General features: G+C 39.3%; 1 protein-coding gene across 2 annotated transcripts; it reads left to right on the top strand.

Moving 5' to 3' along the window:
• Window positions 1-3,265: 3,265 nt before the first annotated feature.
• KLHL4 (kelch like family member 4) lies at window positions 3,266-93,885 on the top strand. Of its 2 annotated transcripts, none has more exons than XM_005284563.5 (11): window positions 3,266-4,025; window positions 64,138-64,311; window positions 64,764-64,900; window positions 69,066-69,262; window positions 74,095-74,307; window positions 77,749-77,935; window positions 81,717-81,941; window positions 83,751-83,913; window positions 87,154-87,366; window positions 89,168-89,339; window positions 91,239-93,885. In XM_005284563.5, exons 1-11 carry the CDS (start codon window positions 3,607-3,609, stop codon window positions 91,296-91,298), a joined length of 2,160 nt encoding a protein of 719 aa, XP_005284620.1. In that variant the 5' UTR covers window positions 3,266-3,606; the 3' UTR covers window positions 91,299-93,885. The 2 variants fall into 2 exon arrangements, with proteins under 2 accessions (XP_005284620.1, XP_042707145.2); XM_042851211.2 differs by having other exon boundaries at window positions 3,887-4,025; window positions 64,138-64,372.
• The last annotated feature ends 28,011 nt before the right edge of the window (window positions 93,886-121,896 follow it).

Below are 121,896 nucleotides of genomic sequence, written 5' to 3'. Positions count from 1 at the left end.
GTGTGATACTGGGTGGCATCATCACAGATCGGGACCAAGATCTATGACTGGAGTGCAATACCAGTGGCAACATAATGGACTTCCTGGCTATCAGTACTGTATGCTGAGGCAGAGCAGTTACTGTTGGTATTGGAGCTGACATCATGATAGATGAATGTGGTACTAGACCTGAAGCGGGGGGAGGGATAGGTCAGTGGTTTGAGCATTGGCCTGCTAAACTCAGGGTTGTGAGTTCAATCCTTGAGGGGGCCACTTAAGGATCTAGGGCAAAATAAGTACTTGGTCCTGCTAGTGAAGGCAGGGAGCTGGACTTGATGACCTTTCAAGGTCCCTTCCAGTTCTAGGAGATAGGATATCTCCATTATTTAAAAAAAAAAAAAAGCAACTGGTGTCATAATGGATGCTGACACGGAAGGCAACATATGCATCATGTGCAACAGCTCTGAGAAGCCACTATTGGTCTGATTAATCAGCAATGGTGGTACTGAGGGGCTCAAGAGATCTTTTGCAGGTGTGTAGGCCTCTGGGCTGATTGGCCCATTGTGATCAAGGGCAACAGCTCCAGTGCTGGCTACAAGGAAACAGCCAGCCTTGATGGTACCAACTGAGGAACCAGACAGTCAATGGTTCTGCCTTGATGGAGCCAGTAGGGAGCAGTACTGGACAGCGCCAAGCTAAAGGGTGTGCTCTACCTTTGATACCAAAATAGCTAGCCTTTGCAGCTGAGGATTCCCACACCAAAGATTTTGACAACATGGAAGCTGTCCCTTTCTTTGGCTTCAGAGGCTGAGAGGGCTTTGAGCAATGATGTCTCTTTGAAGAGTGCCTTGGTGAAGGAGATCTCCTCCTATCTCTTTCTTCTGGTAAGGCCAGGGGAACATTTCTGGGCAGAGAGGAACTCCCTGTAATCGGTCGAGGTGGTAACAAGACAATGCATGGTGAAGGGAGGCCTCTATAACAATGTACCTGAGTGGTTCTTCTCTCACCTTCTTGTTTCTTGTCTTGAAGCCTTGGCAAATGAGACACCTGTCCCTGACATGATCCTCACTCAAGAACTTCAGGGAATGAGACCATTGCTCACGAGCCTCTCTGGAGCAAGGTTTGAAGCCAGGGGATGTAGGCACAGGCTCCCTGCATACCAGGCAGAGTCTGGAGTTGCCTAATTTATAAACAGTGGAAGGAAATAGGTAAAGAAAAAGAAGGAAAAGAAAGAAAAGAGGATTTGAGGACCCCCTTATGAGTACCATTAACTAGGCAAAACACTAACTGCACATTCACAGAGGAACAATTGACAGTATATGACGACCACTGACCATGGGTGGTAAGCAGGAACTGAAGGGTAGGCAGGATGGCCCTGCCTTTTTATACCTTCAGTTTGGACCGGGGCTGGGGGGTGGGGAAGCAACAAGGCAGAGATGTCATCAGCCCTAGAGGTACTGCTAAGGAAATCACTTCAGCACCAGAGTACCCGAGGCACACACACCTAGCTAATGGAAATATGCAATCACTTGAACAACAAGGAACTTTCTTTCCTCAGCTTATCTCCTCTGACCTGGCCAGTCCACCCCCTTCTCCTCTCCTGCCCAAAACTTCGTGTGTGGCTCTCAGTTCCCACTCTGAGAGTCCTTTTAAAACTCCGACTTTGTCCTCTGTCTCAGTCTGGTTTGGGAATTTTGCACTTCTGCACTCCTTGTGGACAAGTTGGGGGAAGTCCCCAGGTCTAGCCAGCCCATTGTAATTCAGGTGTTTCCATCTGAATAGGTGGTCTTTGAGTCCTAACAACATACTATTGACCCCTATCTGGAAAGGATGTAACACACCCTTGCCAGCAGTGGTGGACAAACAGATAGAGAGGTGTTCCACGATAAAGCAATTTCATAAAAACTTTGCAATACCAACCAGAATTCACAGGTTGTACAGATAGATTCCCTGAAGCACCACACCTGCAAATAACTACTTTCCCCTCCCTCATATATGTAAATCACTCTTGTGCTCCTCCATTATTTCACTTCTCCCCCTTCCCTCAAACTCTTTCTTCCCTTGCTCTCCTGATTAATTTCACACTGCTCCAACCCCCGATGCTATCTAGATTTGGCATGGATGCTGGGAGTAGGAATGAAACCTCATGACCCAACATAAATAAAGTCTGATGGTTCTTCAGTCCTATCCCTTATTCATTTTGCCTTGTCCTCATCCCATACTCCTTGGATTTAAACTATCCCTGACTCCAAGGGCCAGGACAGGAAAGGGAAAGTGGGTTTCAGAATCTGAGTGTTGTTGGACAGTGAAATTTTGGAGATCAAGAAAAGAGAAATGTTAGGAAAATGGAGAACAATATAGGTAAGTTGGAGGAGAGAGCAAAAAAATTGGGGATGGGGGAAGTGCTGCATTAAGTTTGGATCAGTACCCACACCTCTCAGGGCTTATCCAAGCTGAACCGCAGTCTTTTGAGGTTTGACTATCACTAGCAGTTATTTAAACAGTACTTAAAGAATGGTACACAGACAACTACACATGATATATTGCCAAGAAAGACAAACTGAGTGTCTTTTTTTAATACTATTAGTTTTTGTGTGTCACAAAGTTGTGTGCGTTACTATCTAATATTTATAATACATTTCACACAGTTCTGAACATTTAATGCTTGTCTAATAAAGAATCTCTAAAATAGAATTAATTTGGTTCAAAACATGTTTTGATGTACACTATCAAAAGAATGGTTTAAAAAAATCCCACCCTTTTACAGAGTCTGTACAAGGGCAAGAGCGTGTTTACACAGGAATTTAGCCAGGAAGCACTGTGTTTTTCACAGATATGGTCATTTAGGGAGGGTTTCTCCTCCAATATTTATAAGCTCTTCCTTTTCTCGTACCCACACTTAGTCAGACCGATACACCAGAAATGCTAACCCTAGTTTAAAAAATATTTCATACACTATGGCACAATGTTTTTTAAATAAGAAACTTCACTTTCTTTTAGGTAAGCACTTTGACACTTAAGGTTATTTATAGATATTTCACATAGTAAAGTGAGGTCTACTGCAATAAATGTAGTAAACCTGTTAAGGAAAATGTGAGCTGCAGGATACTTTCACAGTGAATCATTAGCAAAATCCACATAAGTAGTTCACCATTCATAATTTTGTAGCGAAATGCAGTATTGTTTATTAGCAGGCTTCATGCAAATCCTCATGGGAAACAAGATCTTATCACTTTATTTGTATGTGCTTCTCTGCATCTTAAGTTGCTGCCTAAGATCCCTTAGGATCATGTGAGGCTAGGTTATATCTGAGAGCTCTGTGCTGTAGTGCTGTATGTAAGCTTAGCAGCTGGGTAGTGTTATGGTAGCTGCTTTCCTGTGCTAAGCTGATTTACTTGTTTAAGGTCTGACCTCATCATCCTGTCAGTATGGATTCCCACCTATACAGTTAACAGCAGCTTAGCATCGGCTTGAAGTGCTAGCAGTATATTAGTCAGAAAAAAAGAGGGCTACTGGTATTTGTTCCTTTGTTGTCTTTTCTTAAGAAGAGGTGCTGAAACACAAGAGATAACAAAGAATCCATTTCCTTTCTAAAAGAATAGGCTTTTGTTCTTTTTTCCTGCAAAAATGTCAGTTTCTGGAAAGAAAGAGTTTGATGTGAAACAGATCCTAAGGCTACGCTGGAGGTGGTTCAGTCACCCCTCTCAAGGTTCCACAGGCACTGGAGGCTGCCTTCAGGAAGGATATGAGCATAGAGGGACACCGGTTCAGAATAGGTTGAAGAGCCACTCTCGGGACAGAAATGGGCTAAAGAAAAACAACAGTCCTGTTCACCACAATATACTGGCACCAGTGCCAGGTCCAACCCCTGTGCACCACCGATCTATTCAAACCTGGCATCAACAAAACCTCATAGAACAGCTGCGAGCAAATGAGGATATCCCCAAAGCAAGCACAGAGGAAAATTGTGTCAAAGAAGATTCAAGTAAAAATATACAGGAGTTGCAGATGATCACAGACGAAAATACAGATGAATCCACTGAGAGGTAGGAGTTTTAGATGTCTGTCCTGTGAAAGCTATACTCCAATCCAAATATTCCTAAATAATGTCTTTGTTTTTAACTAGAGTTGCCTTCTACATTCCTTGAACTTGCACTGTAAAATACAGATGTGACTGATAAAGAATATTTATAAACAAAAAAGTGTTCAAAATGAACCTGAGCCTTGCCATGCATTTTTTATATATTTTATGCTTCGCATTTTTCATTTTTGAGATCTAGCTCCTAATGAATAAGATCTGTCACTGTTTCCTTTGTTACTGCATATAGCAGCTCCAAAAAGCATGTCAATTTGTTGCCCTAATTTGTCATGCATAAAAACAATGAAAAACGATCCATCACAAAACACAGTCCTCATTCTGATTTTATCAATAACTGCAACTTTGAGAAATGTAAAACGTTGGAGACGCACCCATTATGTTGTTGCCACCAGTCTGTTAGCATCTTCACTGCCCCTTTTTACTGCCCTCTTGATAAATATAATTAACCTTGAACCATGTGGAAAGGAACCTACTTGGCATGGCTTTGAAAAGGTTCATTTCAAATCATATTACCTTCACAGCTAATTTGCTACAGTGAGAGACTAAATACTCTCTGCAAGCTCAGGTAATGAAATATTACTTACAGCTATGAGATCTTAACGCAGGAAGCTCAGGGTATGAGTTATTTTAAAATGTTAATATTGAGGGCTAAGATATTTATACGTGTCATTTGACTGAGGGTGACATGTAATATGCTTATTTTATTTTTGCTGATTTTTTCTAAGCAGATACCAACATTATTTACAATACCACATAAAATTAGATCCAATCAAGTATATATTTTAACATGGCAATTTATTTGTTGTATTTTGTGGGTTTGCTATCACTCTACCAGGAAAATTTACACTAACGAAAATGCAAGACTAATTTACCTAGAGACAGTTTCTGTCAGTAAGACACAGTTGACAGTTTGTGTATTTTTAGCAGTTATTTGTTCAAATTGTGAAATCTGGCATATAGGACATCTGTGATTCCTTAAATATGTCTGTACAAAAGAAGATGCATTCTGAAATTTCTTAGCTTGAAACTTCATTTCAAGTAGCATCTTAGCAGTGTTTAGTATACAAATTAATCACAAAAAAAAATCAAATAGGGAACAGTGTATATAAACAAGTCACTGAAGTTCTCAAATGCAATCAGATCAGATAAAATTAGGTGTATGCAGGTTAACTTGGTCAATCATTTGTAAGAGGTATGAAAAATCTAAAATATAAGGTCAGAACATATTTTGTTGAGATAATACTAGATATTTGAACTGTTATGAAAAAAAGTCAAAATTTCCTAAAAATTAAGTCTAAGTATAAATTTGCTGAGAAAGTATGTGAATGAAAACACTGCCAACAAGAAATGTATTGAATCAGAGAAGTGTCCACTGACTTTTGTGAAACTACTGACCATCAAATTTAAAAAAAAACTATACATTTTGACATTCTGTCCCTATGAAGTGAAAAAAACCCAACAAATGATCAAATTCAATTAGAGAAGTTATTAAGGATCTGTCTCTCAAAACAATATAGTCACAATATTTACCCTTTTGTATATGAACATTCTATCATAATGTGACAAAATTCTGTGACCTAACATTTCAGCCAATGAGTCATTTCAAGAATCTTTAAAAGTACTAAAGTCTACTTCTTTCTTAAAAAAAGACCCTATATAAAAATATACTGCATATGTTAGTATGTGCACACAGCGAAAACAAATATCTCTTGACCTTTCTCCTTTTACAGTCTCTTGGAAAAGTTTTATACTGAGATTATCAATTTTTTACAAATATAAGCCTCTTATGAAATAATACAGCTATTCAAGCTAGTGGTTTTTCCACAGAAATATTAAGAAAAGATTCTGCTTTGTTTTATGTTTAAAAAAAGCCAGTTAAACTTGAAAATATAAAATCTAACTTCAAGGGGGGAGGAATAACTTAAAATAAGTTTTAATACATACAAGCAATCTTACTTTAGCTCCCATACCTCAATTTCCATCATCAACCCCCCCCCCGCATGTTATTTCCATGCCATACAACACTATACACAAACCACACACACTAATTCACATTGTCATTGCAAGAGTAGACGTTAAATACTAGGTGCACTACAGTTCATAACAAATACAAAGACAAAGTCTTTACTATGTTACCAATAGAGGTTGTTGCTGTCATAAACTGACCCATACATTTTCTGCTCTCTAATGCTCTAGTTGTTCAGTTACCTATGAAAGCAGTCATCTTAAACCACACAGGACTTGATTTTTCCCCAGAGATGTTAGAAAGCCATGATTTTAACTGGAGTCACTGGGAACCGCCAATGCTCAGGACTTCTGAAATATCAGTCCCACTCAGTCTTCTGGATCTGCTTAATACATCTTACTACACTGTTAAAACTATGGCAGATTACCACAGCCATACACTCTAAATTTCACATCCGCGCCTGAATCCATACAAAAGGCGTTATTAACCATATCTCTTGTTTTAGGAGTGTAATGCCTCCACAGAAGTGTCTTGCTGCCATACTCTTTAAGTGTGCACTTGGAATCACTATACTATAGCCATGGGATCACTATACTATAGTAGGCAGCAATCAGGAGGTATGCACAATCCCAGTATTCAAAACACAGAAAGTGTAAGTACCATGATTTCTCTAACCATCCCTCTGCTCCTCTCTAAATTCCAGCTACAAATAGGGCTTCTGACGCTAAAGAAGAGGGGAGGAGTTCTAAGGGTCACTTTGACCATACCAGAGTCAGTAAGAACTCTATGATAAATGGGAAAGGACAGGAAACCAGGTCAAAACCTTTACCATAAACAGACTTTTGAAACCACTTCCATTTGACAGTGTAACTCTTCCTAATGGATAGGTTTTGAGACTTTAATATGATTGTCATGGTCTCAGAAAAAAAAAAAGACATCTTGTTTTAGAAATCCAGCAGCCATGACATCAGAGGAAAGTACCTGAAATCCAGATGCATCTCTATGTTGTTCTCCTGGAACAAGAGTTCCTGACTCAGAAGAAAACTCAGTGGATCATTTCTGGAGAGAGCAAAAAAGCTCCAAGAAACTATTCTGCCATGCCCATATTTGAGAACCAGTTGAGTGGCTCAATTCTAACACATTTATTTAGAGCCTGGACTCCTTAGCTCTCCCAAGACCATGATTAATAAAAGGCCCAAGATGTCTCCAACCTGGACTGGCAACATTTGTGTCTGTCATTATCAGAGGAACAAGCTCAGAGAACCATTCCCTTCAAGATATCTTCTGGCAGTGTCTTAGTAGAGGGTCTTTGATCTGCTAACGGAGAAACACTATAATGTCCAAGCTATCAACACTTGGTTTGCATACTGATTTCAATTATACTTGTAAGAGTTGCATCTGCAAATCTGTAGAAGGGACAATAAAGGTGCAGTCAGCCATCAAGCCTAGCAATGACAGATAAAAATCTCACTGGCCTTCTATTGTGTCCACTGTCTGGATGAGATCTTGGAATCTGTCCTTGGTTCGAATTTAGCCCTTATATTAGTTAAAACCTGAGTTGGTGCCAAGGTAGATCTTGTATTTACTCACAGAGATCTTTGAAGAGGAATCAAGTCCGTGACAGGCATGAACTTCTCCAGTACAATATTGGGGATTGTGGCCAATCATATAGATATACCTGGAAGATGGTATGATGCAGATAAACTGTAAACACCACCAAGCACTTGCAGCTTGATTGAAAGTCAGTGGAAGCCTTTCCAGGGACTTCACTGGGCTTTAAATTAAGGCCTTGGTGAATACTACTGCTATCTCAGACATGCTGGCAGACTGTCATGAACCAAAGGTATTCTTCTGGTAACTATTGCCCGAACTGCTGAAACCACCTCTTATGGAATCTAGGTGAAAATTTCCTCGAAAAAACAAATGGACTCAAACCTGAAGTTCTGGCCAGGGTGTTTGAAGCTTTCATCTTTTCCTAAGGACTCATCTGTCTTTTAGTTGTAAAGGTCTGTGCCTACAGAAGACAGTAATAAACTTCAGCCTTGGGCCTCAGAAAGACCACAATTCCTTGAGGCAGTCAAGCCCCGAGACAGAGATGGCAGTGACGCCAGAGATATCAAAGGAAGTCCCGAGGGAACATTTGGACACATAAGAATTTCTTTTCTATTCCCTTTTTCTGGAATGTTCTGGGCTCAAGAGACAGCTTTGTGTCATGTAGATAAATATATTTCCAAACCTATATAGATATATCTACAACAGCTGATAATTGAGAAATACCAATCTCAGGAACCCTAATTTATTAAATAAGCAAACCCTTTCAAAGTACATGGAGGCACCTGTCTTCAAGCAGACAAATACAATAAAATGCTTTGTATTTTTAGGCCAAGCTGTTTTTGAGACACTATGAGCCAAAAACACTAGGGAGCTTTCCAAAAAGCTGAGAAGATAATACCTGATTTTTAAAAAGGTTAGCATCTCTAAAATACATGGTAAAATTTTCCTTACACTTTAAAAATAAAGATCTATTCTGGCATCAGAATCTATATGGACAGTCTTATTTCAATTTGGCAAAATTAGGGGGAAGGGCACTAACAGATTTTAACAGAAATTTAGTTCTAATGTCAGATATGGACAGAGATAAAATGCAGAAGTGAAAGTCTGATAAATGGAGGCTACTTACATTATAGAAGTCATGTTTTTGAGGGGAAAAATATACATACATACATAATAGTATACCAGAAGGGTGATTAGAGAAGGGAAAATGCAAAGGCTGCTTAGATTACACACTAATTGGAAGACAGATTAAAATTAACAAAATAGACTATCGAAGAGTGATCCCTGTAGAAAACCAAAAATTGACTAAACAAATAAATTCCAGATAATATTTTGTAGGCAACTTTCCACATCAAACCAATATATAACCTGGATATTAAATATCTGTTAGCTATATTTTTTATGAAAACATTAATCTGGAATTGATGCCTGATAGATGTGACTATGTATCTGGATCTGTGGAAGCATACAGTATCTACAAAAGCAGAGATGTATTATTCCAGGAAATACCACACCACCTGTGTATTGTTTAACACTATATTCATCCAGGTTATTGTACAGTATATGAGAATTAGAATTAACTGTGGTATGCAAGATACCACAGCTATTTCCATTTTTCAGCAGAGAGAGAACTGTGGTGTCTATGATATCACTATGAGTTACCTATGGGTAAATGTGAACACTGTCCAGGTATGGGGCTTTTGAAAAATCTCAGCCTTGGAAATTTAGATGTACAACTCCCATTAATTTCAGTAGGAATTTTCCCTCTAAATTGTAAGGTGGTTTTGAAAGTCTTAGTACTGGTGTATAGTATGGTGAAGTATATATTCAGTAGGACTCCTTTCTCCATTGAGGCAATGTATTTTCTGTAGTTTCCATTTACAATTTTCAGTTATGTCTGGTAATTCATTTTGAAAGATTTTGAAGTTTCTGAGATTCCACTTGAGGAAATGTTGAGAGGATAGTCTGAAGTATCTTATAAGAAATGTGTAGTAGATTTCTTGTTTAAGACTGAAAACTCATTTAAATGTCAGCTACGTATGCCATCCACACAGAGAAACTTTATTACAAATCTTATTCTTCACTTTCCCTAATAGACATCTATCTATACTGTAGGGCAGTAGACCCTTCATATATTATCTATTACTGTGAGGGTATCTCTCTCATAGCTACTCAGGAGGGGGTGAACCCCATCACAGGTTGAAAAGGGAAAGTTAATTATAGCACAGGTGCAATGGATGTACCTAATGAAATGCATCTCAGCCACAGAGTGTGGGATAAGATTCATTAGGTGATAACTTCATGGACACTTGGCTGTGTTATGTGTGAAGAAGGCTATCTTAGACCACTTGAGAGCAGAGCCTTTCCCAAAGGGCAATGCCTATTGACTTGATGACATGGTGGTTGCATCCTGATAGGAACTCATTGGATAAAGTATCTGAGTGAATAATTTTAGAACAGTTTTAATGAGTCTTGCCTGCTGGATCCCAAAGTTGGGTCCAAAGGTTTTGGCCTTGCTCCACCAGAGAGGTTATAGAGATGAAAGAGGCCTATCTAGATGCTGAGGTCATTGAACAGCCCAAGAGATGGGCAAAGCTAAGGGTCGAGAGAGGAGGAATGAAGGGGAACCCCAAGCCCCAGAGGGAAAAGGCAACACATGAGGAGAAAAATTTCTAGACAGTTCTAAGTCCCAGGGACAAGAGGAGCTAGCAACACCTCAGAAGTTCCCACAAACCCATTACGGACCTTCAGGCAGAAATCAAGAACGCCCTGTGGTCTGTTTTTGTAATAGCCAGTATGGCTATATAAAAAGAAACTGCCCTCATATGGAATGCAGTTACCTGGCATGCTATTATAGCCTTGTTTGTGGACTGGGAGGTTCCCATAATAGGGTTGAACCCTACCATAAGCCATTAGATTAGGGAACTGGTAATAAAATCCTCTAGACTAACGGAATACGACTCTGACTGCTGGTTAATCCAGGGCAACAATAATAAAGGTGGGCAGACACTTGCTGGTACACATTTCCTGTATGCATGGTGAGATTCACATGTACCTGATTGTGGAGGTGGACATTGAAGTATGAGGTCAGCAGGGCCAGCTGAGGGTTGGGGTGGTAAGGAACCTCTCCTGGTCTGTGATTGTTGGCCAAAACTAGTGGTGTTTCATGACCCTCATACAACACAAGATATCACTGAGTTGATAGATGACAAGATAATGCTGGCCCAGAAACCTAGGCTTAGGGCTGGTTAATCTTGCTGAATAGGCTGGAAGTAATCAGACACACCAGACAGGCTTGGCAATGCTGAAAGAATCAAAGATGAGGTTTTCAGTTGTCTCCAAAGCCTGGAGGTGCAATTAAGAGACCAGACAGCTTATGCAAGAGATGTTGGAAGGACAAACAGGAAGCTTTAAAACATCTTTAATGCCTGGCCATACAATTACAAAAGGTGAGGTGAGAGGTGGAGGAAGTGAAGGCCTCCTGGCAGAAGGTTATGATGGAAGAAAAGAAATAGGAACAGGAACTGATCCAAACCAAGATGGAGCTGGACCATATATCAACTGTTCAAAGAGGGGCTGGATATGTTGTGGGTAGCAAAATAATTTGGACCCTTCAACCCAGGAACAAGCACCCGTGGGCTTGAAAAAGAAGGAAATTGGGTAGACCTCTGGGAAAAGGATGCCCTCAGTGAGAAGACAGAGGAGGCTGCACTAACCACAGAACCGGATTCTCACCTTGAAGAGACACCAGAAAAGGATGAGGGGAAAGCTCAGGGTACACAGATTGTTGACTGCTGATCAGGCCATACAAAAAGTCACAAGACAAAGAGCAGCAGGAGGAATACTATCTAAAGAGTCTGCAAGAAAAAAAGATCTATGGGTTATGTGGGTGCATGAACTAAAGGAAGAACTAGAACAGGAATTTGGACCAGCACAGTAAACTCCAAAGAGTACCCCCAATGGGTACTGTTTAAAGGAGGAGGAGGAGGTAACGTGTGATGGGATAAAAACAATCACAGGCTGGAAAGAGGTTAATTATGAAATGGATGCAATAGATTACTTAATTATATCTCAACCACAGGGTGTGGGACTGGAAGGTATTGGGTGATAACTTAGTGGACACGGAGGCCCCAGAAAAGGCACGAAAATTCTCTCTGATCAGAGAAGCCACAGGGAGCAGACAAGATCCTATGAAAGGCTGAAGTGCCAGAGGCTGTTGAAGGCTGGAAGATCTAAGAGGCTTCATACCAGAACTGGAGAGAGGCAATGGAACCCCAAGAAAGGGGTTATGCACCAGACCCAGAAGAGAGATTGATTCTCTTCAGGACTTTAGACTGTACTGGGACATCTGTTGCCCCAGAAGGGGGTTAGTTTAGCAACTTCTCAGCTAGAGGACTGAGTGGTGCACAAAGAAAGATGAATTGCAGGGGGCACCAGAGACAAAAATCCCTGCAAAATCACACCCTGACACAAGGGGGCACACTGGAGGTGAGTATGGTAGACAAGCACTACAGTTCTCTTTCTTTTTTGAATAAATATCTGATATTATCAGATAAAAGCCTCAGCTGACATTTTTCAGGTAGGAACATTATGAAAGAATTATCCATTTGATTGTTGCAATATCCCAACAGGTTGGGAGAGTGTCGAATATTAAACAATGGAAAATAAATCAATTAGATTTCTCTGGTCCTAATTGCCAGTTCAGAGTAATATCATTTTGTCTTAATGTGGCATTTGCCAGTGGCACAGTCTGTCACATTTCTTATTAATAAAGGACCCTTTTGGGGATGCTTTCACACTACACACTCATCCCGGCCATCTACATTTTGCAACAGACATTCAGTGACACATGATGTCATTTTAATTTCTCAGGAGCAAAAGATCAGTTCCTATCAAAAAGGATGAGAGTTGATAATTTCTTTGAAAAGAGAACATATGATTTTATTTTTTTTTAAACTGAGCATATTCAGGCCAAAAAAATCCTCTTTACTGAGAATACAACTCTGAGTATTCAACTTAAACTTCTAGACTGGTTAATAATGCTTGATAATAAATAAAAAGAAAAATTGATGAGTTAATTGAATATAGCACTCAGGAATTAAGACAGTATTGTTCTGTAAAATGTCATTATTTTAGTTATTTGAGCAGGCTACTCAGTAACTGTCTCAATGCAGAATTGAGAAGAATAAAAATGACAAGGCACTCACTTTCCAACCTTAACTAGAACATGGATAGACCATGATATATTTATTAGAACAGGTGAGCAACTACTGTGTTCAATATGCTTCATCAGGAGACTAGTTCCCTGCCAAGAGTAAAGAGTCAGACTTGTAAAACAATTTCCTGATGCTTCAGGCAAAGTTTAGAAACTACTATTGCTAATCTCATCCAGCAGCAACCTTTATTTTTAAATGAAGCCATTAGCTGTTCTATTTTATCCCATGCTTTCTCTGAACTTCTAGTGTTGTAAAGGAAACCTTTCAACACTATTTGACATACTCACTAATGCAATAAAGAATGCTAAAAATGTGGCTAGACAAGAAATAGTTTGCCTCTGATCTTCATCAAGAGCTGAAAACTGATTTTAAAAGCGTTTACTGGATGTGAGGCAAGCTACATGTTACAGTCATTCAAGACAGAGGAAGAGGTTTGGAAAACAGCATAAATAAAATGGAAGGCTTAAGATTCTGAACACAATGCTTTCATCATTTCTAAGTGAAAAAGGAAACTCTAAACTATACCAAAGGTCTAACTATTATATTGGAGAAAAATTATAGAGTTTGTAGAAGATGGAAGTTCCTTTTCAAAAAGGATTTTAAGATTTCAAAATGTGGCTTCATTCCAACCGAACAACCCCCCCAAATTTAGAAATTATCTGTAAAGGAATATTCAGGGGGAAAAAATCATTTTGGGTCAAAACATTTCATTTTCACAAAATCAAAGTCATTTCAGAGCAAGAAGACAAAATGTTTCATTCTGCAAGTGTGAAAGGGAGCTGCATTGGGAGGTGGGAAATAGGGACTGTGCAGAGCTAGCTTCCCTTCCTGATCTCAGAGCAATGGTACGAATCGTTGGCATAAAGGGTACCTTATACATAGGGCCCTACCAAATTCATGGTCCATTTTGGTCAATTTTACAGTAATAGGATTTTAAAATTAGTAGATTTCATTATTTCAGATATTTAAATCTAAAATTTCAGTGTTGTAGCTGTAGGGGTCCTGACCCAAAAGGGAGTTGTGGGGGGGGCAGGAGTCACAAGGGGGGTTGCAGTATTGCTACCCTTACTTCTGCGCTGCTGCTGGCAGCGGCACTGCCTGCAAAGTTGGGCGGCCGGAGAGCAGCAGCTGCTGGCCAGGAGCCCAGCTCTGAAGGCAGCGCTGGTGCCAACAGCAGTAAGGATGGCATGGTATGGTATTGCCACCCTTACTTCTGCACTGCTGCCTTCAGAGCTGGGCCCTCAGCCAGCAGCTGCCGTCCTCTAGCTGCCCAGCTCTGAAATAATGGTGGCAATACCATGATTCTTTCCACCCCCCCGCAACCCCCTTTTGGGTCAGGACCCCAGTTTGAGAAATGCTGGTCAGGGTAAAAGTACAAAAAAAGACCATATTCCACGGGGGAGACCAGATGTTATGGTCCATGATGTGTTTTCCACAGCCGTGAATTTGGTAGGGCCCTACATATACACTCTAGTAACCCTTGCTTTGATACACATGAATGGCCATGATCTGGCCCTTTCTTTCTCTCTCCCCTTCCCCTCCCCCCGAGAACTGTGAAAAAGTTCTTAATATTAAGTTCCCTTACCGAGATAAGACATTTTTGCTAAAAATCATGTGCAAATATAAATAAGTAAAAAAAAATGCATTGGTGAAATTTTATAAACTGAGAATAAAAATAAAATTAAAGTAAGTATTAGAAGAAGCGTGTGGTCAGAATTATTCTGGAGGTTTCTGGAAATCTATAGCACTGAATGACAAACCTACTCTTTTGGTAAATTTGACACCACGATTTTCAAGCTTCCTTTTTATGAATTAGTATTTACCTTTTCTTATAAGTTTTCAACGCTTGCCTCTACAAATAGACTGTTCACTTGAGTCTCCAGTGTTGTTGTGCTTGTGTCATACATAACAGGGTACGCTTTCAGAGTGATGCACTGTGTTTTAGCCACATAACTGCCTTCAGTATTCTCCATGTACCATATACAAAAGGATGTTCAAGCAAAGACAGTCATACTCCTCCAATTGGCTAAGCCTCTCAAAAGAATTTTTACACTGAACAATTTACATGACCCCATGAACATGGCTCACTAATTAACAGATTAGTTTTAATAGGCTGGTATTAGAAATCCTTAATTGGAATTTTGTATATTCCTTTAAGTGAATGTTTTCAATTGCTCAAAGAAGAGGAAAAAGGAAATAAAGGAGGAGACTCCACCAGTCTTTATTTCTGATTGATAATTCCATTGACATTAGGAGCATAATATGCATACCATGAGATGGGTAAACTTCAAAGAAAGACGTGTACTACTTATGTACTTATGACTTGCGTCTGATGAAGTGGGCATTCACCCACGAAAGCTTATGCTCCAATACTTCTGTTATTCTTAAAGGTGCCACAGGACCCTCTGTTGCTTTTTACTTATGTATTGACTGCCAGTGGGTGTATAAATGCAACAATTAGTATACATATACAAAAACAAGTATAAGACTCAAATCTGTTCTTGAATTCAGATGTTCTACACCTCAAGGTAATGTGCTGCCACTTCATTAAAATAGACATGCTAACTTGCATCACTATAAAAAATTGTCAAAATGTGTCTGCAATTACTTAAAAATATCCTCCTCAAAATCAGTAACTCTGGGACCAAAATCTCTAATTCTAAAAAAAGTTATGAGAAGGTAACCTGTATAATTTTGCACAATACCATTGACCTACAAGTATTAACATATCTAACCAGTCTTTGCAATCACTGCAGAAAACCAGGCCATCTGAAATATGTGCCTTTTTTTTGCTAAAACCACTAAGTGCTATCAAACGAAGGTCTGGAAAACCCAAGAAACTTTGAGGAAACAAGTGCATCATGTGAGTCTGAGATGAAAGTACATTTTTAACATATGACCTGTTATTTGCAAGGAGTGGTTTTCCACTTTGCAGGAATACTCACACAGACAGAACTCAAGGAAATGTCAGTTTCTTGTGATTTTTTCCTCTCTATACAGTATCTCAGATTATATAAACAGAAAATAATTTTAACATTGGAAAACCACTGTCCAAATAGAGCCAAATCCTAGCCTTATTTGGCAGCAAGAGGCACAGTACCCACTTTCTGACAATATAGCTATTGACCACACTGAACAGACTAATCTTAATGAGGGTTGGGCCAAGTGCAGAATAGGGCCCTAAAGTTTTGAGATCAGAATCTGATGAACAGCTTGAATGGAAGGGAAACTCTTCCTACCTCTCCACTTGAGCAATCCTCTACAGATCCTGTCCCTTTCCCTTTCTTGTGCTATAGCTTTCAAAGCTCAGCAACACCCAGTTAAACTTGCTTGGGAAGAGAGAGAAAAGCCTAGGAATGTGGAGTGAACAAAAGAAGAAAAGAAAAAAAAATTCATTGGGGAGGAGTTAGAGACTATTGGGGGTGAAGTCTTCCCTAATGTTGCTAGAACCCCAGGTGTTACATTTCACTTCCACCCTAGGAAGGAGACAGAGCTGACTGAAAGTATATGAGTTGTGTGTCAGCCATCGGGTTGGGAAGGAGTCTTTCTGGAGCATCTCCAAAGAGCACAGAAGAAATATACAAGTCTTGAGTGCTCTGCCTTATGGAGGCAGAAATCATAGATATGGTTAGGCACTTAGTGAATCACATCTAGGTGTGGATGTTGACCAACAAAGTTAAATTATATTTTGTTCTAAGGCTCAAATTCTATCTCCTCTATTTCTGTAGTGGTAGAATGTAAAGGTCCAGGAGGCAGGCAGTCTTGCATAGTGGTCACAGCTGGGTTGAAGCCTGCACACCAGGTCGCTAAGCAGAGGTAGGAAGAATCACAAGAGCCAGATCCTGTAAGCAAGAATCAGGGTCAGAGTCAGGCCAGAGTTGTCGACAGGAAGTAGCACCAGGCTGGAATCAGAAGGCAAGAGTTAGAATCAAGCTAGAATCAGAGACTAGAGATCAGAGGCAGTACCAGGCTAGAATCAGGAGGCAGGAATCAGGGTGAGAGTCAGGCTGGAGTCAGAGATCGGAGATCAAAGTCTGGCATTGCAGCAAGCAAAGTCTGTGTAGTTGCCCAGATAACTTCCTGGGGCAACCCATGGGGTTAAATAGGGCACTAGTTACTTCCAAATCACTGGAAGGTCCTCAGTCCATTGGTTAGAATGCTCCCATTAGTATAAGTTCATAGTCCAGAGGCTAGAGCAGAATAGAGGCTGGAGCAGGAAAGAGGCAAAATGGAGGTGTTTCCAGGGCCTTTTATAGCTTCTGCTATGTTGAGGGAAACCCATTGTTTCAAACAAAGCCCTCAGCATAGCTGGTGGAAAATTAGAGGTAAAAGATGGGAGATTGGAGTCACATGGGCAAGTCACATGTCCCGCATAGTTTCACTTAGTCATAGCAGGAAAGTCCATTATCTGTAGATAGGTGTCTCCCATGGTCCATTGTGAGTTAAGTGTCCCTTGATGAGCCAATTAATTTGAATAGTCCCTTCAAGATGTGCAGGCTGAATACCTTGTGGGCCCAAACATTTTAAATATAGGTATAGAGCCAATACTCATGATTTCAAATACAAAAATTATAATGCATACAAATAGCATAATCATATTCAGCAAATCATCACCTTTCCATAGACATCTTACATGCCACATTTTGTACATGATTTGTTGCAAATATATAACAATGGTTGCAACAATCATCTATATAGTCATATTTTAATCAGATAACGTCACAGTAGGAGAATAGGGTGGAGATGGGAACTAAGTATGAGGCTAGTAAAAAGCAGCAACTAACCAAACATTGAGCATAGGTTAAGAGTAACACTGTCCCACAGCCCCTAGAATTGCACTAAAGGAAAATCCCCTTTACATAATTTAATTTCTGAGAGGCAAAAGTGGTAGAATTAAGGCAGAGACAATTTAACAGGAACAAATGTAGCTAGATAGGCAGCGCAAGAACCAAGGGTAATGTTGGAAAATGAGAAGCAGATCATTCCCTCCCGCATGACAACCAATGGAAAGGGATTTCTTTGATAAGATTCTCCTGTAACATACTGCTAAGCTGGTGGGGTTCACTCCTATGTAAAAGTCACTCCAAACCTACTGGATCCCAGGAACTCCCAGAATGCCCTGTGCCTCTGCAGGGGGTTCGCCCTCCACAGCCCTCTGCTAACATAGCTCCAATGGAACTGTGAATTTCTGGCCATGATTTTTCTCTAAAGGGGTAGCCTTCAGAAAAATTAATAAATGTTACATTAACTTTTCTTTGTAACATTGTCAACAGACCTGAATGGCTGACTCAGCTTGTAAGTATTGACATAAGTGCTCTGGTGAATCATGTAAAGAATAAAGCTAATTTATTATCTGCCATTTCTTACCTTAGGAAACATGGGCCAGCACCAAAAATAGACAGCCAACCAAAACACATACCTCAGCTTGTTAACGCAGTCTGCATCACCAGAAAATACTAAGATTCAGATCCACAAAGGTACTTAGGCCTCTGAGTCCCAACTTTGCTCCACCTATCTCCTGCTTAAGCCCCAGAGTGATTCACATTCAAGTGCTTGGCTATGACTACCCAGACACTTAGGAAATGAATTGGGGGAATGGAAGGGCTGCCTTGCTAGAGTGAGAGAAAGGATTTAAACAGGGGTTTCCCACCTCTCACGAGAGGTGCTCTAGCCCCTGAGTCATGAGATAGTCTGCTGGGGGACTCTTCAGTCTCTACCCTTGCAGCTGCTCCACAATGCATAACTAACAGATGAGTGATTGGAGCAGAGAGACTGGACCTGGGTTTTCCCACCTCCCTGGTGGGTCCTCTAAACATTGGACTGCACAGTCATTCTTTCCTTCTCTTTATCGCTCTCTGTGGTGCAACAGCTACAGTAGAACCTCAGAATTACAAACACCTTGGAAATGGAGGTTGTTCATAACTGTGAAATATTCGTAACTCTGAACCTTATGGTTTTTTCAAAAGTTTACAGCTTTGAAACCTTACTATGCAGAAGAAAAATGCTACTTTCCCTTGATATTTTTAGTACACCTCTACCCCAATATAACGCTGTCCTCGGGAGCCAAAAAATCTTACTGCGTTATATCGAACTTGCTTTGATCTGCCGGAGTGCGCAGCCTCCCCCTCACCCCTGGAGCACTGCTTTACCGTGTTATATCAGAATTCATGTTATATTGGGTCACGTTATATCGGGGTAGAGGTGTAGTTTACATTTAACACAGTACAGTACTGTATTAGCTTTTGTTCCTTTGTCTCTGTTGCTGCCTTAATTTGTACTTCTGGTTCCAAATGAGGTGTGTGGTAAACTGGTCAGTTTGTAATTGTGGTATTTGTATTTAAATATATATTTAGGCCATAAAGAAGCAAGAGAGAGAGTGAGAGTATGTACCTTTGTGGATCCCATGCCTTTTGACTATGTACATTTGGGTCTTAAAATCAAAACTGTTATGGTCTATTCCAAGTTTTGTTGTTGACCTGCTCTATAAACTTGAACAAATAATCCAAGTTCTCTGTGCCTCAGTTTACCCATGTTAAAGGTAAGTATCAATTACCTACCTGTCAAGGACAATGTAAAGCTTAATCAGTGTTTGCAAACACCCATGATTTTTGCATGAAAGATGCTATACAGGAGCAATGTACCACTTTGCTTCAAAGCTCATTTTTCCCATGACATTATCTGGCACAAAAATCTCAGCTACACTATTTTACTATTACTACTGTTTAGATCATTGTATTGCAAGAGAAAATGTAACAGACAGTGGCAAAATTGGAGTGTTTTCATCAGAGAAAGAGGGCATGGACTGTCAACATTTGCTATGCTTCAGTCCCCCTTACAAGTTAGAAGTTAAGAGCAGAGGATGCCAATCTTGCAAAGTGCTGAGTATTTTCAATGCATATTGATTTTAATGAAAGTTGTGGAAATTCAGCACCTTTCAGAATTGGGCAATACATACCTGGATGTAAATGATAACTGATGTGTGAACCACTGAAAGGTAAGAAATCTTGAGTGTGGAAGAACAGCTATTCTCAGATCTTTCATATGGTGTGTGTTGCCAGGGAAACCTTTTTTTTTTTTTTTTTTTTTTTTAAACACAATATGAATTTAGCACAGATGCTCAGCAGGCTCTATGTATGTTATCATTTTAGATTGCACTGAAATATTAGGAATTATATATATATATATATATATAGAGAGAGAGAGAGAGAGAGAGATTCTCATATGAATTTATATATGAATTATATATTCTTAAATATTTATTGTTTGAATATGTATCTGATTAATTATATTTTACCCATGTCCTGTATTTGCAGGGGATCTCTCTTGTGTTTTGTCTCATTTGCCACATTCATTGTGATTTTCTTGCATCTGGGACACAAGCTTAACTTTAAATGCAAATTTTTTAAAATATCAGGCTGCAGTTCTGAGTTTACACAGCAAAAGTGTTCACTCACAGTTTCTTAAAATCTGATCCATACAGGTTCTGCATTTTAGATTATAAAATGTTGGGGGAAGTGATCTTATCTTTGCATGTTTGTACAGTGTCCAGTACAGTGGAAATAAGTCCACCTCTGTGTCCAGACATTATAGTGGACGTTGGAAGAGTAGACAGCGTTCAGAGAACAGCTAGAAATGATTTGTGTTCTGAGACAACAAAAAAGCTCCTATCTTTACCTTCAATAATAATATAATAAAGTGCATCTAAGACTGTCATGTTAATCCATAATCTGATAAATTCCATGATGGGCAGTTACCTGCATTGACAAATTGCTCATAAACTCTAGAGTTGTTTTATTTTGTTTGTTAGTTAAATCTATAACATAACAAAAAGTTCTTTACCGATAAAGAAATGAAATGAGACGAGTGTCACTAAAATAAAAATTGTGATGATGTATATATTAGATTGGAACTACAATTTATAATGATGACAACAAAACTCACCAAATCTTAAGTAGTGCTATGTAATGTAGAAACTGGACAAATTGTTGTTTATTTGTGGACCATGCCGTTCATTAAAATATCATTGGATAACAGGTGGACAAAGAAAGAGATGCATAGTTGTGCAGCTGTAAAGTCTCAGAACTACCAGAACAGCTTGAGGCTGGATTGGGGAGGAAGGGGGAAATTGATTCTTGCTATGAGGCAATCTAGTTGCTGTAGTGAAAGGCACCATTTAGTTATGAAGCAGACATCAGCCATTCCACACAAATTATTCACAAATCATCAGATTCTATCTTTTCCGGTGCACCAATAATTCTGAGATTGAGAATTTTCTGCTGATTTCCCTGCTCTTCAGCTCTGACAGCTTCTTATAATTCAAAATTGATGTAAATATTAAACCAAAGCAATACGAAGAATTTTAAATCTGACACACAAACACACACCGCTTTGTGTTGTACCTTGTCAGAAACATTCAATCTTTTTATCTACTAAAAAATATCCTGCCATATGTCTACTTCAGTATTTTGTACAGTAAATCCTTACATTTGGCAATAGCAATTTTCCCAGTTTCCTACTGTAGTAACCCAGGCAGTTATTGTTGCTCGACCAGGCAAAGTCTCAGCTTGTGATAACAGTCCCTCTAGACAGGGAAGGTTATGGAGGGCAGGGGGAAAAAAACACAACAAAACAACCACCATAAGACTGCCAGGGACTTTTTTTTCTTTTTTCTTTCTTTTTCATACATTTCACCATACCTACATGAATCTTGAAGGAAAACTAATGGCTTTAGATCACATTTCTGTTAAAATATACAAATAAAGATGCTCCGTATGAAGCTTTCATGTGAGTCCTCTAAGCCATAGCGCTCAGACACATGCTCTCCATTTATCCTTATGAGCAAATCATTATCTAGTTCAGTTACTAGTTAGATTTGTTTAAATTAAGGCTTCATTACACTGTTTTAGTTAGTGTTACAATGCATTCAAAACTGAATTTAACACAACCGGCCACAAACGTGAAGTACGGTCTGGAACAACTGTGCAATCTGTTTAATAATTCAAGAGTATTCATTTGTCAGATATAAAGCTCCTATTTGTACTGCACAAAGTATAAGAACATAAGAACATAAGAATGGCCGTACTGGGTCAGACCAAAGGTCCATCCAACCCAGTATCCTGTCTGCCGACAGTGGCCAATGCCAGGTGCCCCAGAGGGAGTGAACCTAACAGAGATCAAGTGATCTCTCTCCTGCCATCCATCTCCACCCTCTGACAAACAGAGGCTAGGGACACCATTTCTTACCCATCCTAGCTAGTAGCCATTAATGGACTTAACCTCCATGAATTTATCTAGTTCTCTTTTAAACCCTATTATAGTCCTAGCCTTCAGAACCTCCTCAGGCAAGGAGTTCCACAGGTAGACTGTACACTGTGTGAAGAACTTCCTTTTATTTGTTTTAAACCTGCTGCCCATTAATTTCATTTGGTTGCCCCTAGTTCGTATATTATGGGAACAAGTAAATAATTTTCCTTAATCACTTTCTCCAAACCACTCATGATTTTATATACCTCTATCATATCCCCCCCTTAGTCGCCTCTTTTCCAAGCTGAAAAGTCCTAGTCTCTTTAATCTCTTCTCCTATGGGACCTGTTCCAAACCCTTAATCATTTTAGTTGCCCTTCTCTGAACCTTTTCTAATGCCAGTATATCTTTTTTGAGATGAGGAGACCACATTTGTACACAGTATTCAAAATGTGGGCATACCATGGATTTATATAAGGGCAATAAAATATTCTCCGTCTTATTTTCTATCCCTTTTTTAATGATTCCTAACATCCTGTTTGCTTTCTTTGACTGCAGCTGCACACGGCATAGACGTCTTTAGAGAACTATCCACAATGACTCCAAGATCTCTTTCCTGATTAGTTGTAGCTAAATTAGCCCCATCATATTGTATGTATAGTTGGGGTTATTTTTTCCAATGTGCAGTACTTTACATTTATCCACATTAAATTTCATTTGCCATTTTGTTGCCCAATCACTTAGTTTTGTGAGATCTTTTTGAAATTCTTCACAGTCTGCTTTGGTCTTAACTACCTTGAGCAGTTTAGTATTGTCTGCAAACTTTGCCACCTCACTGTTTACCCCTTTCTCCAGACCATTTATGAATAAGTTGAATAGGATTGGTCCTAGGACTGACCCTTGGGGAACACCACTAGTTACCCCTCTCCATTCTGAAAATTTACCATTTATTCCTACCCTTTGTTCCCTGTCTTTTAACCAGTTTTCAATCCATTAAGGGATCTTTCCTCTTATCCCATGACAACTTAATTTATGTAAGAGCCTTTGGTGAGGGACCTTGTCAAAGGCCTTCTGGAAATCTAAGTACAGACCCCTTCAAAAAACTGTAATAGATTAGTAAGACATGATTTCCCTTTACAGAAACCATGTTGACATCTCCCAGTTTTTTTTTTTTTTTTTTTTTGCAAAACACCACATTGATGCTTCATCTGTAATATATACAGGATGAACTCTTGAATCAAACGTAGTTCTGTATCGTTAATAAAATATCCTCTGTTATGTGCCACATGTGAGACCATTAGGGAAAAAGCCATTATTTCATTCCTGCTGGTTACTACTGTGACATTTCATAAACCAAATTGATGGCGATCATTGATCTGATTTTCCTGTGCGTCATCTTTTAATATGGAAGTCATATCATGTATTTAAAAGAGGTTAAAAGTGCTACAAGTATGAATGGCAAAATATTTGTATTGTTTGTTACTTGTTTCTTTTGTAATCAGCCCATCACATTTATCAGGAGTTTTTGTGTTGTCCTACATAAGCAGATCCTTAAAATAAAACACTCCTGTCCTGAGGGTTACGATATACTTAAAGCTAAATTTTCAATGTAAGTATGGCTGGTACAAAGCAGGAAAGGATTGCCATAGCTTTCAGTGGTCTGTAGAAAACTCACAAGATAAAAAGGAAAGCAACAGGAAAAAAGGGTCCTCACCCAATAAAATATAAATATTGTTTCAACTTTGCCTGTCCATTTCTTACATCAGCACTTTACGTTGAATTTTCTCCAGTAGACTATGTTCAAAAGCATGTCTGCGTTTAAACAGGGGATAGTATATAGGACCTACCCTAAAAAAGTTACATCAGTTTTGGAATAACCATGTTTTGGTAAAAGTTGGGAGTACAGTTACTTAATATGGCGTACACCAGTGGTTCTCAACCTGCAGCCCAATCAGCACACAGCTATGGCCCATCTGACATCCCCAGGGCCATATAGGTAGTACATATATTGTGTGAATGTGGCCAGGGTCGGCTCCAGCTTCTTTGCCGCCCCAAGCGGCAAAGCAAAATTAAGAAAGAAAAAAAAAGATAAAGCTGCGATCGGTGGCAGTTCGGCGGCAGCTTTGCCTCACTGCTTCGGGAGCAATTAGGTGGGGGGGTCGTTCCCTCTGAGAGGGACTGAGGGACGCACCGCCGAATTGCCGCCGAAGACCCGGACGTGCCGCCCCTTCCCGTTGGCCGCCCCAAGCACCTGCTTCCTTGGCTGGTGCCTGGAGCCAGTCCTGAATGTGGCCCACATAACACACAGAAAGCTGCATATGCAGCCCACAATGGTAAATAAGTTGAGAACAACTGGCCTACACCAACAACCAGTAGGAACATAGACATTGGCATACAGGTTCAGACCAGGACCAGATGTTTAAGAGGAAGGTGAAAGAAAACTTGCGTGCAAAATTAAGGAGTAATCTGCCTACAGAGAGCCAGAGCATGGCCTTTATACCACAGCCCTGGGCACCACATTAGTAACTTCAACAGGTTGTGTTTGAATCACTATTTTTATTGTTGAAATGCTCAAATAAAATCTACTAAAGAGGCACTTGTTTTCTTTTGCAGAAGTTCTGCTGGTTTGTTCCAGTTATCTTCATTGGTGTTTTATAATTCTACTTTTAAATTATAATGTCATTCAATTTATTTATTACTGAAGGAAGACTCACTGATTTATAATTACAGTTTCATTCTGGTTTCTTTTTTAAAACTAGGTACAATATTTGCTACTCTTCGGTCTTTTGTTATGGAAGTTGATACTAATGAGATATTGCAGGTTTCTGTTAGCAGTTCAGCCACTTAAAAATTAAGTTCTTTAGAACTCTTTGATTAATAACCAGCCAGCCGCAACAACCAGTTGATCTTCAATTTATTACTTGGTTCCAGCACTACTATTTCTAGCACCCCAATTTCTGACAGAACCGCATCTTAACCTGCCAAAGTAAACCTTTTGAGGGATTTTTGTACAAACACTGAGGACTTCTGGCAAAAGTCAGATATCCTGGAATAGTTTTAGCTAACACATGTAGAATTTCTGCAGGGCTTATTCATTTCTGTTTGGTTTGGCAATACTCAGAGTTCTATTTAGGAGAAAATCCCAGTATTAAGAAGAGATGGGCCCCCAAATCAAAATGCGAAAGCTGCAATCACAAACTTTGAGAACATTTGAATCTCACGCAATTAACTCAAAAAAATTGATCATGATTAAAAAAATTAATCGTGATTAATTGAAGTTTTAATCACCCTGTTAAACAATAGAATACCAATTGAAATATATTAAATATTTTGGATGTTTTTCTACATTTTCATATATATTGTATTTTGTGTTGTAATTGAAATCAAAGTGTATATTATTTTTTATTACAAATATTTGCTCTGTAAAAATGAAAAACAAAAGAAATCGTATTTTTCAATTCACGTCATACAAGTAGTGTAGTGCAATCTCCTTGTTGTGAAAGTGCAAAAACAGTGTAGATTTTTTTTGTTACATAACTGCACTCAAAAACAAAATAATGTAAAACTTCAGACCCTACAAGTCCACTCAGTTCTACTTCTTGTTCAGACAATCACTCAAACAAGTTTGTTTACATTTACAGGAGATGCTGCTGCGCTCTTCTTATTTACAGTGTCACCAGAAAGTGAGAACAGGCATTTGCATGTCACTTTTGTAGATGGCATTGCAAGGTATTTGCGTGCCAGATATGCTAAACATTCGTATGCCCCTTCATGCTTTGGCCACCATTCCAGAGGACATGCTTCCATGCTGATGATGCTCGTTAAAAAAATAATGGGTTAATTAAATGTGTGATTGAACTCCTCGGGGGAGTATTGTATGTCCCCTGCTCTTGTTTTACCTGCATTCTGCCATATATTTCATGTTATAGCAGTCTCAGATGATGACCCAGCACATGTTCATTTTAAGAACACTTTCACTGCAGATTTGACAAAACGCAAAGAAGGTACCAATGTGAGATTTCTAAAGATAGCTACAGCACTCGACCCAAGGTTTAAGAATCTGAAGTGCCTTCCAAAATCTGAGAGGGACGAGGTGTGAAGCATGCTTCAGAAGCCTTAAAAGAGCAATACTCCGATGTGGAAACTACAGAACACGAACCACCAAAAAAGAAAATCAACCTTCTGCTGGAGGCATCTGACTCAGATAATGAACATGAACATGCGTCAGACCGCACTGCTTTGGATTGTTATCGCACAGAACCCGTCATCAGGATGGACGCACGTCCCCTGGCATGGTGGTTGAAGCAAGATGAGGCATATGAATCTTTAGTGCATCTGGCACATAAATATCTTGCGATGCCGACAACAGTGCCATGAGAACGTCTGTTCTCACTTTCAGGTGACAATGTAAGAAGTGGGCAACATTATCTCCTGCAAATGTAAACAAACTTGTTTGTTCTGAGTGACTGGCTGAACATGAAGTAGGACTGAGTGGACTTGCAGGCTCTAAAATTTTACATTGTTTTATTTGAATGTTGTTTTTTTGTACATAATTCTATATTTGTAAGTTCAACTTTCATGATAAAGAGATTGCACTATAGCACTTGTATTAGGTGAATTGAAAAATACTATTTCTTTTGTTTTTTTACAGTGCAAATATTTGTAATAAAAAATAAATATAAAGTGAGCACTGTACACTTTGTATTCTGTGTTGTAATTGAAATCAATATATTTGAAAATGTAGAAAACATCAAAAATATTTAAATAAATGGTATTCTATTATTGTTTAACACAGTGTGGTTAATTTTTTTAATCACGTGGTTAATTTTTGTAATCTCTTGACAGCCCTACTATTTTTCCATCATATACATAAATGTTGTCTAGAAAAAAGTTAGATGGCTTGATAATATAACTTGAGCTGGTCAAATAGTAAAAGAAGAGATCCATAAATATTTTCTTGAATAAATGTAATGAAATCACTCTGACCCTATTCATAGGATGATATTTATAATAATCTGTTGATGATGAGTTTAATAATAAAGATGTTGCAAATCTTCAGTTTTAAAAATTGAACCAAGAATGATTATTTTAGAAAATTCCTACCCATAAAATATTACTCATAATTATCCATTCATTATTCTCATATTTTAGAAGTTTCAATCATCTGCTTAGGGAGCAGAATCAATATTATGTGACCTAGATGACCAATCACACACCATAAATAAAGAATTGTGAATAGGCAAAGTCAACATTTCACTATCAACCATACTATGAGAATTGTTCATGTAATACTTGCAAATAACCTATGTATTTATAGAAATTGGGACCTATTCACAATAGGAAAAAGGTGATTCATCAGTGATAATCAGGATGGCCCATTTCAAACAGTTGACAAGAAGGTGTGAGTAACAGTAGGGGGGGAAATTAACATGGGGAAATAGTTTTTAGTTTGTGTAATGACTCATCCACCCCCAGTCATTATTCAAGCCTAATTTAATGGTGTCCAGTTTGCAAATTAATTCTAGTTCTGCAGTTTCTCATTGGAGTCTGTTTTTGAAGTTGTTGACGTTGTTGGTTTTTGAATGTTATAATTCTTGACATCTGATTTGTGTCCATTTATTCTTTAGCGTAGAAATGGACACAAATCAGACATCTTGTCAACTGTTTGAAATGGGCCATCCTGATTATCACTACAAAAGTTTTTTTTCTCCTGCTGATAATAGCCCACCTTAATCAATTAGTTTCATTAGAGTTGGTATGGCAACACCCATTTTTTCATGTTCTCTCTCTCTCTCTCTATCTATCTTCCTACTGTATTTTCCACTGCATGCAGCTGATGAAGTGGGCTTTAGCCCACGAAAGCTTATGCTCAAATAAATTTGTTAGTCTCTAATGTGCCACAAGTACTCCTCGTTCTTTTTATTGTTCCATGGGCATCCTATTACATTGCCAGCTGCTTTTCAACTGAAGTGTGAGTGTGGGGGGTGAGAGTGTGTGTGTTTATGGGGGCGGGAGAAACAGTGCCTTTTGGGGGACAGTGTGTCAGCATGCTGTCTTGTAAGTTCAGACAGCAGCAGGAAGCAACCAGTGCTGAGGCAGGGGGAAGGGGAAACCCCAACATCAGCCCCCACCTCCCTCCCTGGGCGCTCTCTCTCTCTCTCTCTCTCTCACACACACACACACACACACACACACACACACACACACACACACACACACCACATCATGCAAGGGCTGTCAGAAACCATGCTTTGAAAGGGGAGGGGCTCATGTCTCCAGGGCAGCCGAGTTCAAAACAGTGAGCAGAGCAGTCACTTGAGGCATTATGGGACAGCTCTGAAGGCCAATTACAGCACAGAAAGCAATCGAGTGTCTACACTGGCAATAGAGTGCTGGAGCCTCTGCACAAATAGCCTTATGACTCTCGTCAATGTGTTTTTTCTGCAACACTGCAACTCAAGAGTTTCTGCGCACAAAGTGGCTTGGCAGTGTGTACACGTCTGCAGTTTGAGTGCAAAAAAGTGCTTTACTGTGCAGAAACTTGCCAGTATAGACAAGCTCTTACACAGAACTCTTCTTCAGGTTTGGGAAATTAACCCAGAGTGTCACTACTAAATACAAAGTAGAACAGATTGTTTAGCATAAATAGTTAACACATATTCCAAGGGACCAATCAACGTGAAGTGGCCGGTTAACACCCCTCCAGTCATAAGGAGGAAAGTAAGGGGGGGAGGGAAGCAGCTGGGGATGTGATTGTTAGTGGGTTACAGATTGTTGTAATAAGCCATAAATGCAGCCTCTCTATTTAGTCCATGAATAACGGACCACTTCACCTTCACCACATCAGACGATAGTGCTAGCATTGCCAGCAATTAAAATGGTGCTTACCTTTCCACGGCAGGGGAAATTTTCATCATCACAAAGGGCCTTTGATAGTCTCACTCTCTCTACCACAGCTTAATATGTATTTTTATGAAATTACCTTGATTTCATTGCTGCATTAATATTTTACAATCCAAACCATTTTCAACGGCAGGACTAAAGAACAAAGTTTTTAATACACTGTATTTTATGTTGTTCTCCCCCTACCTTCATCCATACCTATCCATTTTTTCTTTCGTTTTTCCTCTTACTTTCACCACTTACTTCTAAACTACCTCCTTTGGTGCTGACTATAATCTTCTATGTCACCAGGGCACAATAGGAACGTGGTGGTTACACACATCAACATCACAAGTTATGTCCTGATGCCCCTGTTTCTATGGAACCAAAGGTTTGCAGTTACCATAGCCATCCCAACCTTCTATATACATCACTTTGGGGGAAGGGGAAGTTGGGGCAATATTATCTCTTCCCTACCATATGGATTAACTAAAGCTTCTCCTACATAATTCACATCGTTCTGGTTCCCATATTAATTGTTAGTGTTTTATGTAAATATTTTATTAAGGAACCACAACTGAAATTAGATATCTCAGTAGCAGTGATGCTTTAAGTAAAGTTTCTGTCATTCATAACAACATCATATTAGCGCTTCAGATTTTATTTGATTTATTTTATATTTTTCATTGTCCAAATTCAGTTAAATGAAGTCTTAAACACATATTTGACAAAGAACCATTAAAATAGCTGACAGGCTATTACCACTGCATTCTTTCTAGATATACAAAAAAAATGTCCATCAACTTTAACATCAAGAATGGTATGCTTCTGTAAGTCAGACTATTTAAAATATAGTATTAAATACTTGATGTTCTCAGATAAAGACAGCCCCATATAATGTAATCTCAAATTGTAAAGATGATTTAATATAATTATTTCATTACCTTTCACTCAGAGGCTAAAAACCTAATTCATAAAAAAGACAAAAAAGATTTTCTGAATAATGAGTACATACGTCAAAAAAATAGGAAAAGGATTTTATTGCACTTGTAAAGTAAACTACATAAACAAAAGCTAAAAGAAATGCATCAACTGCCTTTTCTGAGAGCATGAATAAATTATATGCAGCGCAAGTTAACATCTGACCTTAGAACAGGACAGAAGCAGAAAACAAAATATTTGCATAGTCTTCCAGAAACTAACACAAATATAAAGAAGATGGTTAGAAGAAGAAAAAGCAAGCTGTAAAGCAAAATAGTATTTTAAATAATTTGGGGTTATAGACATATTTATTGACATCTTATAGTTCTTTCTAGCATACGCACAGCCAATTCAGTCAGGGCGTAAGCTGGTGTAATTTCATTGGCTTCAGTGTAGTTGCACCTTCTTATACCAGGTCTGAATTTGTCCTGCTGTGTTCATTCTAATTCTCGTTCCTTTAGCTAGAGCAGGGATAGGCAACCTATGGCACACATGCCGAAGGCAGCACGTGAGCTGATTTTCAGTGGCACTCACACTACCCGGGTCCTTGCTACCGGTCTGGGGGGCTCTGCATTTTAATTTAATTTTAAATGAAGTTTCTTAAACATTTTAAAAACCTTATTTACTTTAGATACAACAATAGTTTAGTTATATATTATAGACTTATAGAAAGAGACCTTCTGAAAATGTTAAAATGTATTACTGGCAGGCGAAACCTTAAATTAGAGTGAATAAATGAAGACTCGGCACACCACTTCTGAAAGGTTGCCGACCCCTGAGCTAGAGACTCAGGGCTAAAACATGCCCTCTAACATGTAGTTAATAATCAGCTGGAAAACACTTAACTTAAAGCTACAGAATCTCCATGGCATCATCCCATTGAGTCACTGCAAGTAGGCAGGATGTCTGTGGATGTGGCCACATAAGGCCATTTTGACTCTAGAGAAGTGTGGAAAGCTCCCAACAGTTTGAGGGAGACAGCATAACCACACATTTAGGAAGGGGGAAGGCTGTAACTGGTGTCAGTGCACCTACAGAAAGCAGAGAGTGAAACTATCCTGCCAGCCCACCCAGCACAGGGTGCTGCTTATTGGAGAGCCAACAGAAAAGCTAAGAGGTTGGCATTGCCAGGGACTAGAGAAAGAGAGGGGCAGTACATAAAATACTGGAGATAGGCTCATTATGTTTAAATCCCGTTGGGTTTGGAGGGGGATGATCGCCACTCGAGACAGGCAGTACTGCCATGGCCATTGGTGTCAAATGAGGACTAGCTGTATTATCACACATTTTATAGTGTGGAAGGTAACTCTCTCTGAAACAAGCTTTAATTTCAGTCCATTGTAGATCCAGCGTTCTGCAGTGTCTTTCACTAGTTTGGAGGAGGTGGAGTGTGTCTGATATATGTAGGACAATAAGTTTCTCAGTGTCTTTATGGCCTGCGTGACTGAACCAAACTCAGTCAAAAACAAAAAAAGGCTAAATGACCCCCCCCCTCTGTCTTTCTTTGTTCTTTTTGAGACTAGCTAACCCATTTCAGATTTATTTATCTTTTCAGTGAAATAGGCAGCCAGCTCCTCATGGTGGGAGGTACTCAGCTACGGGGATGAGCACAGGCTGTACTGATGTAAGTGGTTTTCTGTGTAGTGTAGTGTTGCTGATTTAGATCCAGCTGGATGGAGAAAAGATGATTTTGGCTTCCTTCACAGCTAAAAAGAATAAAACGGGTTTTGCTCTTTCCTATTGAAATCAGAGATGATGATGCACCACTAGCATTCTAAGCCTCTGCCATCGCACATCATCTGATGCGGTGTATCCTTGAAACATGGTGAGCAGTACTGTTAGTGAATGAGTGAGAATTTGGGGTCAAAAACGTGTATGGACAGCAGATTATTATAAAATTCTAGCTGACTGTCTAAGAATCTCACCAAGATTGGCACACCATTGTTTTAAATGCTGTACAAACATAGGAAGATGGTCTCTGCTCCAAACAATTTAAACTATAAATAGACAAAGCAGCTAGAGGTGACAGAGGGGAAACAAGAAGCACAGAGAGGTGAAGAGGCTTGCCCAAGTCAATGGCAGAGCCAGGGACAGAACCCAGGTCCCCTTAGTCCCAGTCCTCTCTACTGGACCAGGTCTATGATAAAAAGGGGGAGATCCACATATAGAAGCTACCCTCCATCTACAGATCTTGAAGGTACATCAGGGGCATAGGTCATCAGAATCTTAAGACTGTTGGCACAGCAAAGGTAGCTTTAATGGGATGTACTGGGGCATTGCTGAAAGAGGGCAGTTAAGTTGCATGGACATTAACATAGTTTTTTGCCATTTAATTACCTAGCTTTTTTATTTAAACAGGAATAGCTATATTGTTGTTAGGAGTTAATAGTCACTTAGGCAGTTGTAGCATATTCAGCCAGTCCTCCGCCCCCCCAGCATTTCCTATCCTGCAAATCAGCTGTGCCCCACCAGCCCTGCTTTGGCACACCTCCCCAGCCATGCCCCTGATCCAATCCATGTGTCCCCCTCTAAACTAGCCCCTCCCCACTTCTGTATCCAGACCTCCCCATAGCAAGCAGGGAATGCCTCTTCTTACAGCCTTCTCTCCCTCATATACAAATGTTTCTACTGGTGTTACTTTCCCAATTGGTGTTTACTATAACCCAACTTACACGGAGTGCTGGAGCGAAGGACAACTACTGTATTTTCTGGCATATAAGACTACTTTTTAACCCAGGAAAATCTTCTCAAAAGTCAGGGGTCGTCTTATACGCCAGGTGTCGTCTTATAGGGCGGGTGCTGAAACTTCCGAGCCGGACTGGAGAATCTGCGGTCGCCGCATATGGTGGGGGGAGCTCAAAAACGGCCGCGGCCGCATCCCCGCCCGATGACGAGGTGAAGGGGGTGCCTCACCGGGAAGGTGTAAGTGAAGGGTGGAGCAAGCTGCAGGCGTCCGGGAGGCCCGGGGTATGGAAAAAAGAGATAGAGCGGCGCTGTGCCCAGAAAAACACGCCTCTTTCACCCGTCTGGCCTGCCCTTGTATCCTATTACCGTACCTCCTTCTCTGCCTCTCAGATCTCGCTCCTGAGGACTGCAGTGAAGCGGCGCAGGCGCGCATGTGCGAGATCTGAGAGGCAGAGAAGGAGGTAATAGGATACAAGGGCGGGCCAGACGGGTGAAAGAGGCGTGTTTGTGCTACCGCTCTGATAGTCTTGGAGACAGGGAGGGCTGGGCAGGCAGGGAGAGCTGACCAATCCAAGCAGGCTTTGTATACAACAACCAGCCAATCGCTGGTAAGGTACATCGCTTGCCGTGATTGGCTGGTTGTTGTATACTGGGTACCACATACAGTACAGCACCAGTATCTGTACCTGTTCATACAGTATAGCACCAGTACATACAGTACAGTATACAAATGTCCAACAGTCAAAACCCCATCATGGCTCCACCAGCAAGAAGAAAGAAATATGAAGCCAGTTTCAAACTTAAAGTTGTAAACTTTGCCATGGAACATAATAACTGCGCTGCTGCAAGACAATATGGAGTAACAGAAAAGATGGTTCGGGACTGGAAAGCAAATGAAAAAGCATTAAAGAGTATGCCGAGGGGTAAGTGTGCATTAAGAAGAGGCACTCCACATTGGCCAGAACTCGAAAAACATGTAGCAGACATGGTGAATGAGCATCGCCAAAACGGTTATGTAGTGACACGAAATAAAATACATTTGTTTGCACTTCAGTGGGCCAAATCTAACCCAGATCACAGCAACAGATTTAAGGCCACTGTATCCTGGTGTACTAGATTCATGGGAAGGCATAATATGGTACTGAGGCAAAAGATGAAAATTGCCCCAAAATTACCTGCAGATCTTGATAGCAAAGTAAATAGTTTCCATCGATACGTAATACAACAGCGCACTAAACATGGCTATGCGTTAAGTAGTATTGGAAATATGGATGAAACTCCAATGAATTTTGATATGGTTGGAAATAAAACTGTCCATCAAAAAGGTGAAAAAACAATTTTAATTAAAACAACAGGACATGAGAAGTCCAGTTTTACAGTGGTACTAGGATGCACAGCTGATGGCGCCAAACTGAGACCAATGATTATTTTTTAAAGAAAAACAATGCCGAAATTCAAGTTCCCTGTTGGCTGTTTTGTACATGTGAATGAAAAAGGCTGGATGGATGAAGAAGGGGTAAAGCTATGGCTTGATAATGTATGGAGCAGGCGACCAGGTGGACTTATTCAAAAATGTAGTCTACTGGTGTGGGATATGTTCAGGGCTCATTTAACTCCCAGCACCAAGCAAATGCTTGCAAGACTAAACACAGATGCGGCAGTTATTCCTGCAGGGTTGACATCGTTGGTACAGCCACTGGATGTGTGCCTAAACAAGCCATTTAAAGATCGTATTCAAGAACAGTGGAATGAATGGATGGTTAGCGGCGAAAAGTCATTCACAAAAGGAGGAAACATGCGTGCTCCACAGTTGGATGTTTTGTGCAAGTTTGTCATAAAAGCCTGGAATGATATTGATGCAGAAACAGTAATCAAGTCTTTCAAGAAGTGTGGCATATCAAATTCATTAGATGGTATGGAGGACGACTACTTGTGGCAAGATGAAGAGGAAGCCGAAGCTGAGACCACACCATCTGATACGGAATTTGATCCATACGATGACTGCCTTACAAATGTATCACAAGATGTCATTGATGTACTTATGATATCAGATGACGAACAGGAGGATTTTGAAGGCTTTTAAAGGGAAACTGTCACGCCAGCAAAACCTGTAAAAATACCGTAGCTTGCAGTTATGATGGGCGTTGCTAACTCGCCAGGGACTTGCCCGGCACTTGCTCTCTCTCTCTTGTTTGTTATCTTCCTCCTATCATCATCAGTTCCAGTTTGGTTGACAGCTTAGAAAACAAACAGCATGGCAGCTCCCATGGGTTTATTGTCTTATCCTTCCTTTCAGCTTTAGAGTGAATTAGGAAAAGTTTAATCCACTTGCACTGTTTTATGTTTACATGTTTGATGACAAACAGCCTTATGTTTATAAGTGACAGTTTTCCTGCTAAGTACCTGCATGTCATAAGCATTTGAATTAAAATTACCATATGAAATCAAATCTGATGTTTTTTTAATTTTTTTTTGGTGTGCGTTGGAAGAGGGGTAGTCTTATACGGCGAGTATATCCCAAACTCTATATTTTAACTGGAAAAGTTGGGGGTCGTCTTATACGCCCAGTCGTCTTATACGCCGGAAAATACGGTATATTAGAGTGGAATAGGTTCCTGGTTGTGTTTCATGACAGGGCTGGTGAGAGAAATTACAGGCATGGTTTCTCTTCCAAAATACTGACAGTTTTGTGTTTGAGAGAAAGATTCCCTGACTCCTGTACAATAGATGTCCCCTATCTCTGGGAAACAGTGAGGTGTCAGAGCTTATAATGTCTCTATACCATACAGTATACATTTAGCCATCAACCTGCCAATTTCTTGGTTTATGTTCTTCCAACACTTATTGCTTTCATGCAGTGTTGGGGTACACTAACAGAGCTGTGGGGTGCATGGGGTTAGGGTGCCCTGGCAGAGTTGTGGGGTGCAGGCAGGTTAGGGTTCAGGCATGTTGGGGTGCCCTGGTAGAGCAGGGGGTGCCATGCCTTCCTCACCTGAGCCCTCCCCTCACCTTTCATCTCCCCTACTATCTATCCTCATTCATCTCCCCTCCTCATAACTCCCCTTTCCCTTGCTGCAGGCACAAACCCCTCACCCCCTATTCAATGATTCCTCTGCCCTCTAATACCCCTTCCTTCCTAGGAAGGATTCACATGTCTAAGTTTTGTCCCTCAAAATACTTTGTTTACGTTCCCACCCAAAGAAACAAACCACAAACTTCCATCACTGTCCAGCATCTAGAGTAATTACTTTTTGTTTTCAACATTCTTTGACAACTTGACACGTCTTATCTTATGCCTTCTAGTCATTTTAATTTATTGTGCTCTCTAGAAAGAGGTTATTAAACTATTTAACAGTATGATCACCAGCTTAATGAAAATCACTGAGGAGGACAAGAAGAAAACTACACTGAATTTCTCCTTGAGAGACTTAATTTCTCACAATATAGTCATGTAATATAAAAGGTTAAATTGGATTATAAATCATGCATTGCAAGTAGTGGCTGCATAGTTCTCCTTGCACAATCATTAGAGTCTGTCTGTACCAAAAAAGAATGGGCAAAAATAATCACAAATTCAAATTCACTGTGCAAGATGTATTTTCTAACGTATGCGGTGAGGCAAATTCTATCTTGCACCAAGATCTGCAAGAGACTGGGGTTGCGAGGTGTTAGTAGCTATTAACTGGTCCCTGCTCTCTGTAGCCACAGTGTGAGTTAGAACAGAGGTTCTCAACCTTTTTCTTCCTGAGGCCCCTGCAACATTTTATAAAAACTCCATGGCCCAGCTGTGCCACAATTGTTTTTCTCCATATAAAAGCCAGGGCCAGAATTAGGGGGTAGCAAGCAGGGCAATTGTCTGGGGCCTTACACCACAAGAGACCCCGTGAAGCTAAATTGCCCAGGCTTCGGTTTCAGCCCTGGGTGATGGGGCTCAGGGCCCCGGGCTGCAGTCTTGCACGGTGGGGCTTTGGCTTTCTGTCCTGGGCCCTAGCGAGTCTAATGCCGGTCATATTTGGAGGACCCCCTGAAACCTGCTTGTACCCCCCCCAGGGGTCCCCAGACCTCTGGTTGAGAACCACTGAGTTAGAATACTCATGGGACTGCTGGAATTTATGCCAGCTGAGTACAATCCTTAAATAGTGCAAAGTAGCTGTTTCAGAGAAAAGAATCTGCCTTTGCTCGTTACAGTAAGTAATAACTACATCTCTACTCCGATATAACGTGACCCGATATAACACAAATTCGGATATAATGCGGTAAAGCAGCGCTGGGGGGGGGGGGGACTGCATGCTTCAGCGGATCAAAGCAAGTTCGATATAAAGCAGTTTCACCTATAACGCGATAAGATTTTTTGGCTCCCGAGGACAGCGTTATATCAGGGTAGAGGTGTATGTGGTAGAATCGTCAGCAGCGTAATGCAAGCCCAAACTGCATTGACTTTGGTGGAATTGCTCCTGCTTACATCAGGGTTTAATGTGGTCCTTTGTCATCAAATGTTTCAGTTAGTTCTGATGAAGAAGTGGGTATTCACCCACGAAAGCTCATGCTCCTATACGTCTGTTAGTCTATAAGGTGCCACAGGACTCTTTGCTGCTTTTAAAGATCCAGACTAACACGGCTACCCCTTTGATATGTAACTATAGTTCATCAATCAATCAGCACCTAGATTAGTTTATTTCCTGAACCCACACTGGTATCTGTCTATCTTGTATAGATAGATTAGATTAGACAGATTTTATATGAAGATTTACATTAACAAATTTTGAAATTATTTTCAACTAAATTCAATTTCTGATTTAAAAAAAATTCAAAAATAAAATACATAAAATTTCTATAAAAACAATAATCAAAAGACTTAATAATTAGTAAAACTAACTGATACGATTATGGGAAAAAGAAAAAAACAAAGCAGAACTGAAGTAAAGATATCTCTATCTAGCTAGCTAATTGTAGTGAGTAACTCTTACCCCCCCCCAGAAGATGCCTGGTAAATAGGACAATAATGTATCTGTCTTATTGCTTTAACATTATTTTACTGGGGATATTTTTCTGAATGATTGTATAACTTGCTATGTAGTCCAATAGCCATAACTAGAACCACTAATGGGAAGGGATGCAAATGTCAAATGAAAGAGGGAAATTACTGATGTCAGCGTCTTCAATTCCTTTAGCATCCCATTCTATCCAAATATGTTTATGCTGCTCTGGGAAGAAGTAATGTGATTCCTTACATATTTACTAAGTTCCAAGTATTTCATGTTCGGCACAGAATCAGGCTTGGGTAGAAATATCACCCACAAATGATCGAGGTGCCCCCATAAAAGTGAAATGAAAATGCATGATCCAGGCATGTTATTTTCTTCTTTCTGCTGTGCATTTGTTGGTCTACTGAGATGAACAAAAATGGTTTCTCTAAGTGCATGGACACTTCTCCTCCCAAGATAATATAAAGGAGATTTTCTTTTTGAATTTTGGATCACATGTTCTGGCTGTTCTTGCACCAGTGAGCTAGGGAATGTGGTGCAAAATAATCTAAACAAAAACAAAGAAAAAACACCCGTACAGGATGAAAGTTCCCACATAGAACAATAGACCACTCCATCTGCCTAGAAGGAGATCACATATTCTGTAGTTCTATAGAAATGTCAAACGGTAGTGGAGATGGGAGGGCAGTCAGCTACATGTAGGAAGTTACCACTTCTCGGGTCACCATACTTTAGGTGTAATAGTAACTTTACAGAGGCAAGGAGCATGCTGAGGTCTGTTCTGATTTCAGGAGCCTTCTCTAAGGCTCTAGTTAAACAAGAGTCTGGTTTAAATGAAAATATCTTAAATGAATTGTTCTGTGATAAATCCTACACTGCCAATGACTGCAGTGTGGTCCCCCTTCAAAACTCTGGAGGTCATTAGTTTAAGCTAATATTGACAAAATGAAAAATAATTTGTTTGACAAGGCTTTAAAACTTACATCACAGAATCTCTGGTGCTGTTACCAGTGTTTTTGGCTTATTAAAGTAGTTCAGATCTCGTCCTCTGCCACATGTGACCAGAAGTTTGGTGCACAGAACTTGGATAATACAACACAGTGTCTCATATCCTTATGCCATTGATCTTTAAATATAAATTCTCTTCTTCCATAGGAAGTGAACATATGGTCCTTACAATATACTGGTAGCTGTGAATCCAGATTTTTATTTATAAACTGCAAGGGGCAGAGCACTCTGTCTCTGAACCAGCAAACTGCTTAAGAACGTGACTAACTTTAAACTCATGAGGTCTGATCCAAAGCCCATTGAAGTCAACAAGAGACTTTCCATGGACTTCAGTAGGCTTTGGATCAGAACCACAAGTTGTTTAAGACAACACACTACTCATATCCTTAATAAAGGAGATAATTTATTTTAACCAATTCCAACACTGAGAAGTGACAAGATTATGTCAATAGTGAGATTCTTTGATGTATCAGGGACAATTATCAGCAACTTTCACGACAATCCTCAAACAGCAGCAGAAAAATCACTACTGTGCATGTTGACACTTCAACAAATAGTTTATTTCACTGATACTTTATTATTATTAGAGATTCGTAGCGGTCATAGCCAAAGGAGAACTGAACCATGTTATTTTCATTTTGCTCAATAAGATACTAGTGACAATTTTACATTAAAGCCTCCAGTTATATAATATACCCTAGAAAGCAAACTGTTGGTATAAAACTGTAAGGCAGGCACAGGATGTCAATACAGAAAAAAAAAATCACAACATGCTGGCTTAGATAAAGTGCTTCAGATAATCTACCATATTTAATTAAAAAAACCTGAACAATGGGAATACCCACAATCATTAATAATCTATGTTGCAATCGTCCTGAACATTAAATTTTACAATTAACCATACAATTAACCTAATATCAGTATAAGAATTTGGGGACAACTTCCTGAGAATGTTTCAGGTAAAGTTATATCTTTTTGTATTTTCCTGACTAGTTCATAGAATGAATAGTAAGTTTATTGTTTGGACTGTTTATCAGTTTATGGCAGCTCTAAATGTTTTTGTATCCTGCCAGTGTTTCCAGCTTCTTTGTTTGCCAGTAGATTTTCCCAAATTGTGTCTGGTGCAAATTATAGTGGCATTTCTTTATACATCATTGTGCTTGGGGGAGAGGGGAGAGGAAATACAACTGCAGTACTTTTTTTTAATATATACATTGTGAATGCCACACTTTGAACATTTCTGTATAAATGCCAATGAGTACATTTCTACGTGTAATACAGGAGATAACTTATTTTAACCATTTCCAACACTGAGAAGTGACAAGATTATGTCAATAGTGAGTCAAAAACATTACTATAAGCAGGCAGCTAGAGCACGTACCATGTACTACAGCACTGTGAATTTACCAGTTTAAAGTTTGCTCTAGATATGCTGCATTTCAGCAATCACTCAACAAAGCAAGAGAATCACACATATAATTATGATCAAAAGTAACAACTACTGAATGTACTACAGTTATTGTATTCCTTCCAGGAAATAGACATCTATCATTGTTATCATAATAGAAATTTAGGGCCCTGATGCTATAATAAGCTAGATGACACCAGACTCTTGTGCTTACATGTGGAAGCTTGCAGGATTAGGGCCTAAGAGAATTACTATGTTTCTAATACAATTCTATCGCCTGCAATGTTTACTTTAGTTAATTAACATAAAATAATCAGTTTGGAAGGAAGGACACAAACTAATATTTGCTAAATGGAAAAAATTATTCAGTATAAGGAGCAGGAAAAGGAGCTGGGACAAACATGACAAAATAAAAATCTATCAGCGCAGCTTAACATGACAAAATGCAAACAAATTACCAGCTTCTATAGGTGTTTCATTCATAAAACAAAAATGATCTTGTGACTAGAGCTTGGCAGGAACTAGATTTTCTGTTTAATGGGAAATTCCACAACTTTAAAAAAATTTCCATTCCAAAATGGAACAAAACCAAAACAACTGAAATTTACCATTAAACAAAGTTCTGGGGAAAAATTATTTTGGATCAATTAAAATGTTATGTTTCAATTAAATTGAAACATTTTAGTCTAATTTTGATTTTTAAAATGTTTTTATTATGCTATATAAAATTTTAAAACAAAGTTATTTAGAAATAGAAAATCAAAATGTTTCATTTGAATATGGTTGAAATGTAACATTTTGATCTTAATATTCAGTTCCATTTCTTAATATGAAATTTAATCAAAATCAATACATGTCCACAATGTTTCACTACCAATTAATAGTAAAATTTATCTGTGCCTTACCTTAAGTTTCCTTTCTTGGAGTAATAAGGTTCACAGACACTGGGTCTCTGCTTTCTGCAGCCATGGAAGATGACCGACCTTGTCAATCAGTGGCAGTGAAGGGTAGTCCTACCTCTGAAAAATGTAGGTTTATGGAAAACAGATCCTGTCAAACTAACTTGATTTTTTTTTATGAGATTATAAATTTGACCGATAAAATGTTGATGTAATATAGTTAGACTTCTGTAAGGCACTTGACATAGCACCACATGACATTTTGGTCAAAAAAGCCCACAACCATACAAAATAAACATACCACACCTGAAACAGATTAAAATTGCCTGACAGGTCTCTAAATGTAATTGTAGATAGGGATTCATCATCAAGGTGGTCATGAGACAAGCAAACTGAAATAGGAGGTAGGAGCAATAACCTGAACATGAAGGCCTGGTGACCCACAGTGCCAACTGGAAATGACAGCCCAAAAGTTAGGACACAGTGATCCACAGCAGCCGCTGGGGAAGACAAACCAATACTTTTCCAATCTCAGGTGTGGCAGGAGATCCCTGTGATGGGTTGGGTCACAGAAATCCCCTTGTGAACTGCCACCTGATGTGCTGGGACTACCTCTGAGCCCATTTTCCCTGGCAGCTTGGGACTTCAGTACCTTGCCTGGCTGTGCCAGACTCATTAGCCTGCTACAAACACAGACCCAGGTTTGGACCACGTCTCCCAAAAGCTGCAGGCTTAACTGAAAACAGCGTAAGAAGTGCTCCTGTCTCCAACACACAGATACCCAGTTCCCAATGGGATCCAAATCCCAAAGAAATCCATTTTACTCTGTATAAAGCTTATACAGGATAAACTCAAATTGTTTGCCCTCTATAACACTGATAGAGAGATATGCACAGCTGTTTGCTCCCCCAGGAATTAATAGTTTATCTGGGTTAATTGATAAGTAAAAAGTGATTTTATTAAATATAAAAAGTAGGATTTAAGTGGTTCCAAGTAAAAACAGACAGAACAAAGTAAGTTACCAAGCAAAATACAATAAAACACGCAAGTCTAAGCCTAATACAGTAAGAAACTAAATGCAGGTAAATCTCACCCTTAGAGATGTTTCAATAAGCTTCTTTTGCAGACTAGACTTCCTCCTAGTCTGGGGCCAGCTATCACTCACGCCGCTGTAGTTACTGTCCTTTGTTCCAGTTTCTTTCAAGCATCTCCTTGGGGTGGAGAGGGTATCTTTTGTGCCACCTCAAGACAAAATGGAGGGGTATCCAGGGGCTTATATAGTCTCTGTCTTGGAGGTGGAAACCTCTCTCCCCGCGAGTAGAATCACAGCTACAAGATGGAGTTTTGGAGTCACATGAGAAAGTCACATGTCCATGCATGACTCAGTTCTTTAGAGGCCGACGCCATTGCCCACATGTTTGCCCTAATGTTCCCAGGAAAACTCAGATGTGGACTGGTGTCTATCAAGGTCCATTGTTAGTTAAGTACTCCCAATTACATGAATAACCCCTTCACACTATGCTTACCAAATCTGAATTAGGTGCTTCCTACAGCAAACACTTTAAATACAAGCATCGAGCCAACACTCATAACTTCAGATATAAAAATGATACATGCATATGAATATGATGAATACATTCAGTAGAACCTAACCTTTGCAAAGATATGTTACATGGCATATCTAGCATAAAACATATTACAGTTATGTCATATTTACATGCATAAGCATATTTCTATAAAGCATTATGGGGTGCAACATCACAATCCCTAACCCACTATTAAACCTCCCAGAGTACATAACAAGGAATACATACCATAGTTTCTCTAGGACAGCTGAAGACCTCCTAAACATCATTTACAATATTCAGTGCATTGTTGCCTGAAAGAATCTATTCTCTTTTGGTTTTTTGAGGTGGAAGGTGGGAGAGGAGGGGTTTTTTTTGTTTTTGTTTACTTTTTGAGTCTTTATCTGATCTGGAATGCTGGCCTTCCTTTCCCATGGAGGAAGAATTCCCTTTGTTGAGAAGAGCATATGCATACCTAGAGGAATCAATACAACACTATGGCCTGGTGTTTTCTGCATTGATTTGCTATGCTGCACTCTGTGAGGGTGACCATGGGAAGCTGGTGGGGATGATTTTCCCTCATGCTGCACACTCTGAAGGGGAGTAGGGGGAAAAGTGCTGAGGAGTATCTGCCCTGATGCACTCTGCAGATTGATGTGGCTTGAGGGAAACAGAAATCTCCTAGACAAGAATCTTCAGAAGACAAAGGGAATCAATGGGCTTTTCTTCTCTTCGATTAGTACTTTTTTGGAGGGTGGGAGGGTGATTAGAGGGGTCTCAACTTATGTGAGACCTCTTCTGAGCAGTTTTTTTCCCCATAAGAGAATAGTTCACACCAGAGGTTTGTGCTAGCCTAGGTACAGTAGAGGGCTTCCCAGGGTCCCATGTTTTATTCAAGGAAGATTCCAGGCCATGATCTTGACGTAGGCTGATCCCATCCTGGGGCACCAGGCTTCAACTCTGAACATTCAAAAGGAGTTTCAGAGCCTGTGGTGGTGAAAGATAGAGCTTGACAATGAAATCAAATGTTTATTCAGTTATCAGTTTCTAAAAATAAAACTTTCAAGGGACATATTTTCATGTAAGGTGAGAGTCCGAGACCCTTACTTACCTGTGTGTGCATTTTGGTGAATTTTTGGTTATTATTTCTATATATACAGTAAGTCCTCACTTAAAGTCATCCCAGTTAAGTTTGTTTCGTTGTTACATTGCTGATCAATTAGAGAACATGCTATTTTAAAGTTGCACAATGCTCCCTTATAACATTGTTTGGCAGCCACCTGCTTTGTCCACTGCTTGCGGAAAGAGCTAGCTGGTGGGGGCTTGGAACCAGGGTGGACCGGCAGCCCCCCTATCAGCCCCCCACTCCCCTAAGTTCCCTGTGCAGCAGCCGCCCAGCAGGCTATCAGTTGCCCAGCAGTTCAGCTGTCCCTCCCCCCACTGCCATGTGCTACTCCTGCCTTCTGCCTTGGAGCTGCTCCCGGGAGCCTCCTGCTTGCTGTTGCCATGTGGGGGGAGGGAGGGGAAGAAGGGTGCTAATGTCAGGGTGTACCTCTGCCCCCCCCCGCTTACCCCATCTCCATAGAGCGGGGGGAGTGGTTGCGACAGGGCTCAGGAGGGAGGGAGTTTGCTGGCAGCAGCTACTGTCTCAACTTGCGGATCTACTTAAAAGGGCAGTGTACTTAGAGTGGGTCACAGTACTTAAAGGGGCAATGTGTGTCTTTCTCTCACATACAAGATGTATGTCTCTGTCTCTCTCTGACATGCTGTCTCCCCTCCCTCCATTTGTGCTGCCTTGCAGAGTGTGGGGCTACATTAACAGTATATTAACCCTTGAGGGCTCAGCTGAGTGCTAGTTCATCATTTAGCAGCAAGGCATTCCCTGGGAAATATCCTACCCTCTTCCACCCTCTGACTTCACCACCTCAACCAAGCTTCACAATCATCATTGCTGTGTACAGTATTAAATTGTTTGTTTAAAACTTATACTGTGTATATGTGTGTACATTATATATATATATACACACACACACAAACACACACACAATATAGTCTTTTGTCTGGCAAAAAAAATTTCCCTGGAACCTAAACCCCCCTATTTACATTAATTCTTATGGGGAAATTGGATTTGCTTAACGTTGTTTCACTTAAAGTAGCATTTTTCAGGAACATAACTACAATGTTAAGCAAGGAGTTACTGTATTGGGTTTTAGAAGATCAAAAAAGGCAGACAAAAGTAGCTAGGTAGCAGGGAGGCCAGCCTATTTCTTGGGTGTTTCTAAACTTCTACCTCTCACTTCAGAATCACTTTTCCCTACTTATATCACCCCCCGTAGAGCACATTCTGCTTCATGCCATGACATCTTATTGTTCTGACTGGGGATAACCAGCAACATTTGAAAGCACTTTTCTTAACAGAACCTCTAGAACTTTTGAGGATCACCAATCAACACTGTTTACCTATACCTAAAAACTGGACTACAAGTGAGTTTGTAGATGGCACTACAGAAGCAGCACATTCCATAGCTTAGAAAGAAGACAGAATACCACGTCAACAATAAGCAACCTGTAAGCTTTAATTTCCTCTCTGCACCTTCGCCAATCACGATATGCATGGTTAAGGAATTAAGACAATCTCATAGAGAAATGAAAAAAATATTGACACATCTTGCTATAACTCATGACAACTCCTGCCAAAGAGAAGCTCATTGTATTTTTGATCCTCCTCTCACTAATCTCCCCCAGAATGACTTAGCAGTCTGCAGCACATCAGACTTTCTAGAGGAACAAGGATACGCATTCCTACTTTTAGAATCAAAGAACATTAGAATCCTCAAGTTCCAGAAGGGTACATTTTTTAAAAGGTAAGAAACATGCAGTGCTTTTTAAACTTAAAAGGAATGGTCCCAATTAAATACAAAGACAGAATTAAACATACATGCCAAACCTCTGTGAACCCATTTGCTGTGTGGCATATGTGCATCCACACTAAGTTTGTTGGGCTTGTACAAATGCAACAGAAGTATTTGGCCCAGCGTTTTTTGCACAAAAATATACATATCTGTCGTATCATCTCCAATCCATAACCTCTGTTGTAATTCTTTAGTTTTAGCGTCTGTACTTAAGGTTTTGGGAAACTTTCAAAAACCAATGTCATTTTCCATAAGAATATTATAGTTGCTATTACACATTATGCACCTAGGCCCCAATCCCCCCCAGCTCCTCCTGCCTACCAGCAGCCCTGCAGATCAGCTCCTCCCCCTCCCTCCCAGTGCCTCTCACTTGCTGCGGATCCACTGTTCAGCGGCATGCAGGAGGCGCTGGTTGGGATGGGGGAGGAGCGGGGGCAAGAAGAGGTGGGAGTGGAATAGGGCACGGCCTGAAGGGGCAGGGCGGAGTTGGGGTCTTGGCGAAAGGGGTGGAGTGAGGGCAAGGCCTGAGGCAGAGCGGGAGTTGAGTACGCCCCAGTATCTGAGTAAGTCAATACCTATGCCTAATCCTGTAAAGACTTTGCAGGACTGGGACCTAAGCCCAAGGGTTTTTTGCCTTCCTCTGCAGTGTGGGGCCTGGGTCACTTGCAGGCTTAAACTAGAGTAAATACGGATTCTCTGTAAATTGAAACCATGATTTGAGCACTTCAGTAACTCAGCCAGAGGTTATGGGTCTAATACAGGAGTGGGTGGGCAAGGTTCTGTGGCCTGCAATCTGCAGGAGTTTTTAATTATTTTTATTATTTTAGGTTTTTCTTCTTCTTCTTCTCAGTAGTCTTCTCACAGAGATTTTAAGGTGGCTGGATCCATTTCATTAATTATATCTATTGATAAGTCACATTCCTGAGTCCAGTGTACTATAATCAAATTTTAAATTTATGCTCTTATGTTCACAAATAGTAAATAATTATTATTAGGTAGTTGGCTGAACAATTACAGAATCCAGTATAATTAGGCCAACAGGTAATCAGTGTAGATAAATCAGCTCTGCAATTCCTGTATATTGCATGGAGAATTTCTGTTAAATGAATTTCCAATTAAAATATTTATTCTGTATTTCCTACATTCAATGGGCTTGTTCAGACAATCAAATCATTACTGGTGATTTAATTAGAAAACAAACAGAAAAGAATATTGAATGCTTAAGGACTGCATGTTTATGGATTTTATGGTACAAGCAAAGATTTAAAGGTAGGGTTTTTTTGGGTAATTAAACAAGAAATTTTTTTGTCCCTGGATCTTTGCTGTATTCAGCGTAGTGTACATGGGGAGCCACTTTATTCTGTTAAAGATTTGCTGCACTTAGGCCCCCACATTGATTTTTCTCAAGCTGCTTCTTCATAAATATAAACAAGGGGTTGGTTTAAACAGATGTGTAAGGGCACTGATGCAAGCAGAATTAGCACAGTAAACTCCACCTCATAATAGATTGGAGCTGATCACAACAGGCAATCAATAACATACCCAAAATATTTTCCAGGTTAAACATATTATATTTAATCCATGCTTCTCTTATTATATTGGGCAGAGACCACCACTTCTAATAGTCATATTCTTTTTCTTCTCTATTAGAAAAGGGAAGTGGTCAGCTGGTGTGTATTGCTGACAGGTGCAGACAAGATGAGATGGCAAACTGCAAAGATTTCCCACAATATAATTTCCCTACCCTCTGCTAACAATGTATTTATAGCATTTGTTCTCCAGTTCCTCTGTGTATAATAGGCATTTGATATAATGTACAAAAGATCTGAGCACAGATATGCCTGCTAGTTATATAAAAGGCACGTCACCACAATACTAATGCAAAGAGACCATCTTAATTTTCTTGTAAATGGGTTTTCTAACATATTATCAACCTTATTATTCTGTTTGCCAATGAAAAGGAAAAAAATAAACAAAACATTAAAATCAAACAAGGAAAACTTGTATTCCGTCAATAAGAATAAATAAGAGAAGAAAAATCACCTCAAATATAGACAAATATCCAACTCAAATTTAATTTTTCTAGTTTGATTACTAATTCAACATTCATCCCTCTCCTTCCTGGCCACTTCCTGGCCTCTCTTTCCTTTCTTCTATTGATATGGCTGTTTCTCTCCATGCTTCACTCTCCTCCAATTTTAAGTCCTTTGCCCCTCTCCCCCATTGCAAGGTCATCTCCGTCAACTCCTAGCCGTGGCTCACCTCCCAACATCCATTTTTGCTTTCACTCTGCAGTACATAACTGCCAGAAATTCCATGACAGAATGACTTTCTCCACTACAAATTCATTTTTTCCTCCTTTGGTTCTGCCTTCCTAACTGAACAACTCTATTTCTTCAACTTAACTGAATTCCACTCTACAATCCCTGCTGCCTTTTCACCACCTTTGACTCACTCCTCAAACACTCCCGCATTCCTACCACCACTTTTCTGCATGCATAGAATCTTCTTGATTTCTTCCAATAGAAGGTCATGTAGCATTTTGTCAAATTTCCTCTTGCCTCAGCTTTTGCTTTCCCCTCTATAACACTCTCCCTCCTCCTTTCACTGTCAGAGAGAGAGAATTTTCATATCTGCTCTCCTCCTCTAACTCCTCCACTTGCCCCAATGATCCTACCACATCTGCTCATCTGCTCATCAATTCCCTTACTTTTCTCCTTAACCTCTGACTCTCCTCTGGCTCTTCCCCTCATGATATAAACAAGCTTTATTCTCTCCCATCTTAAAACTCACCACTTGCTTCTCCAAGTACTGTCCCATCTCCTTTCTCCCATACATCTAAAGCTCAATGAATAAGCGGTCTACAATTGCTGTCTGGAGCTCTCCTCCAATTCCATACTAGACCCACTCTAATCCAGCTTCTCCCCATTGCATTTAGATAAAACCACTCTCACCAAAAAGTCTCTAAAAACCTCTTCCTAGCACAATCTCAGAACTGGTTTTCCATCATCATCCTTCTTGACCTGTTAGCTGTCTTTGACACTCATCCATGCTCCTCTTTTTGAAATCTTTTCTTCCCTTGGCTTCTATGACTCTGTCTTCTCCTACCGGTAGTTGTCCTCTTACCTCCAGTTGTTCATTCAGAATTTTCTGTGGTGGATGCTTTTCATTCCCTCCCCCGCCCCAGCTTTCTGTGGAGGTTCCACAGGGCTCTCTCCTTGGTCCTAATATCTTCTTCCTCTATACTTTATCTCTGGGTAATCTCATTCACAAACACAAATTCAACCATATCTTTATGCTGATGACTCAGATCTGCTTCTCTATTCCTGACCTGTCTCTTTCTGTCCAAATTAAAATCTCAGACTGTCTCTCTGACACCTCCTCATGAATATATAGCCATCTGCTCAAGCTCAACAAGTTCTAATCAATTGCTATTCTAAATTTAAACCTTCCCCCTAAACTCTCCATCAATTCTTGATCACTGCAGACACAATCACTACCCTGCCTGTCACTTAAGCCCATAATCTGCATGTTATCTTAGACTCAGATACCTCTCTATGTCCTCACACCCAGGTTATGTCCAAATCTTGCAGATTCTTTCTGCACAGCATCTTTATGATATGGCGTTTTGTACACTTATAAAATTTGCAGACGATACCAAGCTGGGAGAGGGTGCAATGCTTTGGAGGATAAGATTATAATTCAAAATGATCTGGACAAACTGGAGAAATGGTCTGAAGTAAATAGGATGAAATTCAATAAGGAGAAATGCAAAGTACTCCAATTAGGAAGGAACAATCAGTTGCACACATACAAAATGGAAAATGACTGCCTAGGAAGGAACAGGAGTACTTGTGGCACCTTAAAGACTAACAAATTTATTTGAGCATAAGTCTTCGTGGGCTACAGCCCACTTCTTCAGATGCCCATGAAAGCTTATGCTCAAATAAATTTTTTAGTCTCTAAGGTGCCACAAGTACTCCTGTTCTTTTTGCGGATACAGACTAACACGGCTGCTACTCTGAAACCTGCCTAGGAAGGAGTACTGCGGAAAGGGATCTGGGGGTCATAGTGGACACAAGCTAAATATGGGTCAACAGTATAAGACTGTTTCAAAAAAAGCGAACATCATTCTGGGATGTATTAGCAGGAGCGTTGTAAGCAAGACATGAGAAGTAATTCTTCCGCTGTACTCTGCATTCTTTAGGCCTCAACTGGAGTATTGTGTCCACATTTCAAGAAAGATGTAGACAAACTGGAGAAAGTCCAGAGAAGAGCAACAAAAATGATTAAAAGTCTAGAAAACGTGACCTATGAGGGAAAATTGAAAAAATTGGGTTTGTTTAATCTGGAAAAAAGAAGACTGAGAGAGGACATGGTAACAGTTTCCAAATACATAAAAGGTTGTTACAAGGAGGAGGGAGAAAAATTGTTGTTCTTATCCTCTGAGGTTAGGACAAAAGCTCTGGGCTTAATTTGCAGCAAGGGAGGTTTAGGTTGGACATTAGGAAAAACTTCCTAACTGTCAGGGTGGTTAAGCATTGGAATAAATTGCCTAGGGAGGCTGTGGAATCTCCATCACTGGAGATCTTTAAGAGCAGGTTAGACAAACACTTCTCAGGGATGGTCTAGATAATACTTAGTACTGCCATGAGTGCAGGGGACTGGACTAGATGACCTCTCGAGGTCCCTTCCAGTCCTATGTTCCTACGATTCTATACAAACACATAGCTAAAAATCACATCCAGATGCTCATCAGCCCAATTACTGCAACCTCCTTTTCTCTTCTCTTGACAAATGTAATCTTGCCCCACTAATATCCACTCAGAATGCTGCTACTAAGATTACTCTCCTAGGCCATCACGTTGACCATGTCACTCTACTCTTTGTATCCCTGTCTTCCCTTTCTCTATCACATCAAACATAAGCTGCTTGTCTTCACTTTTAAGGCCCTTCATGGACTATCCCCATCTTAACTATCATCTCTCATTCATTATCCAAACATTGACTCCTGCCCCCAATCATTCCATGATGCCAACCTCCACCATCCACTTTTTAAAATTTTTAAACAAGCACCTTTGTGCTTTCTTCCATGCAGCCCCTTACACTTGCTCCATAATTAGGGTTCCTAGGAGTTATGGTAATACAAATAATTAATGAAACAATATAATTATTAATTCATAAAATCTGCTTCTCCGGTATGGTTTTCTGAATAAAACTGTCCTAGACATAACTTAAAATAATTACAGCACTGCAAGAGCTAAATTAAATCTGTACGGCTCTGTTCATGATGGAGTTGCCAAAGTGAACTCATAGGGTTCAACTAGAATTATAATGGGAATTACAATAAATTTGAAACACAAGATGGCGGCTAGAGCATTGACCTTTATTTCCTGAACCCAGTCATCTGACCTTTGTCAGGGTTTTGTTACCATTCCTGTGACACTGTTTCCAGTATTTAGCATTGCAGGGAGATAATTAGATACACAAATGTAGAGAAACTGAAATCATCTGCAGTAGAAAGACACATCAAGCATCAATCTAAATCCACTGCTACCTAAATTTTTATAAGCAATGTTAGTTGTAAAAAGGAATATTTAATGTTTATATCTAATCTGTAAGTGTTTTACAGGTCATATTTCAATGTGTCACATACTCCAGTTTGCTTAGCACATTTCTAGATGCACTGGTAAAGCAATTTAACTTGCTCACTGCATTAAACAACACATATTAGCTGTTTATTTGCTAACAGAAATGTTTACCTATTTGAATTGTTTTTTATTTAAACAGATTACCATTGTAAATAAAGATAACATTAAATTACAAATTATATAGCCATCTACTACAAAATGGTACTTTTTCTATATTGGGAGAAGTGGGGGAAAAAAACAGGGTGAGGTATTCCTCCAGGGCTAGAAAGGAGAACAGTTGATACTGATGGTAATAAACCATCTACAATACTAATACACACAGACTACCTCCTTTAATTTCCTAGAATATTACACACATGCAAGTGACACTGAGCTGATTGCCAATCAGTGAAAATCCGTATCATTAATGTAAAAAGAGATCATTGTATTAAAAAAGTATTTGACAACAAAATGATGGTTTCTAACTTATAGATTTCCCCCCCCCCCATAAAGCAATTATTTCCTCAGCTGTTTGTTAACTAAATGCACAGCATGCTTTTGGAGAAAATATTACACACTAGTTTTCTAATTAATCATTCTTCTAATGATTTTCTTTGGTGATAATGTCATTTACATTTTGTAAGAGCAATTTCTTCTAGAAGCCCTTCACGGAAGCAAATCCAAATACATAGAAGAGAATACATGATGAGTGTACGCTATAATAATGTTTAAAGTTAGAATTTGGAGGTGAAGTTGAATGTGAAGCTTGAGGCACAATCAATGGAAGAGGGGGCACCCAGTTCCATGTGCCATTAGCAATACAACATGTGTATGCCACATCACTGCTGAATAATCAATCCAAAAGTGCAACAACATTTGTTTAATGTGCTGTACTGAAAAGATGATTGACAAGCAAGTCTAAAGCATAATTAGGAACAGAATAAAAAAGACAGATGAAAGCTGAATATGTCGCTGATTAGTACTATAGGTTGGTTTAAAGGACAAAGGAATGGGAAAGGACAGAATATTTTCCGGTGAGTCATTTCTTAATCTCTGTTAAGCATGACATTGAATGTCACTCTCGCGTTATTCTGCTGGACTGTTTTATTTCTCCTTTTGTTTATTACAAACATTTTATGAGAAAAGAGATAGAGATATTAAATATTTTATCTCAGTGTATCAGAATATATCAGTGGGACTATGGGGGCAAGTCTGTGACAGCACATTTGATAAGGTAATCATTCATTGTTATTGAACTGAGTAGGAGAATTCTGTTTTTCGGAATCTGCACATGTTACATTGGGCCATCAGCATAGCTATTATTATTTTTTGTTTCCAGAGGCACCCATATAGCCAGATTCTCCCACCCTTCTTCATGGTGTGTTGTATCTTACTCATTTCAATGGGATTCCTCAAGGAATAAAATACACTGCTACCTCGATATAAGATGACCCAATATAACACGGTAAAGCAGTGCTCCGGGGGGGGGGGGGGGGGGAGGGGCGGGGCTGCGCACTCCAGTGGATCAAAGCAAGTTCAATATAACTCAGTTTCACCTATAATGCGGTAAGATTTTTTGGCTCCCGAGGACAGCGTAATATCGAGGTTGAATAAAGGTGACAGAGTCCGGCCCATAGCCTACTGGGTGCTGTACAAACACAAAGATGACATGGTCCCTGCCCGAATAGCTCACATTCAACACTTTGTATTTTCCTCAAACATTCTGCGAATCACTCCTCCATTTTGAATGATCTGTATTTTGATTACTGAAGCAGGATACTTGTATAACTCCCTCATTTTCCCCTCCTCCATTGTGATTTGTTACCTTAGGAGGAGAGTGACTCATTTTGGAGCGGGTTTAACAAATCACAAAAGCAGTATATAATTTATACCTTATTCTGAAAAGTCAGAGAAAAAAACATCAGTGTGATTGTTATGTAATGAGTAGAACGTTAGAGGACACAAGACTGGAACTCATTGAATTCTCTAACACTTAGTAAGAATACAATTTAGCATTAGTACTGCTGGTCTAAAATGTGAAAAGAGTTGTGAAAAAATGTTTTGTTTGCATTTGCCTACATTATTCCTCAGCATTCTGAAATTTTTTTGACTAGCTCTAATTATAATATTGTTTTGCTATAGGCATGTTTGAGACAGTTACTTGGCAGTCTTGCATCTCACTGTTGATTACCTGAATCTTATTACAGTAGTTTGAGGGAACTGAAAGGGATCACAGCACAAGGCGTAATGGTTGCACTTTTATTCACAGGCCACTCTGCACCACAAAGTAGAGACAATCATTGGCCGCTTTTGAAATTGTTGGTCTTAATGGTCTAAGCAAGATTCCAAGAGGTCCAAATTATTCCGTAATGAACAAAACAAAACACCAAAAGAAAACAAAAAAAACCAACTAAGAAAAAAACCCCAACCAAGTTGCAGAGTGGCCATTTTTTGCACATATTATGGAGTGTCAAAAATGTACAGCGTCTACTGTGTGAAAATATAATTTTTGTAGAGGAGCTTTTTGTGGGATGGGGCCTAATTAAGTGGAAAATTGTATGCAATTCACAGTGACGTGAAATCTTTCTTTGGAAACATTTCTCTATTTTCTCTGAGTTTTTTCCTCAGTCACAGGGTGTTTTTTCCAAGGTGTGGTTTAAGTGCAGATCCAGAGAAACTCTAGTCTTGCAGAGATTAGGCAGTTTAGCCACTAAACTCTTCAGAAACTGGATTTTTCAATGTGGGTTTTTAAAGCACTTATGTAGCTCTGCAGTCTACACTGTCTGCTGGAAACACCTACATGTATATACACTCAAAAAACCACCAAGTAAAATGATAAGTGGACATTTATGCACAAGAATATGTTTGCTAAAGATTTCCTTGGAAACATAAGTAGACAATTTTTATTGTATTCTAACTACACAGGTGAATGAGAATGCAAAATGAGGGAGAGGCACATGAAGTAGACGGCATACCAATTTACAAAAGCAAATTGTCGCACAAGCTGCTAGGCAGTCATGGATTACTGCATGAAACAAAAACATTTTATAGCATCCATTTCCAAAATCAACCATATGTGAAATTATGCAACAGTTTAGCTTTCTACTATATGATTACGAAACTATACCAGATAATCAGGGGTGGGGCAAATTCAAATAATTTTGATGTTGTTTTCCTCCTGTCTACCTTTCACCATTTCTGTCTTTATGTGTCAATTAAAATAGTTATAACCATACCTAGAAGTTTCACTTGTCTTCAATCACTGTCATCTAATGTAACTATAATGTCTGTAAAAATAGATTATTTGCCAAAATTTACTCTGATTTTCTCAAAGAAAATCCCAACAAATCATGAAATGACATAAATCCAGAAATGTACATAGAATGGCATACAATGAGGGCATGTCTACACTACAAATGCTTTGCTGGTATAGCTATAGCACTAACTATACCAGCGGTGCCCATAATGCAGATGCAGCTTATGATAACACTGGTCTACACTTTTTGAGAAGTCGTCTGCTTCAGAGATAAAATGTGCTATTTATTATGCATTTTGATGTACTGAATTCAAATATGACAATTAAAACAACTGGTTGGTTACTGTTTCTAAGATATTTAAGTTTTTACATTTTATGTCTATGTATATTGTGTAGATAGAGTTTTAATCATAAATTGTAAACCTAGGTCTTTTCATGTGTTTATGGTTGCTTTACATAATATTTCACCTGTCCTGTTTATGTAACACTTTAAAAATCAGCAAAAGGATTATATAAATAAAATTTATTATGAAACAAAAGGCAAAAAACTATTATGTACATAGTTTAGTCCCATTCAGTGTCTACTCGGCGCTTCTTGGCTTGTCTCTTGTATTCATTACATGGAGCATCTCTTGTCACTGTCCAGCAATAGTCTGCAAGCATTGATGGGCTCCATTTGCCCAGATAGTGTTTCTCTATTGTTGCAATGTCCTGGTGAAATTGCTCGCCATGCTCGTCACTCACTGCTCCGCAGTTCGGTGGAAAAAAATCTAGATGAGAGTGCAAAAAATGTATCTTTAGTGACATGTTGCAACCAAGGTTTTGTATGCCTTGAGGAGGTTTTCCACCAACAACCTGTAGTTGTCTGCCTTGTTGTTTCTGAGAAAATTTATTGCCAGTAACTGGAAGGCTTTCCATGCCGTCTTTTCCTTGCTACACAGTGCATGGTCAAGTGCATCATCTCGAAGAAGTTCACGAATCTGAGGACCAACAAAGACACCTTCCTTTATCTTAGTTTCACTTAACCTTGGAAATTTTCCATGGAGGTACTTGAAAGCTGCTTGTGTTTTGTCAATGGCCTTGACAAAGTTCTTCATCAGACCCAGCTTGATGTGTAAGGGTGGTAATAAAATCTTCCTTGATTTAACAAGTGGTGGATGCGGAACACTTTTCCTCCCAGGCTCCAATGACTGTCGGAGTGGCCAATCTTTCTTGATGTAGTGGGAATCTCTTGCATGACTATCCCATTCGCAGAGAAAACAGCAGTACTTTGTGTATCCAGTCTGCAGACCAAGCAAGGGAGCAACAACCTTCAAATCGCCACAAAGCTCCCACTGATGTTGGTCATAGTTTATGCACCTCAAAAGTTGTTTCATGTTGTCATAGGTTTCCTTCATATGGACTGCATGACCAACTGGAATTGATGGCAAAACATTGCCATTATGCAGTAAAACAGCTTTAAGTCTCGTCTTCAATGAATCAATGAACAGTCTCCACTCACCTGGATCGTGAACGATGTTGAGGGCTGCCATCACACCATCGATGTTGTTGCAGGCTACAAGATCACCTTCCATGAAGAAGAATGGGACAAGATCCTTTTGACGGTCACGGAACATGGAAACCCTAACATCACCTGCCAGGAGATTCCACTGCTGTAGTCTGGAGCCCAACAGCTCTGCCTTACTCTTGGGTTGTTCCAAATCCCTGACAAGGTCATTCAGTTCACCTTGTGTTCTGAGGTGTGGTTCAGAGGAGGAGGATGGGAGAAAATGTGGGTCCTGTGACATTGATGGTTCAGGACCAGAAGTTTCATCCTCTTCCTCTTCCTCGTCTGACTCAAGTGAGAATGATTCTGGTGCATCAGGAACCAGCAGTCCTTCTCCGTGGGGTACTGGGCGTATAGCTGATGGAATGTTTGGATAATGCACAGTCCACTTTTTCTTCTTTGACACAACTTTCCCAACTGGAGGCACCATGCAGAAGTAACAATTGCTGGTATGATCTGTTGGCTCTCTCCAAATCATTGGCACTGCAAAAGGCATAGATTTCCTTTTCCTGTTCAACCACTGGTGAAGATTTGTTGCACAAGTGTTGCAGCATATGTGTGGGGCCCACCTCTTGCCGTGATCTACAATTTTGCAGCCAAAATAAAGGTGATAGGCTTTCTTAACCATAGTGGTTATACTGCGCTTTTGTGATGCAAAAGTCACTTCACCACAAACATAGCAGAAGTTATCTGCACTGTTCACACAAGTATGAGGCATCTCTGCTCACTTTAGCTAAACAGAAATGTGTCCCTTTTTAAAATCAAACACTGACAAATAAGAGATCACGACAGTGTATGATTTCTAGAGTTGATATAGGGCAATTTGTTCAGCAGAGTGATGTAAGCTTCGTTATGATTGCATCATCCATGACTTCTAGGAATAACATGATGCAATTTATATCACGTATGATGCAATACCAGCTTCAGATTGCATCATTCATTTTTTGCCTAAAAAGCAAGTACTGTCCAAACCCAGTCATAGATTTATTCATAGATCCAGTCAAAGATGTGTTTTAGTCATTTCTGGTTTAAATTGAGATCCCTTCCCTTTATAACTCACGTATCCTCCGCCATTCCCAAGTCAAGGGTCTTATATACTGACCCAATAGCATATCTTGAAAACTAGAGCCAATCAACAATTTTAAGCATCATTTTCGTTCTCAGTGACCCAGAATTAGTAAAGTTTGACGACGTTTATTTCAGAAGCATTTTGGCTGTAGAGCAGTGTAATGGAAGGAGTTTTTCTATCAGCATCATAACACCACCTCCCTGACCCATATTAACTATGTTGACAGCAGCACTCTTATGGGTGTTTTGCCAGCATAGCTATATTGGCAAAGAGCGTAGCTTTTTCACACACACTCTGACCAATATCACTATCCCGACAAAACTTTGTAGTGTAGAGCTGGCTTGAGCGCATGAGACACCAAAAAGAAAGGAGTATTTTCCATACCAACTTTAAAAAGGATAAAGAAAGAATAAAAAAGCTCCTCTGCATTTTCCTAAGAGAACACACCTAACAGCAACTACCCTCTCAAGCCCCAGTAACCTTCCCCCTTATTTATATTTTGCGCTTTTATTTGTGCATTTCAAGATCATCAACACAATGGGTTTCTGTAAATGAAGATTTTCATCCTCCAGAATTATGCCACTTCAAAATATTTACAAAACTTTCCAACTTATTTATGGTGTGCTACTTCTAAAGCTAGGATGCATTTTCTAACTAAACTAATTAGACTACAGACCCACGATATTTGTGATCCATATCATCCTAATCTAAAATGTACTAGGCCTACTGATTGCATTTATATTATATAATATGTACATACATATAACACTACTAGCTAATTTTTCCTTTAGCCAGAAACAATACACATTATGAATTCCTAAGAGCTCACTGTAACTTCAGAGATGGCAGGAAAGATAACACGGTAATGCTTTACAAATCTTTGTGCTCACATAGCTATTTGACAGAATAGCCAGATTATTGTTTAGGTAAAAGGATAAAACAAGTGGCTAAATGGAAAACACTTCTAAATTCCTTCAGCAGTATTACTATTCTGTCAGCATAAAAGTTAATGGAATGCTTTAGCAGAAATTTATTCGGTGGAGAAATATCACTGTATGTGCATTCTCAGGTGCTAAAACATTAAAGACACAAGGGTTTAAAAAAAGAACTTATCACACAACTTAAATACCAATTAAGGCATTTGAATCACTACTTCTAGTTAAAGCAGAAGTGTTCTTGAGTAATAGCAGAAGTGCTATTTAGTAATAGCAGAAGTGTTCTTTAGTAATAGTGGTCAGAATAACGTAAAAGTGTAATGGCATACAGAAGTATGGTTCAGTATTGGGGGTGGGGCGGGAGAGAAGAGGGAATAAGACTGGAGCCACTTCAACGTAGACTTAATTTGTGTAACAGCCAGCCAACTCTGTCTGCAGCCTCTCCATTGGATTTCTTCTCTGCTCGTCAGTGAGGACCCTATTGTCCATGTCAGATTCCCCCAGTGGTGCCATGGAGCCGGGCCCATGCTCATAAGGGGCCCCAGCCTGCTCTGCTTGCACTGTGCCCTAAGACCCCACCAGCCTGCTGGCTCCCCACACCCTGCCCACCACTTGCTCCTCTTGCCTTGCCTGCCGAGGGCTCCTCTTCACCCCGGCCCCACCCCCCGGCTTCTCTCTGCTCCCTGGCCGGACCCCAGTGAACCTCCGTCTCCGGGCAGTCTCTGCATCCCACCACCTGTGGGGCCCCACCTGTCTCCCTGGAGCTGAGCTGTCTGGGACTGGTGCAGAATCCTGGCCAGTCTCAGACAGTTGGGGGGAACAGTATGGGGGGTTTGACTGGTCACCTCCAGGCAAGTGGGTCCTGAGGGAGGCTGGCTGGGGCAGGCCCTGGCCTGGCTGATCGCACTACTCCTGAGGGGCCAGAGCGATTCCCTGCCTCAGGACCTGCACTGGCGGCTCAGCCCAGCAGACAGTCGCCTCCCAGCAGGATCAGTGAATGCTGCCGGGAGGCAAGGCATGGGGGAGGATGTGTCTGGAGGGCCTGGGGTGGGGGTGCTGGGCTGTGAGGGGGGATCTGTGTATGCTGGGGTACTAGGGAGTGGTGGTTCTGTTTGGGGTGCTGTGCAGTTGTGGTGGAGCTGTGGGCGGGGGCGCTGGGCAAGGGTGGTGTTGTGCAGGGCGTTGTGTATTTGTGGCAGGGTCTGTGCGGGGAGGGGTGCTGGGAATAGTGGGTCCAGGAGAGCTCTGGCCATAGGGTATCGGAGGGCTGTTCCAGTGTTGGGTGAGGGGGGCTCTGTGGCATGGCATGGGTTCACCCCCAAGGGGAAGGGGCATGCTGGCAGCACAGGGCTGGGCATGCCACTGTGCATCTGGCTACTGCAGGTTTGTAAATAGTGCCCTCACACTGGACCCTATGCTATAGGCCCCTGGCCAGCTGCTCACTCCAGGGACTGACCCCCCTGCACCATGCTCCATTGCCCACGGTGGGCCCACAAATATGTTGGGTGCTGGGCCCACAAAAGATTAATCTGGCTCTGTCCCTCTCTGATGTGTGATTTTATTGTACGGTGTCCAAGTCTGTACAGATCTTGGAAGGACAGGGAAACTATAATTAATACATTTTAAAAAATGATAAAAATGACCAAATATAGCACTTCTATGCATTTTTATCATGACTTCTGCACATCTGGGAGAAAAAGGGGAAATATTTATTTTCAATTTGATTTCAAAACTAGTGTGAGGCAGGTGCGCAGAGGCTAACGCTTTTGAGGGTGAAAACTCAACATTTGAGGGTGCCTCCTTGCTATCCCCCTCCTTTGGGCACATAATACTTTGGTGCTTTTCACTTGGAACACGTGTGCCTATAATGGCAAATCAAGTCAGAAATATTTCCCCCTAATCATAGCTAAGCAGAACAAATTTTTGATTATTTCTGCCAGATGAGAGAAGAAGAGCCCAGGCCTTACTTAGACTGGAGGTGCTGAAGTCTTTCACAGAGATAGGGAGAAACTCTGGCAATAGGGAGGGAGTGGGACACTACACTGTAGACATGGGATGCACTGCTTGGGTGTAGAGAGCACCATGTAGGGTATATATCCTAGACATTACTATAAGGTGGAAGTAAAATATATGAAAATTAACTACTCTTTTAGTACAGTTTATCAATGGTTTGCTGTCAAACAGATTGTGTAGAGTCTCTCAGACCTCTGTCCTGGGTCTGGTACTATTCAATATTTTCATTAATGATTTGGATAACACAGTGGAGAATATACTTAATAAAATTTGCAGATGACACCAAGCTGAAAGGGTTGCAAGCACTTTGAAGGACAGAATTAGAATACAAAGTGGCCTTGAGAAATTGGAGGATTGGTCTGTAATCAAGAAGATTAAATGTATTTAATAAAGACAAGTGCTATACTTAGGAATAACAAAATCAAATGCACAAGTACAAAATGGGGAATGACTGGCGGAAAGATCTGGGTGTTATAGAGTATCACAAACAGATTATGAATCAACAATGTGTTGCAATTGCAAATAAGGGTAATATTCTGAGGTGAATTAGCAAGGGTGTTGCATGTAAGACAAGGGAGGTAATTGTCCCGCTATATCTGGCACTGGTGAGGCCTCAGCTGGAGTACTGTGTCCAATTCTGGTGCCACACTTCAGGAAAGATGTGGACAAATTGGAGAGAGTCCAGAGGAGAGCCACAAAAATGAAAAAAGGTTTAGAAAACACAACCTATGAGGAAAGGTTAAAAAAAAAAAAACTGGGCATGTTTAATTCTGAGAAAAGAAGACTGGGGAGTAACCTGATAACAGTCTTCAAATATGTTAAGAGCTGTTATAAAGAGGACAGTCACCAATTTTTCTCCATGTCCTATGAGTATAGGTCAAGAAGTAATCAGCTTAACATGTAGCAAAAATGATTTAGGCTAAATATTCTCGGGGTAAACGTTTTAACTTTAAGGACAGTCAACTACTGAAATAGGTTCCAATGGAGGTTGTGGAGTCCCAGTCATTGGAAGTTTTCAGGAACAAGTTACACAAACACTTATCAGGAATTGTCTAGGTATAGCTGGTACTGCCTCAGCACAGGAGGCTGGACTAGATGACCTCTCGAGGTTCCTTCCAGCCCTATATTTTTCTGATTATATTATTTGATTGGCATCAAGTAGAGGCCCCTAGTTGGTCAGATTGTGGGTCATTAGTTGTCTTGTCATCATCTTGCTAGAATTTTACTTGTTACTACTTCCTGGGAAACCAGCTTAATTTTTATTCAGTTTCACTTTATGTATCAAGTGAAATTTACACTTGCTTCATTGCATACTAGATAAATGTATCATATGCAATTAATCCTCTATCTTCAGTTTTCTCGATCTGGCATGATGCACCCAAATTACAAGATTGTTTGTGACACAGAGGTTTGATATCGAATACTTTTTTAATTACTTACTGCACCTACAGTTTGCCTTTGTGTAAAAAAAATGAAAAAAACTGCAGAAAAACCTTGACTGGAATAAATAAGGAATATATTCAATTCCTTAACCAGGAAACCACCAATACTCCCATAATCCCCAAACATCTACAAAAATATATCCAATCTAAGTAGTATGAGTATGATAAAATTATTCTGTTTTCATCTTTGGGAGGGTCACAAAAATTGGTCTGCACTCTAGATGGCTAGACTGTGAAGGATACAGACATTATGGACACATGCATAACAGAAGACGTTTCTTAGCAACAAGAACTACGCAAAAGCTTCTGGAACTTCTTATTACCTCAACTTATTATTTCTTCTATGTAATAATGGATTGCACATTCTGTATGGTTAACAAGCAGAATCAGACCCACAGTATCCAGTTCCATTGCACAAGACAAACTGAATAATTGCAGTTGTTATAAAGAAGGAAAGAATGAGAAATAAAATGAAGAACTTCCAAGGATGAATGGGCAGGGAAAATCTAAATTTCATTCCAAACTATTTAATGTGAAAAGGAAACCTCACTTTAAAGAATAAGAAAAGAGCTCATTCTGTTTGGGGGGGAAAAAAGAGCTAAAGGGCATGTGAAAATGCTGCCTCACTCCAGCAGAATCTTGTTGACGGGCCTGCTCTCTTTTAAGTCAATGGAATACCTGCCATTCACTTCAATAGAAGTTGAATTAGGTGAAAAATTAATGGTCTCTGGTAGACTTTGAAGTTACACTTTCTCAAATGACTGGTTTACACTACAGACCTATGTCGGTATAAGTAAGGTTGCTTAGGGATGTGGAAAATCCATACCCATGAGTGACAGTTATACTGACCTAACCTTCCCTCCCTCCCCCCCCCCCTGTAGTCAGTATGTCAGTGGGAGAGATTCTCTCACTGACTTAGCAACTGCCTCTCGGGAACGTGGATTAACTAGGCCCACCAGACCTCTCTCCCATTGGCTTAGAGCATCTTCATTAAAGCACTACAGTGGAGCAGCTGCTGCAGCGTTTTAAGTGTAGACTTGCCCTAAGTAAATAGGTTTTACACAATGTGGAGATAGTGCCAAAATACAAACACAAACACAAAGTGTCCAGATCTACACTAGAAAACTTTGCTGGCATAGTAATGTCAGTGAGGGGTGTAATTTTTGAACAACACATCTATAGAGGCAAAATCACTAGTGTAGATGCAGTTATACTAACATTAAAATGCTTTTGTCAGTGTAGCTAGTTTCACTCAGAGAACTGGTAGATGTTATATCAGCAACAGAACTCTTGCCTGCAAAATGTACATTTATACTAGGAGACCTCTTCTACTGTGGACCTGATCTAATGCACACACACAATGGCAGCAACCCTACGGGACCAAAGTGTTATATTATGAAGACTACCTTTGAAAACAGTAAAAGTGAGAAATTTCTTTCAAATGGAAGCTTTGATTCTACAAAACCAGAACATGTTGCTGAAAGACCTTAACATCATGAAAATTTCTTGTTTCTTTCACTTGAGTTTTCATATGCACAATGCATGAACCCAAAAGAACTAAGGTTTGCTGCTGCTTCTTGACAGCTTCAGGCCCACTGCAAATCCAAATATAACTGTAAAGATAATTTGCCAGTTTAAATGTACCAAGTAGCAGGAAAAAAATATAGCAAACTAGATTTCATCAACACGATAAATGGTCAAAGAAATGATTCATCTTAACTCAAGAAGAGTTAGGAAAGCGTAAACATCCATTAAAAGTTTACAAAAAAAAATAAAAACAAAACATCATTTGGAGAGATGATTAAAAGAGCTGGGGAAAATAATATGCATATCAGACTGTTAAAGTCTGAATAGGAATGACCAGCAGATTAGGTACCTACTTGTTAAAAAAATAAAAAATCATGCACAGGGTAATATGGTATTCAGCAAGAAGAAGAGCAGTCCAATCATGAATTCATTGAGACTTTTCACATTACATTTATTGACACTTACGAGCTTGCTGATGAATTAATATGATTTATCAATAAAATGTTTGATGGTCAAAAACCAGTGTCTTTTTGATGTGTTTTTAGGAGTATAATGTAGTCTGTTATTTTTGTATTGAAGTCTGGGATTTGCCATGAACCTTTTAGACCCTGACACTTCTATCTTCATAGGGTCTACCCATGTAAACCTTTACTAGCATGAATAGTTTTCTAATTGATGCCCATGGAACTGCTCTTTGTAGAAATTGCTGGACTTAGTTGTCTTTGCAGGATCAGGCCCACAGGAAATAATTCTAAAATCAATTTTTTAACTATCAGTATTGCATTAATATTAATAAATTGGTAGACGTCCTTATGACACTTGCCTAAAGCACACATCTGCTGAGTAAAAATAATTTAAAATAATTGGAAATACCCAAATTATATTTGCTGTATGATTTAATAGAATCAGCTTTGTAAATGAGAAGGAAGTAGTATCTGGAGGAAAAAACCAGCCCCACCCACCCCTGATTCATAATCTTTTACACTCAAATCTAGAATCCTCTACCTGACCTCATAGAACTCACTAAAATAGTGTAATATATCCTTAAAATTATTTATATTTGCCAGATATGAACCCTTTCTTTTTATTTTGTTTTTCTCTCTTAGAAAATATTTATTATAGTTACAATAAGTTTTAAAATAGTTTACAAAAGGTCTGAAGTATAATTAAAAGAAACAAATGGAAAATGACACATTAAGTCCACTCTCACCAGATCAATATATTTAAAAAGACTTCCTGTTATACTGCAATTTCCACAGCTCAATTAAAGATGAAGTGAAAAAGCATTCTCAGGTTTGATAGTGCTACAGTAACCGCATTTTCTCTTTCTTTAACAGATTATCAATAACTAGCTGTTCACCCACTGGAATGAACACCAATGGCTCAGACGAATACTTCCAATCCACAAATCATGCAGAGCAGACATTCCGCAAGATGGAGAACTATCTCCAGCAGAAGCAGCTGTGTGATGTTCTTCTCATTGCTGGAAATCACAAGATTCCAGCTCACAGGTGGAATTTTCCTTATTTTTACAAGCCTTTATAGCCTGACAGTTCCAAGAGCTCAGATAATGTGAGTTCTCACCTTGTTCCTGATTAGTTATGAATGAATGGTTACAATAATTAACACATCAGCTGAAGACAGTTAAATGATATGATCACAGCTTTAAATTCATTATTGTAAATGGAAAGAAATTCAAGTATGAACCAGTTGCTCTATTTTGCTACAGTCAAACTTTAGAGAGATGAGTGAAGCAAACAGAACAAACATACCCTCTGAAAGAAAATTAGATTACTTAGTTACCCTTTTAACTTCTCTGCTAACCACTGTAAGGATAAAGTCTTAGGGAGAAGATATGTTTCTCCTACACCGACAAATGAATTGTATAATAATTGGCTGAGTTTTTGCTTCCCATTGAGATTATGAACTAATTTAAATCCCCCTAAAATATTTCTATTTCAAGATTGGTTCTTAGTGCCGTGTCTGATTATTTTGCTGCAATGTTTACTAATGATGTGCGTGAAGCGAAAGAAGAGGAGATCAAAATGGAAGGAGTGGACCCAGATGCACTGAAAGCTTTGGTGCACTATGCCTATACAGGTAATTCCTAATCTAATTCTCCAATTCTGTAAAGAAAGGTGAACACTGTCCAGTATGCAAATGTTTTTCACCTCATCCATTTTATGTTAGTTCTTAGATACATACTCAATACTGGAAAATATATTTGTGAAGTATGCTATTTACCAAATATGATGACAAAATAAAAATAACCCGCAACAACCCTAGCTAGCTCTTATTGTGAGGAAAAATAAGAATATATCATAGTTACAGGGTAAGCTGTGATTTTATGTCCTCTGAGTGAACCCCTAAGGTGAAAGTTTTGGCTTCATTCATCTCTCTGAAGAGATGGTTCAACCCCTATGAGACTGGACCTCTGCGTGGTAAGTTCAATTCGGTCCAGTTACTTTCATCTCAGCTGGGAGAAGCAGACTGTCTTGCTGCATTCTTTCCCTCCTTCCATGAGTCTGCATTGGCATCTCCATCTCGGGACGCTTCTGACAACTGACTCAATCCCTCTTCTTACCTGTGCCAACATCTTTACGGTTTCAGAATCTACTTAGATCCTAGGCTTGGCTCTGTGGAGAATAAGCCTCACTGGAGTGAAGCAGAGGGTGAGAGGGTATTCCCCTATTACTAACTACCCCCATTGTTTCCTTAAGGGACCGCATGGTATTTTCTCAGACTGTACCTTCTCTTTGCCATTGTTTTGTTTCCTGTTTCTCTCCTCCCCCATCTCCAAAAAGCCTCCTTTGGTTCATCTTTTTGCAGTCAGGCAGAATAATATCAAATAAGTAAACTGAAGTGCATGTGATATATATAAAACTAGACAACTCCCTCACACTCCATATCTTGCATGAATAGCTTATTCTTTTATTGGACCAATGTCTGTTGGTGAAAGAGAGAAGTTTCTGAAGCTGAGGAAGAGCTCTGTGTAACTTGAAAACTTGTCTCTTTCACCAACAGAAGCTGGTCCAATAAAATTATCTCACTCACCGTGTCTCTCTAACATCCTGGGACCAACATGGCTATATCAACACTGCAAGTAGCGTATTCCAACAGATATACAAATATAAAAAGATTCTGTTACTCTGAACTTGATTAGAACATCTGCTATTTTTAATTCAGACACAAAGAAGAGCAATAGTAATTTAAATTAATAAAGGTCAGATTCTACCTGTTACTTTGCTCATGAAGTTATATGGGAGGAGCATGCTGAGAACCTTTGTGCTTTGGATGGCCCAACAAATGGCCAGGTTCAACTTCAGCAATTCATCTCCTTCAGGGAGAGAAGCACTGGCCCATTCTTGGAACTGGACTAATATAGCAAGGGGAATAAGATATACTCCTTAATGTCATGAACTAGCCACAAATTTGAAAAATTAACTACTGATGTTTACTTGAAAAAAATTGGTCTAAGATATTTTATGTTAGTAGCACAGTATTTTCAGGTTTTCTAGTCTACTCTCCCCCCTCTTTTCAGTACAATTGCACCCCAATGTTTACATTAATTATTAATTTGATTCTGAGACCTTAATCAATAGCCAAAAAGACCAAACCAGAGAACTGTGAATTGTCTTTTTCTTGCTGTTCTGTAATCTGTGGAGAAAAAAATGTTGTAGAACAGATTTCTGTTACTCTAGCGTGCAATCCAACTAAAAATATACACAGCATTTAAAGTTATGCAAGCATAGAAAGGCTGCAGATACTAGCTCTTTGAGAGGTTATTCAACTCAGAAGAAAGGTCTTTCTGCCGTAGATGCCAAAGGAGTTCCTTCTCCCATGCCTGAATCTTGAGAAGGGGGAAAAACAGTCTTCCAGAATGTAGCAGCACACAATTTACCAGAACACCATCCTTGCACAGTCTATGGTTCAGAGATAAACTATCTCCCACTGATCCACCATTCATTCCATTCTCCCTTTCTTATACATGCACTCTCTCTCATTGGTTTGCTTTGAATGAGACAACTTTCTACAAGCATGAGCCTCCAGAATGGGACATGAAGAACTGTGGCTCATACCTGTTGAGTGGGTCCAACCTTTCCATGAATCATTTCAAAGAGAGTAAAAAATTATTTCATGGCAAACATAAGTAAAATTAAATTTTAAAAAGGTTACTGTGTAAGAAGGGACATTTAAAATGTTTTCCAAGTGCCCATTTTATTTACTGTGCTTTGATATTTACATTAAAGTGGTAAAAATATAGAAGACTGTTTTCACTTTGATTGTCTTAGAACCTGTAGAAATATCTAGTGTTATGTAAAGAGATGATTGTCAAAAGAGAAAAGTGCAACTTACACTACAGATTTTACACCAATATCTAATAAATCTCACAACAATGATATAATTGAACAAAATTCATACGCGTAATTCAAGGAAATGGATGAATGCAATTATTTTATAAAAGTTTAACACATTTTACTTGGTAAAATTAGAAGAAAAATGTGATTAATATAAATTAAATGTAAAAGTCTTAAAAGTCAGATATAGGAAAAGCTTTAATTCATAACTAACATCAGAATTTAAATTAATCTACAGGCATAGTATTTTATTTGAAAATAAATGCATAGTATAAGCATGAAATAAACTTTCCATGTTGTTAATATTAGTTGACCCCTTCAATACTATGTTTCATTAAACAGAGTCTACCAACCCACTACCAACTACAAAATTACCAGTTTTCTGGGGTTTGGCTTAGTGGGTAACTCAAACAAGATGCCGTGAATCTCAGCCTAAAATTGCTCCCCATTCTGACTGTTTCTAGATTTTCCCTGCAGGTCCTCCTCCATCCCAATCCCTTGATTCCTCTTTACAGAGATACGCTTTATATCCCGGTTAGCAGTACTGACCCAACCTCAGAATGATTAGCAAACATATGTCTGTATCTTGACTCAGAATTAGCATGGAGTGGTATATCGGAAGTAGGCTGGTGACAATTAGATAAGAGCCAGTTGCTGAAAAATGCACACAGAAGGGGTGTAGGACAACAGCAGGCTCAGTTGCAATCTAGAGTAAAACAGTGGCTATGGAGGGGTGGTGATTCAACCATAAGTCTTGCCCAGATTTTCCACAGATTTTCCCTATGAGGAAAGACTCATGGGGGAAAAAATGCAAATAGACCTATAGCTATGGCTTGTCCCAGCTTGTGTACACATACTTGTGCTAGCTCTCATCTGAGCTAACACACCAAAAATAGTAGCGTAGCCATGGTAGCACTGGCAGTGGCTGTGGCGGTACAGGCTAGCTGGCGCAAATACAAAACCTTCTGAACCCTGTGGGTATATACATTGGGTGGCAAGCCCATGCTGCTGCCTGTGCTACCATGGCAATGCTATTTTTACTATGCTACCTAGGGTGACCAGATGTCCCGATTTTATAGGGACAGTCCCGATATTTGGGGCTTTTTCTTATATAGGCAGGGCCGGTTCTAGGATTTTTGCCGCCCAAAGCAAAAACAATTTTGGCCGCCGCCCCCCCCCCTTATTTAATTACCCCACCCCCGGCCCCGCCTCAACTCCGCCCCTTCCCCAAATCCCCAGCCCTGCCTCCTCCCCCAAGGCTCTCAAACCTGGGAGGGAGGGGGAGACTCTGAGTGGCCGCAGCGTGGGCGCCGCTTCTCCCCCTCCCTCCCAGGCTCTCAAGCCTGGGACGGAGGGGGAGCAGCGGCGAGTGAAACGGCTGCTCGGGATCTCCCCCTCCCTCCCAGGTTTGAGAGCCTGGGAGGGAGGGGAAGACCCCGAGCCGCTGCGGTGTGCGAAACAGCTGATTCATGCGCCGCTGCTCCCCCTCCCTCCCAGGTTTGAGAGCCTGGGAGGGAGGGCGAGTAGCGGTGCGCGAATCAGCTGTTTCGCGCGCCGTGGCAGCAGCAGCAGCGGAGGTGAGCTAGGGTGGCCGGGGCACATTTTTAGGGGCGGCATTCTGGCGCCAGCCATGCCGCCCCTAAAGATGTGCCGCCCCAAGCACCAGCTTGTTTTGCTGGTGCCTAGAGCCGGCCCTGTATATAGGCTCTTATTCCCCCCCACACATCCTGATTTTTCACACTTGCTGTCTGATCACCCTAATACTAGCTCAGATAAGAGCTAGCACGAGTATGCGTATGGGAGCTGGGAATCACACCCACTGCTCATAGTGTAGTTGTAGCCATAGGTACAAGGGAAGTGAATGGCAAACCAATTAATGCATAATTTTCTTGCTCTAAACCACACAGGTGTTTTAGAGTTAAAGGAAGACACTATAGAAAGCTTGCTGGCTGCAGCTTGTCTCCTCCAGCTGTCTCAAGTCATTGAAGTGTGTTGCAACTTTCTCATGAAACAGCTCCATCCTTCAAACTGCTTAGGGATTCGATCCTTTGGAGATGCGCAGGGTTGCATGGAACTCTTGAAGGTGGCGCATCTGTACACAATGGTAAGATTAATAATCCAACCATTTTGAAATGACAGTATGAAGAGCAGGCATGAATACTATATTGGATCTGCAAAATCAATGGGGTGATGGAAAGATGGCCAGGGGTTATTGCAGCAGAACTAGCTGAGTGCAGAGGTATATGGGTGCAGCAATTTCACAGACTGATGTAGAAGCTGTGCTCTCCATTTGAACCCTTGAGATCAAGAGACACTGAGCCTTACTAAGGTACCATGCATCCAGGAACTCCCAGTGCAGGAGTATCCTGCACAATGCCTAACAAGAAATATGTGCCACAATCCATCCTCAAAAGGAAAATGTAATAGGTGTAATTACTGGGATCAAATTGAGAGCTGATAAAAGCATTAGAAAGAAACGTTTGATTTTGCTGTTTATATTTTTGACTTGTTATTTAATAACTTACTGTTATTAAAAAGAAAAAGTATTAACAGTCATCTTTTTATATTTGAAGAAGATACAATACAACTTGCATACAGTGTCCTTTGAAAAGTCAACAGTATTCTGGTCTAGCGGATGTCAAGGGAGGACAACAGTTCATCTTTACTGACTAACGGCAGTGCAAAGAAAAGTCCAACACTGCTTTCAAGGTGTAGGCAAACAATAAGAAAGGCGAAAAAGAAAAAGTGAATGAGATTTAGAAAAAAAAATACAAAAGAGTGGCAATTATTATAGCAAAATTAACGTAAGAGGAAACACTCAGAGGAAACAAATAGCAATTTTATTCTCAAACTATAAGCACAAGATATCAACAAATTTTGTAGCAGCATAAAGGCTTCACAATTCTAAAGCCATTCCAGAGATAGAATGCTTTTACATGCGGAAGTAAATTAATTTGGACATGGTGGCAAATGAGGACAAACACTGGGATGAATTTTAAATTTAAAAGAAAATTTGTTTTAAAGTAGATTGAACCTGTCTTACAAAAATTTGGGGGGGTAACACTGCACACGCCCTGAACTTCAGGGGAAAGGATTGAATAAAAGGTTCTGATTTTGGCCCATCGCCAGTTGAAACGTAAAAATATCCAAAGTAAGGGAGCAATTAATAAAGGCTTATTGCAAATAGAGAAATTGCTTGCAATATGAGCTAACAGTAAACAGATTAAAAAATCAGCCACAAAAAAGCAAACCTGAGAACTGTTCAATTACTTTAGTTATTGATGCAAAGTATTAACAATTTCCTGCCTGGTATCTCTCTCACGCAGATGAAGCCTGTTCTGATAAACAGCTTGCACTATTTTTGTAACTTAAAGTGGATTTGTCTTCCTGTTCCTATTCCCTGGATATCACAACATTAGAGCAGGATGTGTATTAAGGACCAAAGTGAACACCTCCTTTAAACTCTCAATACTGCTATTTTTATATCTATTTTAAATACAAAAACTCTTTTCAAGTTTAATAGTAATAAAGTCTCTAACATTACTATAATAAAATCTATAACATATTACTGCCCACAAACAAAATGCATGATATTTTCAGCTTTGAAAATGTCTTCATCTCCTTGTTCCAGGTTGCATTATATTTTCAAATATGATATACTACTTTATGTAATTATAGATGTTAATTTATCCATTGAATGCAAACATACCTGGCTACATGTGTACAACAAAGAATATCGTTAATTTATTTTCCTTACTGTTGACTTGTAATTAGACTTCCTAAAGTAGTGTTTTTTGTGAAAATAAAAATATTGCTTTGAATGAAATATTTTAGGACACCAAGATTCATGGCAAAATCCTGCAGTCCATGGAGAACTGTACCTGAGTAAGAACTGCAGGCCTGGGTCCCCAAGTATTTTAGATTTTAGTGGGAGAAATGTGTAACCAGAACTGAATGTATTTCCATTGTTCATAGAATATCAGGTTTGGAAGGGACCTCAGGAGGTCATCTATTCCAACCACCTGCCCAAAGCAGGACCAATCCCCAGACAGATTTTTGCCCCAGATCCCTAAATGGCCCCCTCAAGGAATGAACTCATAATCCTGGGTTTAGCAGACCAATGCTCAAACCACTGAGCTGTCTAACAAAAGGTATTGTTAAAGATAAAATTTATTTTATCTTGCTATCTTGTCTGCCATTAGTAGTACAAATATGTGGTCAAGACTTGGCAAAGTTTACTGCAAAAGAATGCTGAGGTAAGAACTTGATGTGTTTAAGAAATTTGCATTCATCAATATCTAACCAGCAATAAATTGGACACTCAAACTGATTGTATGCATTCTATTCCAGATTTAACAGTATAATTTAGCTCTTATTTTCAATCTTAAATTGTTTTAGAACAACATATAGTCTTTGTGTAGAGACTATGCTGGAATGGGGGGAAGGGATGTGTGTTTAGCCATCACTGCTCCCTCTTCTGAAACCGGGGCAGCATCAGGCCTCCTAAACTGGGTGTAGCATAATTTCCTTCTTCTTTTGCATGTGCTTGACAATAGATACAGATTAATGGATTACAGAGAGATAAAGTCTCAAGTTAAATAAAGATAGAAAAGCACATACCCGATTTTTAAAGATAAGTCATTTAAATCCGTGGTTCTCAAAGCCAGTCCACCGCTTGTTCAGGGAAAGCCCCTGGCGGGCCGGGCCGGTTTGTTTACCTGCTGCATCTGCAGATTTGGCCGATCACGGCTCCCACTGGCCGCAGTTTGATGCTCCAGGCCAATGGGGGCTGCAGGAAGGGTGGCCAGCACATCCCTCGATGCGTGCTGCTTCCCGCAGCCCCCATTGGCCTGGAGCGGTGAACCGCGGCCAGCGGGAGCCACGATCGGCCAAACCTGCGGATGCGGCAGGTAAACAAACCAGCCCGGCTCACCAGGGGCTTTCCCTGAACAAGCGGCAGACCAGCTTTGAGAACCTCCGATTTAAATAATCTGGATTTAAATCACTCCATTTTGATTCAGAGCATCAGAGGGAGTCAAAAATCCTGGATTCTATTCCTGATTTTGTCACTGACTCACTGTAAGCTTTGGACAAATCACTTACAGACTCATTTTCAGAAGTACTTAGTAACCATGCTTCTTATGCAGCTGAAACTCAGGTCATTGATCTCTGTAAAATGGGTGTAACTTGCAGGGGTTATGAGAGACCTAGGCCTGGTCCCCACTAAGCCCCCACTTCGGACTAAGGTACGCAAATTCAGCTACGTTAATAACGTAGCTGAATTCAAAGTACCTTAGTCCGAACTTACCACGGGTCCAGACGCGGCAGGAAGGCTCCCCCGTCGATGCCGCGTACTCCTCTCGGCGAGCTGGAGTACCGGCGTCGATGGTGAGCACTTCCGGGATCGATCCGGGATCGATTTCCTGCCGCCGAACCCTCCGGTAAGTGAAGACGTACCCCTAGAGAGTTGTTTTACTTCTAATCTTGGATGAAAGATCATATTAATAGTAAAATAATCTTTAATAATCCCTCTATAAATTAAGAATGAATCATTCAATCTGAGTGTTTAATGCTCACAAACGTGAAGAATTTATATCTCTCTGGAGCCGGGTGCTCTCTAGGCATATGGCATACAATCTTCTCTAAATCATTGTTAATGAACTTCACCACTACTGTGCTTCTGTCCCTGGGCCTCTCTTTGAGCAGAGTGTGACAACTAAGCCAAAGTGTTTGGAAAGTTTGTTCACAACATAGCACAACGATAAAAAAAAATCATTACCCTGTAATTCTGCTTCTTTGAAAATGTCACCACCCAAGATTCTTGTCCTGGGGCGTCAGCTTTCTAGTGCCAGACTGGTCAGAGATCTCCAGGGTATTAGATTGTTGACACTGACAGTTGGGTATGAGCTCCTCCCCTGGGTTCCTTCTCACGTCTTCCTCTTCCCCCTCTAGAACCTTAAATACACGCCCGAGGGAGCACCCGTAAAATTGCCAACTCACCAGGTTGCCTTTCCTTGCCACTGCTGATGTATCACAGGACAACAACTGAGCCTGCTAGGTGCTAGTGTGCTAAGGCAGGAAAAAACATAGTTCTTCTTCTACCTAGTATTGAAATGCCAAGGCAACTATGATGATGTTTGAAACCTCTCATGTATGTCAGCCCTCCATGCCTCTGATGAGGGAGTGACCAATGGCTTGAGAGAGATGGAGCTGCCTAAAAATAGTTAATTTCCTCAAAAGAACTGGAGTAGCCATGGGAAAAAAAAAATCCAGCGTACAGTTCCTGTGGGGGAGCTCCTTTGCTAACCATAAAGGGACTGACTGACAAAAGATTCTAGAGGGAGCTGAGGCAGCGGTAATTGGAATGGACGACATGGCTCAGACCCAAATGACAGTGTCTCAGAGAACAAAGATGTAAGATCCCGGGGAATTCTAATCTATCTTGTTAGTACTGGTGTCCTATTATTTATGTATTACAACAGTGTCCAGAGGCCCAGTTTGGATTGGGGGCTCATTGTGCTTTGCTCTGAAACAGTCCCTGGCCTCTAGATCTATCCTGTCCATACACTAACTTTAAAGAAGGCTAAAGTCACAAAACTCACTTTGATATCTCACTTAAGTCATAAGTCACTGTCTGGAATTCACAAGTGAAAGGTTGGCATACAAACTTAGTATAAATCCTCTAGATCTTTTCTATGTAGTTCTCAATTGCATTCTACATTTCAAGTTATCTATTTCTTTTTAGGCAAGAAAAAACTTCTTAAAGAAATTAATTTTGGCTGTACTTCAGAAACCATGTTAGATTCAGTAATCTGTAGAACATTGTCTAGATTCTATTAGGGAGCAGGCATACAACCCATGCAAAATGCATTCTCTGCTCAAATATTGTATCAAGGTGTCAATAACATGAGTTCATTGAAATCTATTCCTTTCTAGGAACACTTCACAGAAGTGATACAGAATCAGGAATTTCTTTTGCTTCCTGCTAGTGAAATAGCAAAACTCCTGTCTAGCGATGACATCAATGTACCAGATGAAGAAGCCATATTCCAGGCTTTAATGATGTGGGTGAGACATGATTTGCAAAGCAGGCAACGAGACTTAGGAATGCTCCTCTCTTACATTAGACTGCCACTACTCCCACCACAGGTATATGACTGTACAGTAACAGGTAATAGCTTTAAATCACTACCCACTCAAAACCTTTCCTCGATGTGACGTACCAGGGTACAATCCAGATCAGTAGGGGGCTGTGTCACCCCTGCCTTACAATCTTGGGTGCCTTGCAATGCTTTGCTGAAGTAGCTCCCACCTGGGCCACTCAGCAACAGCCTTTTCAGTATTCAAGCCACACCCTGAAGGTCTGTGTGCCAGCCACCTTTGGGTTACACTGCAGCGTTCACCACCCTTGGTTATTCTGCAGAGTGACCCCAACAAACACCCCCAGTCTCAGATTTTCCCACAGACATGTATGTCCTGCTCAGCCCTCTCCGGAACAATACACATATTTTAAATCTGTTATTCCTTTAAGGGAATGACATCCCAGTTTATTATCTCAAACAGTTATTCAGACTCTTCAATTTGAACACATCAGATTATTGTGATGTTCTGTACCTCAGGGGAACCCCCTGAACCCCCATGTTCATCCTTATAATATGATTGTGTGGTAGCCAATGCAAAGTTTGTCATGTCGGGTGTCTTTGGAAAGCTCATGATGCACTGAGCATTGTTGTTTCAGTAATCTTATAGGTTGTAATTTCACATATATAGTTATGAAGCTGAAAATGTGTCCTTATAGCTTAAAACAAGCCCAGGCAAAACTCTCCAAGAGCAGAGGGGCAGTTCACACCTCATCGGGGCATGTATGGGACAAAACCAGCCCAGCCCAGGAACAAAGGACACTGGCCTAGGCAACAACAAAGGATCTGTTGGACTCTCAAGTGAGTCACCCCCCTTCCCTTGGTCAGTTTGGGATTACGATGAGGTAATGCTCACCTGACTCTGAAGGGGGGGAGGGGGTAGCAAAGCCAAGAGGGAAGAAAGAACATGATAAAAGGGAGAGACATTTGCCCTGCAGTCTCTCTTCCACCTCCATCTACAGACACCACCACCAAGCGACTGAAGTGCTGATCAAAGGGGAGAGCCTGGCTGTAGGGCAATCAGCCAGCCTGTGGTGAGAAGCATTTAAGTTTGCAAGGGCACTGAAAGTGTTAAGACCAGCTTTGACTTATAATCACTTAAAATCTATCTTTTGTGGTTAATAAATTTGTTTGTTTATTCTACCTGAAGCAGTGCATTTGGTTTGAAGTGTGTCAGAGACTCTCCTTGGGATAACAAGCCTGGTACATATCAAATTCTTTGTTAAATTGATTAACTCATATAAGCTTGCAGCATCCAGCGAGCATAACTGGACACTGCAAGATGGAGGTTCCTAGGGTTGTGTCTGGGAACGGAGATATTGGCTAGTGTCATTCAATTGCACAATCCAAGCAACAGCTGGCCAAAAGTGCTCACTCACGTAGCTGGGAGCAGCTTACATGCGAGAGGCTGTGCGTGAACAGCCTGGGAGTGGGGGTTTTCAGCCAGGGTAAGGCTGGCTCCCAGATTCGAAGATTGGAGTGATCTAGCAGATCACCAGTCCAGATAACACCAGGGGAACGTCACAATTAGATAAAGCAGTAAAAAGTTTATTAACTATGAAGAAATTGATTTGAGTATAAGTAATGATGCATAAAAATCAAAAGTGGTTACAAGAAAATAGAGATATTTATTAATGCCCAACTATATCAGATTCAAGCAAAGTTTCTTACCACATGCTCCAGCAAATTATTGACCAAATTCTGAGGTCAGCAACGCTCACCCGGAGTCCAGCAGTCTCTTCAGGTGCAGTGAATGTGATAGACAGGGGAGTAAAAGTTTGTCCCTCCTTTTTATAGATTCAGTCCCCCTCTTGAAAAATATTTCCAGCTGGGCACTAAGAGACAAAGAGTCTATGTGGAAGGATGTTCCCTGCTGGCTTTTTCTCACCTGGTTGAGCCTTCTTTGTTTCCCTCCCAGCTTGATGACTCTGTTTATTGCTTAAGTGCAAATTAAGGCAAGCACACGTTCCTTTGTCTAAGACATTCCTATTTGCTGATTTCTGTTTGGGCTGGGCTGTGGTGTTTGGAACATGTGTTAATAACAATATACAGGTAAATCTTATAACTTAAAATATTTGTGGCAACATTTTATGTAATCAGGATTATACTGACAAGCAAATTATGAGTTTTTAAATGATGCCTGAAAATGCATACTTTGTACGAAGATTACAATAGTGTGTTGGTGTTAATACAGGGGAATATTCTGTCACACACACTCACTATTTACAGTTTTGGGAAATAGCATATTTCTATATTAAAAAGATTTGATATTTTGGTAAACGGCCAAGTAAATATTATTGATTTGCAAAGGTCCAATAAAGAGATAAAGAGGATATCATGAGGCCAATGTAGTTATTCGTGCTGAAAATCTGCCCATTTTTAGAATACCAATCTACTGCATATCTACCTGAAATGTAGTGCTTTGTTGTATTTTCTCATCTAGTAACAGAAACTTGGATATCCTACAAACTCACTATCTTAAATCGCAAACCAGTTTGAAGACTGAATAATTTTTAAAACACCCAAAACTTCTATTGTCCTTGAATTTTAGCACCATACCACACAATATAGAAACCAGCCGTGTATATTTCATTACATGCATCATTACTCAACCTTTAACATTGAAATGGACACTTTATCAAAGGGAGTCACAGAGACAGCTGTACAATTCTGTAGTGAGCAGACATCTTATTATAGCTTTGTGATGTTTGTAGTATAAGACTTTCAATACATCCCAACATCAAAACATAATGCAATGTGTTGCAATGCATTACATGACATGCATTGCCAAGATATCACTTCAGAAAGCCATAAAATAATTATGATTCTCTAATATTTTTACTCTCTTCATTTCAACCATGCTAGTTGGTCAGAATCAGGGGTCGTTCCTCTTTCCTTCCTAGTTTTGTAAAGGGTATGAGGGGGACCCTTGTTAGTCTGATCTGCAGGTCAGAATATGAAGCGCTGATCAAACTTAGATTCCAACACTGCATGTAGGTTCCCAAAGAGCATAAGGTTCTACAGTTGCAGGCTGGATATCGATATGGCATATATTTCTTTTTAAAAAGACACACAGACTTTTAATTAGTTCCTCTATTAGTAAAGTTGCCTCCTTTATTATAATGGATGAGCTTTTGCTTCTAGTCATGTCAAAAGGAGTTTTGCCATTGACTTCAATGGGAGCAAGATTGTGGCTGTTCATATGAGTAATTAAAAACCTTTTAAAGATTTTATTTTCTTATATTTATATTATGTATATACATTATATTTTTTACATTATATATTCTTATATTTACATTATTTTGCATCAGATAATTTATTTGGACTATGACAAAGCTCAAATGAAAGATGGACCCAAGATAATTAGATCTGTGATTTTGTTTCAGATATTAATTTGTATCCCATCTTTTATTATTTAAATGAGTATAGATCAATCAGTTTTATTTCTCAGTTACTAGCAGATCTTGAAAATAGCCCAATGTTCACGCATGACCTTGAGTGTCAGAAACTTCTTATGGAAGCTATGAAGTATCATCTCCTACCGGAAAGAAGGTCCATGATGCAGAGTCCTCGAACTAAACCTAGGAAGTCTACAGTGGGTGCACTTTATGCTGTGGGAGGCATGGATGCTACTAAAGGCAAGTTTGGAAGTTTTTTCAGTTCTTTTAGGAACACCCAGATAATAAGTGACAACGCAGTTATAGGGTTATTAGAAAGTTTCTAAACACAGAAATTTAGGGATGAAAGAATAAAAGATCTGCTCACTCTGCTCTGCCTTCTAGCAGGAAGACCCACAGTTGTAAGTAATAGATTAACATCTCAAAGTTTAGAGTTCAGGTTCAATTCAGAGGAGCACTCAAAAATTTAGAGGTTTATAGCAGAATTTTTCGGAAAAAACAATGAGAAGAAAATTACACTATTTCCTACATGTGGCCAGTTTGGAAATACTGTGAAACAATCTTTTGTATATTGTTCTGGAACTTCGAGCTCCAGTCTCAACCAAATCCTGAAAGGTGAGAGGGAAAAATTAAAAAAAAACAAAAACAAAAACCTCAATATTATTGGACCATTAAAAAAGTATCATTTCATTACTGCTTCTAAACAAAGCAAATCCCATCTTTAAAGTAAGAGAACCTTTCATTAGATCCCTTTAAGGTGCAACAAACCCTTTTCTTCCAGCCAGCCGTACAAGAACCCAAAGCATACAGGGTTCCCACACCTGAAGTCATGTTCAGTCACTATGGCATGTACACAACCAAAAAAAAAAAAAAAAAAAAAAATCAAGGAAATATCACTTAGCAGTTTCTTTTCACAGTCTGCATCCTATTCTTTAATGATTTACTATGAATTATACATAGAAATGTCATTCAACAGAATTCTGTGACTAAGCCTTTTCAAACTACTAAAAAGAGGCCAGAAGTACAGGTTCATGTGAACTGTAATACTTTTATGTCTGTCCCTTTAAAAATGGAATTCTTCATACATTAGGGAACATGCTAATTAATGTTCTGCAAACCTTACCCTCACATCTACAGTGCATGAGCCTGGAAATACAATTATTCCAAAATGTCATAGGGCTACGTCACAGAGCTCCCACTCTTCAGAAAATAAGCAGCATGATAGGATGTTATAATTAGTTTCAAGACTAATGATTCGCTCCTTTGCTGCATGTAACAAATATTAATAGCATTTCAAGACAGTTGCCCATTCCACTTTTAGGTTTTAAAAGTATTACATATACTGAGTGAGTTCCTTTAAAATTACAGCTCACCTCCTAAACATCAAATATCCATTAAGCTAGTGTTATGAAGAGCAAGAAAAATGGTTAGCATGATTGATTTGTGTTTCCTGAAGAGTCTGAAATAATTGCAACTCTACAGTCTTTTAAATGTGAAACATACATGATGGCAACTATCACTAGATAAAGGAAAGAAACCGAGGCTCTTTCCTAAAGTCAGTTTCATCAAATAAAATTATATTGTAATGGCTGGATTTATATCTGTGTTTTGGTGAACAATATTAAGCATTAATGAACTGTGTAAATCATCTGCTACCAAGAACTGGAAGCTTAAAGATAAACTAGTTCCCCCACATCCCCCATCAAAAGAAAAAAAATCCAATTTGTTTTCCAAGCAAGTACTATAAAAAGAAAGGACATTTTTAATGAACATGTGTACTTCCCATCAGTGACTCTTTTTACTCATTATCTTGGAAAGAATCCATTTGTTTGAACTTTCGCCTTTTGATGGTTAGGAAGTCAGTACTTCCCCACTTTCCCATGACAGCTCTGACTCACATCTTGAGCCTGCATTGGATTTGTAAGATAAAATCAACACCTAACTACTGTACACTACTACGACAACATGGAATGGGAGTAAATTGTCACCTCTGCCAATAATGCACTTCTGTTAGGAGAACAAAACAAAAAAACCCAACCCCCCACCCCCACCAAAATAATAATAATAAAAAAAAACAACCTATGGTACCAGGCATACCTAGTACCATTCATATTTATCAGAGGATATCATGAAACAGCTTAAAGAAAGATCAAAAGTAAGCTTATTTGCTGAAATTTTCAGAGGCACCTAGGTTCCCAAATCCATTGAATTTGAATGGGTGTTGCGTGCTTAACTCCTGTAGGCTCCTCTGAAAATTACAGCTGGTATGCACAGATACACTTTACATAGTTAATGTAATTTCACCTACTTTTAAAATTAGTGGGTTGAATGTTTCTTTAAATCTTTTGAAATAATCAGACTGGAGGACTTTGGGAAAGCTCACCCATTAGGAGAGCAGAACAAACGGGTAGGGGTCAAAGAAATGAGTAGTAAATTGGCAAACAAAATGAAGATAGCAGTGAAAGAGGTAGTGAAAGAGATACACAAATTCAGAATAAAAAGGAGAGATTAGGGAAGATGAAGAATGTTTAAAACTAGGAAAATGGAAAAGATCAGAAGGGAAAGGGGGAGAAGCCAAAATATAAAAAGACAAAACATTTAAAAATGTTATTTTAAACTTCTTGATCTTGTTAGTTCCATTGCCCCGCTATTCCTCCAATGTATTTGGATCAGTATTTCCAGATGGTCTGGTAGGCAGCAATGCTTTCCATGGTGTTCGTCAGAGCAGTAGGGATTAGTCAGATTAATTTCAAGAGTCACTGGATTTTGAAAAGCATGCAACAGCCACCAGAAGGAGATAAAAAGAGAACATTAGATATTGTTCTGGTTATTTCAATACACTTAACAAGCACAGTGGTGGAGTCACTCCCAACTGGATTTGTGAGAGTGCTATGCAGTAAATTCGAAACCTTCTTTCCAGTTTCTTCCTGCTGTTGTGTTGGTGCCATAAACCATACTTTAATTGCTAATTACAGCTCTGTGGTACTTGCCTTCACTTCTATCAAAATTAGTAGATTTTATTCACATTAGGGGACAGGCAGAAAATCGATTTGCTTTTTCCATATGGTTGCCTTCAGGACCACGTGAATGAATCCACCCAATCATGCTAGAAGGGAGCTTCGGACTCATAGGTATGATTAACAATTGCCTCCTGCCTACCTTAGTTATTGGGCAGTGGCCTCCCTGATGTGTTAAATCAGCACTTATGGAAGCAACAGCAGCTACTGAATGACTGACAGGAGCCATTGCTTTGAAAAGTGTAAATTTTGACTGGCATGGAGTCAGGGTCCTAAAGAGGTAGAATGGAATCTTTCACTAAAAGCATTACAAAAAACACAGCAATGTAAAAAGAAAAAGTGAAGATACAGGTCATGTATTATTGCAGATTTGGGATTATTTCAAGGCCATGATGTGGTTGGAATTCGTGGTAACTAGCAGTGTGCAAGCACATTATTAAAAAACACACAAGGTAAAATTAAGTAAAACGTACATCATAAACATTGTTCTGGATGCACATGCAGGATTCATATACATTCATAAATATATTAAAGAGCAGATATTTAAACATGGCATCTGCAATTTTTCTTATGGTTGTGACAATTTAAGTACAAATATTGCTAGGCACCACAGTGAGATCATACTCATAAGGAAATGAAAAGAAGAGAACCTCGTAATACCTGAGTAACTCATCAATTTAACAACTTTGCAAAATTAACTATAGCCAAAACATTTGTTTACATCTAATCCTGAAGTCTCTAGTGCTTGATTTACTTTTATATGCCTGACAAAGCTATACCAATGCATTTAATGCGGCTGTCTCAGTAAGTCCACAATTTTCAACCTAAGAACTAGATCTCAATTAGAGTCAATGCACAGTATTGTCAAAGCCTTCAAATTTCGTAATGGTATTTGTGAGGGGTGATGGGGTCGGGGTGGAGAGGGTGTTGGAATAGAAACTACTGAATGTTAAACACTAAGGACCATCTGCTATTTAAAGTTTTGATAATTATGTTTTTAACAGGTACCACTACAATTGAGAAATATGACCTTAGGACAAACAGTTGGATACAAATTGGTACCATGAATGGTAGACGATTGCAGTTTGGAGTAGCAGTAATTGACAACAAGCTCTATATTGTGGGAGGAAGAGATGGCCTGAAAACCTCTAATACAGTTGAATGTTTCAATCCAGCTACCAAAGTTTGGACTATAATGCCTCCTATGTCAACTCACAGACACGGCTTAGGTAAGAGTTAGAGTTACTGTACAATATACATTGCACCACATTTACAGATTAATACTACTGGTTTTAAGGATGATAAATGTAAATGTTAACTGTTGCCATAATTTTTTAAAATATTTACCAATAGAAAGCAATGGTTTATACAGGATATTTTTCAAATCCAGCTACTTTCCCACTGCTATAAAATCCTTCCTTGTTATTATCCTAACAAACTTGCACTGGCCTTTCAATGCTAATTTTGCTCTGAACATTTGCAAAAATATATACAAAGGTAAAAGTAACAAATTAGTAGGAAAATCTAAAATCCCATTGACAATCTAAGGGATCTATTTGCAATACACAATGGACTTTGCAGATGCCATTGACTTCAATTAGCATTGGGAGTGCTCAGCACTTCTGAAAATAAGGACCTAAAACACTGGCAAATATATTTAAATATAAGTGTGCAAAGACTAATATATTTACAAACACTTACATCCTATAATCAACACACTTTACAACAACCAATGAATTTGTCCTTTCAATTCTATTGAGAAAAATATTCTTCTACTTTACCTTCTCCCATTGAGAGAAAGCTTATACAACTTAATATGCCTTCGGACTATATCCCTCTATACATCTTTAATGACTATGTGAAATCAACAGTAATCATACAATTGTGTATTCCCATTACAGAACAACAAAAACAGGGACAATTTTAAGGCTGGGTGGGCAATATAAGCAAGATTTTAAAAGGTAGAAAATCCTTCTTTGTAGAAAATTGTAGCATGTGAATTGAGAGGGACACAATTCTAGAAACATGTATTTCATGAAAATCTTTGAGCTGTTCACGAAGATAATCATTACAGTAAACACAATAAGAATAATAATTTAAAAAGTCAAATGACTGATGACATTAGATTCATAACCATTCAAGCAGATTTCTTGGCATGTATTACCTTTCCACCAAGTACTCTGTACTGACATCACAGCTTAAAGTGCTCTTTCAAGTCTGTCAACTTCGCAACTATTTGCTTTGATAAGACAAGCAGGAGCTATATATATATTTTACATAAAACAGGTGAAATCCTAGCTACAATTAAATCTATGGGAGTTTTACTATTGATTTCAATTGGGCAGGATTCACCCAATATATAGACTATAATGTTAAAAACCAAATGCTTAAAGTTAGGTTCCTAAATCAGCCTGATTTTCAAAGCTGTCTTGAACCTATAGCTCCTATTAGCTTCAGTTAGATTTTGTGTCTTTGAAAATCAGGCCATTTATATTTAGGTCTGTAAATATGGATTTAAAAGCCTAACTTTAGGCATCCAGATTCAAATGAAACAAACAAAAACTAAACATACTATAAAGCATTCTCAACAATATGAAGGAAAAGGAAATGAGAAAACTCAAAGGCTTCATAGAAGCCGAATGAACTTGTTCCTGTACCTAAATGCACAGCATCAAATGCAAAGCTTATGTGCAACTTCTAAACATATTAATAAATACTACTACTACTACTAACCTGAAGGGTTCAGTACAAATGGAAATGGCCAAACCCTGAAGCGGGAAGTGTCCATGTTAAAACTGCTTCCCTGTTTATCTTTGAATGAAAATCTGTGTTTTCCCAGCAGAAAAACTATATTTGCATAAAATGTATGTGACTTTCATTCTGCTCAGTGTCATGTAGACTTTATATGAGGTGTTTTTTCTGTAAAGACATTTTTAGAGAAATGAAAAGCCATAACTATAGCAGGCAATGAATATTAGTTACTGAAATGTTCTGATGTCAGACTTATCTAATTTTGTCTCTAATTCTATTTTTCAAAGGCGTAGCAATGCTTGAAGGACCAATGTATGCTGTTGGCGGTCATGATGGATGGAGTTATCTTAATACAGTAGAAAGATGGGACCCCCAGGCACGGCAATGGAATTACGTTGCTAGCATGTCAACTCCTAGAAGCACAGTGGGGGTTGCAGCATTAAATAGCAAGTATGTAAACAGACAAGCTGAAGGACTGGGGGTGGGTTGGAAGGTTATTTACTTACTTTTGCTCAGATATGTGGTGTGACAATTTACTTCCAATATTTAATAACTTCTTCTCTGAAGAGAACTTAAGATTGTATAATAACAGAAAGACATATCATCCCAGATCACACAACCTCAAAAAATTATTGTGGTAAATATCCTTTCAAATTTTCCCTTCATAAATTGTATCTTTATGGTATTTTAGCTATTCATAGTTACACTAATTTGAAATGATACCACAGTCATTTCAGAATTTTAGATTTTGGTCTTTTGATCTATTAGCTTTTTAAGAAATGTTTTCATTTTACTTCTACCTTCTAAAATCAGCAATAGAGTGCTGGTACAATGTCTAGAAGGAGCCACAAGTTAAATCAATACTTGCCCACCAAGTAAATAACCATTGTAAACCTAAACCCCATCACCCCCTTCACTAGCGAGTCCAAAATAAGAATAGAACAAGAAACAAAGGGAAAAAATACTCAGTACAGAGAGAAGGAAGGAAAAGTTTTAATCATCAGGTTTGAAATAATTTATCTCCCCAGAGCCATAGTTTTTAATCTTGTCAGTGTTTATATAGCCTTTCTTCCATCTAATCTAGACAAATTGAGTTCCATGCGGTTTATTGTTCCTGGTCTTTCAGATGAGAATTGAAAATGGATGTTCAGAGACACTACAGATCCCCAGGAACTTTGCACAAAAGTAGACATTGGATCCATGCATCTTGGGCTAAAAATTGCCCCTCCTCCCAGTATTGTGTAGTGAGCCACACTTTATTTTCTTCTATTTTCCAATTTAATAAGGGGCTGCAGCATTTCAGCATTGGTGGAGCAATTCCTAAATCGGTATACAATAGGATCAATTTTATCCTCCATTCCCCACACACCAGTCAGGAAGCAAATTGGAAAACCAGCTGCTTTTGGAGAGAGGGGTTTCATTCTATGAAAGCCTCTAAGTATGATGTTTTGTAGGGCATGGATGAGCATGAAAAGGTCCCCTAGTTCACACCCCTCTGCATCCCATGTTGCCAAATCCATTTATATAGCTTTCAAATTCAAGCAAAATTATAACCCTAAATATGCAATGGCAGAATGAAGCTGGCAAATGACCTTAAAAGTTTAATATATATGTTTACTCAGAACATTTAGAGAAGCAGAACTAGCTATTCAAGCCCATTTTATCACAGAGGAAATACCTTGCAGACATCCTCAGTATAAATTTTACAAGAAACTCCTCTTAGTGTCTTCTACATTGATATGCAGGAAATCCCTTTGCTAAAGAGGAAATCCAGCCCCATGATGTCTCAGGCCTAAAGCAATCCTGAAACAGGCTGCCTGGCTTCAACCTGACCTAATTTATGTCTGTTAGTTTTGTGAGGCAATCTACTGCACAACAGGGGATATGATGAGTTAAACTATGTTTCATTTAGTTCCTACTAATGCCCTCCAACTTGGTGAAAGGCTTCCATGTAGACTTTTAAAGACCATCTCCTTTGTTTCCCCAGGATCTATTGTTTTAAAGCAGTGGTACTGAAATTAGAATATTTGACCATCAATTATTAACCACAGCAGAAAACATTTTAATGGAGTTTCAATACACACAATGTGTTTTGCCCAAGGAAACACCTAGGAACAATACAAGTTTATAATGGTATTTGGTCTTTCCCCTCAGAAAAAGGGAGAGGTACATCTTATATTTAATTTTTAAAACATGCCCATCATATTGTGCCTGCATATATTCTTACATTAAGAAAAAATATCCTTCGGGTATATACCTCCTCAGCCAAAACAACTGTGTAAGGAGGTGAGCTTTACCCATTGCCTGAATTCAAAAACTTGAGCTTTGAAGGGTCTAACCAATGAAGAGTGTGCCAGAGTCAAATAAACTGCCACGAGCAGTTTATTTTAAATGTTAAAATTTAGGTGCTGAGAGTAAGAAGTTTGGTTTAAACAAACATTTCCTGACCAGCTCTAGTGAGACTATATCATCTGATTTCACCTGTAAAGATGGTTTTCATGGAGATAGATGCATGATGTTTATACTACACTCCAGAGAAATCATCAAGGTTTGAAAGATCAACATGACCTTGAAGAACTACATCTAAAAGTGAATAGGACACTCATTCAGTCTTTCAAGCACACATTCAATTTTCCCCATTCAGGTACCATTAAATACACTGCTCCCTTCTGCACTAGCTATAATGTCTGAGCAATCTGTAAGTAGCAACTGAACAAGTCTAATCTGGAACCAAAAGCAGCATGGATAACAGATAAGGTTCATATCTGAAATAAATTCTCACACTAATCACCATCAAACCACTGCAGCTGCCTGGGAGCAACCCCCAAGAAACAGTGGGAAATCTAGAAGGGCCCCAAGGTTTATAAAAGTTATTGAAAAAAGGCTGAAAAATATCCTGAGTCATGGAGCAAGCACCATCCTCACCATATTCTCTCTGCTCCCAACCAGTCAGCATCATTGGTGTTTTACCTGGATTGAACTTCAGTCAGATCATTTTAATCCAGGTCCTAATGTTAGCCAGGCACTGGAAAAAACAAAAGATACCATACTGTTGAAAGGAAAATGTCATCTCAATATTAACGGCAAGACAGTGCAAACTATGTCACTATGTCCTCCAATAGCTTCACACAAGTTTAATAGAAAGGATGGATATAACAGGTCCCTGCTGAAATCTACCTTGAGGTCTTTCAGACACGGGGAATGATGTGTCTAATAATTTAACTGATATAAGATTGTTTATTAAAGTTTTAAATTGTTAATGGAATAACATTGTTTAACAAGGCCTTTTTTAACAAGTCAACCATCCAAAAATAAACATTTGTAGCATCTGTAGGAAAACAGTATTATTTTTAAGACTACCTGTTTCCTGTTTTGTCTCTTCAGATTATGTTTAATGAATAGCTCATGTGAAAAGGCTCTGTAATCTTATTTTTCTTTCCTATACTACTTAAAATACTTAATAGTGAGACATGCAAAAATATGGTAGCATTCTTTTCCTTTGAGATTAGAATCATATTCTCCAAAAAACACTATGGAAAAAGAACTCCGGTGTATACTTAGTTCCAAATTTCAGTCTGTGATATTATTTTAAAGCATTTTAAATGAGGCTAAACAAATAAGATCAAATGAATGAGGGAAGACAGAACATATGTTTACAACACTGTGTTATCCTTATGTGGATTATTATAGATTATATGCTGTTGGTGGACGAGACGGCAGCTCCTGCTTAAAATCCATGGAATGTTTTGATCCTCATACTAACAAATGGAGTATGTGTGCTGCAATGTCTAAGAGGCGAGGCGGTGTTGGTGTTGCAACATACAATGGATTTTTATATGCAGTGGGAGGTCATGACGCACCAGCTTCCAACCACTGTTCTAGACTTTCTGACTGTGTGGAAAGGTAAGGATTTTTATTTATTTTTTTATATCTCTGAAAACAAATTTACTTACAGTACAATAAACAAATCCCTGAGCTTGGAACATTACATTTGCAAAATATATTACAAAAGTAAATTTATAATAATGTTAAGGTTCTGATTTAGCTGGCAGAAGTAAGGAAATTCATACCCAGGGAAAATGCTCTACCCTGCATTCACATTATTAGGTGTAGGTGTTGCTTTATAAAATATATGGCTACAGACAATCTATTTTAAGTATTTAGCTGTATAATGAAATGGTCAGAGTTATTTTGATCTTACATTTATTTAGTAAGCAGAACCAAACACTATAGATGAATTTAAATTGATTTTTTTGGGAGGCTGGGGTTCATATAGAACACAAATTAAAAGAACCTAAAAGGTTGGGTTTCTGTATCCAGCAGGAGCAGAATCCTGCAAGGTTTTATCAGTCCTACTGATGTGTTACTTCTAGAAGGGCAATTGAATGAATTATATTTTCACCAAACCCCTAGGTTGCATGTACAAACTATCATGACTAATGGAGGACTCGTTCATCCCTTTACAAAGCTGTTTCAGAAGCACATTAAGCTTGATCACATTTGGCATATTCCCTCCCTAAATTACTGTTCTTCAAAAGTCAGCTTCATCCCTATCCAGATACCCAACATGAGGCCTATGCACCATTTAAGTCCCACTTAAAACCTCAAAGCCATGAGCTAAATATGAATAGCAACAAGATATTACAAGATAGTTGCTGGGTTTGTATGCATTTATTGAAGAAAAGCTTTCAAATTAACCCTTTTATGCAAAGATTTTTAAATGAACCTTATTTAAGCATATTTCCATAGGTGCTACCAGCAGATGTACAGAGTCTCAGAAAAATGCCTACACTGGACACATCTTTTTAAGAACAATAATATTGTTATGTTATGTGCTAACCCCCCCACCCCTATCTCAGTTTGCAATATGAATTAGGATAAGAGTATGCTCATACCCTGCTTAAACAGTGACTTTTCTGGACATTTAGTTAGCAGTACTGGCAGTATGTACAAAGAACTGTTGGGAGTCTCCTGCAGTGTGATGCTTTGAGAAAGGCCAGGGAAACACTGGTGAACATGAAAAACACCAGAGGGGATAGACAGAATAGTTAAATTCTGCTTTCAGTTATAGTGGTGTAAATCTGGAATAACTTAACTCCAGGGGAATTGATATTTATACCAGTGTATCCTGAAGTGATTGTATAGGCAGTAGCAAACTGAAAACTCATGTTAAATTTACTGTATGTATTTTGAGTTGCCAACTTTCATAAAGATACATATTTGAATGAAAATAAATATTACCTACATGAGAAATGTTTCAGGTTTGCAATGAAGTTTACTTTAAATGTTAACTCTGGCTTGAAATAGTGGCTGCATGCTTTATGAGCAAAGGGGAAGAAAAATACATTGAAATCTGCTTATCTGATTAAGCTACTGTCACAATATTATTGCTACACACTTCACATTATACAGCATGAAATAATTGCATCTAAGATGATAGGAGAATAGACAGGCTGTGACTATATCCTGTAAAATGAGAAAAGATTGTGTGTGTGTGCTTGAAGAGTCCTCTAGTGGCTAAATAAATATTAAACCATTTTACTTTTGTCTCTCTCTGCTGGTAACTGTAATTGTCCATGAATTGGTTCATTTTCTTCTGTATTATAGTTCATCTAATCTGAGTTGTTTAGAATTTAAAAATGCAATAATCATTATCTTACCTGTGACCAATTATTTTTCTAATCACTGTCATAAAATATCCTAGATATGATCCTAAAACTGACACCTGGACAACAGTGGCACCTTTAAGTGTACCACGGGATGCTGTTGGCGTCTGTCCTCTTGGGGACAGATTATATGCAATAGGAGGCTATGATGGACATAGTTACCTGGACACTGTGGAGTCATATGATGCACAAAATAATGAATGGACAGAGGTAAATATAAATATATTAAAAACTTGGCACGATACTAATTATTACAGGGACAACAGAGGTGAGTACATTAAAAACCTAAATAATAATTTACATATGCTGTACATTGGGACATAGAAAATCAGGATAATACTTTGCGTATGTATAAAATATTGGTAGTGCCTCATATCTGACATTAAGTTAATTCCCAAACAAAAACTATATTAAAATGGAATTAACACTGAGAGTATACGTTAATAATTTATAGTAACACACTATAGGGATATAATAATCTCAAAAGCAAGCAAATTCAGGAAATTCAGAGATAATGTTAACCTTAAAAGAAATCCAAGCATGTTAATGTTTGGTAGTCCACAAACAAAACACTCAAACAACTTTTACGTTGCTCTGTAGTGATGCTGTGCAATGAGCATACAATTATGATTAATGTTTATTAGCATTTGTGGTCCCAGATTACATAAAGCTGATTTTTAAAGATAAGTGAGATTGTTTAAATGTTCTGTAAGGTATAAACAAGTTCACACTTTTTTTAAGCTTCAATGCTTTTCTAAAATTTCCTCAACAGTGGGTTCTGATCACACTTATAATGGGGCCAAGGCCAGGATATGCTCTGTTGAACATAAGACTATTACTGAGATGTATTTGATCAAATGTTAAATACAATCCCCCCTTCCCAAGCCAGTGGATGCCCAGCCATTTTCAGAGTCTGATAAGCAGAACACCTTAAGTATATAGTATACTGTTTGATTGCAGTTACAATTTAGCTGTATTGCACAACTAAATATTGTGTACTGTAGCTATGCAAATTTATACAATTCTAATGTGCTGTAATAATCTACAAGATTTTGGAACATACAAGAAAAAGGTAAAAATTTGATAACATGTGAATACAAAGGCAGCTTTAATCAATGAAGACTATTTGCTCCTAATATAATGTATCAACCACAGTGAAAGTAGAAGTGAAAGGTGAAATACTTTCACTTTATAATAAACCTACTGATTCTTTCAGTTCTCTCTTTCTTCCTAAAAATTAAGTTTCACATAGATTCATCCCGTTTGGTGGAATTTTACATGTTGATCAAAATACTGATATTTGCATACATTTAGTATTGCCTTGACTAATGTTTGTCACCACTGCCCTCTACTGGCAGGTATTTTAAGATGTACTCAACTTTATGATTTATAGACCAATGGCTCTCAAACTTTCCAGACTACTGTACCCCTTTCAGGAGTCTGATTTTTCTTGTGTACCCCCTAGTTTCACCTCACTTAAACTACCTGCTTACAAAAATCAGACATAAAAATACAAAAAAGTGTCACAGCATGCTATTATTGAAAAATTGCTTACTATCTTATTTTTACCATATAGTTATGAAATAAATCAATTGGAATATAAACATTAAACTTACATTTCAGTGTTTAATATATAGAGCAGTATAAACAAGTCATTATCTGTGTGAAGTTTGAGTTTGTACTGAATTTATCTAGCCTGTTGTAAAACTAGGCAAATATCTAGATGAGTTGATGTATCCCCTGGAGAACCTCTATGTACCCCCAAGGGTACACATACAGCTGATTCAGAACCAGTGTTCTAGACCATCTGCTATTATTTATAGTTGTCGGAGATTGTCCTGTAGCTAGCATGTCCCGTGCTTTTGGTGCACAAGAAACTGAGTTTGCTCTCCACTAACTAAAAAGTCCCATATGGCCATGAAATCATGACAGCTTTCATTAAAATTCTGCTAACAGCAAGCATTGCATTTAAAACAAAATCACTCTTTTGCATAGTTCTGTTTAAACATATTTAATTATTTTACATATACTAGAAAAAACAATTGCTTTCCTTTGAGTGACAGATTACATGAAGTTAACTAAGCAAAGAAATGTGTTTCCTCCTTTTAGGAAGTGCCTGTCAATATTGGAAGAGCTGGAGCTTGTGTTGTTGTGGTGAAATTGCCATGATGGATGTCCCTGGTGTGAAATAAACCCCGAGTACAATTCCATAAAAACCATGTGACGGGAGGAGAAGAAACAAGTTCCAGAACATAATACAAACTACATACCGTATATACTCATTCATAATCCAAATATTTTTGGTAAAAAAGTGACACATCAAAGAGCGGGGGTTGGCTTATAAACCACAAATTTTGTGGTTTTAAACTCTGTGGAATCACTGAATTGAATATCTAATACATTGTCGTTTTGTTTACCTGCAGCGTCTGCAGGCCACAGGGAGCTGAGGGGCTCCATGCCTGCAGACGCTTTAAGTAAACAAAACATCCCGCCAGCGGCTTACCCTGACAGGCTGGGAGCCAAAGTTTGCCAATCCATTTATTGATGTCAATACTGCAGCCTTTTAAAGTTGCAAAGAGTTTGTTTAGTGGACTAGATTGGCTTGAAAGGAATACTAAAAGAGCAGTGCTGCAGGTCTGCATGACATTTGACCCATGCATTTCACAAAAGGCTAGCCTTACAAGCCAATCAGAAAAATACAATGAATGATAGTACTATAGCACTGGTGTCAGTCTGTTACTGTGTAATTTGATCTCTTCATGCATTTCTACCAATGGACCTCTTGGACGTCTGCAGGCATGGAGCCCCTCAGCTCCCAGTGTCCGTGGTTTGCCATTCTCAGACACTTCCCTCAGCTCCCATTGGCTGGGAACGGCAGACCGCGGACACTGGGAGCTGAGGGGCTCCGTTCCTGCAGATGCTCCAGGTAAACAAAATGTCTAGGCCTGCTAGTGGCTTACCCTAATGGGCCAGGAGCCAAAGTTTGCCAACCCCTGAAATACAGGGTCGGCTTATGAAAGGGTCATACAGTTTTTGCTATTTTTACCTAACCATCTTGGGGGGGGGGGGGGAGGGCAAGCTTATAAATGAACGGGCTAATGAACGAGTATATACGGTACATTCTCGCAGCTCTCTACTGGAGGAAGACTCAGATTTGAGCCATTATGTGGTTTGAGCACAAAACTGAAGTTTATCGCCATTGCACAGACAGGTTTTTGCAAAACATGGATCATATGCAAGTATCAATATTTGTTACACTTGATACACAGTAATACAATAATATGTTTAAATGGTTCAAGTCTATTATAAAACTTTACTTCTTGTTGTTAGTGATAGATGTGTCACTGAATAAGACTTAATATACATTTTCTTGTCCATATCAGCAGCAATGTTAATATGTTTAGAAAACAAGAAATTTGTATTTAAGTAAGTGAAAAGCAGACACTGGATAAAATAAATCTTCAACAATAGATAACCATGCAAAAAGAAATTTGAGAACTAACACTGACAACAACAACAAAAAATCACAATAAAAGTTCCTTTAAAGTAAGTTTACATTTAATGACATCTAATTTCACAAATGAGAATATTTAGTGGATGTTTTAAAAGTATATAGAATCAAATTATATCAGAAAATTGTGGAACTGATTCTATGCAAAATTACAAAACCTAGTTACTAATTATAAGTGTGATACTGTCTAACTTTTCATTATTAAACACTATGACAGAATAATCATTTTTAGCAATATAGCCGATTAAATTCTCTAACATTTAAAAATATCTGCCCAACAAGTCTGAAGAAATCATTCTTTTATTAAGTTTCTGCCACTGAAATGAAATCTCTTTTATAAAAAAAGATAGCTAATGTAACTTGCAGTATCTAAAAATTGGTAATTTGATAATTTATTGATATGCACTAGTAGTATCCTGATCACACACTCAGCCCACTAACCATCTGTCAATATATTTTAAAGAAATTTGGCTTTTCTTGGAATAATCAGCATGCATTAGACTTATCACTGGTAAAATGTTAGTGTAATTACATTCATCAAATATAGCTTACATAATGGAAAAATGTATATCATATTGATATGACAATCTATGACCTCAGCTGAAGAGTGCCAGCTTCCTCACATGTACAGAATAAAATATTGTAGTCAAGGAACATGGGTACTGTGTAACATTATGTACCATTAAAATAAGCATGTTTACATTTTATCTGAAACCATCTAGAATGCTAAGAATGAAGATAAACTTCACTGAATCAAAGGATCACTTGAAAAACAGCACATAATATTCAGCATGCATAACATTCTCTTTCATGTGCCAGTTTATATGAAGGATTCCCCCCCCCCATTTCTGATAATTTTGTGTGTGGGAATTATACAGTAGGGAAGGTTATCATATATGTAAAATGTTCTATACTGTAAGACATGATATTTGGGTAGTGTCTATGTTAGCCTTTAAAACTCATTTCATTTATGAGAAAAATTCAGGGTAAAATAGTAACAAATGTGCTTTATGAATATGTAGACAACTTTGGGGATGGAATGTTGCATTTTCACATCTCTGCAATATGCTATTTTAACAGGCTTTATACTATATATATTGTGTAGAAAAGTTCTAAGACTTAGCAACCATGGGATTATTTATAAAAAATATAAAATGTTTTTAAACTTGCAAATCAATTCACACAAATTATGTTTATAGTATGGCATGCTGAATTAAAATAAATTTTACTTTCTCTGCTAAGAAACTCTCTATGCAATTTTAAACAGTATTTCAACAGTTGTGTGATTCCCAACTTGTATGTATTTTCAACAGTACTAGTGACAATGACATTTTCTTCCTAAAGTACTTTTATATAAAAGACCCAGTGTTGGTCATAGTAGCAAGTCTCTCCCCTTTCCTGGTGACACTGCATCAATATAGGTCATGTGTTCCTTCAAGTAGCTGAAAAATGACATTTTTAAGAGGACAGAAAATCTTACCTAGCCCTCAGCACACTAGACCCTGCTCTCCCTCAGGGATCTGTGCTGTTTATCCTGCTCTTCTCTTGAGATAATCTCACTCTCTTGACATAACTGTACTGCATTAGGTTCAGGTAATAACCCAAGATCTACTTTCCCCCTCCCCCATGTCCAAATCCTTTAGCATCCTTACCCCTTTGTTCTGTGCGACCTCTAAGAAGGTTATTACAATGCTAATGCAGTCACATGAGAACCCCCTTTCTATGGATGCAGGAAGACCTACAAGTGCTCCCAATTCTTCTACAGAAAGCCCAGATGGTTCACTTGCAAAGTGCCGAGGGTTGCTATTTGACAAGTTTACTTAGAGGGGCCACTGTATAGTGCACTCCATGAAGCACATGGAATCTCACTTACTAATTACCAGTTTTGAATAGACTTCAAGTCTTTGGGTTTCTAAATCCAAATCACTTTGGAGTTATTCATTACTTAATCATCTGGCTAGTATCCAAGCAACAAAAGAGAAATCTGTATTTTTATGTTTTATTACTATTTATGGAGTATTTATTTTACGTGTATATTTATGTAGCTTTATAAAAAAAACACAACCAAGGACAAACTTTCTCCACACTTTAAAAGTAAGTCAAATGTGGGACACACGACAAGGGCTCAGGTGCAAGAAGGGAGGGTAGGAGACATTGATGAAGTCACTATTTTTAGCAAAATAAATGCATCTCAGAGGGAGAGGAAGGTTCCTAAAAGGAAGGGGAAGATGTTCCAAGAATATAGAATGGGGTGAAAGAAGGCACAAAGCAGCAAATTGGAGGATCTAAAAAAGTCTTTAGAGAGAAGTGGGGAAGAATACAGGAATATAGGGTCAATGCCAAAACCCATGTTTTTTCTGGAAATGAAGGCAGAGGTGAAGATGAAGATAATTATAAAGACCTTAGAAAAGGGAAATAAAAACGCTTAATGTAGAAGACAGGGGAAGCCATTGAGAGAATTTAAAGAGTACAGGAATAAAATAGTAAGAATTTATTAAGGGAAATTCCCCAGCCTTTCTGTATATTCTTTCCCCTCCTCCTTCAACCCCCAGTTTTGTTAGGAAATTACATAACCATTGAGAAGTGCACTCTTTCATTCTTCTTCATTTCAAGATACCATTGATCCAGCTATTAATACACCATATATTTAGAAAGGAAGAAACAAAAAGTGTGATGGTATTGTGATACGGACATAGCTTTCATTAAACTAACTGTAGAAAGCCAGTTAAGAGGGGGTTGAGAAAGGTACTAGACAGATGCTCTCCATGAAGCAAAGCTTTAGGGATACAACAATTTTTTCCTTATTCTAAGGAAATTCCTAATTTAACATTAGAAGAAAATAACTCTCTTTTTGTGGTGCTTTACCATTGTCGAAAGACATGGTATCATGTGGTTGACTTTGTTTTTGAATCAGCATAAATAAGAGTGAGGAAAAATGTAGCGTTCAACTCATATCAAGCCTTTCAATTTCACAGCTCCAAGGCAACCTACTACAGTAAGCCAAAGCCATTGAAATGGATCTCGCGAAACATATACTTGAAGCTGGGAAAGGGTTTGATGAGATGGCCTTCTTGAAGGAAAACTAGACCAGATGCTGTTGAAAGAGGGGACATCTGACACACGCAGTATAACCTGCAGTGTACCAATTGTAGATCTTTCTCAAGTGAAGGAAGGACTTGATAGGATGGAGAAGAACAGAGAGAGAATGGTGTGTCCTACAGTGGAGAAAAATTAGCATATCTGCGTATACCTAAAGAAACTCTCAATGCAGACACAGAGAGGGAAAGGTATATTTTTCCCAAAGGAAAAAACTCTAATTTCTTATTCTCAATACTAAATGCAGCTAGTGGATTCTGGCAAGTTCCATTTTATTCTAACAGTATCTATTGACCAAAATCCCCATAATGGATTTTATGATTTTTCTAATTCTACAGCTGCATTAGTTGCCAGCTGCTATAGTCCTACTAGGGCATTATTCTAGTTTCACAAAGGTTATTCAAGTCCTGTAACATATCATTCCAGATGGTATTCAGACTCCAAGACCTGCTCTCCCCATGCCCATCCATAGGAAAGCCCTGCTTGCCAGTTCAGTTTGAACTGGGACAACATAACATGGGGACTAAGGATGAACCTGGTTGTAGTGAAAAGAGCATAAGGGTGAGGATGGGTGGGAGGAGATGGGGAAATTTGGTCTGTATTAATTGACAAAGAGCACAATGGAGAAAGGAACATGATATGATAAGTAAGGGGAAATAACTTGTTTAAAATAGACCTTTAAAATTTGAGTTTGAAAAATGTCTTTTTGCGAAAGGGATACTAAACAAGGTGAGACTCACCAGGACAAGTTTATTAATAGGACCCATTATTAATTCTTGAAAATCCTCAACAAATTCTAATACTACTCAACGTGCACATGTTGTGTTCCTCTTCCAAAACAAAGTGGCAGAATTCCTGTTCTAACTGAAAATCTTAACACAACCTTAACTATGAGAGTTGCCATAAGTGCCTCTACATATAACATGCTCTGTCTCTTGATAACATGAAAGTACTACAGAGGAACTAAATGAATACCATTGCCGGTAAATTTTAAAATGGAAACATGAATTCGCCCTCTTCCCAAGTCACATATTACTGGCATGGACATGTACTGTAATCAAACAGAATCTGATTTCCCCGGGCCTACTCCTTCAAATCTCTAGCATGCTCAGACAGTAAACAATAAAAATGGATTTTTAAAAATGCCTCTTCAAGATAAAGAAAACGTTAACCTCTTTAAAAGCAAGAAGGATTGAGACTACTGAAATGAATGTTTAAGAATGAAATCATGGTTACATTTGTATTCTGATTTATTTTTTAGGATAATTTATTTTTAGGGTGATAGGCTGAAAGTCTACTGTAAATCTAGATCTAGAAGTCTTGACAATCAAAAAGGGCAATGAGGTCAAGCCTGGATTACAATATTAAAACAATATAATTAAAATTATAAAAATATATAACAGAGACAGAACTGATTGAACACTAATCACCATTTTCTCTCAGACTGAAGATATTTGTCTTCTGTTCTTCTACAATATTTGTAACTAACAATATTTGATAAATGCTGGAAAACGAAGGACCATAATCAAGGAAAGCATAAGCTTGAGAGACTATTGGAAAGAGGTTGTACTGAGACCCCCAAATCCAGAAAAAGGAAGATGGAAATGAGAAAAATGTAAAGTGGAGAGCATGAAGAAGACTATAAATTGTCCTAAAGTGAGAGGAGAACATAGGTATCCCTTACAATGAGGTTTCTTCACTTCAGATTTCCCATTAAAAAAAACCACAAGTGGATGTAATCTACAATGATGGCAGAAGTGATGAATGGCTTTCATCATTTACAAACTACTATATGGCAGCAGCACATACAATCCTCATACCTGCCACTCCATCTGCAAACTCTATTTATGGAGTAAGGTTCTAGAGAAAGTGATTTTCTCTTATCTCTCTGACCCAGTACTGCATTATCCCCCTTCATCCTGATTCTCACCACTGGAGTGACTGCTACTTGTGCTGCCCCTCCTTTGTCCAAATCACTGAGTTTCTTTCCTCCCTAAGACTTGTCTTGAAAATTCCCTTTTCTCTTTGGATTTTGAGTGACCCTCTTTGTAAAGCATTTTGTGATCAGGCATATTAAGGATGTTATATAAAATTTAGTGTACAGTATGTGTAATATACCATTTCTCAAAAAAAGAGTATCTCCTCTATGTCAGGCCTTCCACTGGCAGACCAGCAGTAGCACTGGTCACAGAATCAGAGTAATTAGAGACTGTAGAAGGTCCGGACTCACCCCTGCGGCACCTCCTGCTGGTCATCCAGGGAATTAGCTCACCAGCCTCCGGAGCAGCCTCTGCAGGCCGGTGATCCGCCTTATCCTCTGCACTGGCCCCCGTGTCCCTCCCAGGACCCCGGTGCCCTTTGCTCTGGGTGCTGCCCCCTGGCAATACCCACACACGCTGGGTCTCCCCTCCCAGGGGAACCCCCACCCACTAATCCCACCTCGCCTCAGGATAAGGCCACTGCCAGTTACCATCTAGCTGCCACTCTCTGGGGCAGACTGCAGTATAGGCCACTCATCATTGGCAAGGTTGGGTTTGGACCTGCTGCCTTGGCCTAGCCCTGGGTTGCCCTCTGCAACCCCGAGTACCCCTTGGCCTATTACCAGGCCGCAACCTGGGGCTATCCAGGCTGGAGCTCCCCAGCCTTTCCCCAGCCCTGCTCCACCACAGGTACCCTGTCTAGCTCCCTGCAGCCACACCCTTTTCTCTCTGAAGGCAGAGAGAGACTACCTGCTGAGCTCCTGGCTCCTAGCCTCTTATATAGGTCAGCTGACACCTGATTGGGGCATGGCCCCAGCTGCAGCCACTTCCCCCAATCAGACAGGGTTTTACCTTGCCCTGCCCCAGCCATCTGCATGGCTTTTCCAACCCCTCAGGGCAGGAGCGGGTGTCTACCCCGCTACAGAGATGTAAGAGAACTATTGGTTCAATTGGTTCACTCCCCCACCATATTGTATAAGATTGTTTCTATGTTGTTTAGATACCCATTATGGGCTTGGCAACTGAACCTAAATAGAACAGATAGTTCTCTACAGAATGTGATGAATTGGCTGAGCACAGATGGTTTATCTGCCGCTTCTCTTTTCTCCTTATGATTAGTTGCTGAAAGTTGGGAAGAATGGGAAGCAGAGATAGGGTGTCTAGGGCCCTAATAGGAGTGTGTCTTGAGACTCACCATGACTTAAAGCCATCAAGTGTTAGCAGCTAGAGGGTCTGCAACTACATTTATAGTCACTGAGGCTTTGTCCTTAAGAAAGGAAGAATGTTCCAGATGCTCATTAACTTCAGCCCTGTCAAAATAGGCAAAGATGCTTCTGCAAAGAGGTAATGTGAATGTTATTTATTAATAGGTTAGAACTGGATGGGGAGAAGAAATCAATAAAGGACTCATGTAATCTAAATTCTTCCTACCTTCTCACTGCATTATGGTGCAGACTTTTATTATGTGATCACAAACTACTTTGTTTCCACATAACCTCTGGCTCCCTAGGTTTCATGATGGACAATGCTACGTGAGGCATCGGTTCAATATTGTTTTTTATCCCCATCTTTCAATGTGTGGGCCTCATACTTTATTTATTGCTCATCATCCAAGCCCTGCACTAAATACAGAATTATACAATTCTCATGGGCCTTTCTAGGCCCTCATCACCATAACTGTGTGCCAAACAAAAAATAGCATCCCTCGGAAGAAGGGAAAGAATATCCATATTTTACTGATAGGGAACTAAGTCTAGGAGAGATCGAGGCTAATGTGCATATGTGATCACTAATTTTTGATGCTACACAGATTTTCACACTGCAAGTGCATGCAAAGTTTGGTATTTGAATCTCCCCTCCCTCAGTCTAGGAATTCTACTTCCTATGAGGTACAATATACAACACTTGATATTTTATGTAATGTCCTTAATATGCAGCATCACAAAATGTTTAACAGAGTCATTCATAATCCAAAAAGAGAAGTGATTTTAAATTATACTTTAAAGAGTAAAAATAAAACAGTGATGTGGCTAGAGAGGGAGCAGTAGCTTAAGAACCTCCTCTAAGTCAAAGGCTCAGTTAAACAGTACCAAATATTCTAGAATTACAGAAATTAGATACTGAATCAACCATTTGTGTGGCCTAGGTCATTACCACATCAGTAGTTCCTATATTGCATACACAGCACAGTGATGAGCTTGGTATAAGATTCTAGATGGACTAGACTTAACTGTATCATCTCAAGTTTTGTCCAGACTAACTTAAATAAAGGGGAATTCCAGCACTTGATTACTTGAACAATACCAGAGGAGCAAAGATTACTTGCATTCAAATATTACCTATTAATTAGAAGATTGGATTAAATAAAAGGTTAGAACTGTAAGACGTTTTGTGGGAGGTTTCCCAATCTCAGGTACTGACAATACATGGATGAAAGTTAAATAGTATAAACAGACATGGCTGAATACTATATTTCAGTGAATTTTGCTGCTTTTCATTAAGTATTTTATTTAACAAATAATTTTGTGGTGTTCAGCCAAATCTTCTTGGGTGAACAGTATTTGTAGAAGAAATTATTTAACCATTTCACAATTCAAATAATTGATTCAACAACTATTGTTCTGCTCTTTGTCCAGTAATAGCAAATAAGTAAGAGCCTGTTTGTTGACCTAAAAGCATTAGTTTATCTTTGAACTCAGCTCATGCAATGATTTTAACAGGAGTTAAAAAATGCTTTGCTTTTGTGTTCTCACATGTAATTAGCTGTCAGCATCTAAAAATGCTAGTTGCCATTGTCATGCTTGTAGGTGTTTAGTTACACCTGAATGGGTAGAATCATTTTGTTCTGGTCATATTATTTTCTGTTCTAAAATACTGTTGGTATCAAGAGAAATTGTAAGTGTCTGAACTCATTCTCCAAGATAATAGTGGGATATTTCTCCCTCAGTGGTCATAGTCTCACCCCACTATGAACCCATACTTAAGACTATGGGATTGGATAAGCAGATTACTTGTTTTGAGCCTGCAGCCTGATTACTAAATATGCTCAGAATAGATCCCATTTATTTTCCTTCTACACTCTCTCTCAGTTTTTAGTTCCCTGAGAAGATTTGTATCCATTTTCAGATAGCCAATGAGGGTTTGACCAAATTGAGAAGCTTTTTCACTGACCATGGTCCCTTTCCTGTGCTTGGACTTTAAAGAAATGCCAGGTACCAGACTATAAGACTTTCTGCAGCAGTTCAGTGCATTTCTAGTCCCTAATATTAATGTGAATGCTTCTCAGGGAGTTAAAATAGAAAGGGACAGAATTTCATAAAATGTCCCAGTGGCTGCCAATGAGTCTAACATTCTATACAATTGTAATGAGGATGCTTTTAAAAAAAATAAAATGTTTGCTTACCATGAAGGAAAAAAGGAGGAAGGGTACAAGAGACAAGATTCAGTTCTGCACTGCTCTCAGAATATGCTCATATACACCTCTACCCCGATATAACGCTGTCCTCGGGAACCAAAAAATCTTACTGTGTTATAGGTGAAACCGTGCTATATTGAACTTGCTTTGATCTGCTGGAGTGCGCAGCCCACGCCCCCAGAGCGCTGCTTTACCGCGTTATATCCGAATTCATGTTATATTGGGTCGCGTTATATAGGGTAGAGGTATACTGCATTGATCACAAAGCAAATGAATGGAGAATAAACCTTACTTTTCACATAAAAGTTCTAGAGGTTTTCTGAATAACAGATATTTAAGCTCAATATGTCACAAAAATTAGGGACAGGCCCAAACTAAAATCTTGAAACTTTGTCATGTCTGGATTCGATCCAAACTTTGCAGTTTAAAAGTCTGTAAGAATATATTAACTATATGATTTTTAGCTTAATCATACATTTTGCAATATGAAGTTTGCTCAGAAGATGGTGCTATGTGACAAGATTTTTATGAAATCTCATTTTACCATGAAAATATAGTATTGTAATAAGTTATTTTAAAGTGTGAATAAAATGGACAAACTATCTTCCTCATTTTATAATACTCAGTCTACTGCCTTCTTGTCAAAGCCATCTCCTCCATTTCTCTATATTTGGCATAGGTATGTTGTTGAATTTTTACAAACAACTTTGGACACAATGCCAGGATCTGCTGAAGTTCGTACTAGCCTCCTAATTTTCCCATGATTGTCTTAATGTGGCAGTAAACATGGATGATTCTATATAAATTTTATGATACATTCAGCAAGTTCAAATTAGTGTTTGAGTTTTTCCTTTTACTAGTCTTTGAAATTGTGAATTGAAAGGATAAAAAGAACTCTTCCCAAAAAAGTGTGGGGGGGTGAAGTTTGGCTAATCATAATAAAAATCGTCAGAATGAACAAGATGATAACTACCTAATGTATAACAATCCTGAATACCAAGTACACAAACTATTGGTTGATAGTTGAACAAATTTCATTTGTTCGTTTAAATCAAATACTTCCAAAAATTTTATGATTCATTCAGCATATTATATACAGACAAGTGTAGACAAGAGAGGAATTTTCAGTAGTTAATCAGGTCTATATTATGGAAACTTTTTGTCTTCAATACTCCAATAGTTTCCATTAACCCAGAGCCCCATTCATGGAATATTTGTTTCAGTTATTCTTCTTGTTATCTGAACTTCTCCCATACTGCCATGTTAATTTGTTTGCCCTCTATCTCTATTTCTTCCAGATCCCACAACACCATTTGTACAGAAAACACAATCACTACTTATGTTTCACTGTTTAGGACATCCAGAGAGGCTCACGTCTACTGGTCAGTTTACTCTAAAACATAACGGACAACTTGGATGCTTTGCTCTAAAGACCACCATGCCTGGAGGAAAGTTGGGAAAGTTGTTCTGGGTAACTTGGCTAGTTCTGAAAACAAGGCAAAGAAAACTTTGTCTTTCCTTGATCAGTCTTACTTCTTACATTTAGTCTGCTTTTAAAATTTTACTTTTACAAGTACAAAAGATGACAATAAGCTTTGAAATTTAACAGCAAATTAGCAAAGATAGCCCTTACAGAATAGCTGTGCATAGACTTCCCCAATACTGCCATCTCACCCCTACAGAAACTACCATATTGGCTCTGGTACATCAGGTATCCTCTACGTGCGCAGAAGCAGGATTTGCTCATATGCACACTTAGGGTACATCTACACTACAGGGGGGAGTCGATTTAAGATATGCAAATTCAGCTACGTGAATAGCGTAGCTGAATTCGACGTATCGCAGCCGACTTACCCCGTTGTGAGGACGGCAGCAAAATCGACTTCTGCGGCTTTCTGTCGGCGGCGCTTACTCCCACCTCCGCTGGTGGAGTAAGAGCGCCGATTCGGGGATCGATTGTCGCGTCCCAACGGGACGCGATAAATCAATCCCCGAGAGGTCGATTTCTACCCGCCGATTCAGGCGGGTAGTGTAGACCTAGCCTCAGGGTATCTTCACAGCATTAATTAACAACAACATAAGTGCCTATTCAAGTACTGAACACTAATGCTGATGAAGTTCAGAAAGTATTTTAACACAAAAAGCAGAGGCCAAATGGACATCAATGTTTTTCAGTGATGACAATAGTTATACTATTTTTCATGAAGGGTTATCTCTGAATACAAATATTTATTCAGCCTTAATACAACACTAATAATGCAAACAAATATTATTCAAGGACAGCATTATTGGCTTTACTTACATTAAGAAATCTAGAAGCTGGGATTGGATGACGGGATGGATCACTTGATAAACTGCCCTGTTCTGTTCACTCCATCTGAATCATCTGGCACTGGCCACTGTTGGAAGACAAGATATTGGTCTAGGTGGACAATTGATCTGACCCAGTATGGCCATTCGTATGTTCTTACCTTCAATGCTTGAAATTTAGACAATTCTATGCTTGGAGTACATGACCTATGTTTTACCTAGATCTGTTTAAAAATCATAGCTAATATATGAGTGTCCTGCCATGCACTACCAGGTTTCTATGGCACAGTCCACATTTGTATTTTCAGAAGATATTGAAAACACACACCTGGGTCAAGCATAACTGGCATGCAAGCTAAAGCGTCCCTGCAAGCCCTTGATTTCTGAAGGAAATCTGTTTGAAAACATAAGATTTCTCTTTTAATTCAACAGCAAAAGAATCAATATTTTAATCATATTCAATATAACTTAAGAAACTAAGATGTACAGCATTTTACAGATAGTGAAAAAGAAGCCACTGCATTCATTAAAGTATAATGTAAACAGACATCTTTCAAAAAAGGACCATTTTAAGAAACTGAATGAAAATGGTACAATATCTTCTTTTTCTAGAGTGCTTATTCATGCAAAATCAGCTGATGTTTCTAGGTGAAAAGGGATCTGTTAAGGTGGGAAAAAAAGTGCATTATAAATAATAAATAAAATAAAAAAACTAAATACATAAATGAGAGAGAGAGAGAGAGAGAGAGAGAGAAAAGAAGCTCTTTCCCCCAGTTGCAGCCCTTCACGTGAGATTCTCTTTTTCTGAGACTAGATCCTAGATCCTGAGACACTGGGAACCTAGAATTCCCTAGATCCCAGAAGAAACAATGAACAGCATGAAAGCTACAGCATGGATTTTCTCTGTACATAAACCTTTCACAACAGTTTAAATATTAAAGAGTATATTAAGCTTGTAATCATTTCTCCTGCCCACTCCTTCTTTCCTCCAGAAGTCCCTTATCAGACTGCTCCATGAAGAGATAGCTCCACCTGTCCCTCCTTTGACCTCTCCCCTAATTTTCTCCAAAACATGAAAGCCCCATTTGCCCTACCTCTGGCTACACTACCACAGCTATCATCGGCTCCCCAATCCTCAAAGGTTTGTTCCTCTAACTCAACCAATGCCATGTCCCAACTTCCGAAACCCAGATGCCCTGACTCTTCAACTCTCCCATCCTCCTACTTCTAATTTTTAATATACCTACAGCTGATGTTTGGCATTCCTTTCCTGTAAAAATTTGCAAGATGAGATGCCAACTATCAGTCCCAGCAGCAATAGTAGAAGCTCCGGACATTTAAAATAGAATTCCACCAGTAGATATCAAAATAGATTATATCAAATCTTCTAGATGAGAAAAATACTTTTATCTAGCTGCTGAACAACTCTTGATTGTAACTGGAAATGGTACGTACTGCCGGAGGCATTGCTGATAAAAAGTAGCACTACTCACATCCAGACTTGGAAAAAAATTTCCCCAGATAAAGCAAAACTCAGTCCAATCATGTTTATTAACCAGTTCCTTTTGTGAAAGAGGGTGCACTGCAGCAGTTGTATAACCAAACACATTTAAAAAAAATAAAAGTAAATGATCATGGCTTCCCTCTCCCTAAGGCTACATTGTATATACATCATTAACAACGTTTTGTTAGAATAGGGAAAGATTGGAGAGGTTGGGTCAGGAACTGACCCAGAAAAGTGAAGAGCAGGAACAAAGAAGAAGCTAGAGAGATTGGCTCAAAAAGAAATTGCGGGGGGCTTTCAAAATACATTTCATCTGTTAAATTAAAAACAATCTTATTTGATTATTTACTACACCAACAAAGAATGATAATCATGAAGGAAAGCAGAAAGCAACTCAGAAACATTCCTTTTCCTTTAGAACAAATGATATTCCACACTAAACACAGCACAAGCTCATGGTTTTTTGCTAGTACAGCTACTTTGCTTCCAAACCAGGAAATAAAAGTCACAGTAATTCTAATAATCTGACATATATGCAGGTTACTGAATTTTATATTCAAACATTGATAGTTATAGCAGCATCTTATATTTCTTTCAGCATTTGAGACCCCAAAGAGCCCTACCTGACTCTTTGTAAAAGAAAGGCTACTTTTCTTTTTAATTCTGTACATCAAGCTCAGCCTTTGAGAACCTCACTTTACATATACTTTGTCTGCTAGCGTCATTGTATTTGTTGTGTTTTGTTCACAGCCAATTTCGTTTTTCTACAGTACCTTGCCATCCTAAAGTACTTAAAATTCTCCCAGGATTGTCAGGTTTGCTCATCTCTCAAGAAGCAGATATGCGAGTTCTGCTACACTGACATCTTGTCATAAACATATTGTATCTAGAGATGAAAGAAAACTTGTGCAACAGTTATTTCAAGAATGGTGTTGGGAACTTGATTAGATAATAGTCACTATCTTGAAAGGTTTATATCCACGCATGATTTATTCGGAACCTTTAATGCTTCCTGGGGAATATGTCCTTGAAATATCTTTATAGTTCACTTGTTTTGATGTAGTACTTTCCCCTCAAAATGACTTGTGGGCAAGCCCACCTCTCTTTCATTGCACCTAATTATATGTCCTGAACATCCCAAAGCACTTACCAACATGATATTGATGTGAACATGTAAGCATTTGGAGAAGCCACTATATGCTCAGCAGTTGCGTACATCCAGCTTTGGGCTTGAGAATCATTTTATGGAAAGAGAGAAGGTTGATCTGGAATCTTGTTATTTCCTATTCATGTATCAATGCACTAATAGGCTCTTTACATTCCTCATTTGAAAGAAGACACTTCTATGATCCTACCAGGTTTTCAGAACCTTGTAGAATTGAGCCCTTTCAATGAATGCCTACAAACCACAATTTTTTGGCATTGAGAGTACTACTAACTAAGTCATTCTAACCTACAGGGTTGCTATTGAAAATGTTTCCACAGAAAACTACTGAATAAATTAAGAGTGAAAAATCAGCCAATAATAAAATCTTGTATTCTTTCAATTTCAATTCTTTCAAACTCCTATTCCCCAGGTGCAGGTTTGGGGACATTGCTTCAGCTGCATCAAGCCCTGCAATTGAATATAACTGAAGAGATAGAATATGATGCATCAGATGCAATATCATCAATGTGAAATAAGTACCAAATGCAGCTTGCCAAAAATAGAGGATAAAAGCCTCTTTCTGAAAGATATTTTTTTAAAAAATGCCTTGCTATGTGCTAACAGGATTTCAGGTCCATGATGGGAGTCTTAAGAGCTAATTAGAAAGTACAATTAGAAGATCTGTAAAAATACCTGCTGTCTACAGTATTAACATTTGTTACTTTCTCAAGGTTATAGTTAAGTTTTTGTCAATACTTCCATTACTTTATTTAGCAGTTTATAAATTCAAGCTACAAAATTCCCTGTGGGATGAAATTTGTCGTATAGTGCTGTAATTTGCCCACTTGGTATACAGATCGTATTTTTTTTAATTTGCCAGATTTCATAAAAAACCTTTAGCTCACTTCCATATAACAGCTGCTTTTTAAAACAAAACATCTGACTGGCATTTATTCCATTATGTAGATCATGCATTTTTCCTACAAATAAGGGTCCACCACAATTAGACAATATATGTCCACACAATTTTTATGCTATAATTAAGTAATAAACCATAAGTGAGTTTACTTCATTTCTGTGCAATTACTCAGAGTCTAAAATATCTGGAGGATGACTAGATATGATAGCACCATGACTTAATGTGATGCTGAGGCCAACGTTCTGCCACAGGTGTACTAATTTCCCTACAGACTTGGAGACAACATGACACACACAAGGGCAGATTTTGGCCATTTAGCACAACTACCACAGTGCCCAAACCAGCAATTTTTACTTGTGTAAGTAGTCCTGTGGTTTCAATGGAACTATTAATCTGAACAATGATTATGTAGTGGTAGGGATTGCTACCCATCTCTATATAAGGTAACTGGCAGAAGTAGTCTAATATTTTCAACCATTAGTTCCTTAATTGCTTAATCCAGGCCAAGATGTAAACAGTCGGTATTGTAACTTTATGTAGCACAGGCTGCGTTCTTCAGTCTGTGAGCTAAACCTAGACTGACTCTGTAAGTGGGTTTACATTGAAAACATGTATGTATGAAAACATTATGCCATTGTGCCCAGGCTTCACATGAATTTAGGAAAACATGACACTTTTGATTATTGGTTTCAGTATCAAATGAACTCCAAACAAAATTAATAAAAATGAAAACAAACCCTGAATATGAGGTGTCTCAGACTGAAAGCAAAGAAAATAAAAAGCAAAACCACCACATTTTGAAAAGCTCAATTACTAGCAGCTATATCAGGCTTTCAGGTTGTGACTGTCCATTTTTTTAAATTAATTTGGCCTATAAATGGGACCATGGAACAAAACAAAAACAAATTACTCCAATCTTTTTTTACAGTATGGACAACTGCATTAGAATTAGTATTTCACCACTAGCTAATAACAGCAATTTAATTGTTTGGATTATTTGTGGAAGGGTTACAGGAAGGAAAGATCTGACAACTTTCCTCTTTACAGGGTGGAAAGGCTGAAATCCCATACCTACACCTCAGTCTAATTCATAACAACTCCCCAACTGGGTGGGAGAAACACCGGCTGAGACCTTTAAGCACTAATATTTTTTCTTATATTAACATTCTAACAATGTCAATCTTTGGTTTATAGGCTGAATAAATAACAGTATACTTAACAAGACATCAATTCTGCACCAAATTGCCACTTACCAACCTTCCTATAAAAACTCTGGAACAAAGTTGTCTTCTACATAAATGAGGAACCTTTGTTGATGCACAATTAGCGCTATTTGTTACCCATAGGGGATCTGGATATATAAAGTTCTCTGAGGCCTGGTCCACACTAACCCCCCACTTCGGACTAAGGTACGCAAATTCAGCTACGTTAATAACGTAGCTGAATTCGAAGTACCTTAGTCCGAACTTACCGCGGGTCCAGACGCGGCAGGCAGGCTCCCCCGTCGATGCCGCGTACTCCTCTCGTTGAGCTGGAGTACCGGCGTCGACGGCGAGCACTTCCGGGATCGATCCCAGAAGATCGATCGCTTACCGCTGGACCAGGAAGTAAGTATAGACGTACCCTGAGTGTCGCATTCCAAAGTTGTGAAGTAGATATGGACAGAAAAGAGTGTATACAGCTCGGGATATTTTATAGTCTAGGGTTCAGGGTTTGGATTAGTGCTGAAATGTCACAAAATTTCATTTTCAAAATACTTGAAGTCCTACATAATTACTTGAACTCACAAAATTTCTGCCATTTTACTGAGGAATGTGAAGAGATCAGCTCTCCTTATGAGATTTCTGACAGCTTGGGCCACACCAAACATACATCCACAAAACATTCCCCTTCTGATTTTTAATGTATCCTAGAACTAAAAATCATATAGAATGGTTGGAACTGAGGCTTCATGTATTCCCCTATTTTGAGATTCAAATGATCGTCCCCTACTCTGAGATTCAGAGTACGTGCAGTTTTCCTGGCTTGGCCTTTCTAACTCTCAGTAACTTGAGAGTTGATCTAGACAGTATGTCTGTGTTCTCCTCTAGCTCAGGTAGTCTTAGCAAGATTCCTACTGTCATTTCTTCATTTGTTTTTATTCCTGGTATCCTTATCTAAAGGAATTCACAAACAACCTCTTCTGGGATGGAGGAAATGTGCCCTCTACAAAATCCTCACTATTAACCACAAGCCAGCATATTTGGCAATGAGAAAAGGGACTCCTGAAACTAAAGCAAACATCAGATCTTGGCCAAAGTTTGAACCTATAGGCACCCATATCTTGATTCTGTGTGGTTACTTCACATGCTCCTCAATTTCTGATCAATATTTATCTTTATATTTATCAGGCAGCCCTAACTACTCCTGAGGTAATTCTGCACCAAAGAAATAAAAATTATGCACATAATATTTTTAAATTCTGCAAATTACATTTGTCAATAAATAAACGTGGCTCCAGCAAGGCAGTGGAGAGCACAGGCCACTGGTTGCACTGAGGTGGAAGATCACCCTGAAGCCCCCAATTCCCCCGGTACAGGGTCTTGGCAGTGAGGCTGCACCTAACCCTGACACAGTGCAAGCACCGGGTCTGCCCCAGAAACACCCTGGCCCCGGCCCCTCTGCACCAGGAACACCAGGTGTGGGTGGGCAGCCTCAGTCCAGCAGGAGCCAAGTGTGGAGCAGCTTAGCGTGGGGGGATCCAGGTGTGGGGTGAGAGGCTTCTGCGTGGAGCAATTTGGGTGTGGGTGGCTCAGTGAGACATCTGGATGCACAGGGACTTGCTGGGGGATGCAGGGACAATGGGACTTGGAAGGGTATCCAGGTGAAGGTGGTTGGGACTCAACGGGGGGGCTGGGTGTGGGGAGATGGGATGGGTCTGGTTGTGGAGGGCTCAGTGGGGGGGGGTTCCAGGTGCTGGGGGAGTGGGAGTCCAGGTGCAGCTGGTTGGGGTTAAGTGGGCTTGGGGGTCTGGTGGGGGAGGCTTGTGGGGGGGTGTTGTAGGGTTTGTCAAGGTGAGGGTTTGATGGGCCTGCTTAACAAGGGAGCCCCAGCTGCTGCCCAGGGGATGCCGCATGTCAGGCTCCCGCATGTCAGGCTCCCGCTCCTGCTCCAACCCCGTGATTCCTCTATTCCCTTTTCTTCCCCATCTCATCCCCCTCCCTCACTGCTCTATCCCCCATCCCCCTCCTTTCATTCCTACATTTCCCTCCCCCTGCCCTATTCCAACCCCTTTCTTCCCCCAACTGCTTCACCGCCCCCTTCCCTCATTTCCCCCAGCCCCTCATTACCGAGCCCCACCACTGGAACTCACTGTTGCACAGAAAACAGGAAACACAGAAGGGGAGGTCAACTGGCATTAGGACCCAGGAGGCGGTGTTCAGCTGCAGAGTCAGCAGAGCAGAGATGCAGCCTCCTTAAGCTAGGCAGCTCTGCGCTTGCAGAAATGAAGGGAGGCAGTGGCACATAACTCCATGTGCCCCCCATGCCCAGTCTCTGACAATCCCCCCCAAAACTGCGCTCATGGTCATAGTCCTCCTCAAACCTCCCCCCCACCGGCGTGGCTTCCCTGACATTTTCAGCAGGGAAGCACAGGAATTCTGCGGTGAGGTGTGTTTTCTGTGGGCATGCAGTCCCGCAGAATTCCTCCAGGAGTAACTAACTCTGCTGCTCTGCACTCGTCAGCCAGCTGTAGGAAAGACATTGTACGCTGAAGGAGGACACTCCTCCTCCTTACCTACGCTACCAAACCCTGCTTGGGGCCTGCTTAGGAAAAAGCTATTAAAATCAATAGTTTTTTGGGCATCTGGTCTGATTTCTTGCAATAACCAATTAACTGTATTAATCTCTAAAGACTTTTGGGGCAGAGAGAGTTGTTCAGTTTGTTTTTGAGTGTATTTTACCACTCATTAAAGACATTAACATTTAGTAGTCTTATTACCAGGATATAATTGGATTTATCCAAATTAAATTCTGTAGAAAGTAACACTAATTAAGTCTATTTGCCACTGAAATTCAGATGCTGGGCCATGCCACCACAGGGTTGCAAGAAGGGAATAGTTTCTTTGAGGTCTGTAGAGAAATTTTGTCAGACTGTTATAGCCAGGTCAGCATTCCCTGTTTTCTAGTGTGTGAGGACTGCATCAGAGAAATGGTTATGCCTTGTGTCAGGATACCTAACATGGCACTCCTCGACTGTCACTTGAGGATGACTCTCAAGCATCACTGCCCCTAGTAACAGTCAAAGAAAATAGAATGAATGCATCACTGAGGTCTTTTCAAATGCTATTGATTTTAGGGGTATGTAGAGAGGTTTTTGGGAAAAGGCCACCAAAATCTCTCTCCTAAATGAACCCGAAGCATGACTGCCACCTCAGGACATCCAGGATGGTGCTGAGTCCATAAACCTGGATAGCTGGCAGCATGCACTGTGCACCCTTACAGCACCAAGCACATGACCTCAGAAAGGGATGATCCTGGGAAAGCCTGGACAACTGGCAACCCTAACCTGAAGGCAGAGTAGGGCAGAGCAACAGTATCCCAATATCTGCAGAAGACTGTGGGAACGCTATGTATGTACCAGAAAATTTTACAATTTGTATTGGGTAGAGTGTAAATTAAAACTGATTGGGAATTTTCCATAGTAATATTTTGTTAGAAAACTCCATTTCTACAAAATCAAAATTTTCCACAAGAAAATGTTGCCGAAAAAATATTGATTTTCTACAAAATGTTTAGTTTCACGTTGGTTCAACCCAAATCAAAACATTTTGATTTTTGATCTAACTCAATTTTTTTTAATCAGTCCAACTTTGAACAGCATCTTCCTATTGTGGCACACTGCTTCATGGGAGCTGCAGTTCAGATTCCTGATGCTCCACTGTGACCAATGGACCAGGATCTCTGGCTGGATGACATCTTCCATGATGCACCATGCATCTATTCACATATGCTAAAAGTCCTAAATCTCTTCCTGCCATTGTGGCTCATTAGTATCCAGGAGGTTTCATACCTAAACATTTTTGAGATGTAACTACAAGAATAGAGGGGAAGGGTAAGCATAAGGGCTAGTAATTAAGAATTGAAAGCAAAAAACATGGCTGACAGCAAAACCACAGTTTAGTTAGACTGCACACAAAACTACAATCTGAGACTTGATGACCAAAAGGAAATAAAATAAACTTGACAAAGCATCTGTAACAGCTATAGAACAGTACTGATCAGTCTTCACATGATGCCTCTATTGCCATTTGCCATAAGGTAATACCACAATCAAGGTAGTTGATTTTTATATATTTACAAAGTCCTTCTAGATAATCTCTACGCCACACATGGTTTAGGCAAAAGGGATATGTTAGACTTATTTTCTTTAAACACCAAAAGAAACTCATCTCTATAGGAGGAGGAGAAGGAGGAGGAGGAGAGAAGAAGCAAACAACTGTGTATATGACTGTGAGATGAGGATGAATGAAAGGAGAAAGGGGAGGAACTAATGAAGCAAAATTAAATGGACTGAGACAGACTTAGGTTGCGTGATAAATTACCTGTATAGTAACATTTCATTTAATGCATGCCAAATTTTACTCCCTTTGCAGTCAATGCTGGTAAGGATTCCATTTTCCAATTACTGTCCCAGAATTTTTTATACTGACTCTCAAAATTCTCTTCCATAACTTTATTTAAATTCTTCTTCCTCCATTGAATTATAGTCTGAAGTTTTGACCTGCACATACACTTGAATCTTTAGAAATTGTTAATTAGCTGCTATGACAGAGCTTTTCCCTGTTATTCTTTATCCAAAGAGTTTCTTTCAGTTTTCTATTAAGACACTGTCACAGGACAGGGCTTCTCCCCAGCTTGCTAAGGGCTCACTGCTACACCCACAGTCTCTTTTAGGCAAGTTTGTTGTCTAAACTTCTACAAAGTTCCTCAACTTACTCTTTACATTTTAGGCTCTTACTACTTCCCAGGGGACTCTGGCAGTCCTGCTTCCTGCAGCATCTTAGCTCTCTCGCTTCCCCTTTCTCTCAGCCAGTTTTGACTCACTGGGTCTCTTCCTGACCCTGTTAGCCCCAGGTGCAATCCCAGCCCTTAACAGGCCCAGTTAAGAATACCTGTTCTGACACAAGTAAGCTGGATCTACTTCAGTCACAGGGGCTACCCAACCTATAATAGACACATTCTTTGAATGTATGATTAAATTCTGCCCTTTGTCATGGGTTTAGCTCCCACTGAAGTAAATGTAGATGTAAGCCACCTGAATCAGAAAGTAGTATTTGTCATTTGATGTCGAAGACCATCAGCATTCTTTATACATCAAGAGTCCAGAACTGTAAGATAGTACTATGCTCAGTTAAAAGAAAAACTCCATTTATAAACAAATTGGTCTAAGGAAGATTAATCTGATTTCTAGATTGCATTAATGTGAACTGATAATTTCAAATTTTCTCTATGCATTGATTGTGCGTTGAAAATTTTTTGTAATATCATACCATTGCTGGGCTGGAGATGAAGGTAATGGTGAAGGAATGTAAGAAAAGACAGCAGACCCCCAATGGATTACCCTGAGCTCTAATACACTGATATGTTGTCTCACTTCTCAGATATTTCAGTGGCCTTGACAGTGAACATCCGAATTGTGATTGGAGGTATCTGAAACTGTCGTTACCCAAGAAGCTGAAGGATGAAAAATCAGACCCATTAGAGAGTCCCTTTGTCCCTATGTCCCTTTAGAGAGTGTAAAGCTCTTCTCTGGGCAGCATAAACAACACAGATGCTGTAATCTATGTTGGGGACATAGTATCTTGCCAACCAGCACTGGAGAGGTCTCATTCTCAGCCACACGAATGGAGTCACACTTAATGGAGGCCACCTAGATCCACCAGACAGAAGAATATCATGGACTCACGTGAATCCTCCAGTAAGGGCTCTACAGTTGTGCAGGTCATAAGGTCTGCTTTTGGCAGAAACACTTTCCCCAGCACCGAATCCAGGACTGCCTGAATGAAGTCATGTCCTCGGTGGGAATAGTGAGAGATTTCTTTCAGTTGCTGAGAAGCCCAACTATGGAAACAGACTGCAGGGTGTTTGCATGGCTTCTGCTGGAACTCTTTGGGATGATGCTCTGAGCTACCACACACCTAAGTAAGAATAGACATGGATGTCCTCTCTGCACAGTTGGGCTAGCACAGCTGACAGGCGCTTTATGAAGACTTAAAGGTACTGCAGAAAGTCTGAAAGGAAGGAACTTATATAGATAGTGTGCCAACTGATGGCAAATCTCAGGTATTTTCAATAAGAGGGATTAATACGGATGTGAGAACAAATGGGGTTGAAAACCACAGCCCCAAACTAGTTTTAAAGAGGTTGAGAAGGCATAATGAAGGTCATGGTAAACATACAGAATTTAAATCTTCAGATGAAGGAGTTCAACTTCCTGAGATCCAGAATAGGTCAAAGGCTGCCACTTTTCTTTAGAATCAAGAAATATCTGGAGTAAAACCCCTTTCCTTGAAGTGTCAGTGGAACTTGTTCTTTCATACTCCACTCCAGGATGGGCCATACCTCTGTCAAAGAAGGATTCCTGAACAGGGATGGAGAAAGTGTTTGGGAGGTGGCTTGGAGTGAAATTGAATCACATAACCCAGTTGGCTCTGGGTACAGTAACATCAGTAGGCTGATGACACACAGCTCTATGCCTCCATTTCATGATTCTCTGATGGTATGTATGGTTGCTCATTTGTTGAGGATTCTGGGTGAGATCAGGATTTAAATGAGGGCTTATTTAAAAAAGACAACTTATATAAGACAATAGTGATGCTGGACAGATGTAGGAGACAATCAGAAGAAACAATGGAGGTGACATCACTTCCTTTTCTTATGGAGGTTGTAAATAAAGAGTCTTATTAGTGGTCTTAGCTTGAGTTTGCTTCTTCAGATGCTCTGACAGAGCACAAATTTGTTGACTTTGAGGGCATGCTGCCTTTTTACTACGGCTTTCTTCCTCAGAGTATTTGTTGGGTGAGGGTTAGTTCTGTTTCTTTTTTGGGGAAGGATTACAATATGTGAGATTTATGTTTAAGCATTTTGACATAGAAAACTCCACAACAAGCAAGCACTCTGCTTGATAGTATAAGGGGAAAGAGGAAAAAATTGCAGCATTTGAACAGCATGAGAAACTGAGGGTTGTATCTTATCAAACATTTGACCTCTCCTTAAAATAAGTCTAGAGAAGTGTTTTAAATGAGTGTAAATAATACTCAAACGGTGCTCAGTAATGGTGTTGCATATTGCTGATTATCAACACCTGGCCTTGAGCAATGAACCTCGGCCGGTGGGAGCCGCGATCGGCCAAACCTGTGGACATGGCAGGTAAACAAACTGGCCCAGCGCACCAGGGTCTTTCCCTGGCGAGCCACGTGCCAGAGATTGCCGACCCCTGGGCTAGGATGACAATCACAGTACTTATATAGTCCCTGCTCTTTCTGCTGCTAGTATGAATTCCTGTGACAAAGTAGCAGTATCTCGGTCCCCTTCTCTTGCCATGACTCTCCAACACCCCCTCAAGTGTTATATCAAGGAGGGAGGGCAGAGGGTGCAGTGTTGTGGGATGGCAGCTCTCTCATGATGGCGTAATATTATATGTACAAGACTTTCCCCAACTCGGATTCCTCTGGGTGGCAGTATTAGGAGGGAAATCCTTTGTCCCCTTCCTGCCACTGCCCTCTATCTGAAGATACAAGGGTATGAGCACCCCGTCCTGTATCATGGCATTGTGAGGAGAAGAGAGGGCTGAAGATGTTTTATTTGTCTCAATGATAATAAAAGGGGAGGAAAATGCTACCTTAAATGTGAATTGAACACATGCCACAGTGCTCCTCCACACCCTGCTCACTGTATTTACCAAGATCTGAGCTGAAGGCTTTATAGAGTTTTCAGAATCAGCTTTTCAGACCATCTTACAAATAAAATAAAGTTATGCATTTTAAACTATTTAGATATGTACATTCACTTTTAAGTCTCAGAACAGCAGCCCTGGAAACAAAAAATCTTCATTGAGACTCATTTTAGGTTACGAACACAGAATTGTTTGAGCATGAAAACCTTACTTGAAGATTATAAACATTTACAAAACAGAAAATTCTAAGGGAAAATATTTAACACTCTTACCTTATTTATTTCATGAATACTCCCATTTCAATAAGTGGGCCAGATCCTCAGCTGGTGCATAGCATCAAGCTGTCTTAAAGGCAAGGTAGCTACATCAATTTACACCAGTGAGGATCTGGCCCAATGGGCCTATTTGTGGAACGAAGTACTACTCCTTGTAATCATAGCAGAATCTGGCTGTAAGTCAAAAGGATGCTTAAAAATATATTGTTTGAAAGTCTAAGAATTCAAAGGTAAGGTTCCACAGTCAGTCTCAACTCTGCCTCCATACCCTTTGTATTTATTTTTAAACACTCAGACAACAGGCCTTGACTCTTACTCAGTGTCTCTTATTTACCCAGGAGATTGGCATCGAGATGGAGATTTATATGTGGAATACGATAGTTCAATAAGACAGCTGAATATGTGGAATAAGACAGGCTTTTATACTTAGCTTTCGTATAATTCCACTGCCAAATGGCAGATAATTGTGAGTGCTTGGGGACTGCATGTGGAAATACTGCAGTCTCCTGACAACAATGGGAATGAAGGGTGAAGAGAGAGAAATCATCGATCTGTACATGGAAGATTAAGATAAAGTGACTAGCATAATGCCAAAAATAGGTGTGTTGCTGTTCAGGAAGGAGGATGGCAGGTAACAGGAGGAAATAAAAAATGCAGTACATCCTACACGCAGTCTTTCAGCAAAGCTGCTCTGGGATCCAGGCTAGACTTTTCAAGTTGCTCTGCACAGTAGCATCACCAACGGAAGGCAGAAGATTGCTGTTGTCCCTGTGGGTGAATCCTCCCACAGGGACAACTATCACCAAAGAAGTACAAACTGTACATTAAATGTGATATGTTCAGAAAGGCAAAATTCTAAGTCTGCTGTTAATATCAGCTTGAAGGTATATCCAGTTTCTGAATGACTTTTTAAACATAGGATGTCAGCAGGTAAAATTGATATACATACTTAATTACTCTCTTGGCTATAATTTCTTTGCATAAAGCTGTGTGCATTAGAGGATATAATGGTTTGTGCCTACTTAAAAGGAGGATGGAGCTCTGTATGCATGGAAATTTAAATGGAAATCCATTACATACAAGGGCATACTTGATCTGGGCTGCCTGCATGCAGCACAGTGTTAAGTCACAATTAAAGCAGGAAAGAGAAAGGTCATTATATTTCCCAGAGCATTTTAATATTTCAAAATTTGGTTTCATTCTGATTCAGAATGATCCCCCAAATTTCCCATGATTAGGAATGGGGTACAGACCCTGGAAGCTCTGAGAGTCTGGACTGTCAAACAGTTGCAAGTCTGGAAGCTGCTACTTTCCAGGCTTTCAGTTCCCCAGCAGTCCACTAGGTGGGCCACCAAGGAGCCAGATAGGTTTCTGATGGAAACCGAACATTGGAAAAGTCTGATGGAATTTTTCCAATGAATGCTAGTCACAATGATGCATCAGCATGTCACAGTGTTACATGTAGTAAAATTACACAGCAATATCGTGTGACAATTCAGGAATGCTACAGTGACACCTTGATATGACAGTGCAATATCACTGTGTAGATATGAAAATGAACACCATGACAATATACAAGTTAGTTCCTCCTCCTAAAGTCAATGGGATTCAACATTTGATATTGCATTAAATAGAACAGGCTCAATTCGGATCCCCATCTTTCATTATCTTATCCTTTAGTTAACCTACCCCTATTCTTGATATGTTGGGGTGGGGAGGGGTTGCACATAAAAGGTGCTATGATATTTTTGTTAAGAAATCCCACTGTTTGTTCTTCATTACCTAAAATTCTAATAGAGTTCCAAGTTTCCCTCCATGTCTGCCCTTTTTTGCCACAAGTATTACATGTGACCTTGAAGGGGATTATTGAAGCATTAAAAAGTGTTTTATTTATAAAATATATTCTGTTCCTTTCTCTGTGCACATTACACAAAGATATAATTGCAACTTAATAGGCTTTTATGATTGGGGATGTACAATTTTTTAACTTAGACTGATATTACTTGAAAAAGGTAAATTAAGCATTTTAAAGTATAAAGACTGTAAGAAAATGGAGAGATAATTCAAGGCTGGAGAAGAGTTATGCTACTCAGAGGAATCTGAGAAGTACTCATTTGCATTTCTGTAATCAGTTATAGGGGTTATGAGGTGTCGATTATGTTCCATGTGTGACCTTTTTAGTTTCTAGGTAATGTACCTCAATTAATTGTCTGTGGCATCGTAAAGAACCCTTTTCACTGCAGCATGACTATGAAAAGCAATAAAATTCTTCCTCTGCAGCTGAAGTATGAAATGCACAACTGACCTTAGCACTTAGCAGTAGCTCACTGATACTAATGCAGACCTTCTATTGGCATAAATTACAATGCAGTCAAGATTTGACTAGCTCAACTAATGCTTTCCTAGTAGACATGGCAGATTTTTGTAAAGTCACAGAAATGACCATGCTTTGAAATTCCTGTTTCAGTCCATCAGTTCAGCTGTGCACTAGGAACCAATTAAGAATTCTGCTTTTAGTGATGCTGAATGAGTTACCACTCTGCGTACCAACATAGCTACAAGAGTGTAAGTTGTTATGAAATGTAAAACAATTATTCAGTAAAATCATCACCTTTTGGGGGTAGATGTGTCAGCCAAAATCTTGGTGTTTAAAGTCTCCTGCAAATACAGTGGGAAAACAAATACTGAGTAGGTGACACATGAGAGAAATCTTGCAAGTTGACTTCACAAGCCTTTCATTTTAAGAGCTCTAAGTATATTATGTGGTAGTGGCTAGGCGAATAGTTGAGATTGTTGTTTGTAAATTCATTCCAAATCACACTTTGACTCAAACATGTCCTCAGTCATCTTCTTCACTATTCTGTAAACATTTATGAGCACAAACTGACATTTCAAAATGTTCCTGGAAAACTAATTTTGGGCCTCTCACTGAATTTTGTTTTGTGCAGAAGCAGAATTATTATAGTAGCATTTTGGGTTTGTCATTTCTGAGATTAATGAAAGAGGAGGGTAGATGGCACTGCAGAGATGGAGCAATGGAGGAGGAAAGAGAAAAAAGGTGATGGAGAAGGATACAGAATAGATGAAGGTGGACTCACTCAGCACTGGAGTGACAGAAATGATAGGAAACAAGACCCAAAAACCTTCTGTAAAAGACAAGTAAACTAACATACCAGTGAAGAAGACAGACAGGCTTGCTGCTGTCATTCACTACTGGGGAAGCTGGCTTTCCTCTGCATCAGCAGGGGAAGTGATGACAGGACAGAACACCTGCCAGGGCCCAAGTGCAGCATCCTCTATTATCCGATGTGCTGGAGGTGGTCTCGGGGAAATTATTTCACCATCTGTAAGGAAGATACTGTGTTATTTGTTTATTTTTGCTTTAAGAATGGATTAAATCGAGCCAAATATAACATTTTAAAATATTCTCCTCCTCCCTCCCCCCCAGATCTCCCTACAAGTTGTTACTCCACCGGCTTTCAAAATTACATTAGTTGAATGTCATGCTACATTATCACTATACTCGGTATATTTTACAGAAATTCAAGTATAGTTCCAGAATCTGACAAATAATATTAGTTTGCCAAGTGCTTCTTGGCTCTTATGAGAAAAATGTTTTTTACTTAAGAAAATGTTTTTTCTTAAGTAAGCTCCTTGTCCAATTACTTTAGCAGTTGAAACACACTTTCAACCTTAAATCTTTTTTTTTTAATACAAGTTAGATATATATATACAGGAGTCTATCTATATATCTATATATTTAATATGATAGATCAGGGGTCGGCAAGCCGCGTGCCAGAGGTTGCCAACCCCTGCAATAGAGTTTAAGTTGCAGGCAAAAATACAGTGTTTTGGTCTTTATTACTTTTCAAGAGTATTCACATTTTTAAACAATTAGAAAATCCAGAAAATTCAAAATTAAGATTAAAATTATAACAAACCTGAATGAAAAGTATAGCAATTTGCTAATTTGGTATTCAAAACAGCCTTCCGCCTCCATATTGATGCCTTGAGAAAAATAAACTCAGACTACCTTATCCATCTATCCACCTTCACCTCAAAGAGTTTAATCTCTTTTCCCTCTTTTTTTATTAGAACATTTTTACACACAATTACCTAGTTTGCACACACAATTGTGCACACACAGTTGCACACCTAAATTATTTGATAATCTGGCCCTCAACCCAGAACCTTAGCATAGTATTTGCACAGCTCATTTCTTCTGTGACCATGTTAGCTACTTCATTATGGGATAAAGAGGGAGACATATGAATTATTTTCATGAATTTCACATGTACCTCAGTTTACCTGGTTGATATTATCAGACTACATGGGGTTAAAGCAAAGGAGGCTGTTAGGGAGAACAAGCAGGAAATGAAACACTATCAGAGACAAAATAACTCCAGAGAGAATACCAAAGGTCCTGAAGAGAACAATGGTGAGCTATTAATAGAGAAATGCCAATCTACCTGGCTCCAGCCACGGCCAAATATTTATTTTCCCTAACCCAGAATTTAGGATCAAAGACACACTAAATCAGTACCTCACTTCCACTAGTTTTTCAAATAAATTCCCCTGTTGTGGACAGAGTTCACACTGGCTGGTCAGCGAAAGAATCAGTTCAGTTACAGAGAGCCCGCTGGGAGCACTTTCATGGCAACATAAAATAAATGTCATCAGAAGCAACTGGGGCAGCCCTATCCACCACAGCACCAAACTCATCAGCCACAGTCCTCAGAACGTGGGGGATCTTTGATTATCACTTTCAGGCAAAAGGACAGTTTGGGGATATGAAAGAGAATAACATGGCATATGAGGAGATGGATTGAAGAGACAGGTTAGAGATTTGAAGCATTGCATAAACCAACATAGGCTCTTTAATGGTAACTTTTCCAGCCTATCAAATCATTTAAAAAATACTGAAATTATGATTTATTAATATTAATAATAGGATTTAGAAAGTGATAAACTAGCTATTGGGGATAATATGGTACCTTTCATTTCAATAAGTTATGAAACACTGATCTTTAGACAATTTATAGGAAATTCTCTGCAATGTTTGCTTATGCTGTGCAAGGCAGCACCTCGCTACATTTAAAAAAAACCACACACACTTTTAAATTTAGCTGAAGCTATTGCAAATGATCATCCTACTAAGACAGGCAAAATATCAAGACCTTTTTTCTTATACTACACGTGTGACCCACAAATCAATAGCCAAAATGGTTAGTCTAAGTCCGGTGATGCTACAAGAAAGTACTTGTAGTTGCACTGTAGCATCTAACACCTTCATACTTCATTAAATTCAAGGTGAACTATACTCTTGGTTTCACCTACTGTAGTATACATTCAGTAATAAGGATGGAAGAACAAAACAAAAGTTGTGCTCTGTAGAAACATTTCACAAGACCTCCTGCCAGTTTTAGAACTTTCAGAAGATACATTTGTTATGGGCAATTACTCATAACATTGCTGTTATAAAGTTTAGTGATATCACATAGCTGTACAATTGTTTACATAAGCTTCCCTCCTCCACTTTTTAAGAATATAAGAATGGCCATACTGGGTCAGACCAAAGGTACATCTAGCCCAATATCCTATCTTCCAACAGTGGCCAATGCCAGGTGCTACAGAGGGAATGAACAGAATGAATAACCATCAAGTGATCCATGCCCA

This window comes from Chrysemys picta, chromosome 9 (genome assembly GCF_011386835.1).
Source record: "Chrysemys picta bellii isolate R12L10 chromosome 9, ASM1138683v2, whole genome shotgun sequence".
NCBI classification, from domain to species: Eukaryota; Metazoa; Chordata; order Testudines; family Emydidae; genus Chrysemys; species Chrysemys picta.
This window is presented reverse-complemented; position numbering and strand designations above follow the sequence as displayed.

Bases quoted from the DNA above. Each gene is read 5' to 3' on its own strand.
- KLHL4 (XM_005284563.5), top strand. From the start codon at position 3,607: ATGTCAGTTTCTGGAAAGAAAGAGTTTGATGTGAAACAGATCCTAAGG. The intron at 69,263-74,094 runs GTAAGATTAATA...ATTCCTTTCTAG, and splicing joins TGGCGCATCTGTACACAATG to GAACACTTCACAGAAGTGAT. The intron at 83,914-87,153 runs GTATGTAAACAG...GGATTATTATAG, and splicing joins GTTGCAGCATTAAATAGCAA to ATTATATGCTGTTGGTGGAC.